Genomic DNA, 137,937 nt, shown 5'->3' with positions numbered 1-137,937 from the left:
TGCCTAAGACATCATTAGGAGAATGGAAAAACTCATTTGACATATCACCACTGAAAGTCGGGACTGAGGGGAAGGTGCTGCCTTTACATTCTCAAAGAATTGAAATTCCTTAGTAAATCATTTACATATATAATTCATTTTAGAAAGATTGCCATCCAAGGTGGCAGATTTTTTTCTAAGTTTGGGGTTTTAAAGAAGCAAGGTTACTCTATCTAGAAAATTAATTTATGAGTTACCAACATTTTTTTCGCATAAAGTATTAATATACTTCTTATTTCACCCCTTGTCTTAGAAAATAAAATACAGGGAAATTACTGGACTCTGGGATGGATATTGTCATAAATGAAATAAATTCCTTAATTAGAAGACATCTTATCTCTTTAAGTATGAAGAAAGTACCACTTTTATTCATTCACCTGTGATTAGTGCCTTGAAACAGCAGTTTTCCACATGGTGACCTCATTGATAAAATGCACTCATGCATCTTACAAATTTGAGCCATTGAATCTCTCTCACCTGGAGGACCTGTCCCCATATGTCATGAGAAAGAGGAAGCAGAACTGTTAAAAAATTACATAACAATAAATGGATACCCATTCTCCTTTTGTATGAGTTCCTTTGCTTTGAGTAAAGAGATTTTATCATCTTAAGAGGTCCAGTCACCACCACCAATACCAAAGTAAAAATAGACAAATTCCCATAATGTTAGCATACTAGTTACAAGTCTGAGCCTCTGTTTTAATGGTCATTTGGTAAAACTTTCATCTTGGCTTTGTAAGACTTTTTCTATAGTTTGTATTTTATCTTTGGTATTTGAGAATTTGGGATTAAAGACAATCTTTCATTATATTGAACCTTTCAAATTAAGCAATTGATGTCATCTCTTTTGTGACTTTAGGAACAAAGCGTAATGACTTTTAAAGAAATGAATATACAAAATAAAATTGTAGTCATTGCCGATGTTCTGCTTTAGATTTTATGTAAGTGCAGAGGCTTCCTGGGATGTGTGTTAGTTCTTCACCGTGAAGAAAGAATGGTGAGAAAGGACGATGGAGTGAGCTGGGCAAAAAGTAGAAATTGTGACAAATGAACACAGAACAGTTTTTTCAGATTAATCTCTGACTTGCTGGTCAAGAGATTGAACTTGAGAAGGGCTGTAATAAATCAGGCACTGTTCACAGTTACTGATTATGGAGAGCAAGCCCCTGAAGTAAATCAGCTCTCCAGGATGTAGGCTGGTTTTGAATCCAGAGATGCACCTGTGGACCTCAGAGACCCAGGAGGATGTGTGTGGGGTATGCTTGACTGTATGGCAAGGGAAACTAAAAGAGTAATAAAGAAAACATGATTTTAAAATGTTTTCTCCTTGAACAGCACTTTGTGATTTTTGTTTATCTCAAGATCTTAATTCTCATGCCAGCTGTGGAGTATGTTTTGCTGCTTTATAAGAGGCAAGTGACTAACCCAAGATCAACTGGAACAGCCACTCAGACGCAGGTTTTCTGACATCAATTCCAGTGTCCTTTCCCTGATGGGCTTGACTGGAAGGGTGAGGTTAATGCACCATGACCAGGCCATCTCCCATAGGAATGTACTTTCAACCCAAGAATTGGGAAAAAGCCTTTCTTTGGATGAATTGTTATGTTTCCTTTTGATAGACAATATGAATTTTGCATTTCTATTATTATTATAATTATTTTGGCTGCTGAAAAGCTCAGAGCCCAATTTCTGGCCTAGTCTTCAATTTTGGAGATTGCATGAGGCCTTCTGATCATGTCTTTCCATTCTATCTATATTATTCCTCACCTTTTTTATTCACACTTTCGTATTTTAAGGTGGCATGCATATGCCTCTTCAAATTATTTGTGGAACAAGGTAGGATATAAATATATCAACAACAACAAAAAGCAAATTTGTGGCATTTGACAGCTTTAGGTTTCTGGAGGCAGAGCCATCGTTCTTTTTTTTTTTTTTTTTTTTTGGCGGTACGTGGGCCTCTTACTGTTGTGGCCTCTCCCGTTGCGGAGCACAGGCTCCGGACGCACAGGCTCAGCGACCACGGCTCACAGGCCCAGCCGCTCTGCGGCATGTGGGATCTTCCTGGACCAGGGCATGAACCCGTGTCCCCTGCATCAGCAGGCGGACTCTCAACCACTGCGCCACCAGGGAAGCCCTCTTTTTTTTTTTTTTTGATTAATTTATTTTTGGCTGCATTGGGTCTTCGTTGCTGTGCACAGGCTTTCTCTAGTTGTGGCGAGCGGGGGCTACTCTTTGTTGCGATGCGCAGGCTTCTCATTGTGGTGGCTTCTCTTGTTGTGGAGCACGGGTTCTAGAGTGCGGGCTCAGTAGTTGTGGCACATGGGCTCAGTAGTTGTGGCTCACAGGCTCTAGAGCACAGGCCCAGTAGTTGTGGCACACAGGCTTAGTTGCTCCGTGGCATGTGGGATCTTCCTGGACCAGGGCTTGAACCCGTGTCCCCTGCATTGGCAGGCGGATTCTTAACCACTGCGCCACCAGGGAAGCCCCAGCGCCATCATTCTGAGTCCTGGAAAACAACATCTACCCCATCTATTGAACTTGGATGAATATCCAGCTATATTCAGCTATGTTGCAAAGCACTGGAGCATCAGTTCCTGGCAAAAGTTTCATTATAACAACTGCTTTTTATTGAGTGCTGTATAAACTGCTGGGGGTGCCTAGAGATGGGCTCATGTTCCTTGGGTTCAGACAGGAAGCATCGTTCCCTTCAATACTGAGAAAATTCCTGCTGGGAAGAGGTGTAAGTCTGGCCTTTCCAAATAACCACCTTACGTGGGGAAGGAACACCCAGAGTTGTTTCATCTGTGGATTTCCATGCCCTTCCATCTTCTGCTCCCAGTTCCTGCCTGCACCCGTGAAAACGCCCAGCTCGGAGCGCCATGCTCTTACGATTTTTTCTTTCCTCTTCCTCCTCTCAGTTCTGAAGAGCAGGACCCCAGACTTCATAATCTCACTAGCCCATGACATACAGTCTTGAAACTCAAGGCAAACATGGCCATTCCTCCCTAAAAACCCAGTCTCACCATGTGAATATAGCAACGATGTAATTAAATATGTGAAACAATATAACATTTCACTGTGAAGTATTGAATAGTTTGACAGAATTTTTAACACACTGGAACTTAACGCCTCCAGCTGAATTTGGATGTGTTCATTCTGTCATTTTTTTAAAACAATCCAATCACCAAGTCCCATCTAGGCAGTTATAGAGGTGGTCTTTGGTATATTGTCACCATCATTAACTATGCCAATGGAAATTATCAATGAATGAACATGGATTGGGGCTAAGCTCTTTGCTGAGGTTGCCAAACCTTCAGAACCCTGACTGCAGAGTTCATGGTTGAACGCATCTTCCTGATACAAAGGACTCAGCTAAAGCTGCACCCTGACCATATAGTTACTCATTAGTTATGCATATAATTAAACAATAGCCCATTTGTATCATCAATCTACAAATCTGCAAAGCTGAGGGCCAAGGAGTGAAGGAAGTGTCATTGTGATGCAGTTATAGGTAGAATTTGCTATCTCTTTTCCAATTTAAAAATCCTGTGCTAAAATGGGCAGTTTAAAAAATGATAAACTTGTTGGGTGCTTCTGAATCTCTTTCCTTGCTCTTGAATTGTTGCATTTAGATCTTAACTCTTTACTTTTCCTTCTTAGTCCTAGACATCTTAGAGATTCTACTGATATAGAATATATCAGTATTCTTCGGATATATTTGATGTGAAGAATAGGGGAAATAGTAGTTGTGTACCTTTATTTAGCTCAGATGCCCTCAGTGTGGTGGCAGCTGTGACCCATTTCTGAATGTAGTGTTTTCCTTGTTTCTAATGACAATCTTTCCAGGGCATGAAGAAGATTAAAATTGAAATCCCCATGGGTTATTAACGAAAAGACTTTAATTTAGAAATTCTCAAAACTGCCTGTCTCCTTCATTTATAAGTCAAAATGGTAGTTAACTTTTCAGAAGTGAGTAGCATCTGCTGTGTTTCCATATATTGGGAGAGAGTCAGCCTAGCCTAAGTGGGAGATTTCTTCTGGTTCTGGGTCAGTGGTTTCCAAAGGGTGGCCCCAGACCAGCAGAATCAGTACAACCTGGAGCCTGTTGCAAATGCAGATGCTCACGTTTTACCCAAAAACTACTGAATGAGGAACTTTGAGAGTGAGGCCCAGTAATCGCCAGATCACAGGTGATTCTGATGCCACTGAAGTTTGAGACCACTGCTCTGAGTCTAGAGTGAGAACAAGTGCTTGTAATCGAATCCTGCTATGAGAGCAGTGAACTCACTTTCCCTTCTTGTACTGGAGTATGTCCAGGTTTGGCCAATGCAAAGTAGTAGTAGTTAATGAATGGAACATAAAGGATTACTTTTCTTTTAAAGTGGTTTGTGGTTTTGGGGGGGCACAACTCCTTGGCCTAAGTTAATGGTGTCAGTAATCACTTAACTGTTTACAGTTAGACAATGATGTCAACAAATTGACTGGTTAGTAGCCAGTATTCTGGAGAGATGCCTAAATGTGGGCACATCCCACAGCTAATTCCCCGAGCATGACCAAGGGCACATCAGCAATAAAGAACAAAATCTTTTTTTTTTTTAATTGAAGTATGGTTGCTGTACAATATTTTGTAAGTTACAGGTGTACTATATAGTGGTTCGCAATTTTTAGAGGTTATACTCCATTTATAGTCATTATAAAATATTGGCTATATTCCCTGTGTTGTACAATATATCCTTATTTTATTTGTAGCTTATTTTATATATAATAGTTTGTGCCTCCTAATCCCCTACCCCTATATTGCCCCTCCCCACTCCCCTCTCTCCACTGGTGACCACTAGTTTGTTCTTTATATCTGTGAGTCTGCTTCTTTTTTGTTATATTCACTACTTTGTTGTATTTTTTAGATTCCACATATAAGTGATACCATACAGTATTTGTCTTTCTCTGTCCGACTTATTTCACTTAGCATAATGCCCTCCACGTCCATCCATGTTGCTGCAAATGGCAACATTTCATTTTTTTTTATGACTGAGTAGTATTCTATTGTGTGTATCTATCTTATCTATCTATCTATCTATATCTCACATCTTTTTTTATCCATTCATGTGTTCTGTTGATGGACACTTAGGTTGCTTCCATACCTTGGCTACTGTAAATAATGCTGCTACAACACTGGGGTGCATGTATCTTTTCGAAATAGTGTTTTTGTTTTTTTTCAGAAGTGGAATTGCTGAGTCATATCATAGTTCTAGTCTTAGGTTTTTGAGAAACCGCCATACTGTTTTCCACAGTAGTTGCACCAATTTACATTCCCACTAACAGTGTGTGAGGGTTCTCTTTTCTCCACCTCCTCACCAACACGTGTTATTTCTGTTCTTTTTGATGATAGCCATTCTGACAGGTGACAAACAACCAGATCTTGTCGGGCAAATTACTTCTTTCTTTTTTAAAAAAAATATTTATTTATTTATTTGGTTACGTCAGGTCTTAGTTGTGGCTTGCCAGCTCCTTAGTTGCGGCACATGGCCTCCTTAGTTGCAGCTTGCCAGCTCCTTAGTTATGGCATGCGAACTCTTAGTTGCAGCACGTATGTGGGGTCTAGTTCCCAGACCAGGGATTGAACCCAGGCCCCCAGCATTGGGAACGCAGAGTCTCAACCACTGTGCCACCAGGGAAGTCCCTCTTTTTTTTAAGTTTAATAATATATTTTTTTCTTGCAAATTATTTATTTATTTATTTATTTATGGCTGTGTTCGGTCTTCGTTGATGCGCACAGGCTTTCTCTAGTTGCGGCGAGCAGGGGCTACTCTTCGTTGCTGAATGCAGGCTTCTCATCGCGGTGGCTTCTCCTGTTGCGGAGCGTGGGCTCTAGGCGCGTGGGCTTCAGTAGTTGTGGCACACGAGCTCAGTAGTTGTGGCTCACGGGCTCCAGAGTGCAGGCTCAGTAGTTGTGGCGCACAGACTTAGTTGCTCTGCAGCACGTGGGATCTTCCTGGACCAGGGCTCGAACCCATGTCCTTTGCATTGGCTGGCGGATTCTTAACTGCTCTGCCACCAGGGAAGTCCCACAAATTATTTCTTGAACTGCAGTAAACTCGATACTGCAGATAGAAGTAGTTTAGCTCTTGAATCAACCAATCTCTGTCCTTTCTATATTTTTCTGACACAGTCTCCCTGGCTCTCGCTTTAAACATATGTCCATGCTGGCATTTTACGGTGGTTCCTATAACATTATGACGAGAACTTTGCATCAAAAAGATAAGTGCTGGCGTCAGCTACTTAACAGATCTTCCTGGGCCTTCACTTTAGGAAGAGTCAGAAGAGTGTTTATACCCAGCCTGACCAGAAAAGAGTCTTTCCCCCTTCATGAGCTTTCTTTTATTAGTGAGATGGGCAATTGCCAAGGAAAAGGTTGGCTCCAGGATATTCAGCCCCTGCCCACCTGCCCTTGGTCTCTCCCTGTGCTGGGGGCACAGCTGCCACCACCTGGCCCCAATGGCAGCCTCTTCATGTGGGAATTGCTGTTCTTTCTCAGGAAATGTCACCTTTCCTCTTAATTTCCCTATTGTCACTAAGAGACCAGGGACCTCAAATCAAATCAATTTGAAAAAGGTAGCAATTAGCATGCATCAAATAAGACCAAGGAGTAATTACTCCCTGCATGAACGGGTTAAAAAACAGTCACACTGGTCACATATTTATGTCCTGCCATTTGTCAGGGACTTTAAAGCCTCTACTAATGTTACTTTAAAAATGTCTAAATGGAGATACTATTCCCAGCCTACCCCGAACTTGAGCCTGTAGCTGAGAAAAGATCTCCCCAGTCTCCCAGAACAAGCAGACAGTTATTAATGGAGATGCTCTCCCAGCTCATGTACGTACTAGCATCTGTTAAAATTGCATTTGTACAGGGTTGCGTGAATGATTGATATAAGAACATACCACTTTGGCTAAACACAGCTCTTACGATTTCATGATGCTGTTTCCCAGAGTTCTAGGTTATAACAACCTGACCTTGAAAGTTACAAGTGAAAGCAATCTGCTCTCATCCTGAGCTGAATGTACAGAAGAGGTTTTCCATTGGAACAATCTTCCATTTAAAGAGGGTGGGGTCTCTGACAGTGAAGGGGGTCAGACTCTCTGGCTGGGACTCCTTCGGGGCCTCCTGAGGCAGCTGTAGCCTGGAAAAGTGTGGCTTTTCAGAGACAGGGTGTTATACTCAGAGAAATTTTCTCTCCTAATCTGGGGTTCATAGCTTTACTGCCTGGGTAGGGCAACTGCAGAAAAGCAGACACTGACCGTCCTGCTTGTGAGTCTCCCCAAAGGGCATTCTTAATGCTCTTGAACTTCCATTCATTGGTCTTGAACTTACAGACACTTGAACTTACATTCAAATATAAACCAGCAGCTCAAAGTATCAGAGCTGGGTGAAGCCTCAGCTGTTGCTGAATCCACATCTTTCCTGCCTTTATTTTTTCCGGTCCCGTCTCTGCATCCCTGTTTACTCCATAGTCTGTTTTACTCTGTTTTTGTGTTAGGGAATCTTACTAGGACTTCTAGACAAATTGAACATTGTTGTAGAGTGAGGTGTCCCTTGGCTTAACAACTTTCTTTCTCCTCTGTCTACCTTCTTAGAAGAATAATTTGGAGAGTGAGGGAGCAGAGAAGGTTTCTAGGGTTTTGTTGTATTATTAGAATAGAATCATTATTTTGTAACCTTCTTGCTCCTAACGACAGGCATCCTCCCCTGTGGATAAAGAGGTTGCTGTGTCTGTGGGATTTGGTAAAAGGAAGGGCCCGCTAGGGGGCGCTGAGAGCCTCAGAATAGTTCACCTCTGTGCAAAGAGAAGGCGGGCTGCCGGCCCTGGTGCTGGGAGGCTTCTAACTCCAGAGGCTCTGGAACTGTTCTGGGAAGGCCTTCATCTGTCTATTAATGGATTTGACAGAGAAGAGGGCTGCCAGCTTCCAGGTGGGAGGGTGTGGAGGGGGGTCAGGGAGAAGGGAAGGGAGGAGGGGTGGGAAGGATGCTTTTTGTAGGACTGGGGAGTTCCAGAGACATTGGGATATGGTGTTTTTGTGGACCATATGGTGTGGCGGGGGAACAGGGAAAGAACCAGCTTTGGGCTGAATTAGGGGACCAGGATGTTCCAGGTACAGGAGGTCTCAGACATCCTGGGGGCCTGGCTGCCTGGGTCTCCCCAGGGTCCTTCCAAGCTCCTGTGTCAACCTGCAACCTCCATCATTTTTCTGTTGCTTAGAGTCACAACCTGCCTTGCTCACGTCCTCCTTCTGGAAAATAACAATGACCCGTTTTGACTTCCGTACCTGCCCAACGGAGGTGAAGATGGAGAAGGTCACTCTTTTTATAACTTCCAGCCCTTGAGAATCACACGTAGTTATGATGGACAGTTTTGAGCCACAAGATGAAGAAAAAAGAAGGAAATTTTTTCTATTTGAAAATGTTTGAGACTCATAATAATTGCTCTTACTCTGTGGTAGGAACAGTTGTTAGCATTTAAGAAGGATAATGCCATTTAATCCTCGCAGCAACCAGATGAAGGAGTATTACAGTCATTCCTATTTACAAAGGTAAAGTGACTCACTCAGAGTCACACTACCAGCAGGCAGTGGAGCCAAAATTATGACCCCAGACAGTCTGACTTTGGAGCCTACCCTTAAGTAACTTATTGAAAATCAAAGTCAGTTCAGTGATGGAACTGGAATTTGAATTTAGAACCTTCATCTTCAAATCCTCTTGTACTGTATCCATCACCATTCCTCAAATGTTTTGGCTTCAGAACCCCTTTACACTCTAATTACTGAAGATTTTAAAGAGTAATTGTTTCTGTAGGTTATATTAATCACCATTTACTGTACTAGAAATTACAACAGAAATTCAATTATTTATTGGTTCATTAAAAAATAACAGTAATAAACCCATTCATGTGTATAAATAACACATTTTTACCAAAAATAACTAGTTTCCAAAGTAATTTAAAAATTAGAAATAATTTTAAATAATAATAAAAAATTTGTAACTATGTGAGGTGATGGATGTTAACTAAACTTATTGTGGTGAGCATTTTGATATATATAGATATCTCAGGTCATTATGTTGTACACCTAAAACTAATATAAAGTTCCATGCCAGTTATATTTATATTAAAAAAATCGTGAGAAGAAAATTTCAATATTCTACTCAATGTAAACGTAATATTATTTGATATAGAAAACTTAATACAGAAAAGCACAGAGAAAAGAAAAAACCAAAAATCCCTTGAAATCCCACCACCTAAAAGAGAACCACTCTGAATATTTTTTGTATGTTGTTCTAGCCTCCTGGAAAGACTATGAATTCCAGACATTGTGTCTTCCGGACACTAAAAATAGTAAACTTAAATCACAACAGTTAAAGAATTTATACAAAATCAGAGTAGGATATCTCAAGGCTGAGCTAAGACCTAGAGGGGAAAGTGAGTGACTTTTGACCTCATATTTCTGTATATACAGGTTGGAATCATAGCCCCACCATTGACTATCCAAGTGACCCTGGAATTGGGCAGGTTACCTAAATTTCCAGCCTCAGGTTTCATTTCTACAGGGGAGATAATAATAGTACCTTCAAAGAATTATAGTGATGATTAAATGAGGAATGTATACAAATGCCTAGAATAGTATCTGGAATGTAAGTATTCAAAATGTTAGTATTATCACCATGTTAAATGATTCCTGGCACCCTATATATTCCCTATTAAATCATATGCTCATTTTGGCTTTAATATTTGTTGTATGTTGGTATGTTTAATCTTAAATAATAAGGCAATTCTGGAGACAGAGATAATACGCATCCTGGTATAATATGTAATTCCAGAAGATCATGATGTCTATTCTAAGTATTATCATTTGCAGTTTTCTTTCCATACCAGAGTCTCTGATAAAGACATAGATGTTGTGGATCCCCAGGTTAGGCAGAAAAAGATCTGTGTTTCTCCTGTAAGTAATCTGTTATATAGAGGTGAGGTTAGAATACATGATCTCTGTGTGAGGAAGGGGTGGGTACTTATTACTCCATGTCCATTAAACGGACAAGTTAATGGTGCACAGTCTAGCTTTACGAGCAGCCTCCTTCACAGTCTGGAGGCTGGAAATCCTCTAAGGGTGGGCAACAAGAGGCAGAGGCCAGGAGGACACCACTGTGGAGAAGCAGTCTTCTCTTTGTAATGGACGATGCTGGGGGAGTGGACCACTTTTCATAAACAATTGTACGCCTTGACAGGCTGGTGAAGATTCCCACTTGTAACCTGCCAGCAAGATGAGGAAAAAGCAAAAATGTTTCCCAAGGATAAATTAACCTACCTAGTAGGTCAAGTAACCATGTATTTTTGGCACCAGTGTACAGATGAATGTAATGGATCTAATAATTTTGAAAGAATTCCCAAATTATATTCCATTGTTAGCAAGCCAGTTTCTCCCCCTTACTGCACCGTGGTGGAGTCTATCATTGCCCCCAGAACTTTTCTCCTCTCTCTGTTCACTCCTTTTGCCCTGTGGCTTTGCAGTTTCTCCCACCAAAGGGGCAGAGTGTATTTCCCAAACCTATGACCTTGTGTTTAGCCACATGACTTGCCTTGGGCAAAAGAATAAGGTGCAAGTAAAAGGGTGCAAGTTCTGTACCTAGGTCTTAAGAAGACTTGGGTGTTTTCACTTGCTCTCTTGTGATTCGACCATTTCCATGAGAACATGGCTCAGGCAGGCCCTCTGGTCTGAGAAGGAGAGTGAGAGACACATAGATCAGCCAACATCCAGCATGCCCACAAACATGTGAGCTAAATAAATGCTCACAAGTTAGATGCCCCTAAGATACACGGTTGTTTGTTACGTAGCAATAGCTAACTGATACACTCACCCATCATGAGGCTGGAGTAAGGAAGCAGGCAGGTATGATAGTAAGAGAAAAGCCTGTTCCCTCCATTGGTTAAATGTGGGGAGTCAGGGAAGTAAGATGGGGAGGTCAATGTCAAGCTTCTTATTTTCTCCTTGTTCTTGAGTATCAGGGTTTGGAAAGGCAAGGAACATCCTGTGGGTTTTGGAAAACCTGAGAACATCAGGACTCAGTGGCCAATTTTCCTGGGTATAGCATGAGGGAGTCTGTCATACAGGACACCAGGGAGCCATCATCCAGCTTTGGCAGAGGGAGGTGTCTGGGCCAGTGGCCATGGCACGTGGTGCTCCTGGCTCTCCCAGTCTTCGTAAGTGTTTGACAGGAATCTGGAACTTAACTGCATGCCCCAGCAAGGGGCTGAAGAGGTCAGTGGGCTGATGGAAGACAGGTTAGAACAGAGAAACCAGAGAACATGTGGAATTTGTGACCAGAGTCAAATAGCTGGGACCGTGGTGCTAGTATTCCCTCCCTCCTTAAAATAAAGCTAGATGCCAGCAGCTCCCCCTCCCCCGGTGGTCCCCTCAGAGGGCCCAGTGGCTCTGCAGACCTGTGACCACTCAGATGCCATCTTGGGGAGAAATGGGGTGGGAGGCAATGCAGGGGAGAAATTTGCCACCTTGAGCCTGAAAGATTCCAAAAGATGATCCTAAAGATGCTGGATCACCCTCAAAGGAATATCAAACCACAGTGGCAAAGCTTAAGTTTTCTCCTTGCTACTCTGGGTATTGTGGAGAGTGCTCTTAAGAACTTTAAGTCAGGGAATTCCCTGTCATCCAGTGGTTAGGGTCCGTGCTTTCACTGCTGAGGGCTCAAGTTCGATCCCTGGTCGGGGAACTGAGATTCCACAAGGCGTGAGGGCGGCCAAAAAAAAAAAAAAAAGTTTAAGCCATACGTCAACTATATTTCAGTTTAAAAACGAAAAGAAAAAAAAAAAGTTTAAACCAATTCCTGAGCGTAGTTTATTCTTCCTTAGAACTCCCTTCTTTGTAATACTGTTTTCTCCAAATGGTAACACATGGAGGGTTTTAGTTTGCAAAGCAAGCCTAAAATGCCATAACCCATCCAAGACTTCAGCATGCAAACATTTGCTCACCGCTACCAGTTAAAACGTCTTCCTTCAGCTGTTGGCTGTCAGCAACTCTTTGCAGGCTGGTTTAAGTTGGACAGGACCGATTGTAATGGAGGGCTGAGTGGTATCACCCATATGCTGTGTAACCAAAATTGCATTTTCACGGCAGAGAGAACAGGAAAGGGATTCCAAGTGGATTTCGAATCAGTTCCTGATTCTCAAGCCAATGTCCTATATCCAGTTTCCCCTCCCTCGTTTTACATTTCAACAAAAGGCAGCAGCGCCTTATGATCCCAGAGTTTATTTGGCCAGTGTCATCTGAGAATGCGGCCGGGTGATTTGTGGTGGGAGAGATGTGTTAACTGGGCCCAAAGTGCTATCCAATATCCCAGACGTAAACCGCTTCCTGCGGGGTTGAAAAAGGGGCTGAGGCTTTTGGAAAGTTTACCTTTCATTTTCTGAGGCTTTCCAATTTCTTGGTCGCAGCTGGATGAGCTCTCAGGGCAGAGGAGATAGCCTGGGAAAGAAAAGGGGTGGCCAGTCCAGCTGGGGGCAGTGGGAGTGGGAGCCTTCCCGGGATAGTGTGCTCCTGCCTGGCTCCCAGCTCTGGGGTAGGTCACGGGGCCCAGGTCTCAGCCCAAGACGGGGGAGGAATTCCTGGGCTGATTGGATTCTCTAGGAAGAGCCTTGCACAACAAAAGGACCTTTCAGCTCCTATATATTTTATCTCCCCAGCCAAGCACCCTTTCACGAGTATTTATTAAGGACGCCCTTGTGTGGCAGACACCAAGCCACACAAGACACTCAGGAGCTGTTTGCATTATTTCCTTGGAATTTGTTTTCCAGGCAAAACCAGACGTTGGAGACAAGAGCAGTGATCCCTGCTTCCTTCCCCAGTGCTTCTTGACTTATGATCAGCTCTTGTTCGAAAATGCTTAGTTTGGGGTTTACGTGTGATGGACAGAGTTCTTGGGACTTGCTCCAAATCAAGTTGAGAGGGGAAGGACTTTGTGAGAAATGCAGCTTCTGCTTTGGAGGCTCCCCCTGGGCAGCTGGGAAGGTGCTCTCATTGGCAGGCAGGACTCTCCCCGACTGGGAGGGGTGGGGCTGCAAGGGATTCTCCGGAGGCAGCACTGGGTGAATTGCAGGGAGGAGGTCCTGCACTGCCATTGCGCGCCTGCAGATTTTTCTCCCTGAACTGCAGCCTCCCCATCTGTTCTAGCCTCTAATTACAAGCGCAAGGAATAGCTAATTTGCAGTGGCATCATAAAAAGGGGAAATATAAGTGATTTAAGAGCTGCTGTATGCTATGTTGTTCATGTTTTACACACTCCAGGCAGAGAGAAATTGTGCTCTCCCTGGCTTAAGAGAGTTCCCTCACACCAGCCAGTTTCTGATTTGGCTGGACTGTGGGAGAATTTCTATGAAGGTACCAAGGAAGAGGAGCTGGGCCCCAGGACACGCCCCATGATATTCTGCTCAGTAGAGGAGGCCAGCCACTGTGGTTACTGCTCAAGGCCAATCGTCTGCCATGATTTCCGGATTATTTGAACTCCTTGGGGAAATATATTATGTAGACATAGTGCCGTGAGTCTAACTAGGATCACTAAATTATTTTCTTTCAACTGTGCCAGTGATGAAATAAGGAGGGTTTCTCATAAATCATCTTAGTAAGGAGATGTAGAAAGTTACGTGCGCACACAAAGCCGTAGATTCGATCCCCTTTTCTTTCCTCGTCTTCCCCCTACCCCTCGTCCTCCTCTATCTTCTGTCTCTAGCACTAGAAGACCTTGGAAATCACCTGGAGTGGTATCCACATGGGAGAAAGGAAAGAACAAATGGTTTGGAGTCAAGGGCTGTTGTGCTCCTGGCACCCAGTGGTTATGGAAAACAGGGCGGGCGACAAACTCGCTGAGCCCCGCTTCTCTTAGGTGTGGATGGGGATGAGCAGCATCTGCCCTGCCCCCCAGGTCTCTGTAAGCATCCCGTGAATCCCAAGGTGACAGGGCTTGGTAAACCAGAAAGCACTTGCAGGCGCGTGTGCCAGCCCTTTGATCACATCGGTGAGGCAGTCAGTCCCCTGCAGTGCTCAGACGAGAGCCTCACTCTTGCACTTGGTCCCAGGTCTCACCACCTCACTCAGGATGTAGTAGACACCCTCACGGCACCCAGAATGGTGCTGACTCCTGGGGGAGGGGGCTTCGTGTGTAGGGGAACAGGCTCTGGTGGAGGCCACCAAAAAGAAGACGCTGTTTATGATTACAGCGTTACTGAGACCTGTATTCAAAATCAACATTGCCAGGAACTTATTAAAAACTTAGGGCAAATCACTTTGCTTCCCTGGTCCTCAGTTATTCTCTGCTGTCAAATGAGAAGTTTGAACAAGGTGGTCTCTAGGAATTCTTCAAACTTTAAAACTCTATTGTTATAATCTTATTGAACTTAATTAGGGCAACAGTCTTTGATTTAGTAACTGTAGATCTGAAACACACATTTGCTCTGGGACCCTTTGATTACTCTAAGCATATTATGGATGTCATTTCCATCTTTAATGGTGGTTTATGTGCAATGAGGAAGATAATACGTAAAAATTCTTTCTGAAAAAGTAAAAACACTGAAATATCAATGGATAATTCATAAAGATGTGCTCTAAGAGTATTTGGGAGGTGCTAGGAAAAAATTATTTTGACAGCTGTTAAAGGGGTAAGGAAGACTTTATTCAGGACTATTGCAATAGAGGAGAAAGATTGGGCCTAACTCCCAATACAGTAAAGACTGCTGGGGAGTTACAGTTACGTAGCAGATTGAGTGGGTCAATGGATCACTTGAGAGAACATGAATCAAGGGTGGGGGGTTTTTGCTAAACTTACTTAGGACTTTTGCTACAACTAGACTAGGCTCAAGTTTGGACAAGGAAAGAATCTTTGTCAGTGGGAAGAAATAATCTAATTTCTAGGACAGCATTATCTTTTTTTAGGTGAATTTTTCATATAATTATCGAATAATAAGTTCTCCATAGTTGTTTTACAAATAAATTAAATGATGGAGGAGGGGACGAGGGTTTAGTGGAAGGATAGGTTCCTCTTTGGTTAATGAGACACAATCCTCAGATCACCAGTTTGATGAGCACTCATATTTGCAGGTGGCTTGGAATCTTGGATTACATGACTTGGGGTGAAACTACATCTGAATCAACCCCCTAGACCAGTCCAAACCCTACACTTCTATGAAAAGTAGCTGCCATTACATAATGTTTACTATGTAAAGACAACTGCCAGAATATTTATTGTTTTGCTCACGATTCCACCGTTTTGTAGGGGAAAAAAGTTTGAATAACCCTGTGAAATGTTGACTGGTGTTCAGAAAGTGCTAAGTGAACATCACAGTGTAGACACATATCACACTGTCTACACTGCATGCTTCTAAACCCTGCTCTCTTCATCACTGCTCCATCCCCGTGTATACTTAGGATCCTTGGTTTGGGGAGTTCAGTGATAACTGCCTATGAAACAGTTCAAAAAGGGGAACATGTTTTCTTGGACTTTAATCCACTCTTTTATTTTATTTTATTATTATTATTATTTTTTGTGGTACACGGGCCTCTCACTATTGTGGCCTCTCCCATTGCGGAGCATAGGCTCCGGACGCGCAGGCTCAGCGGCCATGACTCACGGGCCCAACTGCTCTGCGGCATGTGGGATCCTCCCAGACCGGGGCACGAACCTGCGTCCCCTGCACCGGCAGGCGGACTCTCAACCACTGCATCATCAGGGAAGCCCCACTACTTTAATTCAAGATTTGAAAATGCAGACAATTTCGTGAGAAAGATTTTGAGCTTAGGGGTCAGTAAAGCAGATATCTGTTATTTCCTGTGCCCTCCATCCAGGCCTCTGGCTCCAGGGGCTTGGGTCGGGCTGGTTTGGGATTCAGTAAGGATGAGAAGGCAGGCACACTGGCTCTGCCTTCCAGGAATTTCTGTTTAATATGGGAACACTGCTCTGAGAGGCACCGAATCATGGGGCTCACAAGTGGGTGAAAGAGCATTTAGAACAGAAGAAAGGTTGGCACAAATGGAAAGAAGTCAGAACACAAATCACCAATGGTCAAAGTCTAAGAAACATTATGAAAAATGTCCATTTCCCTTCGGCATTCTCAGGGTTGCAAAGCCTTCTGGAAGCAAAACAGAAAAATGGCAGAACAAAAGAAACAGCATCTTTCTGAAAAGGAAAAAATGTTGCCCAACACCTGCAAATATAGAGGATGAAGAAAAGAAGACCAGAGAGCCTTTTACTTCTTATTTATATGTGTGAGTAAAAGTAGGTCTCCCACCTTTTCCTTGTTTTCCTCGAAAGAAGGCAGTTTCCAAATTGTATTCACAGATTGACTTTGCTGCAGAGATGAGCTTCATTTTATTCCATCGAAAAATAATTCTTTTCAGTTATAACCCTATTTGAAAACAACGTATTTTTAGCCATTGAACAGAGCTTTTGGAGCCGTGATCAAGTGGTTCTGTGGAGCGGTCTGCCAGTTTTGACAATTGTATTTTCTTGTATTCGGGCTCAGAGTGAAAGGGCCTCCTTAAGCTGTAAATGATGGGAGAAAAATAAGCTGATTGCTCTGATCCACAATCAGAGTAACTCCAAGAGAGGGTTCTCTCCTTAATGTGGACATGATTAATTCAGCTAATGTGGATTTTTTAAATGGCTAAAAATAAACTGTGTCCCAGTTGCTTCCACCTAAACCATCCTCGGTTCCTGTTCCTCTCCGTGGACGTGGATGGTAAAGTGGGGACTTCTAGAATTCTGACCTAGCATTTCTATAACACCTCAGTGAATTGGAGGAGCTTTTTGGATAATTAGCATGCAAATGTGCATTTCCATGCAGGATTGGAGACAAGCTCTCACTCTCCTACTGAGGGACTGATTTTGTTAGAGGGCCCGAGAAGGTGTGTTTTTCATTAAGACATGCGTGACTATCAACGCAAGGGGTAAATTCCATCTCGGCTGTAATTGGGAGGGAACCTTATGAGAAATGAGCTCTTGCCCCACAGCAAGTCAAAATATCTGTGCTCTGTATTGGTCTAACATAGACTGGCTGGAAGATGTGGGCTTCTCAAGGAATGTTCATCTGGGGCAATTCCTGCTTTTCATGTGTTTAAAATATTGTTGTAAAGGAATTTTAAAAAACCTTCAGTGATTATCTGCAAAATAACTGTACTAGGGGACTTTATTAAATCATACAATCTTACTTCATTTATTATTTCTAAATATGGTTCCCATGGGAGCGAGGGAATCAGGCCTTTGTTCTGTCTTCTTTTTGTACCTGGAAGGAGGTTCACTGGAGACAGGTCTGTCTAGGTTTTCTCTGGCAACATTCTCTTCTGTAAACAGTTCTGCTTGGAGCTTCTAAAATGTATATCTTTAAGACCAGATTTCCAAGCTGTTTGGTTTTTGTTTGTGGGAAGATATATTTCCTGTCGGGGGGATATTCTGTGGCTGGGATGACACATCCTGTCGTACCTGAATAAGACTGGATAGGGAGGATTTAGCCTCTTAGGCATCAAGGTAGAAGCTAGAAGCTTCTGGGCCCTCTTTTAGCAAGAAAGTGGCTGCCTGAAATTGAGCTCCCTGCCTTTGGAGCAAGGGAAAGCTGCATTGGCTCCAGGTCGGGGGAGAGGCTTTGTCCTTGAGTGGGTATCCTTGGCGGAGATGGGGGGGAAGAGGATGAAAATGTACCACTTCTTAGCATCCAGGATGACAGGTACATCATTTTTTAAAAAGCCTATAAGGGGACAACCTGCTAAGAGTGATTAGTTACCTCTGGTTGTGGGACTGTGGCTGACAGTTGCTTCTTTATATATTTGTCCACATTTTAAAAGTTCTCTACAATGAGAAGGTATTACTCTCAGAATCCTAAAACAGTAATTATTTTGAAAGCTCCCCATCCTGGAGGAGGTCAGGAGGTATGATGGAGCTGGTAATTGCAGGAAGGCACCAAGGCAGGAGTGCAGCCCTGTTTGGGCTGGACCCTGCCCTTGACTCCCCACACACTGACACTGCAGCATCCAGGGATGGGGCTGTCTGCTCCCCACCAAGCAAATCTCCCATCCTCTGCAAGGTGGTCAGAAGGCCACCTCTGCTCCCCAGCCTCACCTCACAGGGCTGCGGGGCCCTCCTTTTCTGAGAGCTGCCCTTGACTGGGGTACCAGCTTCTAGCACATTGATTTATAGAGCTATTTGGTGTCAGGTAATTGCCCATCAATATCCTATTTATCACCCAGCTTGTCACCGGTTGTGGCTACTATTCCACAAAGCCAAGGCCTTTGAGAAGGGGCCAGTGACTCAAAGCACAGGAAGAGGACTTAGGAAATGTAACACTTTCAAGTTCTTTTCTCCCCACTTTGCTTCTTCCTGCTCAGCGCTCCCTTGAACAGGGGGAGGGACAGCGGCTGCATCCAGGGCAGGGAGCTGCAGATCCTAGCGGGACTTCTGGATGCTACACTGCCGGCTGCTGGGAGGATCTCTCTTGTCCCCGCCCTGCTCCCCAGTATCCTTCCTAAATAAGTGTGTTCTGTGTTGGGGGAGTAGGAACAAAATCTGCATAGACTGGAAAGAAAGCTATCAAAGCACAAATACTCTGGTTGATTAAAAAAAATGCTTTCTTCTTTGCAATAGTTTCCATACTGTCTAGAATGAGCGCATATCACTTAAAAAATTTATTTATTGATTTTTGGCTGTGTTGGGTCTTCCTTGCTGCGCGCAGGCTTTCTCTAGTTGCGGTGAGCAGGGTCTACTCTTCGTTGCGGTGTGCGGGCTTCTCATTGTGGTGGCTTCTCTTGTTGTAGAGCATGGGCTCTAGGTGAGTGGGCTTCAGTAGTTGTGGCGCGCAGGCTCAGTAGTTGTGGCTAGTCGGCTCTAGGGTGCAGGCTCAGTGGTTGTGGTACACGGGCTTAGTTGCCCCGTGGCATGTGGGATCTTCCTGGACCAGGCCTCAAACCCATGTCCCCTGCATTGACAGGCAGATTCTTAACCACTGTGCCACCAGGGAAGCCCCGAGCGCATATCTCTTAAAAACAAAATGATACATTTTGTATGTATTCACCGATACTTGAAATTCCACAATTAAAGAGAATCATTCATTTAGCTTCAAGTTTTTTATGCTTTTAAAATGCAGATTCTCTAGAAGACGTCTTTTACAGCCTGGCTGAGGAGTTCATTCTTCTAGAAAGAAGGCTTTGGAATTGATCAGCAAGCTCTGTTGAGGGGTGAGGGGTGGGGGGCTAGGAGAAAAGAGTGGAAGGAAACCAGCTTTGCCCACCACAGGGTTTGCCAGGGGTGCACCTGGGAATCTTAAGTACAAATGTGAGGACGCGCCCCCTTTTGCAGGGCTGAATTCCTGGGAAGCCCGGCTGTTGTCTGGAGCCCTAGAGATCAGGAAACACTGGACTTTCTGGCCAACCCCCCTTGCCCTCGAGCTTCAAGGGTTCTGTCAAGGTTCTCACCTTTTCCTGTCCTTACTCTGCAGGGGGGGGAAAAAGGAAGCCAGAGTCTCCAGGTGTTTGACAACAGAGAGTCCCAGCTCCTGACCCTGATTAAAAGTGATTTTTCTTTTAAGAAAAAAGACACCTTTTGTCATACTCTTGAGGCTGTCAGAAACCATCTGAGCAGGTTTTGCTAGTCTCATTTTTAGATGCAAAAGCAAGAGGGCATACCTGTCCTCACCCCAGCTCACCCTTACAAGCCTCCTTGAGGAGAGGAAGGAGGATTTCCGGTTGGTCTGGGAGGTGGTTTGATGGACTGTTCTCGTTATATCCAGGGCAGCCCTCACTGAATGAAAGGAGGCTGTGAATTGTTTCTATCCACACATTCCCCTTTATGTTGTTTATGTCTGAAAATCTGGGTCCCAGGGCATGGCACAAATGAGCTGAGGAGGGTTAACGTTTATCAGGTGCTTCCTCTGTGCCAGGCACTCTTTTAACTGCTTTACGTTTATTCATCCATTTAATTCTCTCTGCAACCCAGTGAGAAGGGAGCCATTGTCATTGCCATTTTCCAGGCAAAGAAACTGGGGCCAGGAAGTCACTTGCCTGAGGCCACTCAGTCAGTGGGTAGCAGGGCCAGGATACAAACCTGGGTGTTCACTGATGGCCTTCAGTTATGACCACGACATACAATGTCTCCCACCATGGTGTCTGCAGGTGGTCATTTCAAATTTTGCTTACATCTGTGTGTAGAAGTCTTAAAAAATAATTATAATGGAACACCTTTCCAGGCATTATGCTAATTATAATGTGCTAACAATTTACATCTGTAATTAGGAGACTGGGGAGTGAGGGATTCTGTTGCTTGAGAAGGTAAGGTACAAATATGACTCCCTGTGGAAACTATATTCCCAAATTGCAAGAATAAAAATAGCATACCAATGAATACTGGTGCCCAATGGAAGCCCGTCATCTAAATATTTTCAATGTCTAATGATTTTAGTGATTAAATATCCCAGTGGCATGAATCTATAAAGACAAGAAAGTGGGCAAACCCACTTAAGTCAGCCCAATTCAGCGCAAGGGAGGAAAAAGTGTTTTTCACTACCTTCCTAGGTTTTCTGGCTGGGACCCTATATTGGACTGATAAAATTCAGATTAACAAAGGAAAGACATACACATTTATTTATTTACTTATTTATTTTGTTTTTTATTTATTTATTTTTTTTGTGTTTCTTGGAATACTTTATTCTGACACCTCCAGTTACTGTGACAACTATGTAAATCTTAATTGATAATTACATTGAAATACTTGCTAATATTTTAATTCTAATACAATGAAATTATATTTTAGTACAAAAATAAGTATGGACAAATTTTTAAAATTTAAAACAAAAGCAGACTACTGATGCAGAATTGAGTGGAGATGGCAAAACTAATACTATGATCAGAATAGAAAAGAAGAGACTGGAAGAAAAATATTTTAAACTTTACTGTGAATGACAATTGCAATTTACCACAGAATAAAACAGAGAAGATTTCTGTTTTGTTAAAAAAAAAACACAAACATTAGAGACATTTATAGCAAATATGATGAATTTGATAAGAAGTTCCTTCTCAACAGTCAAAAAATAATCGACTAGGAGATTGGTTCCAGATGGCAGAGTAGAAGGACGTGCTCTCACTCCGTCTTGTGACAGCACTGGAATCACAACTAACTGCTGAACAATCATCAAAAGAAAGACACTGGAACACACCGAAAAAGCTTCCCCACATCCAAAGACAAAGGAGAAGCCACAATGAGATGGTAGGAGGGGTGCAATCACAATAAAATCAAATACCATAACTGCTGGGTGGGTGACTCACAAACTGGAGAACACTTATACCACAGAAGTCCACCCACTGGAGTGAAGGTTCTGAGCCCCACATCAGGCTTCCCAACCTGGGGGTCCAGCAACAGGAGGAGAAATTCCTAGAGAATCAGACTTTGAAGTCTAGCAGGATTTGATTGCAGGACTTCGACAGGACCGGGGGAAACAGAGACTCCACTCTTGGAGGGCACACACAAAGTAGTGTGCGTATTGGTACCCAGGGGAAGGAGCAGTGACCCATAGGAGACTGAACCAGACCTACCTGCTAGTGTTGGAGGGTCTCCTGCAGAGGTGGGGGGTGGCTGTGTCTCACCATGACACAGGCAGCAGAAGTTCTGCGAAGTACTCCTTGGCGTGAGTCTTCCCAGAGTCCATCATTAGCCCCACCAAAGAGCATGGGTAGGCTCCAGTGTTGGGTCACCTCAGGCCAAACAACCAACAGGGAGGGAACCCAGCCCCACCCATCAGCAGACAAGCAGATTAAAGTTTTACTGAGCTCTGCCCACCAGAGCAACAACCAGCTTTACCCATCACCAGTCCCTCCCATCAGGAAACTTGGACAAGCCTCTTAGATAGCCTCATCCACCAGAAGGCAGACAGCAGAAGCAAGAACTACAATCCTGCAGACTGTGGAACAAAAAACCACATTCACAGAAATATAGACAAGATGAAAAGGCAGAGGGCTATGTACCAGAAAAAGGAACAAGATAAAACCCCAGAAAAACAACTAAATGAAGTGGAGATAGGCAGCCTTCCAGAAAAAGAATTCAGAATAATGATAGTGAAGATGATCCAGGACCTCGGAAAAAGAATGGAGGCAAAGATCGAGAAGATGCAAGAAATGTTTAACAAAGACCTAGAAGAATTAAAGGACAAACAAACAGAGATGAACAATACAATAACTGAAATGAAAACTACACTAGAAGGAATCAGTAGCAGAATAACTGAGGCAGAAGAATGGATAAGTGACCCGGAAGACAGAATGGTGGAATTCACTGCTATGGAACAGAATAAAGAAAAAAGAATGAAAATAAATGAAGACAGCCTAAGAGACCTCTGGGACAACATTAAACACAACAACATTCACATTATAGGGGCCTCAGAAGGAGAAGAGAGACAGAAAGGAGCTGAGAAAATACTTGAAGAGATTATAGTCAAAAACTTCCCTAACATGGGAGAGGAAATAGCCACCCAAGTCCAGGAAGTGCAGAGAGTCCCATACAGGATGAAGCCAAGGAGAAACATGCTAAGACACATAGTAATCAAAATGGCAAAAATTAAAGACAAAGAAAAATTATTGAAAGCAGCAAGGGAAAAACGACAAATAACATACAAGGGAATTCCCATAGGGTAACAGCTGATTTCTCAGCAGAACCTCTACAAGCCAGAAGGGAGTGGCATGGTATATTTAAAGTGATGAAAGGGAAGAACCTACAACCAAGATTACTCTACCTGTCAAGGATCTCATTCAGATTGGACGGAGAAATCAAAAGCTTTACAGACAAGCAAAAGCTAAGAGAATTCAGCACCACCAAACCAGCTCTACAACAATGCTAAAGGAACTACTCTAAGTGGTAAACACAAGAGAAGAAAAAGACCTACAAAAGCAAACCCATAACAATTAAGAAAATGGTCATAGGAACATACATATCTATAATTACCTTAAACGTGAATGGATTGAATGCGCCAACCAAAAGACACAGGCTTGCTGAATGGATACACAAACAAGACCCGTATATATGCTGTCTACAAGAGACCCACTTCAGACCTAGGGACACATACAGACTGAAAGTGAGGGAATGGAAAAAGATATTCCATGCAAAGGGAAATCAAAAGAAAGCTGGAGTAGCAATACTCATATCAGATAAAATAGACTTGAAAATAAAGAATGTTACAAGAGACAAGGAAGGACTACATAATGATCAAGGGATCAACCTAAGAAGAAGATATAACAATTATAAATATATATGCACCCAGCATAGGAGCACATAAGGCAACAGCTAACAGCTACAAAAGAGGAAATTGACAGTAACACAGTAATAGTGGGGGACTTTAACACCTCACACCAATGGACAGATCATCCAAATAATAAGAAAAGAGAAGCTTTAAATGACACAATAGTCCAGGTAGATTTAATTGGTATTTATAGGACATTCAATCCCAAAACAGCAGATTACACTTTCTTCTCAAGTGCGCATGGAACATTCTCCAGGATAGATCGCATTTTGGGTCACAAATCAAGCCTCAGTAAATTTAAGAAAATTGAAATCATATCAAGCATCTTTTCTGACCACAGTGCTATGAGATTAGAAATCAGTTACAGGGAAAATAACGTAAAAAACACAAACACATGGAGGCTAAACAATACGTTACTATATAACTAAGAGATCACTGAAGAAATCAAAGAGGAAATCAAAAAATACCTAGAGACAAATGACAATGAAAACACGATGATCCAAAACCTATGGGATGCAGCAAAAGCAGTTCTAAGAGGGAAGTTTATAGCTATACAAGGCTACCTCGAGAAACAAGAAAAATCTCAAATAAACAATCTAACCTTACACCTAAAGGAACTTGAGAAGGAAGAACAAACAAAACCCAAAGTTAGTCGAAGGAAAGAAATCATAAATATCAGAGCAGAAATAAATAAAATAGAAACAAAGAAAACAATAGCAAAGATCAATAAAACTAAAAGCTGGTTCTTTGAGAAGGTAAATGAAATTGATAAACCATTAGCTAGACTCATCAAGAAAATGAAGGAGAGGACTCAAATCAATAAAATTAGAAAAGAAAAAGGAGAAGTTACAACAGACACCACAGATATACAAAGCATCCTAAGAGACTACTACAAGCAACTGTATTCCAATAAAATGGACAACCTGGAAGAAATGGACAAATTCTTAGAAGGGTATAACCTTCCATACTGAACCAGGAAGAAATAGAAAATATGAACAGACCAATCACAAATAATGAAACTGAAACTGTGATTAAAAATCTTCCAACAAACAAAAGTCCAGGACCAGATGGCTTCACAGGTGAATTCTATCAAACGTTTAGAGAAGAGCTACACCCATCTGTCTCAAACTCTTCCAAAAAATTGCAGAAGGAACAGTCCCAAACTCATTCTATGAGGCCACCATCACCCTGATACCAAAACCAGACAAAGATACTACAAAAAAAGAAAATTACACACCAATTTCACTGATGAATATAGATGCAAAAATCCTCAACTAAATCTAGCAAACGGAATCCAACAACACATTAAAAACATCGTGCACCATGATCAAGTGGGATTTATCCCAGGGATGCAAGGATTTTTCAATATATGGAAATTAATCAATGTGATACACCATATTGACAAATTGAAGAATAAAAACCATATGATGATGTCAATAGATGCAGAAAAAGCTTTTGACAAAATTCAACACCCATTTATGATAAAAACTCTCCAGAAATTGGGCATAGGGGGAACCTACCTCAACATGATAAAGGCCATATATGACAAACCCACAGAAAACATCATTCTCAGTGGTGAAAACTGAAAGCATTTCCTCTAAGATCAGGAGCAAGACAAGGATATAAACTCTCACCACTGTTATTCAACACAGTTTTGGAAATCCTAGCCATGGCAATCAGAGAAGAAAAAGAAATAAAAGGAACCCAAATCGGAAAAGAAGCAGTAAAACTGTCACTGTTTGCAGATGACATGATACTATACATAGAGAATCCTAAAAATGCCACCAGAAAACTACTAAAGCTAATCAATGAATTTGGTAAAGTTGCAGGATACAAAATTAATGCACAGAAATCTCTTGCATTCCTATACACTAATGATGAAAAATCTGAAAGCGAAATTAAGGAAACACTCCCATTTACCATTGCAACAAAAAGAATAAAATACCTAGGAATAAACCTACCTAGGGAGACAAAAGACCTGTATGCAGAAGACCATAAGACACTGATGAAAGAAGTTAAAGATGATACCAACAGATGGAGAGATATACCATGTTCTTGGATTGGAAGGATCAATATTGTGAAAATGACTCTACTACCCAAAGCAATCTACAGATTCAATGCAATACCTATGAAATTACCAATGGCATTTTTTACAGAACTAGAACAAATAATCTTAAAATTTGTATGGAGACACAAAAGACTCCGAATAGCGAAAGTGGTCTTAAGGGAAAAAAACGGAGCTGGAGGAATCAGACTCCCTGACTTCAGACTATACTACAAAGCTACAATAATCAAGACAATATGGTACTGGCAGAAAAACAGAAACATAGATCAGTGGAACAGGATAGAAAGCCCAGAGGTAAACCCACGCCCCTATGGTCGACTAATCTATGGCAAACCCACGCACCCATGGTCGACTAATCTATGATGAAGGAGGCAAAGATATACAATGGAGAAAAGACAGTCTCTTCAATAAGTGGTGCTGGGAAAACTGGACAGCTACATATAAAAGAATGAAATTAGAACACTCCCTAACACCATACACAAAAATAAATTCAAAAAGGATTAGAGACCTAAATGTAAGACTGGACGTTATAAAACTCTTAGAGGAAAACATAGGCAGAACACTCTTTGACATAAATCACAGCAGGATCTTTTTGATCCACCTCCTAGAGTAATGGAAATAAAAACAAACAAACAAAAAGGGACCTAATGAAACTTAAAAGCTTTTGCACAGCAAAGGAAACTACAAACAAGACGAAAAGACAACCCTCAGAATGGGAGAAAATATTTGCAATTGAATCAACGGACAAAGGATTAATCTCCAAAATATATAAACAGCTCATGCAGCTCAATATTAAAAAAACAACCCAATCCAAAAATGGGCAGAAGACCTAAATAGACATTTTTCCAAAGAAGACATACAGATGGCCAAGAAGCACATGAAAAGCTGCTCAACATTATTAGAGAAATTATTATTAGAGAAATGCAAATCAAAACTACAATGAGGTATCACCTCACACCAATTAGAATGGGCATCATCAGAAAGTCTACAAACAACAAATGCTGGAGAGGTTATGGAGAAAAGTGAACCGTCTTGCACTGTTGGTGGGAATGTAAATTGATACAGCCACTATGGAGAACAGTATGGAGGTTCCTTAAAAAACTAAAAATAGAATTACCATATGACCCAGCAATCCCACTACTGGGCATATACCCAGAGAAAACCATAATTCAAGAAGACACATGCACCCCAATGTTCATTGCAGCACTATTTACAGTAGCCAGAACATGGAAGCAACCTAAATGCCCATCGACAGACGAATGGATAAAGAAGAAGTGGCACATACATGCAATGGAATATTACTCAGCCATAAAGAGGAATGAAACTGGGTCATTTGTAGAGACGTGGATGGATCTAGAGACTGTCATACAGAGTGAAGTAAGTCAGAAAGCAAAAAACAAATATTGTATATTAACGCATGTATGTGGAACCTAGAAAAATGGTACAGATGAACCAGTTTTCAGGGCAGAAATAGAGACGCAGATGTAGAGAACAAACGTATGGACACCAAGGGGACAAAGTGGTGGGGAAGGTGGTGGTGTGATGAATTGGGAGATTGGGATTGACGTATATACACTAGTATGTATAAAATGGATAACTAATAAGAACCTGCTGTATAAAAATATAAATAAAATAAAATTCAAAAATTCAAAAAAATAATCGACTAAATAAGTCACCTGATATTGGAATTAAACATTGATCAATAACAATTTTAAAGATTTTTAACAGAATCTGAGCTTGTAATTTTGGCCAGCTATGAAATGACTTAGATTCTTACACACACATATACAGGACCATTTTTTAATAGATAATAAAATGAATTATTATTTTACTTATGAATGTTTTAAAGAAACGTATGAGGAAACTACTGTAAGTGATATTTTACCAAAAGTGGGAGATTTTCAATTAAGCCAGCAAACAATCGTCCATAGTCTACAAGACCTTTCTAACAACATGAAAGAGCAGTTAATACAATATTGAAAAATTGTAAGGAATTTTTTTCAGCTTTTAACGCCTTGGGAAATCTAAGAGACACTCCCCAATTAATATTTGGGTTCCTGTTTTCTCAAATGTGAGATAAATGTTGTCAACCCCTGGCCTAAAGTATGGAACTTGTGGCATAGTTAGTTTTTAATCTTTCCTACATGTTTATTTAATATAAGATTTACATGACACAGGAGACTTTGTAAGGAAATGAATATCCCACCAAGGCCTGTAAAACCTGAGGGTCTTTATACTAGGTTTGATGAAGAGTGGAAAGTTGTGGGAAAAAACGTGATGGGGCAAAAGGATATGTGTTAATTGTAGTAAATTGAGGAAAAGTTAGCAAGGCCTGTTTGTTCAGATGCCCCTCAGAGCCCCTTGGTCTTCGGAGATAAGGACGTTCCTTTCCTCCTGGTATAAGGAGGTTGCCTCTCACATGGGGGTCTCTCAACCCGGTTCAGGGAGACCTGCCTGCACCTGCCGTTTCTCAAATTCCTTCAGCAAAAAATATTCAGTTTTCCAAGTTGCCATATTTTGGAGTAGTGTGTTCTCAGCCCTGCCATCAGCAAACAATGAAGGTGAAATAAGAAAACTTTGTAAAGCTGAAGGCATTCGCAACCAAGACGTTCAATACAACATGGGTCTCAAATTTCCTAGACAGTTTATTTCATGTATTTTTTAATTGGCTTTTTATAGACATGAACACACATTAAAACAAAAGTTTGGTTCCAATTTTTTTTTCTTTAATTTTGAAGAACAGTTATTTGCAAATCTCTGCTTGGATTAAGGTCTTAATAACCACACTTAACCATGAATGTGAAAATGTGAGCTGAAGGAACACTTTGGAGTACTCACCAAAGATTGACTCTGACCTTCTCTGTGGAAGTTTCTGGTTCATAGTTGAACTCTGTGTGCTTTTGCATCCTTCCTACACGGTGTCTTTGACAATGATGCCAACTGTACATGAAAAATGATAATAGGACATGTCCTTGGAGGAGCCACTTTTCAAGACCTCTGACTCCAAGGGCTCTGAAGTTCAGCCAGTGGCAGGCTGAAGCGAGATTTGGCTTCTCTCCTGGAGTGACTTACATTAAGGCTCTGGACTAGGTTCCCAGACAGACGCCATCCCCCTGCCCAGCCCAGGCCTTCGGGACTGTGCCAGTAACTCAATGGTGAGCCTGAAACTAAGCCTAAAAGGAAGCAGATGGTCTGTATTAAGAGATTTTCCATGACCTTCCTCATTTCATTTCCTTTCTGTGGGATTTCATATTTGTGAGCATATCCTCTGAATGTGACGGTGTAGCAGTGTTAGACTCAGCAATCCTGAGTCTCAGGGCACTCATTTTATGAAGAACATGCATCAGAAGGGAGCATTTGAGTTATCCTGTAAATGTTTTTAACTCACCAATAACGTTTATGCAACAATCATGGATCCTGGGCATGGAGATGGTTTTCCTGTTGTGAAATTTTGTGCCATTCCTTAAAGTAATAATATTATTACTTCTGAGTGGGGGACTAAAGTCCATTTCTAGCAATTCTTATCTTCCTTTTTATTTATTTTTTTTATTCTCCTATTAGCTAGGGAAAATAAAAACTGCACAAGGAAAATCTCCCCATCTCATGCAGCAGTTCATTTTTTCCCTTTCATCCTAATTCTCAAAGAAGTAAATAATTGCATAAAAAGGATACAAGCCAAGCTTTCTATTCTGTGAGTCTAAGGGACCAGCATATTTATCTTTCTTTCTGTTTTATCTTTCTTTCTGTCTGTACCTCTTTGATTTGTATTAATAAAAAGATATTAAAAATTTTTTTCTAGAAAGCCAAATAAATGAAATCACACAGCTAGACAATTCTGTATGCAGGATAATGACTATCAATGATTTGGCAGATACATGACTTGATAATAGAGATACAAATACATTCATCTGTGTTTTCAAAGTTTTTCTAAAAGTAAATACCATGGCAAGAAAAGAAAGGCACTAACTCAGACTTTTCAAAGAAAGGAACCTATAAATAAACTAATTGGGCTATCACTTGATTTGTATGTCAGATATGTAAGTACTGAGAGAACAATGTTTGTTTCAGCTGTTCTCATCAGTATGATTAATGACTACTTTAAAGTGCTTGATTCCATTTGTGTGCCAGCTGTTCTTGTGTAAAACAAACTGGGACTTTTCTCAAGATAATCAGAGTGGGACTGTCTGCAGGGTTTGAGAGCTGATACCTGCGAGTTAGAAAAGGAAATGGATGGCTCTTAGCTGATCCTGATGAGATCAGACCCAGACTCCTGTGACTGAAATATATTCCTAAACAGATGCTTGTTACTGGGGGCTTGTAAATCAAGGGCCTGCCCCACGTTCAGGTTCTGCTTGGTGGAAAGGTCTGAGCCAATCGGGAGCCTTATTGCGTGGTTAGCAAGTTAAAAAGAACCTAAGTAGTCTTAACCATATGAACTGATAGTACCTTCAAAGGTAAATATACAAGATGAGTCTTTCAAAATCACAGACAAGCTGGATCAAGCAGCAATAAGAAATCATCAAACCATGGAAGTAATACTATGTCCTTTCCCAATGAAGCGACCACACACAGGTCACATCCTGGGTGTAGGCAAGGTGTTGGTGATGGGGGCATGACTTCACAATTAGAAAATTGTGTATGCAGGATCATGATTTAGCAGATAAATGACTTGATAGTACAGATATAAATGGATTCATCTGGGTTTTTCAAAGTTCTTCTCAAAGTAAAGACTATGGAATCAAAAGAAAAGAGAAGCAAAATGGGGAATGATTTCAACTATGAGCTTCAAAGACATTGAGCATTTCTGTGTTTTCACTTCCCATAGAGCAAGTTCAAAAGTAGCTGTGCCATCATTGTACCCTCTACACTGAAAGGCAAAAGGAAGTCAGAGATGGGAATGATTTTCTTTACCATACAACTACTTTCAAAAGGATCCACATGAAAATGAGAATCCCATTGTAGTCTTTAAGGTCAGTTCATTTATGGCACAAAGACAGTCAACAAATATTGTTCAGGCTTTCCCTGTGCTGGTCACTCTGCCGGTAAGGTGGATGCCAGACCTGAAATAGCTTTCCGTCTCACTGGGAGAGATCAGAGCATAATTGCCAACAGTTGTCAGATGCTTACTATTTTAGCACTGTACTGAGCGTGTACAACCACTATCTTATTTGTTCCTCAGAGCAGCCTTATGAGGTCATTATTATAGCTAAATGCCCATTTTAGAGACAAGGACACCAAGCTGTTTGCTCAACATCTCACTGTTAAGAATAGCAGAAGCAGGATTCTCACACCCAAGTCTCTCTGACCCCAAGGACCATGCATGGTCTGCACTACTACATGGTGTCCATGTTCATGAGGAAAGGGGCAGTGCCAGGCAGTAAGCACGTGGGAAAATGTTGAGATGAGTGTCCAAGGCAGTGTCATGGAAGGTCACCAGAAGAGCAAAACGCATACTGAGGAAGCTCAGGGAAGGTGAGGCTTAACCTGAATTTGGATTTGAACTTGTAGACCAAATATTAGTAGGATGATATTGAGGATAACTACCATACTTTATCACTAAAGCTCCTTTGGTGCTGCCAGAGAACGAAAATTGGTCTCATGAATCACTGAGTTGATCTACTGTCACCTTTCTTATATAATTATAATTAATTATATATATATATTTTTAACATTTTATAAATTTTGTATCAAAATATATCAATCATCTCTATTTAGATGAGAAATTCCATAAAGCCTCATATACTGTAAGAATTGATGAAGCTATTGGGAGATAATTCTCCATGGATCTCCCTCTTTTCTGCATGTTTTATAAACAAAGGCTTCCTGACTGCCCTTTGCTCTAGACTATCTCTTCAAGGATGTTAGTGAACAGCCCAGGAAGATATAGTGAAAAGGGCAGATGCTTCCTGCCTGTGTATTGTAAAAGCTAGGTTCTCTGAGCTCAGTGTTCCTCTCCTGGAGCACAACCCACCATGCTTGCAGGCATCCATCTGGGTCTGTCCACATTGCCCCCATGAGACTTGGGAGCAAGGGGACCTGACACAATATGCTGTCTCATGCTGCTTGCTGTGCAGTGAGGAGTAAAGTCCTTTGTCTCTGACCCAGGTATCTTGTGTCTTATGCCAGCAACCATGAAACAGTGGCAGTTAGCTTGCAACTGGGGTGAAATCTCAGACCCTTCACGCTTCAGAAGATAGGAAAATTTTCTTTTTTAGAGAGGTCAAATTTGTCCTCATCCTTACTGAAAAATAATGCATCTCCTTTGGCATCCATTGGATTAATATCAAGTAGATTGATCTTAGAACCCAGAGAAACCAAGGAAGACAGAATGCTCTTGGTGAGAGTCTCCCTTCGACGCTTAGTCAGGGTGCCCAGGGACTAGGCTCAGCACAGCCTCTCCATGGCCATACCCTCAGAGTGATCCTCATCTAAAACAAGGATTGGCAAACTGGCCCGTGAGCCAAATCTGGCCCACACCTGTTTTATTAAAGTTTATTGTCTAGCAGCGTCTACTGCTGCTTCTGTGCTGCAATAGCGGAGTTGAGTGGTCACAGTAGAGACTGTATGGCTTGCAAAGCCTAAACTATTTACTATCTGACTCTATTTTTAGAGTATTTAAAAAAAATTTTTTATTTATTTATTTATCTATTTATTTGGCTGCGCCAGGTCTTAGTTGCGGCATGTGGGCTCTCAGTTGTGGCATGCAGGATCTAGTTCCCTGACCAGGGATCGAACCCGGGCCCCTTGCATTAGGAGCGTGGAGTCTGGCCCACCAAGGAAGCCCCTACTATCTGACTCTTTAAGGAAAATATTTGCTAACCTCTGATCTAAAAGAAGAGACAGATACTTGAAGAATAAAGCATTCCCTCAAAACATGCTAGAGGCCAAGGTATGAACAGAACATTATCTGAGAAAAGAAAAGAAAGCTATAAACACACACATGTACTCACATATAGGCATGTACAACCCCGCCCCTCCATGTACACCGGCACCTGTCATTTACATGCATGGTCTTACTTCATCCTTGCAGCACCTTTATTAGGCATGTAGATTAGGAGCATCACCTCTACAGAAAAACTAGGTTTAAATTTAAAGATTTGCCAATTACTAGCTGAGTGACTTTGGGGTAAGTTACTTAACTTCTCTGTGCCTCACTTGCTAAACATGGGTAATATCACCTATACATCATAGGGTTACTGGAAGGATTAAACGAAGGTGTAGAATATAGCCTCTGACACATAGTAAACAACATGTAACTATTTGTTATCATTTATCTCCATTTTCCAGGTGAGTAAATTGAGGGACAGAGAGGTTGAGTAATTTTCTCAAAATCACATAAGTAGAAAAAGGTAGATGCAGAACTTAATCTCAGCTCTGACTCACAAATCTGGGCTTTTTGCCACTATCATTGTATTGCTTGTCAATAATAAAGGCTTATTAAATTTATAAGGAAAATCACCATAATAAAATTTCTTTACCTTTTCCAACAATGCTTCCTATTTTTCAAATTGTGATTTGTGGCTTATTGGCATATCCTACAGGTCTTTTGTACTGTGTGAGTTCCACAAGGGTCTTACTTGAATTCACTATATTAATATATTCATGCCTGACACTCGATAGTTGTCCTTTGAAGTCAAGTCTACTTTTATTATTAAAATAATGATGTTTCTGGCTTTAAAAGCATATGCCTAGGCAAAGGTTTTGCTAGTGATCTATATAATAATAAGGTAATTTAAAATTAAGAATAGTACTTTTAAATACTAAACTCTAGATAAGTGATTTGATACTATTGTATTGCTCTAAAAATATACCCAAACTGGTGATCTGTTCTATATATTTTTCATATTGTCAGTTTATCTTACCCTTATTTTTCAACTGAGCTAAAAAACAAACAAACAAAAACAAAAAAACAAAACACCAGTAATTGGTTTATAGCCTTTCTGGGAATGGTTCTAAGGGAAAATGTACTGTCTCCTGAAACCCCCTATCTCTTATCTCCAGATTATTGCCTTTGGTGGAGGGATAGTATGGGGAAATCTTGCTGAGAAATGTGACTATTTAAAGAACTTCATGTCAATAAAAAGGAAAAGTCAATATCCATTTGATTTGACATAGTATTTTGAGCTTCTATTTTCCATGACTGACAATGCTGATTCTTTGAGAAGGAAATAATACATGTGCAATCTGATGTGTACTTGCTAAAAGTGGAGGGCAATTATTACCTAGAACCTAAGCGAGAGAGGCACTATACAAAAAATCATCTCTAAGATGAAAAAAAAAAAGTCTCTTTGGTCTGCACCAGACTAAAAAATGTGGTGTCTACCTGAACAACATCTTAGTGGCTCTGCATGGAACTTTTCCCTCATTCCATTTTGGTGTTTTGGCCATTGGCCTGTGAAAACTATTTCCAGAACTTGCCAGGAGGTTGTTTCTCAAAGATGTTATTTTCTGTATTGCATTTGTCGTCTGTATGAAGCTCCCAAAGAAGAATTCCCCTGGTCTTTGTTCCTCTTGGGAAGCCGTTTTGTGCTTTTATCTAGTGGACCCTATTACCAATCATGTAACTGATAGCATTCCCCTCTGCACTGGCTGCTAGAAAGTTTTGAGTCAAATTTTCACTTACCTCTAACAAATACGCAGGATTTTCATGGACTGCGTTTTGAATTCTAAGCTTGTTCCTGGCCTTGTCAAACTTTCTTTCCTACACTTATGCCTGTTTTTCATTTATTTTTATCTTTTACATCTTATATATCTTTTTAATCCACTTTGAATGCTTTCTGGATCGAGAGAGACTTGGAAATGCTTAGACGGATATGTATCCTATAATCTGTGCTCTCTTCATGAAACTGGGTGATAAATATAATTACCACACCATTTGATGTAAGGAACTTTATATTGAAATAATTACACATTCTTTGAAATTACACATTGGTTCATACAGAATAATCTTCACCTTAATTTCTAAAATCAAACTCACTTTTGAAAACCTTCTAGCAAAATGATTAGATGGGTCAACTTTAGACTTAAAGCCTGGCTGAGAAAATGTATGCTTCATGAGATTCATTTCCTCTTGCCATTTGAAATGGGTGCTTGCTCCCCATTTTGTGCTCAATACTGAAAACACAATTCCTCAGCAAAGATTTACTTTATACTCAGATTTCAGAATTTTCCAGAAAAGAACTTTTAAGTCACGTAAATTTGAAGTCACATTTTTGTGACCCAGCATTCAAATGTGCAAAGAGCAAATCAGAATTGTTTTTAAATGAAGGTATGTTTCCAAGTCAATATAGACAAGTGCAGTGTATGGAAATAGTTTTTAGAAATATTTTTAGTTCAGTGAAGTATACTAAACAGTGTTCTTAATGATAAATTTGGGAAAATATGAACAAAAAATTTTAGAAAGGAATTTGTGATACTAAAATAGATCTACAAATATTCAAAATATCAATAATCTTACTTTATGGGAGTGAGACAAGGCGACTGAAGACACAACAAACCATGGACTTGATTTAACCAAGTCTTCCTGGAGCATCCGGAACATGAAGAATGACAGTCGTAGGGCACTGTGCTGGGAACAGTAGCTGGGTGCTTTTACACATGATTCCCAAAGGGCAGAGATGCTCCTTAGGAAACAGCGGGGTGGATTAATTTCGAGAATAATAAGCTTTACACAAGTGTAATCTGATCTCATCAGACTGAATGCTTGCCAAAAGCCTGAACTCAGAAGCACGACCAAGTCCAATCCTAGTGACCTCGTTTCTACACAAGGAGAGCATTTCTAATATTTTTATTTAAAGAAATACTGATAAAATCTACCAGTGAACTTCATAGAAAGGGTATATAATGGATTTCTTGTTTCAACACCTTTTGTGTTCATTTGGAAGTTTAGAGAAATCTGTAAAGATCTGCCTCTCGGCTTCTTAACTTTATCAGTGCCCCTGGATGGAACATGAGGTCAACTATGTAAGTTTCCGGGGGAGGGAGAGCCCCAATCACCCCCTTTCGGGATTCATTCATCAGCTTGACTTCATTCCAGGCTCTGCCATACTCCCCGCGAACCAGAGAGCAGCCGATGCCAATTCTGTCAGCCAGAGCCTGTGGGGAGAAAACGCGAGATCAACCAGGAGGGAGGAGGGGGAGGGGCGGAGAAAAAGCCTTGGTTGAAAGACCCACCTTGGTCGAAGGTGAAATATACACTCTTGCAGAACAACAACAACAAAGTGCTCAGAAAGGAGGCTGGAAAAAAGGTGGAGTGTTGTGATAGGAGTTGGTAAAATGTGATAAGTTCTCCTGTTGCTCAAGATTCTGTGGACTCAAAATCTCTGTGTAGGTCCTGCTGGGAAGGGACATTTTTCAGGCAGTTGCGCTGCATTGTATCAGCACAAGATTGATAACGTAATTGGAGAAAAGCTGTTCCACAGGCTTTCAGCTCTAGTGCATCTATCAATCTTTCCATGCTCCTGGGCTGCTCCTTGGGTGTGATATGCAGTGGGATTGAATGGCAGGACTGGAATGGCAGGGACCTGTTTCTAGCCCATTTGTTCTGTGTGGTGTAGACAGGTGTTTTGGAGCCGGGGGGGCAGAACTGTGAGCGGTTGGTCCTTCTTGGGCTGCCTGATGCCCTGTCCTCAGGGGTTGCGTATGTTCCTCGGAAGCTGTCTCTTCAATTTGTCCTGATTTTAAAAGCACTTTTTAAATAATCTGGAAACTTCCTAGCCACATCATAGTGGATAAGAGAGCTGGCTTGTGGGATCTCAGTTCCCTGACCAGGGATTGAACCCAGGGCTCCAGCAGTGAGCACGCCAAGTCCTAACCACTGGACTACCAGGGAGTTCCCAGAGTCTGAGTTCTTAACCTCAGCTGAGTTGAATCTGGAAGTATCTATTTTCTTTGTGAAGTGGGAAACAAGGTCATCTGCATATAGGAAGAGGTGAAGATGAAAAGGCTTAGGAAAGAAGGCAGATGTGGGGCACAGCTTCTGAGGAAAACAGGAAAAGCCTGTGGCCAGGAGCTGGAAAAGATGGCCAGGCAGCACGTACATCCACCACCTTGGATCCTGAATTGGCTGTGGCACATCCCACTGTCGCGTTCTGCAGCCCAAGTGTCATTGTGGGAAGGGCAGGCAGTCGGATTGGTCCAGTGTGGGCAGGCAAGGCGGAGGGGCAGAAGGATTGGGTCACGAAGACGAAGGAAATCAGTGAGCAGGTTACACGGTCTGTGGACGATTTATCTAGGCTTCCATGGAGGAAAGGAGCCGGAAGAAAACGGGGAGATGAAGAGTATATGTAGGGGGAGTGAACGCTTTTGGGAGGCATAGAAGGATAACACGTTTTACCAGTGAGTGTTGGTGTTCAGGATTCAGTGGTAGGCAAGACCTGGGTGATAACTGCATGACTCAGGTGAGGTGTGAGGGTAATGAATTCAGTCTGCTGTAACGTTATGAACTGAAATGTTTCCCCTTGAGATTCCTGTTTTCTTTCTGAAGGTGGGTCCCTTAAGAGGCAGTCATAAGGGTGAAGCCCCCACGATGGGAATTGTGCCCTTATAAGAGGAGGAAGGGCCCTCCCCCCACTCTGAAATATAAGGATACGGTACGAAAGCGGCAACTGCCGACCAAGAAGTGGGCTCTCACCAGACACTGAATCTCCTGACACCTTGATCTTGGACTTCTCAGCCTCCAGAACAGTGAGAAATAACTGTTTATTGTTTAAGCCACCCCATCTGTGGTACTTGGTTATAGTGGCCTGAGAAGACTAATGCAGTTCCTACAAGACACACAAGGGCAGCTAGCTGCAGGGTAAACAGACAGACAGACCTGGAATCAGGAGCGGCTTGTGGGAGAGAGGAAATGATCTAGAAACCTGAGACATGTAAGTTGTATTTAAGGTGATGTAGGAGGATGACCTCACCAAACGAAGTATGTAAAGGGAGAAAAGAGAAGAGCCTGGGACAGAACCTTGAGTTCTGGGTCAGGACCCCAACATTTAAGACAAGGGTGGAGGAAAAGAGGTCTCCAAAGGAGACTGAGATGAAATGGCAAGAGAGGACAGAAGTTACTGAAGAAAGTGGTGTTAAAGAGAAGGATCAGTGACAAATTCTTTGATGTATCAAGCAAGACAGAAAACAGATCACTGTGATCCTTCTTGGGAGGGAACAAGGGCCAGACTGCAGGGAGTTGAGGATGAAACTGAGGTCAAGGAGTGACTAGGAGTTGAAATGACTCAGAATTTTGGCCGGGAATGAGAATTATCTTCAGATAGAAGCAGTATGGTAGGTTTTGGCTCAGATAGGCATGGGTTCAAATTCCAGCTGTATCTCTGGTTGTCCTTGGGTAAATTCCTTCTCTAAGTATCAATTTTCTTATCTTTAAAACAAAGGTAGTAATTTCAACGTTTGGCATATCTGAGACTCTTCACAATTATATTTATTAAGTGCCTGGCACATAAGTTCAAAATGATGATGGTCATGGTGATAGGCGCTTATAGGAGTAGTTGTAGATATAATGAGAAAAGATTTATGTTTTCTCTTTAAATGTTTTGGACTTAAGTTTAGATTTTAAAGGTAAAACAGCTAGTAGAGAGAAAGAGATTTAAGATGGGAGAGAGGAATTGATAGAGCAAGAAATCCAAGGAAATAGGAAAGACTGGCATTTGGATTATAAACAGAATTGGCTTGGAACTGGAGGTAAGATGCAATGAGGTTTATAGGTATTCAGGAGAGGGTAGGACGTTTATACATTTAAGTCTACGGCTCTGAAACAATTTTCTCAGCTCCTATTATACTCCAGACACTGGACACAATGGAGGAAAAAAGAAGATCACCCCCTCCCTTAAACCTAATCCTGCCCCAGTGTCCACATCTCTGTGAATGATGCCATCATTTCCAGTTACCCTGCCCAAATCCTGGAAATCATTTTCTTCTTCTCATGCAGTCTCTCACACCACCGCTAGGCAGTCAACAGCTCCTTTCAGTTTTATCTCCTACATCTCCTGCCAAACTCACCTCTCGTTCACAGCCTCCACCATGGCTTTAGTATCAGGCACCTGTACTTCTTGCTCCAGTGACCTTCCAGTTGGTCTTCCCATCTCCAGTCTTTCCCCCGTTCTAGTTCATTCCACATTCTGTTGCCTGAGTGGTCTTTCAAAATCACGTTCCCCTTAACTTTCAGTGGTTACTCACAGATTTTAAGGTCAAGTACAAACTCACATGGTGCTTTACTGTCTGGTGCTTTAGCCTTATCCAACCCCTCCCCGCTTTTCTGGATCCAGGCCAACTACTCTACATCCCTCAAATGGACCACTGACTCTCATACATGTTATTTTAAATAAAATATTTGTATTGTTTAGAACACCCTTGTCTTCCTTCTTTACCTGCTGAAATCCTATGTAGCCTCTAATTCTGAGGCCACATATCACTTCCTCCCTTGAAACTTTCCCTGACGTCACCTGAGAACCCGCAAGTCTGGCTTAGGTCCCCCTTGAATGCAGTGACTGTCACTTTATTTATTTATTTATTTATTAAAAATTATTTATTATTTTTGGCTGCCTTGGGTCTTCATAGTGGTGCGTGGGCTTCTCACTGCGGTGGCTTCTCTTGTTGCTGAGCAGGGGCTCTGGGTGCGTGGGCTTCAGTAGCTGTGGTGCGTGGGCTTCAATAGTTGTGGCACTTGGGCTCAGTAGTTGTGGTTCGTGGGCTCTAGAGCGCAGGCTCGGTAGTTGTGGCACACAGGCTTAGTTGCTCTGGGGCATGTGGGATCTTCCCGGACCAGGGCTCGAACTCATGTCCCCTGCAGATTCTTAACCACTACACCACCAGGGAAGTCCCGAGACTGTCACTTTAGTATCTGTATATTCCCAGACCTTGGAAGAGGCCCTGGCCTAGAGTAGGTGTATGATAAATGTTGAATGAATATGTTTCCAATAGTCTGGTGAATATACGTGTGTGTATGTATATATACACATACATATACATGCCAAATATAAGTACATCTCAATGATAGGATTAATATCATCCAGTTAATTGTTAGCAACTGGCTTACTCCACAATGATACAGACAAAACATTTTTACCTAGTGGGAAATGAGCAAAACATCTTAAATACCTTGAAAAGCAAAGCTCGATGATAGAAGATTCCTTTTTTGATCAGTCCAATTGGTACAACATTGGATTTAAGTTGAAACTTTAGTTCACTTATATGAAGTTCCCAGCTGAAATCATGTAGTTTTTCTTTTGGAATTTTACCACCCATTTTTTCTGCCACGTACCTGTGTCAATTACAGTGAGATTTAATCAGTCAAGTTTAATATCTCACTTTGGATGCTTTGAGTATAAATATCTGTGTAATTATACTTGTAAAAGATACTTCCCATCTGATTTTTGTTTGCTTTACTTTAAAAAATGTATTTACTATAAGTTAACATTATGCTTACTATATTTAAACTATCTTACATAAACTGAAATTCTAACATTTCATTCAGCAGGAAGAAGGAAATGAATGCTAATTTTCCCAATATGTATAGCAAGATACAAATCAATATCACACTACATTTGTATCAACACAGTTTTTAAATGTTATCTTAATCTTGGAAAGTATTTTCAAATGTTTGAATCTGAAATCCAAGGCATTGTCTTGACATGTGGTTCTTCTTTTAAGGAATTTAAACTCAGAGACAAAGACAAACATATAGGACCATTGTGAACCCTGAGGTTCACAAATCTTCTCAAGTTTTATCATCCTTTTCTTTTAAATTTTATCATTTTTTTTTAATTTAGAGAAAGACATGGCATTTATGTAACACTGAGGTGTTAGAGGAGACAAGAAGAGGCAAAAAGGGAAAAATTACTAACAGTTAGGCGAGGAGGTGAGGTGCAGGGGTGTACTTTGCCTGTGAGTTTCTCCTAAGATTAGGCTCTCACTGAAGATGTCAGTAAGCACACCTGCAAAAATCCTCTGTCAGCTGAGGCTGCTACATCATGGACTAAAGGCAGGATTGCCCATTGTAAAGAAAGAATTTCCTCTTGCTGTACATGGAACCAAGTGAAGAAGAACAATGGTGAAAACCAAGAGAAAGGATTAGGCAGAAAACTGACCCTCAGTGCCAGCCAGATGTCCTGTAACAGCCTCTAGGAGCCAAAGGCATGGGGACACAACTCTGTATTGCTCTCTTGGTGTGGGTTCAGGTTAAGAAAACAATTATTTGGGAATGATGAAAACTTTCTGATAGGAACAGAGCATGAGGAAATTTGACAAGTGTTGAAATGAGCTAAGTCAGAGTTCTGCTTGAGTCATCATTTCTCAAGGACACCAAGGAAAACTTCGGTAGCCAAAAACGCTTTCTTCCAGAGTCGCCTGACAAGAAGTCAGTGATCTGGCGGCTGTGTTTCTTGCAGTTGTCACATCCAGGTTTGGTGCCTGCAATTCACTTCTATTTGGAGAAGGTACAAGCTCCCACGGAGATTGCAGCTGTTGCACAAGCCAGGAGCTCACGACTGGCTGGTGTCAGTCATGAAGGCAAGCCTCCATTTCTAGAGGTTTCCTGTCAGTCATAAAGTCAGGTTCTCAGCCTTCTCTTAGAGGAATCAGATTAAATGCTCTCGTTTAGGAGGCGACCTCACTTAGCTTATACAGCATGCCGAACCATCTCTTAGAATACCCACAATCCCACTTTGGAGCAACATGAAACACAAAATATCAGACATATAGCATAAAAATAAGGGATGGCTATTTGTATTAGAAAACAACTTGTGAGTTTACAAATAATTCAAAATAGGATTCCTTCATTCACAACTTCTTTAGGATCACCCTGAAAGATGCTTTTCCTGGTTTAGCTGGAGAAAATGACCTAGGCATTTTTCTTTAAGTAATTTCCAGCTCCTAGCTCTGATTTTTGGCAGAAATATGATCTAAAATAGAAATGGAGGATTTATATCCAATTCATTGTGTTTCTGCTTCAGAGTCAGAGGCAGGGTGCTATACAAGTTTGGTTTTATTATGGTGTAGTTGTTTGAAAATTGGCTAAAAAGTGCAAATCAGTAACATCAAAAACATTTTTCAGAAATTGAAAATGTGTATGTATATATAGACACTTACTTTGCAAGAACCTCAACCTGTTCCTTTATACTGGTGATGGGAAGTATGGACACTTACTTTGCAAGAACCTCAACCTGTTCCTTTATACTGGTGATGGGAAGTATGGATCTGGTCACTTCATACACATAAACACAGAAGTCAGGATCAGAGGGTGGGAGCCATTCTTTATCAGGACTTCCTTCTCCAGTCAGTTTTGGTGCTACTGCAACCTCTTCCTCCTCCTTCACTTTTTCCTCTTCTTTTTTTACTCTGCCTTTCCTTAGAGAGTAAACAATAGCAATGAATATCACAGAGTGAATAAGCACTAACTGTGCTCTGAGTTGATCTGAAGAGCATTGCAGAAATATAGTAGTTTATATATACCTCAACAACAATACCATACAGAGTTTTCAAATTTTCCACGACAAAGATAGAGCTTTATAGTCTCTATATTTTGCCGGAGAAATTATTTTTCAAGAGATTACTACACGACTGATATATATTATGAAAATCATTGCTTTTCTGTACCATTGCTTATCAAGATATTTGGTACATTGTAGGTATGTAATAAATATTTATGGAATTGGGAAAAAATAGGTTCCCTCCTCAGAGAGTCTATGCCAGTCTTATATCATCTCTTGCTTCAGTTGAGACCTTCTGCAAGAAGAATTTGGATCCCACTTTTAAGAACAATTATCCAAAACATGGAAAAAGACAAAAACAAAATAAGGATGGTATGGAATTTTCATGTCATGCAGGGGCAAAGATTCATGCAAAGTTTATCTAGGGAAACGTATTTAGTTCTGTACTTAGGGAAAATAGAATGTACTTAGTAAACAGTAAAGATACTGTTTAATTAAAAGATACTCTTAATGAAAAGTTCCAGACTTAGAGAAGTTACTAGTTAACATATAGATTTTTGTTTAGTAGAGATGCAAATTATTTCTCTTCAATGGAAAAGATACTCCCAAAGGTTAAAATCTTTTTCTAACATTCCTTAATTAAATTGGATAGAAATGCATATATTCTCAAATGATCTTTGAACCAGTATTAATATCTTACTAATTCTCTCATGAGTGGAACAAAACAATGACAGGGGTTCTCATTCCAGGTAACAGGGAGTAAGCACACTTCACCCTGTGTCTCCTACTGAATACAGTCATAAAACCTGGACAGGGTGCATGCAATAGCTATTTGAAAACTCTGAAAAATAATTCACAGCAGGAAGATCAGAGAAGACTGACATTTGAATGACTACGGAACTGACGGTGAGCTTATATTTTAATTTTCCTCCACTATTCTCCAAGCTGAACTAAACATAGTCCCAAGTCTGGAAGTGGGCATCAGCACAGAGAGAGCCCAAGGAGAAGCCCGATTGAGAAGCAGGAAAGAGAGACAGTGGAGGAAAACCCTTTTTTTGATTTTTTTTTCTTATTTTTATCCATTATCTTGTACCCCATCTTCTAAGGAAGCTTGTGACGGTGGTGGCAGCGGTGACATTAAGGTCCCTAAGAGTCTAAAACTGCCTTATACTTGCTCAGTCCTCCTGCTGTTTGGCTGTGGACATGGATGCAGTCATGGCAAGAGCGTAGCAGCGCAGGGTAAATAAAGGGTTTTTTGGCTTGAGGACCAAAAGGGAAGCTCCAAGGAACCAAAAAAGACAAGGGAGATCATGGAGAGGGAGGAGCTCAGGAAAGCAACCCTATAAAATTGTTTATATATTCCTAGGCTTACTTCCAAGCTGTGTGTGCATAGTTCTGATCCTAAACGGCACATACGTAGATTTTGAAGATGGAACTATGGTATAAACTACCGCCCAAGTCCCATACTGGACACTATTTGGTACACGTGCAGGGCTGATCCAAATAGCACCACAAAGCCTTTGAAAATGGGACTAATGGTGGAATGACAACCCACAAAACACTGGTTGAAATTTGAAGACTGAAAGCATCTGGGCCAATTGATTGCTAAAACACACACACAAAAGAAACATTCTTCTTAGCATAAGTGTAAGACCCATAAATAAGAACTGAAGGACTCATAACATAATATCACAATCTATATAATTACTCAACATATGAAGAACCAGGAAAATCTCACCTCGTATGGGAAAAGACAATCAAAACACATCAGTGCTGAGATGACTCAGCTGTAAACTGTTCCAACAAGTAGGTCAAACACTCTTGAAATGACCAGGGAGTTAGAAAGTCTTAGAAAGAAATAGAAGATAAAAAAATAGAATTTGCAGCTGAAAAATACAATAACCAAAACTTAAAAAACACAATTCCCTGAATAGGTTTAATAGCAGAATGGAGATAACAGAAGAAACAGTCTATGAACTTGAAGATAAATCAATAAAAATGATCCAATCTGGACAACAAAAGATTGAAAAAGCAACTGACAGAGTCTCAGGGACTTGTGGTGCAATAAATAAGAGCTAATATTGGTGTCATCGTAGACTCAGAAGAAGAGGAGAAAGAATGAAGCACAGAAAAAAAAATTGAATAAATTAAGGCTGAAATGGTTTCCTCAATTTGGTTAAAGACATAAATCTACATAGTCTAGAATTTCAGGGACTTCCCTGGTGGCACAGTGGTTAAGAATCTGCCTGCAGGTTCGTTTCCCGGCCCATGCACCAAAAAAAATAAAAAGAATCTGCCTGCTAATGCAGGGGACACAGATTCGAGCCCTGGTCTGGGAAGATCCCACATGCCGCGGAGCAACTAAGCCCATACACCACAACTACTGAGCCTGTGCTCTAGAGCCCTGAGCCACAACTACTGAGCCCGTGTGCCACAACTACTGAAGCCTGCATGCCTAGAGCCCATGCTCCGCAACAACAGAAGCCACCGCAAGGAGAAGCCCACGCACTGCAACGAAGACTAGCCCCCGCTCACTGCAACTAGAGAAAGCCAACGTGCAGCAATGAAGACCCAACACAGCCAAAAATAAATAAATAAATAAATATTTATTTAAAAAAAGAAAAAGAATTTCAGTGAATGTCAATAAGGTACACCCAAAGAAATCCACTCCAGACACGTTGAAATCAAATTATTGAAAACTAAAGACAAAGCAGATGACGTGATTGCCTATGTAGAAAATCCCAAAGAATCTACTGAAAAAACTCCCAGAACTAAGAATTGAGTTCATCAAGATCTGAAGATATAAGAACAACATACAAAATCAATTATGTTTCTATATAGTTACAATGAACAGGTGGAAACCAAAATTAAAAACCAAAAAAAAATTTGGAGCACTTACAATTATGCCAAGAAAATTAAATCCTTAGGTATAAACTTCTAAAAAACATGTGTAGGATTTGTGTGCTGAATATTAAAAAGTGCTGTCAAAAGCAATCAAAGAAGGCGTAAATACATGATGAGACATCCTGTGTCCATAGATTTAAAGATGCAACATATTAAAGATGTAATTCTCCCCAAATGATCTCTAGGTTTAATGTAATTCCTATCAAAATCCAAGCAAAGTTTTTTTGTAGAATAGAATATCTTATTCTAAGATTTATATGGAAAGGCACAGGTGCTAGAATAGCTAAATCAAACTTGACAAAGAAGGATAAAGTGGGAAGAATCACTTTGCTTGATATCAGATCTTACTGTGTAGCTACAGTAATCCAGATGGAATGATACTGGTGGAGGGACAGACACACAGATTAATGTAACAGAAGACCCAGACCCACACAAATATGCTCAATTATTTTTAACAAAGGTGCAAAAGCAATTCAATGGGAGAAGTATAGACTTTTCAACAAATGGTGCTGAGCAGTTAGACATGAATGATCCTTGTGGTGATAGAACTATTGATTATCTTAACATGAACCTACCCATGTGAGAAAATTGTATAGAAGTTAATATACACACAGACACACACACGTAGGAGTAAAACTGGGGGAACCTGAATAAAACCATTGGATTGTATTCGTCATTATCCTGGTTGTGATATTGTACTATAGTTTTGAAAATGTTATCATTGGGGGAAACTGGGTTAGGGGTATATGGGCTCACTCTATGTTATTTCTTACAATAGCATGTGAATTTACAATTATATCATAATATTTTCAATTAAAAAATCCATTGACCATGCTTCTGTCATCTATTATTGGACTCTATTCTGTTCATTCATGTCCCGGTCTATCCCTTCATCAATACCAAACTATTTTGGTTACTGTAGCTTTACAGTAAGTCATAAAATCAGGTAGAACGATTCAATTTTATTCTTTTTCAAAATGATTTTCACTATTATAATTTATTTACCTTTCCATAAAAGTTTTAAAATTAGCATATCTCTGTCTACCAAAAATGCTGCTGGAATTTTGATAGAATTGTATCAAATCTAGATCGACTCAGGGAAAACTGACATTTTCACTATGTTGAGTTTTCCAACATGTGAACATGGTATATCCCTTCACATATTTAGTGATTCTTTGATTTCCTTTGTGTTTTACAGTTCTCAGTATATAAGTTCTATACATGTTTTGTTTCATTTTCTCTTTCACTTTAATTTCATATTTCATTTTTCAGCCCTATTAAAATGGTATTAAAAGTTTTTGGTTTTCAATTTTTCATAGCTGGTATATAAAAATATAATTGATTTTTCTGTGTTGAACTTATATCCTGACATGTTGCTAAACTCACCTATTAGTTCTAAGAGTTTTGTTTGTTTTTAAGTGGATTCCTTAAGGATTTTCTGTTTAGACAATCATGTTGTCTGCAAATAGGAACAGTTTTTCTCTCCTCACTTGTCTTGTTCATGATCTTTGCAGGAAAGCATCCAGTCTTTCACCATTAAGTATGGTAATTTTTGTGGATGCCTTTTATCAGGCTGAGGAAGTTCCCTTATATTCTTCCTATTTTGCTGACAGTTTTAGTTTTTATCATGAATAGATGTTGAATTTTGTCAACTGATTTTCTGCATCAATTAATATGATTATGTGCTTTTTCTTCTTTATACTGTTAATATGGATTACATTGATTGATTTTCAAATATTGAACCAGCCTTGCATTCCTGGGATAAACTCTGAGATGAATTATTTATTCTCTTTATATATTGCTTTGATGTGCTAATATTTCAGAAAGGTTTTTTTTCATCTATGTTCATGATGGATTTTTTTTTTTCATGATGGATTTTGAGCTGTAATTTTCTTATAATGTCCTTTTCTGGTATTGACATTAGGATAATGCTGGTATCATAACATGAGTTGGGAAACATTCTCTTTTCTATTTTCTTGAAAAGATTGTTTAGAGTTGGTGTTAATTCTAGAAATATTTGGCAGAATTCACTAATGAAATCATCTGGGTCAGGAGATTTCTCTCTTGGAAGGGTTTTATGAAATCAACTTCTTTAATAGTTAAATGATGATTTTGGCATCTGTTCCATCTTTGGTGAGTTTTGATAGTTTGCAGTTTTTGATGAATTGGTCCATTTCATTTAAGGTGCTGAATTAAAGTTCTCATCGTACTGTTGACACAGTTATTGACATTTTTAAAGAACCAGCTTTTGATTTCATTGACTTTCTCTGCTGTTTTTCTGTTTTAAATTTCATTGATTTCTGTTTTTATTATTTTCTTCCTTCTAATTTTATTAAGTTTATTTTTCTAGATTCTTGAGGTTAGATTATTGATTTATGACCTCTCTATCTAATACATTTTAGTAAAATAAATCTCCCTCTCAGCATTGCTTTGGCTGCATCCCACAAATTTTGAGAGTTGTATTTTCATTTTCATTCAGTTATTTGTATATTTTAAGTCCTTTGAGGCTTCCTTTTGTCCCAGAGATTATTTAGAAGTGTATTATTCAATTTCCATATGCTTAAAGATTTTCTTCTTGTCTTTCTGTCATTAATTTCTAGTTTGATTCTATTATGGTCAGAGAATATAATCTGTATGATTTCAATTATTTTAAATTTGCTGAGCCTTGTTTTATGACCCAGGGTATTGTAAATGTTCCAAGTGCAGCTGAAAAAATGTGTATTCTGTTGCTGGTGATGGAATGTTCCATAATATGTCAATTAAATCCTATTTATTTCTGGTGTTGTTCAACTTGTTTATATCCTTGCTGATTTTAGGTCAAGTAGTTCTATCAGTTGCTCAGAGGGGCATGTCGAAGTCCCCAGCTATAATTTTGGATTTTTCTATTTCTCCTTTCTGCTCTATCAGTTTTTGCCTCATGTATGTTGAGGCTCTGTTGTTTGGTGCATATACATTGGATCATTATATCTTCTTCATGGATTGATTCATTTTATCATATGTAATGTCCCTCTTTCTCTCTAGAATTTTTCTTTGCTCTGAAGTCTGCCTTAATACATATTTAAAAAACCATTCCTGTTTTTTAAAAAATTAATGTTTACATGGTATCTTCTTCCATCCTTTCATTTTCAACCCACCTATATCGATACATTTGAGTTTCTTTAAACAGCATATAGTTGAATCATAACTTTTTAATCCACTCTGCCAATCTCTGCCTTTTGATTGGCTCTTTTCCTTTGTTTTTCTTTTCTTGCCTTCCTGTGGGTTACTTGAACATTTTTATTTATCCATCTTGATTTATTTACATTGCTTTTGAGTGTAGTTCTTTGTATTGGTTTGTAGTGGTTACTGTAGGTATTATACATATATTGGTTATCACAGTCTGCTGGTATCCATGTTTTACCACTTTGAGGGAAATATGGAAACCTCACACCCATGGAGGTCTCTTTACTGTCTCCAGTTTTAAATACCATCGTCTTGAGTATCAGATGTTTTTATAATTTTTGTTTCAATCATCAAATATGATGTATAAAGCTCATGAGGAAATAGTCTATTGTATATACCCATATTTCAGCTCTTCCTTCTTTCTTCCTGATCCTTCCAGATTCTTTCATTATTTTCTTTTCGTTGGAAGAACTTCCTTTAGCTAGCCAGTCTGTAAGGGTAGGCCAGCTAGCAGTAAATTGTTTTCCCCCATCTGGGAATGTCTTTATTTCTCCCTCTTTATTGCTGAAGGATAGATTCATCAGATAGAGAACACATGGTTGATTCTTTTAGCACTTGAAAAATGGTGTGCCATTTCCTTCTGGTCTGAGAGAAATCTACTATCATTCAAATTGGTGTTTCCCTATAGGTAATTCGAATTTACACCTTTATGAAGTCTGGATCCCATGACTCAGGTGGGCTTTCTTGGGTGGAGCAATCTCTGCTATGCTAGCAGAGACAGAGGGAGGACTAGGAAGCCTGTGTGTGACTTCTTTCAGCCTTTTCTTATGTGTATCTTTTGCCTGCTGATCTTGCATTGTATCTTTTGCTATAATAAATCTTAGCTGCGATTATATATTTGAAAGCCCCAAAATGGGACTAGGCTGGTGTAGGCAGGTAAATCTCCTAAATTATGTATTTACAAGTATGGAGCATTCTGTTCCACTAGCAGTAAATTAGGGGTGGGAATTATCTTTAAGTATTATTTGAAGCATGGTGTGGGAGGAGGATCAACTGAAGTCCATTTGAGTTTTCCCTTTAATTTAGAGAAAAAAATACAAAAATAATCCAATCAGCTGCTATTGGAGAATCACACAAAACTCTATAATCATAACAAATACTAAAAAAAAAAAGTTTTATATTTTCTAATCCAATATTCTATTTACTATAGCCGAGGAAAGAGTCTAATCATGCATTAAATGCACTAACGATATATTGTGATAAAATCTCCAAGCAAAAATAACTACTTTCCAACTATATCATCTTAACCCTTTTCCTTTTTTGTAAGATAAATAAACTGAACACCTTACAGTGCATAGTCAGATGTTAGTAAATTAGGAACTAATCCTGGGAAGGTCAATTAGAATGGCAAGAAAGCATAAATAGGTTTACCTGTTTTCTAAAATTACAGGGTAGCTTTGTAAGATTGGAGATCTCGACCCTGTGATTACTCAGAGCCACCTATGAAACAAAGCAGGTGTAGTTCTCCCTGAGCATGCTGCCTGAGGTGAGAAGAATCATTTGGTGTGAGAAGATGACGTCCAGTACCCTGGGCTAAGCGCATCAGAGGGAAACTGACTGAGTGATTAAAAAGAGATAATTTATGGGAACCCCTGAATTGTAATTTCCTGCTGCTATAAATAGAAGTATTTCACTTGGACTTCTTTCCCATGAAGGCTGCCAAGTGGTGTAAATAAGGGCTTCAGTACTTAAATGAATTTCATTTCTAGATAAACATGGAAACAAGAGCTTGGAAATTACAAAATTAACTCCTGTAAAATTAATCTCCAGAAAGAACATCAATTTATGATTAAAGATATAACAAATTCTAGCTTTCTTGCAGAAACTTTAGCAAAACTACCTCAGAGAACAGAGATTTACTGTGAGAACCCAAAACAATAAGGATATTTTCTATGTTCACAGGTGGATGAGTAGGTAGATAGGCAAGTAGAGAGAGATAATCGGCTCAAAATTGTGTATTGACATTATCAAAGTTTAACCACTTGCTCCTTCTTGATCCCATCAACTATTTTTTTAAGTAAATTTATTTATTTATTTATGGCTGCATTGGTTGGTTGTTGCTGTGCATGGGCTTTCTCTAGTTGTGGTGAGTGGGGGCTACTCTTCCTTGCAGTGCGCGGGCTTCTCATTGTGGTGGCTTCTCTTTGTTGTGGAGCGTGGGCTCTAGGCCCGTGGGCTTCAGTAGTTGTGGCTCACAGGCTCTGGAGCGCAGGCTCAGTAGTTGTGGCGCATGGGCTTAGTTGCTTCACGGCATGTGGGATCTTCCCGGACCAGGGCTCAAACCCATGTCCCCTGCATTGGCAGGCAGATTCTTAACCACTGCACCACCAGGGAAGTGCCAACTATTTGAATGTATCAATTATAGGGCAGAGCTGGTGGGAGAGATGTAAGTCATGAATCCGGCCCACTTGTGGTTTCAATTTAGGTGAGAAGATTTTGGTATGTGAAAAATAATCACAATACCATGTAGCATTCAATAAATTCCACAAGGAATAAAAATTAGAAACTCAAGCAGTTCAACACTGAACAAAATCTATTCCAGTTAGGTGTCCTGTTCTACCCAATCTATTCCAAAAGGATGAGAAGGGAGTATTGTACAAAGTGGAGATATGATTTATTCTGGTCTTAGGAAGGTACATCGTGTGTGTGTGTGTGTGTGTGTGTGTGTGTGTGTGTGTGTGTGTGTGAGATGTGTGATGTGTGTGTGTGTAGTTTATTTTGTTTGTTCCACTAGGATGTAAGTTCTATTAGGGCAGAGGTATTTGTTCAGTGCTATACTTCTAATACTAGAATAATTCCTGGCATCTAAGTGCTCAGTAAATATTTGTTGAATGAATGAATAAATTCAAGAAAAGAAGGTCAGAAGGTATTTAAATGTTACCAAGAGACAATATGTGTTTTTGGAAGACTTTTGAAGTCAAGATTTAAGGGAAGGGAAAAAAAAAAAAGGTAAGGTATGGGTAAAAAGAGGGTTTGAGAGAAATTCTTTTATTTTTTAAATTTTAGTTAAATTTTTAAATTGAGGTATAATTAACATGTAACATTATATTGGTTTCAGGTGTACAACACAATGATTCAATATTTCTATACATTGTGAAAGGACTGCCAGAGTAAGTCTAGTTACCATCCATCACCATACAAAGTGAACTTTTAGGATTCACTCTCTTGACAACATTTAAATATGCTCTATATTATTGACTGTAGTCACCATGCTGTACATTACATTCCCATGACTTTATTTTATAACTGGAAGTTTGACCTCTTGACCCCCTTCACCCATTTCGCCCACTCAACCCCCCTTCCCTCTGGCAACCACCATTCTATTCTCTTTATCTATGATTTTGTTTTGTTTGTTCATTTGTTTTGTTTTTTAGATTCCACATATAAGTGAAATTGTACAATATTTGTCTTTCTCTGTCTGATACTTTGCTTAGCATAATTCCTTCAAGGTCCATCCATGTTGTCTCAGATGGCAAGATTTCATTCTTTTTTATGGCTGGTGGTATTCTATCGTATACATATACCACTTCTTCTTTGTCCAGTCATCCATTGATGGACACTTAGGTTGTTTCCATATCTTGGCTGTGTTAAATAATGCTGCAATGAATGTGGGGGTGTAGAAAATTTTCAAATTAGTGCTTTCATTTTCATCAGATAAATACCCAGAGGGGGAATTGCTGGATCATTTTAAGTTTTAATGTTTTGAGGAACCTCCATACTGTTTTCCATAAAGCCTGCACCAATTTACATTCCCATCGACAGTGCACGAGGGTTCTCTTTTCTCCACATGCTGGCCGAAACTTGCTATCTCTTGTCTTCCTGATAGCCAATCTACCAGGTGTGAGGTGATATCTCATTGTGGTATTGATTTGCATTTCCCTGATGATTAGTGATGTTGAGCATCTTCTTTTGTGCCTGTTAGCCATCTGCATGTCTTTTTTTGAAAAAATGTCTATTCAGATCCTCTGCCCTTTAAAAATCAGATTGCTTTGTGCTACTGAGTTTTATGAATTCTTATATTTTGGATATTAACCTTTTATTGGATATATGATTTGCAAATATTTTCTCGCATTCAGTAGGTTGTCTTTTCATTTTGTTGGTGGTTTCCTTTGCTGTGCAGAAGCTTTTTAGTTTGATGTAGTCCCAGTTATTTATTTTTTGCTTTTGTTGTCTTTGCTTTTGGAGTCAGATCCAAAAATCGATTGCCAAGACTGAAGTAAACAGCTTATCATCTAAGTTTTCTTCTAGGAGTTTTATGGCTTCAGGTCTCACATTTTGAGTTAATTTTTGTTTATGGTATAAGATAGTGGTCTACTTTCATTCTTATGCATGTGGCTGTCCAGTTTTCTGAGGAAAATCATTTTAAAAACAAAAATGTTTTAGGAAGTCATTGTGATGGGATCAAGATGACCTAAGTAGCAGAAATGTTGAAGTATATGTTGTAAAGATCTAAAAGTCTCCAAAGATGAACAGACTGGAAGGATATGTATTTCATATCCTCCTATTTGGGGACAGAAAAACACACTTTTAAGTGTGTGTAATAAACTCATGTGCAATCAACTTAAATATTTATGAAAACTAGTCTCAATAAAAAATATGGTATAGATAGAACTTGTAATTCCTTTCACAAATGGGTATAGTAAGTGTTTATTGTAAGGAGAATGGTCTTTACAAGGAAAAGCTTTAGAGAGCATTACACATGTTGGTTTCTGTGAAGCCTAGGGAAGTATCAAGAAGGTGTCTGGATAAGCAAAATATAAATTAATCACCTCTCCTTTGAGTGCTATGCCATAAAAGAAAGTGCAATTAAAACCTTCGAAAACAGAAATAAGATGGTGGCTGGTCACCTAATGAGAGCCTGTTGCTCAATGATTTTAATTTACATGGTATATGGTAATAATATTCATCAGGAAAAAGAAGTCCGCACTTTCACTTTCCTTGTCTGGTACCTCACACACATTGACTGACTTGTCTCCCATCTCTCCTCTCCCTTTCAGAAATTCAGCTGCTTTGTGGTTCTAGATGTCTCATTATTCTTTGTCAGTATTGCTCAGTATCTTTTTGGTCAACATTAAACATTCTCCATGACATTTTCAGATGAGTAGAGTTAAAATATTTTACTCTATGTCCAGGGGTCTTTAACAGTCACAAGACAAGAAAGGTTGACCAAAAGATAAACAACAGGACAACGAGATTATGACCAATCTATCCCCCAGTGGACCAAGGGCTGAGAAGGGGAAAGAGCCTGGACACACTGATCACTTAAATAAGCCAGGTGGATTCTTCCCCCGGAAGCTGAGGAGTTCAGGAGACCACAGGGAGACACCTGCCTCGGAGCCAGCCTTGTCCTGTCAAGCATGTGAAGATAAGATGGTCTCCCCCACAAATACACACAAGAGACGCAGATTGTACTTGATTATTGTTGGGCTTTAGAACTGAAAGACTGCCTTGGAATTGGGCCCAGATTTGGTCCCATGGCAAGTCAAAGTCACATATAAGCTACAGTTATGGGTGAGGTGGCAACCAAAAGAAAGTCAAGGAAGGTAACAAAGCAATTGTAAACAGACACTGTGCAGGTGGAGAGAGAAAAAGAGAGAGGGAGAGAGACAAGCAGACTAACGGTTTATCTACTTTACTCCCAGCTCCTGTCGTGCGCTGGATTCTGGGGATTCTTCTGCATCCCTGCAAGGCTGGAGTGGGTTTGGGCTCCCTGCAACTGTTTCATGCAATAGTACTAACATTTGTTGAATGTTTACTCTGGGCCAGGCCCTGCTCTAAGCCCTTTTCATTCATTAACTTATTTAATCTTCTCAAGACACTGTGAGGAACAGACTACAGGTTTTTTTTTTTTTGCGGTACGCGGGCCTCTCACTGTTGCGGCCTCTCCTGTTGTGGAGCACAGGCTCCGGACGCGCAGGCTCAGCGGCCATGGCTTACGGGCCCAGCCGCTCCGCGGCACATGGGATCTTCCCGGACCGGGGCACGAACCCGTGTTCCCTACATCGGCAGGCAGACTCTCAACCACTGCGCCACCAGGGAAGCCCCAAACTACAGTTTTGTTTTGTTTTGCATTTTACTGATAAGTGAACTCAGCCAAAGAGAAGGTAACCTATTTGCTCAAGAGACACAGTTTATAAGTGTGGATCTTGTTGAAAATAACCTTTTCCTGCAAAAAGTTGAGATTTCTGTTCTCTTGAATAAACACAAATGCCTTATGTATGCCAGCCAAGCGCCGTGCTAAGTGCTGGCGATGAAAAGAGAAATTATTCGAGTCCGAGCATGTTCTTGTCCTCAAGGCACTCTCAGTCCAGGGGAGGAGGAACAAGAGAAGCCAAGTGAGGAGGGGAAGGGAAGGGAAGAGGTGAGGAGGGGCAGGAGGGCAGAGAGGATGAGGGATGATCAGAAGCAGAGATCAGAACAGTGAGCAAGAGACTGACAGGAGAAACTAAAGTCAGAAATAGAACATACACAGCTCCGGGGTCTGCGGAGGAGGGCAGACCACTCCTTAGGGGACCTTAGGAGACAGTCTCTGTTTAGAAGGTAGATGCTCAATTATATACGTGTGTGCCAAATAGCCTCCAGCACCCCAGTGTTTTTCAAGGGCTTAAGTCAACAATAATTGACAGGTCATGGAGCGGGGCAGGAGGTCTGAGTGGTTTTTTGAAGAATCCAGGAAAGCGCTGACAAGAGAAAGAATATGTTTAAAAATATGTAAACATGTAGACAGTGTTTTAAAATATGCCAGGCCTAGAAAGCGTGGAACCACATTATAATGGTTCCAGCCAAATTCAGAATGTGGTCCTGTTTCCCTTTCCTCTTCTCATTGCTTCCTGAAGGGTCAGGGGTTTCCATGGGCAAGACGGGGAGGGGACGTGGAAGCAAGAGGCAGGGACGAGGGAGGCTTACGGTGCAGCCAGTGCTGCTCATGAGCTGCCGAGGCAGCCACGGGGTGGGGGTGGGGGGCAGAAAAGTTCATTTTAAGTTGATTCCTACACATGGTTGGACTTTTAAAGGGCTGACTGGAGACTGCTGTTTCCGTTGTCTCTGCATTAAAGTGACTGTAGGACTTTACAGTGAGCAAAGTACCCTGAGTTCTCACCCAGAGGCAGGAGAAGAAATTCCCTCTGGGTAAGTTTTAAAGAGACAACAAGAGACACAAATAAAAGTAATTTTAATTATACTTCATGAGTCCTGTTTAGTGCTACATCTGATTCCATAAGAAGAGCTTCCTAGTTAAAAGCCACCCCTCCCTTTCACCAACTCTGTGGGTAATTAAAACTTGACAGGATTACAGTTAGGAGAAGAATACAGTAAGGAGGTTTCTACCTGGATCCTTTTTCTTTAGTGGCGCTTTTGCTAAGAGCAGTATTGCGTCCCGAAGTAGGTTCTGATTTCTCTTCGGTGGGAGATCCAAATCCAGCACTAAAATGATAACTCTTTTCTCTTGTCATTTGAAAAACACCACAACCAATTTCAATCATACAGAAAATAGCAATGCACTACATTTTCAAGGCATTTTATATTTATAAGGCATTTTCACTTCTATTATATGTTTTGATCCCAGTCACCGAGAAGAAGCAGGGCACCAGGCATTATTCCATCTACAAATAAGGACACTAAGCCTGATCATGGACACTGAGTCAGGGGCTCAAGAGCTCACTCTGGGTTCACAGAAGACAGAATGTCAAACCAGGTTTCCTGGCTTTCATCCTGAAATTGTGTGACTGTGAGAAGACTAAAATTTAAGTTGCCAAAACCTAAAATCTGAATTTCTTTTTTACTCTCAAATTAAGGGAGAGAATTATTTGAGTGTAGACAAAACATCATTTTCTTACTTGGTCTTTTCTTTACTTGCTCTTCTTAAAGAAGATGAAGAAGAAATACTTCGTCCATAACCAACGTCTGATGACTTATCTTCCATAGATGGAGTTGGAGAACTAAAATTTTACATATTTGAAATTATGTACAAATTAAAATAATTTGTCAATATTGACCTTGTCCTACTTTTAACAGTGACACATTATTTTAAAAGCAAAAAGGAGAGTTTAAAATAAGATAAAATGAATATTATAAACCTTTTCATGAGCTAGAACTAGAAATAGTTTTATAAAATGTGTCACATAAAATGTATTATATAGATATATAGGAATACAAGACCATTTTAATGGCTGTTGAAGCTTTCATTTTTAGCTCTACTATTTTCTCCTTATTTTATTAAAAATATTGGGCAGCAGTGGTATTCCTGGATTTAGTTCTGGAGATTTGTAAACATAATTCATCTTGGTTTGCTGCTATCTGTTTATACTTCCTTCAGTTACTTCATGTTGCCAGAAGGGTAAGAAGCCCTGATTGCAGAAATACCCATGGAATTGACTGGTAACATGGAGTCAAAGGAAAAACCACAGTGGTGACTATTCTGTGTTCTTTACTATGTCAGGCTATGAGTTTATGGACCAGTGTTTACTTTCATGGTGCTGCTAGATACAGGAAGTAAGAAAAGATACCATACTAGGAACCTTTATGTATTCACATGATGATGGACAAACAAAAAAAATTATTTGCTTCCCTTCATTCCTCCTCCCCGCAAAGACTCACGCATCACATTTACTGTTAACTAAGAGTATAGCACGTCGGTCACTTGGTTCTTGTAAGCAGAGATCCTTCAAAGGCAAAAGTTTGGTGCCAGGATTTATCTGTAGATAATTTAAGAATTGAAAAGTAATATCTGCATGCATTATATATTTTTTTAATGAATACTGATAGAATAGGTTCTTAACTGTTTGAGGTATCTAATTTCACACACACGCACATACACTTAAAAATAGGAAACTGAAGCTTGTGGATATCTTTGGGCAAGATACACCCTCCAATTCCCCCTCCCCCCCCCCCAGTCTCTGTAACTTGATACTCAACTGTTTCATACCATAATTATCAGCTTGGCCCTGGAAGTATTTGAGTTTGAAAATCTATCCATATACATAAGGAAGAGCTTATCATCTGTAAGAGTAACTAATTACTAAACAGATCACTAAAAATGTTGTGAGGATAACTAACAACAAGCTAGACAAAGCCCTATACTAGCAATTTTGTCAGCCTGGTGAAGAGGGTTAGACCAGATCACCCTGTGAGCTCTTTTTCCAATCAAGTAATAGATCCTTCTCTCATCCAAGATACTTTTCATGGTTCTTTTAAAGTAAGACAGAGCGTGTCATTCTTTTGCCCAGAACCCTGACGTGTTTTCCCACTTCATTCAGAGTAAAGGCCCGAATCCTTCCAGTGGTCTACAAGACTTCCATGAGCTGCTTGCTCTTACCTGCTCTGATTTGGTCTGTTATTCCACCCCTAGTTGACTCAGTTCTAGCTACACCGACTTTGCTGTTCCTTGAGTGTGCCAACCACTCACGGTTTCTGCACTAGCTGTTTCCTCCATCTAGAAAGCTCCTTCCCCACTATCCCCAAGGCTAAGAAGTCCTTCACCTCCTTCAAATTTTTTGCTCAGATATTACCCTTTTAGTGGGGCTACCTGACCACATCAACTCCAGTGTCCTAAGCCCCTTTATCCTCCTCCCCACCCACTGCAGCGCTTATCATTTCTATCACGTGATAGAATGTATTGGTGAGATTTATTGTTTATTGTCTGTTTCCTCTCACTGGTACCATGGGAGTAGAGATCTTTGTCTTTTTTCTTCACTGACACATTTAAAGCCTGAAATATTAGAAACTTAATATTTAGAGTAAATCAGCGAGTTCTCCTTCATAAGGACATTGTCTCATTACTTTTTTTTTTTTTAAAAAACTCATGAACAAATATATTTTGTCACAGTTTTATCTGTTCCATGGCAACAGATAAGTGCTCTGGTAAGTGCTCTTTGGTGGTTTTTCTGCTCTTTTCCTCATTTTTTCTTAAAGCATCTTTATGCTAATAATGTGGCACCTGTTCTTTTAAAATTACTCATCATTGAATGACAGCAGTAATTTCTCGGTGGTTTGTGTGTATCTGTTATGGAGGGTATGGTGGTGGCAGTGGCTGGCAGAAGCAGAAGGAAGAGAAAAAGTTTTAGGCTAGCAGATTTGGTTATTCAACATGTCTCTAATTCTGTTACCACGATACAGTGTTTCCTGCAAATACAGCTTAGCTGTGATTCTTTTATGGCCCTGTCTCCTCTGCTTCTTTGAACCAAATTTGTCCAAGCGGGTTTCTGCTACCAGCCCTGCTCACCCCGGTTCCTGAGGTCCTGCCCACCCACCCCCTTGCAAACCAAGCATATAGCTTTTGTATGTCTGAGTTCTCCATCCCCTCGGGAAGCATAGACTTTTGATGGTGCTTTCTGAGATCTGCTACCACTCTTGTCCCTCTCTGTGCTTTTTTCCCCCTTTTCATTCTTCCTCCTGTGTAACTTCTGCCTGATCCCAGGGACTTTTAAATATTTTTGAAGTCTGCAGATCATACCAATTTCCTACTTCTGCCTAAAATGGGATTTGTAGGTTTTTAAAAAATTTCCCTATTCTCCTTATTGCTTTTGGTTTCCAGAAGTAGAACATGCTGACTTAGACAGTAATGTCAAAAAGCCCTCAAGACTCTAACGTTTAGCTTCCCATTTCTCTTAACATTAACATGGAATTACACTGTATTGTTTTAAAATCATAATCACAAACGCAGCTAAGTAAAATAATATTCTTCTACATTACATTTTAAAATTCAGTATTACAATTTGGTTAATTTCAATTAGATTATAATTAATAGAATAAAAACTTATACTTCTATTATTGACATTATCATTATCATTAACACTGAGCCCTAGAAGTAATATAAAAGCCGATTGCTTTATATCTCCTCTGAAACTTGAGACTAGCAGCAGCAAACTAATTTAAGTTCAGGTCATCAGATTCTAGTTAAAACTGTACACAAATGCAAAATCTTATAGCCAGACAAAGTTTAAGGATGAAGTTCTGATTCCCAAGTTTCTGCCTATAAAAATATAAATTATGTTAGGCGGTTATAAAATTGCAACGTAATGGCATCACGATGCAAGAAGAACTGATCACACATACTAAAATACAAATTAGTGCTGCCACTTACCCGACCATAATCATAGACTCCATCAGTAATTATGTTACTTGATGACAAATAGCCAGTCTGGCTGTATTTCAGAGACAGGTGGTGGTTGAGCAATTTGTTATGAGCTGCCTCACTGAATTTATTTTTTCGACTTACTGATAGATTAATTTCTTCAAGGATATCTAAAGCCCTGTCAATAAAAGCAAAAAAGACATTATTTGCCTTATATAAGCAATCCAACAGTAAGTTCCCATTCATACACCTCACTAAGATCCTGAATGAAGGATTGAGATGGAAAGGTTAAAACCATTCCACCCTTTTAGGTAAACTAATCCTGCCAGAATTATGAAGACAAATCAGCCCTTTTTGAGAACATACATGCCATGTGGAAACTCATAATCAAACAGTTGAAAGGGACACTTTAGGAAGAAAAGTTCTTCATTCAAAGCAAAATTAGTATCGGACTCCAATTTTTTCAGCTAACCAGGTGACATATACGAAGAACAAAAATGGCTCAAACAGGGTAAATCTGTGGAACCTTGAAACCCTCTTGGCTGAGTTGCTAAAGGCAGCTGACTCACAGGCTGTTGGTAAGGGAACCGACGTGGTGAGGTTGGTTAAAGGCGTCATTGTGGTGGAGCGGTTTGTGGGGGAGAAAACAAAGGTGGCACTCATGGCTTGCCCGTTTTAATTTAGCCTTGAAAGCTGAGCGACAAATAAGATTGTGTTTAGCAAAGCAGAGGAAGGTGAAAGAAGCGTTTATCAGAATGAAAAAGTGGAAAAGGAAACATTGAAGATGATTTTGTGGAGGTGGCGGGGGAGATCTCTCCCGCTTCTGCAGGCGGTCCCTTCAGAGGGACTGTGACCTGCAGAGCTTCTGAACGCCCTGCGGCCTGAGAGTGGGCGTGGAGACTCTGCTCGACCTTCCTCGGGCCTGAAGACTGTGTGTCCTTCATCTGAGCCAGACCCTCCAGACCGCTCCACTCACCCAAGCCTGCACAACTCAGCGGCCGTGGGCTCATCACTGGCACAGACCATTATGGCCCAGCTGGCGTGCCGTCGTACCTCGTCGTTCTTGGAATGCAGGAGCTCTACCAGTGGCTCCAGCCCACCTGAATTTCTCAACTAGAAATGGAAGCCAAAATTTTACACATTAAGAGCACAGAACTTAAACATTCATGCTTTAAAAAAAAATCCAATTTTTTGATTGTTGAAAGGGTTTTGACTATGTAAAAACATTTTAGGGGAAAGAATCAATTGCAAAAACCTTACAGACAGGAGCGCGGTGTTCTGTTCAAAGTTAAGAAGAGGCTGCAGTAAGTTACTGAGGGAGGTCATTGTGAGTTTACATGGGGTGGGTGCAGGGCAAAGAGCCTGTCCTCTTCCCTCTACAAGCGGGATGTCCCATGTTCATTCACTCTGCTGCTTACCACTGCGTGTCCATCTGGCCTGTGGGGGACAGAATCACGGGCCCCTAGAGATGCCCTTGTCCCTGGGAGGGATTTGGTAGATGTGGTTAAGGATCTGGGGATGGGGAGATGGTCCTGGATTATCAGGTTGGCCCAACTTAATTACAGGGGTCCTTACAAGAGGGAGATAAGAGTGTGAGAAGCAGAGAAAGGAGACTTGTAGAAACAGAGATTGCAGTAATCTGCTTTGAAGACAGAGGAAGGGGCCACAGCCAAGGAATGCAGGTGGACGGTAAAAGCCCGGAAACAGATTTCCCCCTCAAGTCTCCAGAAGGATCACAGCTCTGTTGATATCCTGACTTTAACCCGTAAGACCCATTTTCAGACTTCTGACCTCCCAAACCATGAGATAATAGATTTTTATTGCTTTAAGCCACTAAGTTGTGGTTATTTGTTTCAACAGCAATAGGAAACGGACACAGTCTCCAAAGCTAGGCAGGAGTAACCAATGCAGGCTAGTGCCACCTGTGTCACTGGACAGTGCCATGACGTCAGCAGTGTGGACGAAGCAATGCTGAAGCAGTTCACCAGAAGGAGATCCATTTTGTTATCACTCATATTGCTTCAAGGAGTGAAAAAGAGAAGAAAAAGAACAAGAAGAGAATTGGGGAGAACTACATTAATTACACTCTTAAAAGAAGTCACACATGTATAAAATTGTTCCAATCAGGGAAAAAAAAAAGAAGATTCAACAGAGCTCTTGTCTCACTGTTTGAAATGTAATACAGTATTATCTGAGCCCGGAGGACTAAAAAGAATATTCTACAGGTCTCTCTGTGTAGTATCTGAAGACAGGAGCCCTTGTGAGATACGATCCACTTCCAATCATGTTCTTCTCAAACACAGGGACTCTAACAGGGATTACACATTAGCACACGTAACCTGGGCAAGCTTTGAAAAGTTTACTTGAAGCATCTGATGCTTAGCAAGCCAAATTTCTGAACATCTTTATATCTGAGTATAAGATAGCAACCTGACTCCACGTGTTCTTTCGGCAAATATCTAATTCATTTATTAATTTCACCACTCATTCCTTCATTCATGTATTCACTCATTCATTCAACAACTGTTTATTAAGCATATACTGTGTGCCAGGTATAGATCAATGACATGGATGCAGGGAAGGAAAACCTCAGTTCCCTTCCCTAAAGCCTCAGGGAGCTTATGGTCTTTCATACAAAAACTAGTGCAAAACAGAGTTCAAGGGAAGCATGCATAGGGGGTGGTGTGAGCACAGAGCAGGACGTTGGAGTCCACGTTTGAAGACTAAAGAAAGCCGTCATGGAGGACAGGATGGCTGAGCTGAGTGTTGAAGGAGAAACAGGCACTTATCAGGTGAACAAAGGTGAGACTAGCTTTCCAAGCAGAGAAATCAAGGAGGTGTAAATAAGAGAATTTTAGAATTCAAATCGTATGGTATTTCTGGAGTGTAGAGTTACACCTGGGAAGCGAGTTCAGGCTTAGGCAGGTAGGGGTGGATCATTGCGAGCCCTTGCATAGCACACTAAGCAGCTTAGCTGTTCCCATGGGGCAGTGGCACACCCCTGGGGACTTGCAATGATGTGATGAGGGTCATAAATTTGAAAGATCAGTCTGGAGGCAGTTTGGGGAATAGGAGGTGGCAGGGGTAGGGAGGGCCGTAGAGTCAGTTGCAATATTCCAGGAAACGGATGGACTGCTCAGTGAGCCGCATGGAGGAATGACCAACTAACACAGTGTTGTTTATCACTGTGTTGCCGCTGCCTACTGCAGCGCCTGGCACATGGTAGCTGGTAAAAAAAATATTTGGTGAGTATCTTACTACCTTAATGGATGAATACAAATGAACTGAGTCAACGGGAACAAAGAAGGGGATAGAAAAAATATCTAAGAGACAGAAGAGATCTGTTAGTTGTCTGAGCAGACAGCACAGTGTGAGGACGGGGGCTCTGGACTCAGAAAGGTGTGTTCGCAGTCCCTGATTTCCCGACCCATCAACTCTGCTTTCAGCACATTATTTCTTTAAGCCTCATTTTCCTCCTCTATAAAATAGGGATTGCAAATGTACCTATTTCTTTTCTTTTTGTAAAATTGAAGTATAGTTGGTTTACATGCTACATAGATTACATATAGTTGGTTTATTATATTAGTTTCAGGTGTACAACATAGTGATTCAGTATTTTTATAGATTATACTCCCTTTAAAGTTATTACAAAACAATGGCTATATTTCCCTGTGCTGTGCAGTATGTCCTTGTTGCTTGTTTGTTTTATGCCTAGTAGTTTATACCTCTTACTCCCCTGCCCCTGTCTTGCCCCTCCCTTCTTCCCTCTCCCTAGTAACCACTGGTTTGTTCTCTATATCTGTGAGTCTGTTTGCTTTGTTATATTCATTCGTTTGTTTTATTTTTAAAATTCCACATGTAAATGATAACAGAGTATTCGTCTTTCTGTGTCTGACTTATTTCACTAAGCATAATAACCTCTAGGTTCAACCACATTGTTGCAAATGGCAGAATTTCATTCTGTTTCTGGCTGAGTAATATTCCATTGTGTATAAACACCACATCTTCTTTATCCATTCATCCATCAATGGGCATTTAGGTTGCTTCCATGTCTTGGCTGTTGTGACTAATGCTGCTATGTACATTGAGATGCATGTATCTTTTCAAAGTAGTGACAAACATACCTATTTCAAGTGAGGCTTAAATGCATGTTAAGTGCTTAGCACACTGGCTGTGCATAATAAGTGCTCCATATTGTTATTTTTACTGGGGCGAGAGGAACAGAGTCCTAGGCTGTTTGAATGAGTGCCACACGACATGCAAACAGGAAAAAAGCAAGAGAAAAAGGTACGTTTGTAGGTTTATATCAAGTCTTTATGAAATGGGCCAAACGTACTTTTATGTGATGGACTTGTAAAAACTACAATTCCATGTTTTAAATTTTTGAAATACAAGAGAAACGGAAGAGTGTGAGTAACCCATATTTATAATTTCAAGCATCATAGTAAAAGGCACACCTGAGTGTCCCCCACTCAGCTTAAGAAATGGTGCATTTCAATGACCTTGAACCCCCGTGTGCTCCTCTTCAAACACATCCATCCCCTTGATCCCCCAAGAGGCAACCAATTTCTTAAATTTGGGGTCAGTAATTCTCTCACTTTTCTTTATAGTTTTATATGTATGTGCTAAACAACATATTGCTTTGCTTTGCGTATTTTTGAACATTATATAAATAGAATTCACACATCTGTTTTCTTCTGAACTTGACTTTGCTCAGCATTATGCTGGTTGAGATTCTTCTCTGTTGATGTCTGTAGCTACAGTTCATCCATTTTCACTGATGCAAGATTCTGTTTTATGAATATACCACAAATTTATGTATCCATTCTCTTAACAACCGGACAGTTGGTTTGTTTCCAGCTGTTGAGATGTTATAAACAATGCTTCCTGGTGCACAGAGACAAGAGAGTGTCTTAGGTATATACCTAGTTTTATACCTAGAATTGTCACATTATAGGGTACGCTCACCTTCTTTGCTGGGTGATGCTAATTTGTTTTCCAATGTGTTGCACCAGTTTTGAGGGACTTAAATGATGGGTAGGTTCAAATACTTGAAAATGTTTCAAACTACTGCACCAGTAGGTACGGACCAGAAGAAAGAGAAAAGGAAAGTGATGCAAATGCTCACCTCTGTCCGGGCCTCGACATCACACGCAGTTGCAGCAACGGTGAGAGCGGCTTTGCTCTGCACGACAGTGTTGGCAGAGTGCAGCGGGCTGAGCAGGGCGTGCATGACGTCATGGCTCTGGATGCTGAGACGCAGAGACTCCTGCATGGCCATGTTCGTCAGCACCGTGGCGGCGTTGGCTATGGCTCCATCTCGTTTGCTGGACAGGGCGTTGATTAATGCATCGATACCATCACCTTCGGCAGCAGCGCTGGGTCAGTGAAGGAGAAATGAATGCCGTTCACCCCTGTTCAGTAAATGATGTTTGGAGCATACAACTAAGCTTATAAAACAAACGAGTGCCTAAAGACAATTTCAGAAAGAAATTAATTTATCTGGGCGATGAACCCGGAATTGAGGCTCTGGCGATTTAAATGGAGTCTGGGGGGTTATGAATGAATATAAATAATCCTTTTCCTATGTCTGCAGCTTTGGGTTATAGGAAAATGCATGACTGCTTCTTAGAAACCCTACTACAGCTATTTATCTTTTAACTCAGTGATACTTACAAGACCAGGAAATTCTATTCAAAGAAAGTCTATTAAAATATTCCTAACCAGTAAGAAAACAAAGGTTTAAATGGGAGGAATGAGTGAACATGGGAATTAAAAATTTTTCAGCTCATCTTCCCTCTTTTTAAGTGAGGCTGTTAACTGTAGGCAGACGTTAACACGTTTGAAGGCAGCAAATCATTTTGGGGGTGGATGTTGCTTTTACAAATTAAATATCAAGATAAAAGTCATGATATTGACAAGAATAATTTTAGTAATGTAGGCATATTCAGTTGTTAAATTTCCTATTTCTAGTATAAAAACGTCTTCCCACAATTAGAAATCCTAAACCTCCTTTTAAAAACACTGTACTTTCTATAGTCCTTGCTTTGTAATCACTCAAAAAGCTCATAAAATATTAAAAATTTTAAAAAAAGATCATTTTAAAGAGTGGAAGTTGATTTAATTATGTTCTTTAATGTTTGGAATTGCTTCAAATAAGAGATGTTTCAAGCAGTAAGATATATAGAGCATCCTGGTTTTAAAGGAAAACCCCAAATTATGTTAAAAATCCATCTAAATCATCAAGACAATAAAAATACACAACCTCAATAAGGAGACTGCTAGCTTTAGGTGAAAGGAAGCTGTGAATCAGGCACAAACCAGCTCTGAAGGAGACTGAACAGCAGCCACTGGGCAGGAACGGAATGACTAGAGGCAACATCTCTGGAGAACGAAGGGCTCCTTGGTGTTGACCTTGAACGCACCTTCTACCCCCGGTTTATATAAATCCATCCAGAAAACACACCCTACTGATTGATACCAAGTTAAAGTCAGCACTCAGTTCCGTGTTTCCCCTCCTGCAGTTCCTGGTGTCTGTTTAACCCTCTGTGGCATCTCCTAGTCTTTCTCTGGGATGGTGTCCCTTAAAACTAAAATTTGGTTAGATGACATATGACCAAAATTTGGGAGGAAGCCCAAGAAAAATATTGAGAGGAAGGAAGGCCCTGCATCTCACTATGGCAGCCTGAGGAACAGCATTTAATTTCCTTTCCTAGAGGATAAAATAAACACTCTTAAGATAATCTCACATTTACGTCTCTCTCCTATTATTAACTGACACGGTGGTCATTTGATTTTATGAATAAGGGAAAATTTGAAGGCTTTAATATATTAGTTCACCAGGAACTTCTCATACTCAACACTGAATTAAAAAAAAATGCCAGGAAGAATTTTTAATTATGCATATATTCTAATTAATTAACATAAGCTTAAACCTTCTCAAAAAAAAATGTTTCCTTTGAATTATTTTTCATGCACTTGATGCAATCAGTTCCTTAAATCAAATACTCTATGTTTTTTTAATCATTATAAACACACCTTGGCTAAAATGCACGATTCCTTTGTCACTTAGTGGTTTTTATCTTTGACAATGTTCATTTTTTAACACATCTTGGAGAGTAAAGAGAAAGCACACAATGGAGGTATTTCAACGGCATCCATGATAGAAGCCAGAAATGCTTTAGGTAAATGCATACTAGTAAATTCTGAAAGGCTTTATCTTTTGTGTGTATCAGGGAGTTTAGGGAAAATTTAAGTAAGTATGCAGGATCATACTCCATAGTTTTAGTTTCTCTAGTTTATGTAAAAATGAACAAACAAACCTGGGTCATGGAGACACAGGGATTTTCATCGAGTGTGTCTCTGCTCTCAGCCTTTCTGCTTGGATTTTGCTTCTCCCTTTCTCCTGTACGAAGGCATGTCTGGCCCTGGTTCATTTATACTCTACCTTCTGCTTTTTCTTTGCTTTTTATGGAGGCAGTAAAGGGAAGTACATAAAAACCTAGCTGTTTAAAAAAACCAAAGATTCTAGTACACAGTGGAATATAGCTTTTACTAAATTGAACATAACTGCCAGCACCGAAAGACAAATCATACAGGCACAGCTGGGAGAGCAACGTATATTGTATGTGCATATCTGCCCATAATTTGCTACATGCAGCTCTAAGTGCAAAAAGCATAATTGAGATTAACTTATGATATGAAAAATCAAGCTATTAGTCTTACTTAAAAAAAAAACTAATTTCAGTCATAGAAATAGGGTGCAGAATTTGTACTTTTTTTAAAAAAAAAGAATTGCATTAATTTTGTGCTTTCAAACCCAAGACATTCTGTCTTATTTTTCCCCAAGTCTAACATATACACAAGCTGAAGCCTATCCTATTTTTTTTTCCCTATCCTATTTTTAAGACACATTTTAGTCTCCTAGATGGTAGAGCATTATCCAAATGAATAGGAGGACAGAAGTCAAACTGCTTTGTTACAAAATCCAGAATTACAGGGCCATATATCATCACAGCAATCTGAAACTATTTTCTGATATTTACTATCATTAGTCTGCATCCGGCTGGAGTTTAATCAATTAGGAGTTTAATCAATTAAGAGTTTAAAATGTAAATTGAAACAGAAATTAACCAAACTACAAACCAAATATGGGAATGTATAAAAACATCTGTTTATGTCATTTGACATATGTAAATAGAAGTGAAGTTCGAATGTCATGTGTATCCAATCTGTTACCAAGTCCTGACTATTTCTCTCTTCCATATTTCTCAGAACGCTTCCTTTTCTCCATCTCCATCTCTCCCACTGAATCCAATTCAACATCCTGTATCTTGTGGATTGATATAAGTACTCTCCTAACAGGTTTCCCCTCATCCCCTCCAATCCTTTCTCCATCTTACAGCTTAAGTGATTTCTTAAAAATAATTTTATTTCTCCCCTACTTAAAACTTCCACGGTTTGCCATTGTTCAGGATAAAGCCCCAAATTTCTCATGTGGCCTCTGAGGCCAAGCATGAGCTGACCCCACCTCCCTCGCCAGCCCTTGCACCCCGCCACCTCTTCCTGTTGTCGTGTCCTAGGCCTTTCTGGCAACCTGCCATACGCCAGGCTCCGTCTCACCTCGGCGTGTGCCCACACTCTGGTCTCACTCCCAGCCGTCCCTTCCCCCGGATAATTCCCATTCATCTTGCCAAGTTTGGCACAAATGTCTCTTCCTCAAGGAAGCATTTCTTGACCCCCAAAACTAGGTTAGGTCTCTTTTTCACGTGTCCTCAGAGCATTCGTTTGCTAAACGTATACATTTCCTTTTGTTTTAAAAAATGAGGTTTGGGCACAAGTGTTCACAGTCAGAGAAGAGTCACAATCTCGAAATATTATTTTACGGCGCCTGTTACGGAAAGGAATTCAGCACATAGTTTTTCATATTAAGTCCCCAAGCCCCACAGTTACAGCATGGGCACTAAGAGCACTAAGGAAAAGCTCAATTGCACAAATAGCGACTATTATGCTTCCCGGAAAGTACAGTGCTATTTTATGTCTGTGTGCCTTTGCACTCGTGCTCCCTTTGCCCCCAGATCCCTCCCGAACCTCTGCCTGAGGACCCCTCAAGGCCAGCTCACTCACCGCTTCCTGGGTGAGGTTACCCACGTCCATCACTGCCCCTCCTTATTAATCATCCCCTCCTCTGCCATGTCTACGCCTGGTGCCTACTTCTTAGTCAGCATGTGAGTCTTTTTATATCCCCAGTGCCGAGAAGATCGATATATTTTAATTGACTTGAATCAACTCAAGGGGAGTGATGAAAACCTCTGCTGGCGTCCAGAAGCGGAGAGGGAAAAGTACTTAGCTCAGTGTGAAGTTTGCAAGAAGGGGTGGGATCCAACAATATGGGGATCTCCGCTTGTATCACTTATAGCTGTTCTTAAAAGCAGTTTATTTCCTCCTCACGCCTAGGCTTCTCGGATTATATAGTGAAGTCATTTTCTTTTTAACTATTTTATTTATTTATTTATTTGGCTGCATTGGGTCTTCATTGCTGTGCGCGGGATTTCTCTAGTTGCAGCGAACAGGGGTTACTCTTCATTGCGGTGCGTGGGTTTCTCATTGTGGTGGCTTCTCTTGTTGCGGAGCACGGACTCTAGGTGCGCGGGCTTCAGTAGTTGTGGTGCACGGGCTCAGTTGCTCCGTGGCATGTGGGATCTTCCCAGACCAGGGCTGGAACCCGTGTCTCCTGCATTGGCAGGCAGATTCTTAACCACTGCACCACCAAGGAAGTCCCCCCATGAAGTCATTTTTATATGAAGTTTAATAGATGAAATCTTGCACTTTAGACAATGTTTTTGGGATCCGTCCCTCTCATGTATCAAGGGATGTGGATATTCTTTCTCTGCAAACACAGTTTGTTTGGGTTGTGTCATCAGAGGACACGATTTGGTACCTCTCAGATTTTGATCCTTGCTGCTGTTTGGAGACTCACATTTAACTCATCTGCAAAGGCTGGTTACATGAATCAAGGGTGACCTTGGGCCGCATAGAAAATCTGTTTAACAGAGCCCATATACACGGGGATATGTGGAACCCGCTGGAACAGATGGTAATATTGGCAATCAGAACCTTGTTTGTTAACAGTGATTACAACCATTCCCACCAGCACGGCTTTTCATATGTCTCCGTGAGGTTTGTCACACCAAGGAAGACATATTGGTGGCAGACACGCTGCAAGTGGTGAAGAGAGGTGCATATGCAGCAGTGACTCAGTGTTGGCGAGTTTAATTGCAGGCTCCCGGCGAGTCTATACAGGTGCGAGGGGGGTGGGGTGCTGGCCGTTATGATAAGCAGATCTCCTGGTTATCACAGCCGGATCTGGAATGCTGTGAACAGGATTCCTGACTCTCATCCCAGCCAGTTTTCCAAAGGTAATGACCCGAGAAGTCGAGGGTGTTAAATTGATCAGTTTCTGAGTCCCAAAGAACCATCACCCCGTAGCAGCCCCACAGTTGAAGAAGACTAATATATGTGCCCCCCAACTCTGGCTGAACCCCAGGATTGACAAAAGTATCCAAGAGTATTGTCTCCTTTGAAAAAAGTATTATTTAAAGATGCTTATCCATAGTAAGGGAGAGAATCACAATTAGCTGCAGGCAAAAAGCTTAAAATGAAGAGTGTAAAGTAACACTATTATTAAAGTGAAACCCAGACATAGAAACAGATGTGGGAAGTTTTGCATCCTATAGCAAAATAAGAAAAAAATGCAAAAAAAATATTTAAAAGTATGTGAAACCAAATTGTTTCCATCATATCGATGTGTCCTAGCAGGTATGATTTGGGAACTTCCAGAACATGCTTTTATGCTACAGTTGCTGTGACATCATGATTTTTCAAGAGAAAACTGCTAATTGCAAAGAGATGAGCACACGCCAACCCAGCACCTCCACAGAGAGCATGCGGGCTTTTGTTACCAATTACGAGGCAGTCAGTCAAGGTGCAGGGAAATCAAATGTAATTTTCTTACAAGTGACGTGGACTCCTTACTGACCTATCTGTTCAGTCACGATACTTCACTTCCATACATGCCACCTTCTGTTTCAAAACGCTGGAATGCCTGCCAATAATTAACTAGCTGCCATCAGGAAAGAACAACTGTCGTCATTTTACATGGCTGACTTGTCTCCTGATAAAATAGGAATAATGGTCAAGGTGTTAGAACATTCATAATAAATGGCTTCTGCAGTTACCAAATGTTTCTGTTTAGCCTGGAAAGCAGTCTATTTACATAACTGGATATGACAAGGGCCACAATCCCAAAGTAATTAGAGATATCACGTTGTTGATTTTCTTAACTAAAAAAAATAAGGACGCTGAAATCTCTAGTGTGATGGCACATAAACCCCCCTGGCCCTTGCCAGGACTACCCTCATCTCATCAGCTCTAATGTCAGAGAGACAGTCATTGACGAGCTGTGTCATTCCTGTGACCTCTTTCACAACGCTGGTGTCATGCCTGCCCCTCTCTATGACTTTGTGCTGTTTTATTTCATCTATACTGTTATCACTTCTGAAATTACCTTAAAATTACTCGTGTGTTGTCTGTCTCCCTGTCCAAACTGTAGACTTCATGAAAGCAGTTTCATGGAACCATTGTCATGATCCCTACAGCCTAGAGCAGTACCTGGCACATAAAGAACACCCAAGTAACTGTGAAATAGTTACAAAAGAAACCAAAATTCACAGATAATAACTTCCTTAGCCTCTGGGATAAAATTACAAAAGTGGTAAAGAGTGACCCCATCTAGTTCCTAGTGAAAGGTATGTTCCAGGCTCCCTGTGATCCTGGGTCAAGGGTAATCGCTTAGACACACAAAATATAATAGATAATCCAGATTCACTTTTTTTAGAGTTAAGAAAGATAATATTTAGTGAGAGTAAGACTTGCTCAAGAAGCAAGTCAGTCAACAGACACAGAATTAAAACCATGATGATCTGACTATCTTTTTTTACAATTATCAGTCTCTTAAGCTTTAAAAAGTACTGTATTTTCTAGGAAAAAAAAAGAACCAGAATCTATTTGGTTCACTTCATCATTCCTCAGGGAATGAGAAATAAGGGAGACCATTTTGATGTATAGCATAGTGGGAAATTCTTACTAACCATTGGATACATTTTTTCCTCTTTCACATTCTCTTATAAAGAGAATATAAGGAAGAGGAGGAAGAGAAGGGAAAACAGGGAAAGGAACCTGGAAGAAAGGAGGAAGGAGGAAGGAAGGAAAGGAGGGGATTGAAATTCAATTCTCCAAAGGTGCCTGCAGTCTGGAAGAATCCAAAAAGACCAGGAAGGCAAAGGGAAACATTTGGTTGGAAGATTTGGAGAAGCTCAAAGTCGCAGAGATAGTGAGCAAGAGGCAGAGAGAGAGAAAAGTCACGAGCTCCCTCTGGATGTACATAGCTGACTGCCTCGGTGTGAAGTGTCCATCCCACCCCTGTGAACTTGAGCAAAGACGGTGCCTATATTTCCTCATCTGCAGAATGGATGTGATGATAATATTCCCTACCTCACAGGACTGCTTCAAGGATTTAGTGATACATTCCGTTTGGAGTACTTAGCCCAACGCCTGGCCACACAGGCCAGGTATCATCACCATCCTCATCACCTTCACCATCACTATCAACATCATCATCACCATCATCCACGCATACTCAGTGAGCCACAGGGGCAGAGATTTTCCTATATCCTGTCTCCATTTCTTGGATCATGGGAAAATAGGATCCTATATCCAAATTTGCATGTGTGTATGAAATTTTCATTTTTAGACAACTTTTCAGCTAGACGGTCAAATCTCCAACTCCTGCAGGGCTAGAGCAGAAGCAGTTTCCTCAAGCATTCCACCCAAGTCTCTTTGTTTAGGCAACAAATGAGTAATAAAGGCCATTTTCAGAGGGAAGAAAAATCAAGGAAAAGGATTAATATTGAAAAGTCAAAGACGAGTAAAAATGGAATTTATGTAGGTTTTAAGCACTGCTTCAAATTTTAAGAGAAAAATCACACAATATAAAGGTATCCAAACTGTTTGATAATTTCCTCTTAAAATCAGTAACAGTGGAAATTAAACCTGAAGGATGTAGCAGCAAATTTAAAATAAGTTTATGCAAATGTTAGTCTCTGCTCTCTAGGTAATAAAAGCAGCATAGGTAAGTTTCTAAATGAACATTTCATGGGATTCACCTAGCCTCACAAAACTTGTAGCCGACAAAATTCATACTGTTTGTGAAGGTCGACTAGGCATCAACTGACACAAAATGGGGGTATGGAATCAACTTGTTTTTATTGCAAAATCCAGCTTTTCATTCTATATATTCCTTCAAATCAGAGGCATCTATCAACACACAGCAGAGAAGGAATCTAGGCACTTAAAGGGGGTAGAAATGGAAAGTATCCACTCAGTAAACCTGGATGGAAATAAGGCAAGAATAATACTTAAATTGACCACGAAGATGCTTCCCATCTATTTTATCTATTAACTCAGAAGGCTTTTAAAATAATGAAGAACACTTTAAATAAAGTTCTTTGAGGTATCATACTGAATACAAAAGTTTGAAACATCCTTACTACAAAACTGAACTTTCTAAAAGGAAACTAACTCAAGTTTTCTTGCAGGATTCTCATATTGTGAGCATTCTAATTCAAAGGAGGTAACATCTGACAACAAAGTGATATGTCAGAATTTTAAAACAAAATAATCTTTTCTGTTATATAAAGTCAAGAGCAAAAATTCAACTCTAGAGTAAGTACCTAACAACAAGATTAATTTATGTCGGTTAAGTGTATTATATTTATCCTATATGGTTATATAGCACAGCCGATATTCAGTCATCAGGACAATTAATGTGTCAAAATATTCTGAAATGACTTCACCTTAAAAAGAGACGAAGACAAGCATCTATTAACACACAGTTAGCAGTAGAATACTATCTCTTTAAAAGCACCACAATGGAATGCTTTCCAGATCACAATCTTTCAGTAATGTTTTAAAATATTATTTTAGACACATTGAAGAGTATTTCAAATTAAATTAGTATGCCTTTTCACTAAAATACAGAACAAACCTTCTATTACCTTTTTTGCCCCTCCCCCAACTTCTTCCTAAACTGCCACTAGGGGTCAGTATGAAGACACAGTTCCTCCACTGTTAGAAGGAATATGGAACTCTGAAAACATTTTCCCTGTGAAAAACCCTAACAAAGACAATAACCGCAGAACTTTAGCATTATCAAGTCCAACCCATACACCACGTCTGTAACATGAGTTTTCATTTTTCCCGAGACTGCATTTTAATGTTGTAAATCACAGTGGATTATTTCTATGGTCAATGTTTCTTTGATAAAAATAAAGTACTGTGAGCGACAAGATCACTTATTCTAAGTGAATCTGTGCATATTGGCCAAGAAGTATGATCTAGAACGGATGTTAAAGTTTATTCTCAAATGGTGATGGTACACATCTCTAGCCATCTCTAGAGATGTATCCCATCTCTTCCTGTAGAGGAATGGAGATGCGGAAGTGAATCTTGTGATGTTTTGCCAGCTTTGAGAGGTGGTTTTTTCCCTCCTTCAAAATGACCATCATCATTCACTGCACTACAGCCTCAAGTACACAGGAAAGTATAGGCAATTTTAAGGAACAGCACTAGTCTACACTTAAGTCTACAGAATAAAAGGAATTAAAATATTTGTAAAAATAAATATACATGTATACTAACTTCCACTAACTCTATTTAATGGGGTGGGAATTTAAAAAAGCTTTGAAAGGTGCTTTGTATGCACACTAGAGAGATTTAACATTCCAAGAAGTCACTCAAGGTCAGGCCCTTCCCTAACAATACTGAATGGATAGGGAGTTGGGTCACTGTGAATAAATGAAGTGCTGTCTTTTCTTGAAGTTCTGTATGTGGAATATCTTTCAAAATTTTTCTCTACACATTACATGGCTTTCTTAGGCATAGTACCCCATGAATAATTCTACTAGGTATTAAAATTATTCAGTAAATGCTTTATTTCTATGTTAGTGAAGAGAAATATTAATACTGATAATACAAAATGACACGTCATCCATGTAGAATGAGGACGCTGAAAAGTTCCCAAAGCACTCAGAATGCACATCCATATAATTTAGGGGCATTCTGTCTCTTTCTGGAGTCCCCTTGGGGCATAATCCTTACTCATCTCCCTCATTTCCTTTATTGTGGTCCTGACTGTAGGTTACATGATGGCAGGATGGTCCCCAGGGAAGAGTTCTTTGTCTCTGGTATTGTGGAAGCAAGCGGTGGCCCAGCACTCAATCAAAAAAAATTTTTTTTAAGTAACCACTATATGTGCTGCCATTTAAAACTTCCTTGAGTCACTGCTGTTGTGGGAAGTCAAGAAGGGGTATTAAAAACAAAAAGTAAGGGCTTCCCTGGTGGCGTAGTGGTTGGGAGTCCGCCTGCCGATGCAGGGGACACGGGTTCGTGCCCCGGTCCGGGAGGATCCCACATGCCGCGGAGCAGCTGGGCCTGTGAGCCATGGCCGCTGAGCCTGCGCGTCCAGAGCCTGTGCTCTGCAGCGGGAGAGGCCGCAATAGTGAGAGGCCCGAGTACCGCAAAAAAAAAAAAAAAAAAAAAAAGTAAAAAAATAAGAAAGAGGAGATAACAAGGTCTCTCAGATTTAAGGAAATCGCCCAGTTCTTTATGGAGAGAACATGAAGTAAGTATGAAGAATCAGAGTTAGTTAGTATGATCCATGTGTAGACAACAGAGACCTGATTACTTTCTATATCAAAATCACAGTTTTGACTTACTTCTCTATAGGTATTAAAATAATTGTATTGTAAATAATTATTTATTGAATGAAAGATTTAAAAAATTTTATATAGTGCTTTACAATTTCCCAAAGTTTCACACATGTGACTTCATATAAACCCATGATAACCCTTTTTTCTCCACCCCTATATTGCCCACGCTCACAAGTGGTAACCACTAGTTTGTTCTTTTTATCTGTGAGTCTGCTTTTTTTTTCTTAATATTTTTTGTATTTTTAAAATATTTTTAATTTTATTTATTTTTTTATACAGCAGGTTCTTATTAGTCATCAATTTTATACACATCAGTGGATACATGTCAATCCCAGTCGCCCAGTTCAGCACACCACCATCCCCACCCCCCTGCGGCTTTCCCCCCTTGGTGTCCATACGTTTGTTCTCTACATCTGTGTCTCACCTTCTGCCCTGCAAACCGATTCATCTGTACCATTTTTCTAGGTTCCACATACGTGCGTTAATATACGATATTTGTTTTTCTCTTTCTGATTTACTTCCCTCTGTATGACAGTCTCTAGATTCATCCACGTCTCAATGAATGACTCAATTTCGTTCCTTTTTATGGCTAATATTCCATTGTATATATGTACCACATCTTCTTTATCCATTTGTCTGTCGATGGGCATTGAGGTTGCTTCCATGACCTGGCTATTGTAAATAGTGCTGCAATGAACATTGGGGTGCATGTGTCTTTCTGAATTATGGTTTTCTCTGGGTATATGACCAGTAGTGGGATTGCTGGATCATATGGTAATTCTGTTTTTAGTTTTTTAAGGAACCTCTATACTGTTCTCCATAGTGGCTGTATCAATTTACATTCCCACCAACAGTGCAAGAGGGTTCCCTTTTCTCCATACCCTCTCCAGCATTTGTTGTTTGTAGATTTTCTGATGATGCCCATTTTAACTGGTGTGAGGTGATACCTCATTGTAGTTTTGATTTGCATTCCTCTAATAATTAGTGATGTGAGCAGCTTTTCATGTGCCTCTTGGCCATCTGTATGTCTTCTTTGGAGAAATGTCTATTTAGGTCTTCTGCCCATTTTTGGATTGGGTTGTTTGTTTCTTTAATATTGAGCTGCATGAGCTGTTTATATATTTTTGAGATTAATCCTTTCTCCATTGATTCGTTTGCAAATATTTTCTCCCATTCTGAGGGTTTTCTTTTCGTCTTGTTTATGGTTTCCTTTGCTGTGCAAAAGCTTTGAAGTTTCTTTAGGTCCCATTTGTTTATTTTTGTTTTTATTTCCATTACTCTAGGAGGTTTATCAAAAAAGATCTTGCTGTGATTTATGTCAAAGGGTGTTCTTGCTATGTTTTCCTCTAAGAGTTTTATAGTATCCAGTCTTACATTTAGGTCTCGAATCCATTTTGAGTTTATTTTTGTATATGGTGTTAGGGAGTGTTCTAATTTCATTCTTTTACATGTAGCTGTCCAGTTTTGCCAGCACCACATATTGAAGAGACTGTCTTTTCTCCATTGTATATCCTTGCCTCCTTTGTCATAGATTAGTTGACCATAGGTGCGTGGGTTTATCTCTGGGCTTTCTATCTTGTTTCATTGATCTATGTTTCTGTTTTTATGCCAGTACCATATTGTCTTGATTACTGTAGCTTTGTAGTATAGTTTGAAGTCAGGGAGTCTGATTCCTCCGGCTCTGTTTTTTTCCCTCAAGACTGCTTTTGCTATTCAGGGTCTTTTTTGTCTCCATAAAATTTTAAGATTATTTGTTCTAGTTCCGTAAAAAATGCCATTAGTAATGTGATAGGGATTGCGTTGAATCTGTAGATTGCTTTGGGTAGTATAGTCATTTTCACAATGTTGATTCTTCCAATCCAAGAACATGGTATATCTCTCCATCTGTTGGTATCATCTTTAACTTCTTTCATCAGTGTCTTATGGTCTTCTGCATACAGGTCTTTTGTCTCCTTAGGTAGGTTTATTCCTAGGTATTTTATTCTTTTTGTTGCAATGGTAAATGGGAGTGTTTCCTTAATTTCGCTTTCAGATTTTTCATCATTAGTATATAGAAATGCAAGAGATTTCTGTGCATTAATTTCATATCCTGCAACTTTACCAAGTTCATTGATTAGCTCTAGTAGTTTTCTGGTGGCATTTTTAGGATTCTCTATGTATAGTATCATGTCATCTGCAAACACTGACAGTTTTACTTCTTCTTTTCCAATTTGTATTCCTTTTATTTCTTTTTCTTCTCCGATTGCCATGGCTAGGACTTCCAAAACTATGTTGAATAATAGTGGTGAGAGTGGACATCCTTGTCTTGTTCCTGATCGTAGAGGAAATGCTTTCATTTATTCACTATTGAGAATAATGTTTGAGGTGGATTTGTCATATATGGCCTTTATCATGTTGAGGTAGGTTCCCCCATGCCCACTTTCTGGAGAGTTTTTATCATAAATGGGTGTTGAATTTTGTCAAAAGCTTTTTCTGCATTTATTGACATGATCATATGGCTTTTATTCTTCAGTTTGTTAATATGGTGTATCACATTGATTGATTTGCGTAAATTGAAGAATCCTTGCATCCCTGGGATAAATCCCACTTGATCATGGTGTATGATCCTTTTAATGTGTCGTTGGATTCTGTTTGCTAGTATTTTGTTGAGGATTTTTGCATCTATATTCATCAGTGATATTTGTCTGTAATTTTCTTTTTTTGTTGTATCTTTGTCTGGTTTTGGTATCAGGGTGATGGTGGCCTCATAGAATGAGTTTGGGAGTGTTCCTTCCTCTGCAAGTTTTTCGAAGACTTTGAGAAGGATGGGTGTTCATTCTTCTTTAAAAGTTTGATAGAATTCACCTGTGAAACCATCTGGTCCTGGACTTTTGTTTGTTGGAAGATATTTTCTTTTTTTTTCCTTTTTTTTTTTTTTTTTTGCGGTATGCGGGCCTCTCACTGTTGTGGCCTCTCCCGTTGCAGAGCACAGGCTCTGGACACGCAGGCTCAGCAGCCATGGCTCACGGGCCCCCAGCCGCTCCAGAGCATGTGGGATCTTCCTGGACCGGGGCACGAACCAGTGTCCCCTGCATCGGCAGGCGGACTCTCAACCACTGCGCCACCAGGGAAGCCCTGTTGGAAGATTTTTAATCACAGTTTCAATTTCATTACTTGTGATTGGTCTGTTCATATTTTCTATTTCTTCCTGGTTCAGTCTTGGAAGGTTATACCTTTCTAAGCATTTGTCCATTTCTTCCAGGTTGTCCATTTTATTGGAATACAGTTGCTTGTAGTAGTCTCTTAGGATGCTTTGTATTTCTGCGGTGTCTGTTGTAACTTCTCCTTTTTCTTTTCTAATTTTATTGATTTAAGTCCTCTCCCTCTTTTTCTTGATGAGTCTGGCTAATGGTTTATCAATTTTATTTATCTTCTCAAAGAACCAGCTTTTAGTTTTATTGACCTTTGTTACTGTTTTCTTTGTTTCTATTTCATTTATTTCTGCTCTGATCTTTATGATTCCTTTCCTTCTGCTAACTTTGGGTTTTGTTTGTTCTTCTTTCTCTAGGTCCTTCAGGTGTAAGGTTAGATTGTTTATTTGAGATTTTTCTTGTTTCTTGAGGTAGCCTTGTATAGCTATAAACTTCCCTCTTAGAACTGCTTTTGCTGCATCCCATAGGTTTTGGATCGTTGTGTTTTCATTGTCATTTGTCTCTAGGTATTTTTTGATTTCCTCTTTGATTTCTTCAGTGATCTCTTGGTTATTTAGTAACGTATTGTTTAGCCTCCATGTGTTTGTGTTTTTTATGTTTTTTTCCCTGTAATTCATTTCTAATCTCATAGTGTTGTGGTCAGAAAAGATGCTTGATATGATTTCAATTTTCTTAAATTTACTGAGGCTTGATTTGTGACCCAAGATGTGATCTATCCTGGAGAATGTTCTGTGCACACTTGAGAAGAAAGTGTAATCTGCTGTTTTTGGATGGAATGTCCTATAAATATCAATTAAATCTATCTGGTCTATTGTGTCATTTAAAGCTTCTGTTTCCTTATTTTTTTCATTTTGGATGATCTGTCTGTTGGTGTAAGTGAGGTGTTGAAGTCTCCCACTATTATTGTGTTACTGTTGATTTCCTCTTTTATAGCTGTTAGCAGTTGCCTTATGTATTGAGGTGCTCCTATGTTGGGTGCATATATATTTATAATTGCTGTATCTTCTTCTTGGATTGATCCCTTAATCATTATGTAGTGTCCTTCCTTGTCTCTTGTAACATTCTTTATTTTCAAGTCTATTTTATCTGATATGAGTATTGCTACTCCAGCTTTCTTTTGATTTCCCTTTGCATGGAATATCTTTTTCCATCCTCTCACTTTCAGTCTGTGTGTGTCTCTAGGTCTGAAGTGGGTCTCTTGTAGACAGCATATATATGGGACTTGTTTTTGTATCCATTCAGCAAGCCTGTGTCTTTTGGTTGGAGTATTTAATCCATTCACGTTTAAGGTAATTATCGATATGTATGTTCCTATGACCATATTCTTAATCGTTTTGGGTTTGTTTTTGTAGGTCCTTTTCTTCTCTTGTGTTTCCCACTTAGAGAAGTTCCTTTAGCATTTGTTGTAGAGCTGGTTTGGTGGAGCTGAATTCTCTTAGCTTTTGCTTGTCTGTAAAGGTTTTGATTTCTCCATGGAATCTGAATGAGATTGTTGAAGGTAGAGTAATCTTGGTTGTAGGTTCTTCCCGTTCATCACTTTAAGTATATCATGCCACTCCCTTCTGGCTTGTAGAGTTTCTGCTGAGAAATCAGCTGTTAACCTGATGGGAGTTCCCTTGTATGTTATTTGTCATTTTTCTCTTGCTGCTTTCAATAATTTTTCTGTCTTTAATTTTTGCCAATTTGTTTACTATGTGTCTTGGTGTGTTTCTCCTTGGGTTTATCCTGTATGGGACTTGCTGCACTTCCTGGACTTGGGTGGCTGTTTCCTTTCCCATGTTAGGGAAATTTTTGACTGTAATCTCTTCAAATATTTTCTTAGGTCCTTTCTCTCGCTCTTCTCCTTCTGGGACCCCTACAATGCGAATGTTGTTGCATTTAATGTCGTCCCAGAGGTCTCTTAGGCTGTATTCATTTCTTTTCATTCTTTTCTCTTTATTCTGTTCCACAGCAGTGAATTCCACCATTCTGTCTTCCAGGTCACTTATCAGTTCTTCTGCCTCAGTTATTCTGCTATTGATTCCTTCTAGTGTAGTTTTCATTTCAGTTATTATATTGTTCATCTCTGTTCGTTTGTCCTTTAATTCTTCTAGGTCTTTGTTAAACATTTCTTGCATCTTCTCGATCTTTGCCTCCATTCTTTTTCCGAGGTCCTGGATCATCTTCACTATCATTATTCTGAATTCTTTTTCTGGAAGGTTGCCTATCTCCACTTCATTTAGTTGTTTTTCTGGGGTTTTATCTTTTTCCTTCATCTGGTACACAGCTCTGTGCCTTTTCATCTTGTCTATCTTTCTGTGAATGTGGTTTTTGTTCCACAGGCTGCAGGATTGTAGTTCTTCGTGCTTCTGCTGTCTGCCTTCTGGTGGATGAGGCTACCTAAGAGGCTTGTGTAAGTTTCCTGATGGGAGGGACTGGTGGTGGGTGACTGTTGCTCTGGTGGGAAGAGCTCAGTAAAACTATAATCCGCTTGTCTCCTGATGGGTGGGGCTGGGTTCCCTCCCTGTTGGTTGTTTGGCCTGAGGCGACCCAACACTGGAGCCTACGTGGACACTTTGGTGGGGCTAATGACAGACTCTGGGAGGGCTCAGGGCAAGGAGTACTTACCAGAACTTCTGCTGCCAGTGTCCTTGTCTCCACAGTGAGCCACAGGCACCCCCTGCCTCTGCAGGAGTCCCTCCAACACTAGCAGGTAGGTCTGGTTCAGTCTCCTTTGGGGTCACTGCTCCTTCCCCTGGGTCCCGATACACATACTACTTTGTGTGTGCCCTCCAACAGTGGAGTCTCTGTTTTCCCAGGTCCTGTCGAAGTCCTGCAGTCAAATCCTACTAGGCTTCAAACTCTGATTCTCTAGTAATTCTCTTCCCGTTGCTGGACCCCCAGGTTGGGAAGCCTGATGTGGGGCTCAGAACCTTCACTCCAGTGGGTGGACTTCTGTGGTATAAGTGTTCTCCAGTTTGTGAGTTAACCATCCAGCAATTATGGGAGTTGATTTTACTGTGATTGTGCCCCTCCTACCATCTCATTGTGGCTTCTCCTTTGTCTTTGGATGTGGGGTATCTTTTGTGGTGAGTTCCAGTGTCTTCCTGTTGATGATTGTCCAGCAGCTAGTTGTGATTCTGGTGTTCTCACAAGAGGGGGTGAGAGCATGTCCTTCTACTCCGCCATCTTGGTTCCTCCCTCAATCTGCTTAACTCTGCTTCTTTTCTGTTTTATTCACTACCCTGTTGTATTTTTTAGATTCCACATATAAGTGATATCATACAGTATTTGTCTTTCTCTCTCTGACTTATTTCACTTAGCATAATGCCCTCCAAGTCCATCCATGTTGCTGCAAATGGCAAAATTTCATTCTTTTTTATGGCTGAGTAGTATTCCATTATATATATATATATATATATATATATATATATATATATATATACCACTTCTTTTTTTCTTTATTAATTTTTATTGGTGTATAGTTGCTTTACAATGTTGTGTTAGTTTCTGCTGTTCAGCAAAGTGAATCAGTTATACATATACATGTATCCACTCTTTTTTGGATTTCCTTCCCATTTAGGTCACCACAAAGCATTGAGTAGAGTTCTCTGTGCTATACAGTAGGTTCTCATTAGTTATCTATTTTATATATAGTAGTGTATACATATCAATTGTAGTTATTACTTTTTATAATTTAATTTTATTCACTGTGTTTTATTTCTTAAAATAATTGTATGTTTTGAAAAATACCTAGTCAACAATTGTATTATTTTCTAATCTTTTCATTGTTTACCAATAGCCAACATTTAGTTAGTGTTCACATTGGGAAATGAAAAGCATTGAACTCTTTTCATTCTTGGAATAACTTAAAAACTCTAATTCTGATCAGATCCAACAGATGGCAGTGATGTTATAAATTAATAGTGTAAAATATTCTTATAATATGTAGACTCTGCCCCTCAGAAAATGTGAACCAAGAATAAATTCTCTCAGTACTTGCATAAATAATATAAAACTTTGATATGACTACTTGGATTAAAGAGTACAAAGTAAATATAACATGAAATTTAGCTGAAATAGTACTTCTTTCAAAAGCTAACAACTTTCTCCTTTCCAAAAAGTATTATAAATTGAGAATTGTCAGAAAGATTAATAGTGAACCAAAAAAGATAATGGTGTCCAAATTAACTAAGTGGATTACATTTTTATTTAAAATTCATTATTGCTTCTTGGTTTCCTTTTTTATCTCTTTCTATGGGGGTTGTTTTAACCTCACTTTTTACTTATTCACTTAAAAATGATATTACTTGTTTTCCCCCTGTCACTTTAAATAAGTGAATCTGGCTATTCTTGTCCTCTTTTCCTATACCCTCAAATAGTTATTTTTATTCTTATTCATTGCCTTTTGTCCACTTTGAGTGACCTTTTTCTGCAGATAATAAAGAATGAAAAGTATGGCTAGAAGACTCTTAGAGCTAAGTAGCTCTCCACTTTTTGATCCAAATTATGTGAAAACAAACAAACACCACAATACAGATGATCACTTTCTGTTTCAAGTTATGGGCATTGTCAGATAGACCTTCTGTTTTTCACTGTCCTTTTCCTTTTGGTTGTATTTCCCCCCGAAAGCCTGCTATGGGATGGGCACAATTCTAGATGCTTGGTGTGTGTCAGTGAATTAAACAGACAAAGGTGTTGGGTGCTGGTCAGAGAACATAATGAGTGAGCTGTATGGTATGTAAGAAAATGATAAGAGTTATGAGAAAAGGGCAGTAGGAAAGGAGGATGGAGTATGTGTGTGGGTGGTACAGTTGTAACCACTGTGGTCACCACATTTGGGCAGACCTGAGGGGGTGAGGGACTGAGCGGTGGGCATCCTGGAGTAGAAGAACATTCCACGCAGAGAGGATGGTCATACAAAAGGCCTAAAGCAAAACACTTCTGGGAGGTGACTGTACTCTCAGAATATATCTATTTTATGCTTCATCATTTTACTCTCTGACATTGGCTTGTTTGTAAGTAAAGGGATTTGTGTTTGTTAAATTATTTTTTTAACTACAATTTCACTTATCCATAACTCAATAGCTGGAGACTTCACATATCCAGAACACACATGAGAACTATCAGAAAAAAAAGAAAGGAAGAAAGAAATGGCCTGTGAAGACCAAAACACCCCTTAGAGCAGTGGCCTCAGGTCCTCCCTTACTGCTTTTATGTAAACTTTGATAAAGCTTGGTTACCTGGTATCCAAGCTTTTCACTGACTGAAAGGAAGGGATCTGAAGAGAACCTCGGCAGGGTTGTGCCTGCCAATCAAATCTACAGACAGCAGTGAATATTAACACTGCCAGCCTGCCAGTAGGAGTCAATAAAATGCACCAACCCCAAAGGCACCCCACCTAGAGGCTATACTCAGAGAGGAGGCAAGCACCCACCTTCCCTAAGGGGCCCTGACGACACCACTGTGGAGCGTACGAGAGCCACTGACTCAAAATGATAACCATACCCCACCCCCCCAAAGTTTTGATTCAAACTCATTACAAATTTTTAAAAGCTTTTTTGATTATAGACGTAAATTTTCAAGTGTCTAGAAGACTTTATCTAGGAAGCCTCATTCACAGAAAATAACAATTAGGCAAGATCTTTTGGTACCAATTAAAGAGATACTTATAATTCAAGTTGAAAATCTTCCACCAAGGGGTATGGATGACCTGGTTATTTATTTATCATTGCTACCAAATTTCTCATCATTCTCCTATTTTATTACATTTGGGTGTATTTTCTCTTGCAAGAGCACAAATCTGAATCCAGGTATTTTAGATTGTAAATTATTTTATGTATATTATAAAATTCTGTTTTTAGATTATAAAAATACTTTGACTTAAAAAAGCATTTGCCAGTTTTGCAAAGAGAGTCACAGCAAAGTATGTTCCTCTTTCCTCTGGTTGATTATTTACTTTACTTCAGAAAATTCTGATTTACCCACAACTTTCTAAGCAAAACTCAGTTACATAAAGGAAATTATACCAGCATTATATGTTGTCATAACATGCCAGTTACTACTCAGTTCATGAAATGAGTCTCCAGCTCCAGAAGGTACCCTGAGTGTAAGAATTAGAAATCCATTTTAGGCACTTGAGATAGAAGTATAGGGGAAGGGGTTACATTTTAACAAACAAAATTAGAATTCTCAGGGCTTAACTGCATTAAAAAAAAAAAAAAAAAAAAAGGCTAGCAATTATCAGGTATCCAAACAGCTACCAAATGCACCTGGAAGACAATAGCTCTGGGTTTTTGCCTTCTTCTCTTACTACTTAGGTGTGGTGGAAAAGCAACTTTCTAACTATTTCTAACCCTCAGCTCCAGCCCCCCAGCAGCAGAGGCAGGGACTCAGCCTTGCTCCTATAGCTAGCACTTTGCTAGGAAAGCTGATGAAATGGACTGCTTCTAAAAATCGATGCTGGAAACACTCACCAATGCCGAGTTTAAGGTAATCTTTTAAAAATGATCTGAGTAGGAAACATTTTTTTTACTACAAATAACCAGTCATCTTTGTTGTCTGTTCTGCTGTGGTTGGCTTCAGTAAGTACCACCCTAGAAGGATCGACAGTGGGGCTTGTTTGTGTTCATTCCTTTTGATTGACTATAAAATCTTTTTCAACCCCATTTTTCAGCATTTGGCACAAACAGGTCAAATCTGACTCCATTTCCTCCTCAAAACCATTAATTTTCAGTATCTTTTAGCTCAAAAAAGTCCAAAGTAAAAGCTATACAGACCTCAAAAAAAATCCATAAAACACTTTTATTCATGTCCCATTTCCCTCACCAAACGTAAGTTGGAAAAAAGAAATCACAATGTATGGTACATAATAGGTTAAAGAAATAACAGCAATTAAAATTTATAAAAAATTAAATTACAAAAATAAGGTTGATTGTCATAGAGGAAAAGTCAGGCAACATTTAGCCCTAATTGGCCTCCCTGTGTTGACAAAATGGAACTATACTGGCAGAAGACAAAAATCTCATAAATAGGTAATTGAGAGAGAAGATCTGAAGGCAGCTTCTTTTAGAACTACTTGCCATCCTAATTTTCTATGATTTTATATAAAACGACGTAAGCCAGGCAAACTCACATCAAATCAAGAGGGCTGTGTACACTGGAGACCTTTTAGTGTGTGTTAGGTAATATATAAATCTAAAGGCACTGGAGATAGAAGTGTTTTGTGTCATAAGATTTTTGCACTGGCATGACTACACTGTAAAAATCACTGAATATGTTGTTTTCAAATTGCTACTTACTATGACCCAATATTCTAGAAATGTGTGTGCTTTCATACAGATGATGATGGCCCTGAATTTAGGAAATTATCATGTCAAAGATTGTAGCTATTAAAGGAACGTAATTTTGTTTTGATGCTTATGCATTTCAGCTACGTTTTTATTGGACATTGTTAGATTTTTAGTCATTCCATTAAGGTCTTATAAAATATTTGTGTGGGAGTATGGAAAAAGAAAGAAAGGGTAAGAGACAGATGAACTATATGATGGGGATGGAGGAGGATTTATTTCAAGTAAGAAATGGGTAATTTTAGGCACAATGCCACAAAACAATAATAAATGAGTGTTAAAAACTAACATACTGAGATGGTTAATTTTATGTGTCACCTTGACTGGGCTAAGGGATGCCCAGTCAATAATGGTGAAACATTATTTACGAGTGTGTCTGTGAGGGTGTTTCTGGAAGAGGTCAGCATTTGAATCCGCAGACTGAGTAAAGATCCCTCTTATCAACGTGGGTGGGCATCATCCAATCCACTGAGGAACTGTACAGAACAGAGGAGGAAGGGCAAATTTGCTCTCTGCTTGAGACGGGACAGCCATCTTCTTTCCTTGGACATCAGTGCCCCTGGTTCTCACCAGGGACTGTAAAGGGACTGACCTTTACAACCTTGTTCTCCACGTCACAGACAGCAGATCGTGGGACTTCTCAGCCTTCATAAGCTCATGAGCCAATCCCTATAATAAATCTCATATATATATATCTCCTATTGGTTGTGTTTCTCTAGAGAACCCTGACTAATACTCATACCATATTTAGGGAAGGTAAATAAAATTTTTTTTACTCTTCTTTATTTATTTAGATATACTTTTTATTGAGGTTACATTGGCCTGTAACATTATGTAAGTTCATATGTACATTATATTTCTACTTCTGTATACACTATGGTGTGCTCACCACCAAAAATTTAGTTTCCATCCGTTACCATACAGTTGATCCCCTTTACCCATTTCCCACTCCCACGCCCCACCACCCCGCCCCTTCCCCTCTGGTAATCACTACTCTGTTCTTTGTATCGATACATTTGTTTTTGTTTGATTGGGCTTGTTCATTTATTTTGTTGGTTTGTTTTTTATATTCCACATAAGAGTGAAATCATAGAATATTTGTCTTTCTCCATCTGACTTACTTCACTCAGTATATCTTCAGGGCCCATCCATGTTATCGCAAATGGCAATAATCATTTTATTTATGAAAGTTGCCTTCTAAAAATTCTTACTGTTTTATAAGGCAACTGTATCTTCTGTAGAGGAAATAGTAAGGCTTTGGGGTCTAACAGATCTGGCTTTAATTTCTAGCTCATCTAGTTGAATGAATATATGTACCCAGGAAAATTAGGGAAACTTGCAGAGCTTCAGTTTCCTCATTAGTAGATGGAGTATCTAGACAATTAAAATTTTAAATGAATATAAATTACATTTCACAGTGTTTGGAATACGGAGGACATTCCTTTTCAACCCTTCTCCATAAGTATATACCCATATATGTTGTTTTCAATGGACTTTTAAAATGTTTCTCGATTTATCTAATGTTTATGTCCTTTTAAAATTGGTTCTTTAAAATTTTTTTCTTGATTTACCAATATTTGTAGACTGTCTTTAATATTTCCAACATTAGCCAGTTTTCTCTGTTCTGGAACCTTCTACAAGATTTAGCCTGTTACCTGCATCAAATGGCCTGCACATTTTCCCAGCAAGCCCAGAAACCCTCAAGATTTTGTAATGTCTTTGGAAAACAGGCTTATCTGCTGACTCTTATTTTCATAAGGGTTCCTGAGGAATAAATAACTCAACATAGAAGCATCTGAAAGAATATGTAAACTGCCTTGAAAGCCAGGAGATTACGATGAGCACATCTTGGACTGTTAAATATCCCATAAACAAGTCCCTGTTGAATGAGTCTTTTTGTACTTACTTTGCATTAGCGGGATTACAAGTGGTCAGATTCGCCAGGGCAAGGGCCGAAGCTTCCCTTACCTCTTCATTGTCACTTTTTAGTAACTGAATTAACTGTGGGATCCCTACAGAAAAAGAAAGGTAAAATGTGACTTTACAGACATCGATGTGAACTAGAATATGGCAACCTAAAAATGTTCAAAGTGGCCTTTTCCAGTTTGCTTACCCTGATTATTGAAAAATTCTTTGCTGCCCGAATTCTCACACATTGCCGAAATAGCTTGGGAAGCGGCAATTTTAGTTCCATCGTTTTCAGAACCCAAAAGGGTTACAAGGCATTTTTCAACTTCTTGTTCGTGAAAAAGTTTTCTATTTTCAGCTTTCATAAACCAAAAGGGAGAAAAAAAATCAGAATTTTGCTGCAAAAACTGTGCAAGTGTAAAGACTTCCGCATCCAAAATATGATAGGAATTCAAACTATTTGTTAGCTTTAGTCACAGTCTAAAATATATACCTATTTATCCTTTAGAACACAGTGATTATGCAAAATGAATTATGGGCATTGCATTTTTTTCATTTTCCCTCATATGATATCAGTACTATGGCAGAGAAAATTCTGTAATAAGAAAGAGGCAAGCTTCAGACTTAGCAAGAACTTATTTAACATCAGTCATATGCCTGTCATGGTGCTGTGTTCACATGCGCTGTCTTCTCACTGAATACAAAAACCTGTTTATTTTAAATACAAAGCCCTATATTTGAAGAATGCCTAAGACGCACAAACTTGTGAGCTGGATGCTCAAGAGCAGAGCAGAGAGGAGGAGAAAGTCAAAATGAGTAATAAAGTATTGATATGATCCCAAGTCTTAAGGAATTTATGATCATCTTTTTTTTTTTTTTTTTTTTTTTTTTTTGCGGTACGCGGGCCTCTCACTGCTGTGGCCTCTCCCGTTGCGGAGCACAGGCTCCGGACAAGCAGGCTCAGCGGCCATGGCTCACGGGCCCAGCCGCTCCGCCGCATGTGGGATCTTCCCGGACCGGGGCACGAACCCGTGTCCCCTGCATCGGCAGGCGGACTCTCAACCACTGTGCCACCAGGGAAGCCCTATGATCATCTTTTATCTTGTTACAATACATGCTGACATAGCAAAAACTATAATAATTACTTAATTGCTAAGTTGCCATAAACATAAAATAACATAAACATAGCACAGTTCCATTTGAAAACAAAGTTATGACTCTAAGTACATACCATGATATTAACCCCACTATAAAACACTAAATTAAAACTAAAACCAAAGTATTTTTAATGTTCTTTTTGTTCCCGATGTTCCTCTATTTAGTTTGATTTTTTAATAAATGACAATCTCATCACTATACAAAAGCAAATACTGCATTGAATTAAATTAGAACATTAAACAATTTTTGTTTTGTGTTCTACAGTTAATTCTAAATAAATTACTACTTATTAAAAGCATGTACTAGAAAAAATATATATTAAACCGAGCTCAGTTTTAATGCTATAACAGAACCAGAGACAAGTTGGAAAAGAAACAGCTTACAAATAATTCCTTGCTAATTTATTTACAGTTCCTAAGAAAATTTTGTCATAGGTTTGGTTCTCATTAATTAACCTTTATAAAGTCAATGTAAATGATTAAAATGGAAGAATGTGTGATATGTGCTCTTAGGATGTTGATATACAAGAGAAGAATATTTTGTTAGAATAAAGATCTCTGCAAAAAATGCTGATACTACCTTAGATTACATCAACATGTGGAAATAATTCACTACTTGTACATATTTTAATTAACTTTTTTCCCAGAGATATCTTCAGAAATTATAGCAACTAGGTTTCCACTTTTATTGATTTTTGTCTTCTTTCAACAATGATTTTTAAAAATTACCTTTTTCACAGAAGCGGTATCATGGTCAGATGTCACCACCTTTGCAAATACTGTTTTGGCCTTTGTTCCTCTGATACACAGATGTATGCCGGAGCAATCTGGCCATCACTGGCACAAGCTAAGTCACTAACACTTCTGTTCATTCGTCTTAAAGCAATCATGAACCATGTCCTATAATCCTATCATTTAATCCCTGCTCCTTTCATTTAAAACTGGAATTCAGTCAGGCCATAACTGTTTCATTAACAAGCTGCGATTAATACTTAAATCTCAAGTATATGGTCCCTAAAATGTTTTAAAATATATGTAGTCCTTATTAGTTTTCCCTGAATAAACAAGATCTCGATCTCAAACTTTTCCAAAATCTCTGACTTAAAATCCTCAGATTTATAATTAAGACTTCCAAGATGGGCTTCCCTGGTGGCGCAGTGGTTGAGAGTGCGCCTGCCGGTGCAGGGGACACGGGTTCATGCCCCGGTCTGGGAAGATCCCACATGCCGCGGAGCTGCTGGGCCCGTGAGCCATGGCCGCTGAGCCTGCGCGTCCGGAGCCTGTGCTCCGCAACGGGAGAGGCCACAACAGTGAGAGGCCCGCGTACCGCAAAAAAAAAAAAAAAAAAAAAAAAAAAAGACTTCCGAGATGATGCTCAATCAACTTCACTAAACAGAACACTCTGAGTGGATTCTATCAAGAAAATCGACCAAAGGAATTAATTTGAAAAGACTAACTTTGGAGTATGTGATGGTTACAATAAACAGTGTATACACAATTATTGGAACAATTTTTAAAAACTAATTTAAATACTGTGGGCAATTAGTTTCTCAACCCTGCTGGGAGTGTTCTCAAAATCCAGCTGTGTTCACCAGACCTCAAAAGTGCTGACTGCAGCGTAGCTATAATGGATTTAAAAGATGAATTAACATATTAACCAAGTACCTTCATTGAATTGCTACACTGAGAAGTATTTACGTGTTAATTACACAGAAAGTAAAGATGGCAAGGTAATTATGCTACTAATAGAATAATGTCCTTTAAAAATAACATTTGTTCAGTATCACTAAATTTAAAAGCATGAGGTTTTGTATCTGAAAATAAATCTGTATGTAATGATGCTTTTCTTTACCCATTCTCAGAAGTTGCTAGTGGGCCACCTGTGCTCCTGCTGAGATGTTAATGCAGTTCATAAACCTCATGGCAAAATGGTAGTTAACACCTTCCTCCTCCTGGTGCCAGGTCAAAGGCATACTAATTTAGGGGTGCATATTAAAACTTTACTCAGCAAACAAAACTTAAAGAGTGTATATTATGTAGTTTTGTTTCAACTGTGTTTTTGACATGCAATGACAATGCTAACCCTAACCCTAGCCTACAAAAAACTTTATGATGATGGAAAGTAAAAAGAGAATGTTGTAAATGAATATGGAACAGTATAAGGAGCAACATTTGTAAAAACCTACTTATGAATGGAGTTAAGAAAATATAAACTGGACTACATCAAAGTTTAAAATGTCTGTGCATCAAAAGACACAATCAATAGAGTTAAAAAGGCAACCCACAGAATGGGAGAAAATATTTGCAAGTCATATATCGGATAAAGAGTTAATATCTAGAAAATATAAAAACTCCTACAATTCAATAACAAAAAAATTTTAAACCCAGTTTAAAAATGGGCAAACGATTTGAATAGGCATTTCTCCAAAGAAGATTTTTTAAATGGCCATTTAGCACATGAAAAAGATGCTCAACATCACTAACCATGAAGGAAATGCAAATCAAAACACAAAGAGATACCACTTCACACCCATTAGGATGGCTACTATTAAAAAAAAGAAAAAAAGACAGAATATACCAAGTGTTGGCAAGAATGTGGAGAAATTGGAACCCTTGTGCCCTGTTGATGGGAATGTAAAATGGTGTAGCTGCTATGGAAAACAGTATGGCAGTTCCTCAAATTAGTAAACGTAGAATTACCGTATGATTCAGCAATTCCAATTCTGGATATATACCCTAAAGAATTGGAAGCGGGGGCTCAAAGAGATATTTGTACATCTATGTTCATAGCAGCATTATTCACTGTACCCAAAAGGTGGAAGCAATCCAGGTGTCTATTAGCAGATGAAAGGATCAACAAATGTGATATAATCATACAATGACATATTTTTCAGAGTTGAAAAGGAAGGACATCCTGACACATGCTACAACATGAATGAACCTTGCGGACATTATGCTGAGTGAAATAAGCCAATCACAAAAGGGCAAATATTGTATGATTCCACTTATATAAGTACTTGTAGTCAAACACACAGAGACAGAAAGAATGGTTTCCAAGGACTGCAGGGAGGGAGAAGGGGGGAGTTATTTATTCATGGGTACAGAAGGTTAGGCTTGTGAGATGAAGAGGCCTGTAGCTGGATGGTGGTGATGGTAGCACAACATGAATGTATTTAATACCACTGAACTGTACGCTTAGAAATGGTGAAGTCGGTGAATTTTATACTATGTGTATTTTACAATTTTTCAAAAAAGAACAGACCTCATCTCCTTTCCTTCAATCAAAACCTGCCCTTCTTCTTGAGTTCCCCATTTCTGTGAGTGGCACCATTCTACGTCCAGCTGTCCAAGCCAGAAGGCCTTGTCCTTGGCATTACCTTCTTCTTCCCCCGACCCACAGAGTCATTCAACAAACCCATATGGACCCTCAAGCACCGTGCTGCTGGGTCTCCTTGCAGACGCCTCTGAGTCCATCACGACCACCTCGGCTCTGCTTCAGGACCCCCCTCCTCTCACCTCGATCACTGCAGCAGTCCCCTTCCCGGTCTTCCTGCATCTGGTCCTGTGCATGTCTAATCTCTTCTCCACTTTGCAGCAAGAGTGCTCTTTCTCTAAAAAGTGAAAATCTGTAGGGTTCCCTCCCCTCTCTAAGTCACTTGAGGGGTGCTTTGTTGCCATGAAAATAAAGTCCAAAGCCCTTAAACTTGGCTCGTGATGCCCGTTAGCATGTGGCGCCTCATTACTTCTCCATCCTGGACTCTCAGTTTTCTGCTGCACTCTATTCACTGGCCATTCTGAAAACTTTCAGCTCTGGAACTCACCACGCTCTGTCCCTCTCTGGCCACTACACACTGTCCCTTCTCCTCAGAGCACTGCTGAGCCCCCCCGACCCACCAGGACCTTCTTTGCCCAGCCAGTTTCCCTCATCTCCTCTAGGTCTGAGCCTGTAAATCACCTGTTCCAGGAAGGCTTGTCTGACCCGAGTCTGCGTTAGGTGGACCCTCCTGGGGGATCCTGTTCCCCCATCATCAGGCACGTTTAACACGGCATCGCGACTGCCTGCTTACTTGCCTGCCCTGGGTTTGTTGATACAAACTGGGGGCTTAATAAACATTAATAAATGAATTCATAAACAGTCCAGATAGTCTGTAGCTCACTCACAGACACATCCCTAGGTCACTGCAGTGCCAATAGCGTAATTAGTAGTAGAACTAGAGTGCAAGAGCTCTCCATCCCGTGCTCTTTTCACTACTGTATCGAGTGATGGGTAATAAACTCACGAAACTTGTATCACAAGAGGGGCCGAAACCCAAAGAGAAGTTGAGATACGTAAAAATTTTAGGTTTGACATTGCTCATGTCTTTCCATTGCCCTCTCATCTGGTCTCAAATAACTAAGAAGGCCTGGGATAGATGGAGAACAGAACTGACCAGGTAATGACAACACCTAAGTTCCTTTTGGGAGAATTCTGAATTAAGCAATTTTGTCAAAATTAATTTTACAGGCTGTCTTTAGATTTGGCCTGTATGATGTAACTCACGAGGCCCCTCTCTATTGACTTAGTACTGGGAGGTGAAATTTGGCATACTGCATTAAAACTTCGAAGAAATCCAGTATGGGTTGAAAAGGAAATGTTTCCCATAATATAGACATATATACAGATGTGAGTATATATGTTTAGAATATAAATCACTTAAACTAGTCAAAGCTGTCATCATTTATAAGAGGGGTGATGTGGAAGGGGGAAAATAAAATCACATCTTTTATTAAATAAAATACTCCAAATATACATAAATTGAAATTATAATTTTATCTTCAGTGCTCACGATGTAATTAATCTCCCATATTTCACAGATTTACGTCAACATAGCTTGCCAGTGAAATGAAAATTGTATTTTCTGTATAGTATGAGCATATTATTTTTCACAGCTATATAACATGGAACAGCTAGACCCCAGCTGCAACTCGAAATTACTGTATAGATATCATTCCAAATGTGGATTTATTGAAATGATGTTTTCGGGATTACAGAGAGTGCATACATTCTGTAAAATTTCAAAATCAGGAGAAATAAAAGCTTAAAACTTAATTTAGGAATGAACTGTTTAAAAATAGGTTATAATTAAATCATATTGAGTTTATTAAATCCTGGACAAAGCAATCTCTACTTTTACTTACTAGCATTGAGATGAATTTTGATCTTGAATAGTAAGTATAGCACTATCCTCAAATGACCATCTAAAAGCAGACAAATGCTGTAGCATTTGTTAGTACTAATTGAAATCAAGACTACAGGAGGAAATAGGTATGCTTAGTTTATACAAAATGAGACATACGATCATAAGCGGCTTTAGTAATTGCTCTTGCTGCATTCTTTTGAATATCAGGAATTGTAGAGTTTTCTGCAAATGATAGGAGCTTCTTAAGACCCCCTGTCTGCTGAATCATCACCATGGTATCCATATCTTCAAGGCAATTGGCCAACACGGAAAGCGCTTCTATATGAAGGTCACTCAATTCCTAATAATAAAAGCAAACACAACTTCAGAAAATTGTAATAAAAGCAATCCACACTTTCCAAATTTTATTACAAGAGGGACTCAGATCAGTCAGAACATAATGTAATTAATTTTGTTGTGACAGAGGCCCAAGGAAACAGTTCTGTTTATTAATGTGACATCTCTCTCCCTGACCATTAGTCCCATCTCTTCTCATTTCCCCTATTCCAAAATGTTTTACAGATAAAAAATAGTTGCTGGAAACTTCCAGTAATGGTATCCAAGTGATGTTGCTCAAACAGACTTCCACCGACAAGTTTAAAATCTAAAGAAAATATTTTTTGAAAAAGCAGACAGAAGCTGAAAGAAAGTATATTCCTTAAAATCTCCAATTGGTAGAGGGAGGTATTGTGAGTGTGTGGCTTTCTTGCCTGAGGAATCTCCAGAATCCCCATAGCAGTGGAAAACTGAAGTCTTTTCTGAACAGTTAGAAATTTAAGGTAGAAATCACAGTAAAGATGCTCCACTGCCATGGTATTCTACACAGCAGTGGTTCTGATCAAGAAACTCACTTCACAGCAAAAGAAATGCAGCAGTGGGCAGATGGTCACAGAAATCACTGGCCTTCCCATGTTCCCTACCATCCTGAAGCAGCTGGCTTGATAGAATGGCCTATGCAAGACACAGTGCCAGCGCTAGCTAAGTGGCAATAACTTGCAGGGCTATATGTTCTCTGGAACAGCATCCTATATGTTGCTGTTACTCCCAGGAACCAAGGAATGGATATGGGAGTGGCACCACTCACTATTACCCATGGCAATTCAGTAGCAAAAATTTTGTTTCCTGTACCTGTAACCTTATGCTCTGCTGATCTAGAAATCTTAGATCCAAAGGGAGGGATACTTCCACCAGGAGACACAACAATGAGTCCACAGAACTAAAAGCTAAGACTGCCACCTGGCCTCTTTGGGAGCCTCATGGTTCTGAATCAACAGGCAAAGAAGAGAGTTACTGTGCTGATTGGGGTGATTGAGCCCACCTATCCAAGGGAAATTGGACTGCTACTCCACAACAGAGGTGAGGAAGACTATGCCTGGAATACAGGGGGTCCCTTATGGCATTTCTTAGTAATACCATACCCTGTGATTAAGGTTGATGGAGAACTATAATGACCCAATCTGGGTATGACTACTAATGGTCCAGGCTCTTCAGGAATGAAGGTTTGGGTCACCACATCAAGTAAAGAATCAAGATGGGGCTTCCCTGGTGGCGCAGTGGTTGAGAGTCCGCCTGCCAATGCAGGGGACACGGGTTCGTGCCCCGGTCTGGGAAGATCCCACATGCCGGGCTCCTGCGCGTCTGGAGCCTGTGCTCCGCAACGGGAGAGGCCACAACAGTGAGAGGCCCGCGTACCGCAAAAAAAAAAAAAAAGAATCAAGATGAGCTGAGGTGCTTGCTGAGGGCAAGCGGAATATGGAATGGGTATCGGAAGAAGGTAGTTGTAAATACCAACTACAACCATGTGATCAGTTACAGAAAAGAGGACTATAATTGTCATGAGTATTGCTTCCTTATTTTGTTATGAATGTGCGTGTGTGTGTATGAAATATCCTTTTCTCTCTCTTATCCCCTCAGGCAACATGAGTACTGCCTTTACAATATGGTATTTAAGTACGGTTAATTTTATATCTTATTATGGGATGTCAAGGAGAAGAGGAAACATCATCCAAGGACTTTGCATCCTCCTATGGGGAAGGGGACAGTGTGTGTTTTGTTGTACACAGGACAGCTGGGCCATGTTAAGTGGAAGTATGATCTTGTTTTTGTCTTTATTTGGAGATTAATGATTTAGGAGCTGTGTATGGATGCCAGATTGACTAGCGATGGTTAATATTTATGTTTTAACTTGCCTAGCCCACAGTATCCAGATATTTAAACATTATTCTAGATGTTTCTGTGAAGGCATTTTTTAGGTGAAATTAATATTTAAATCAGTAGACTGAGTAAAGCAGGTTACCCTCCATCATGTGTGGTAAATGACTCTTCTTGCATTACCCTAAAGAAAACTGGGGCAGACAAAGGTTAAAAGACTAATTCCAGGTGTTTCAAGAAAACATAAGATCACAAACAAAAATTTAAAAATCTTAAATCAGAAGATTTTAAAAAATTAAATTATTCTAGAATGCCCTCTACCAATTTTCTGATTTAATTGTGCTGGTAAACTATGTAGCAATAAGCAAATTAGTCCATTCTACTTAGCATCATGCTTAAATATAATAAAATTTCATTTAAAAAATATTCTATAATTTGTATTTTATAACAACACTTAGGAGAGATACATCTCCTCATAGAGAGTTGAATGAATGTTACAGGTACCTTAGTTTCTAGGATCTTAATAAGATGGTCCACTCCTTGACTGTCTCTTAGGATTGCCCGGCACTCCTTATCATTTGTAATAACATCTAAGGTTTTGAGAGCCAACAACTGAATAATTGGATATTCTGACTTCAAGAGATCTAATATAGGAGGGATTGCATTTAGTTCTTGAAGTGTCGCTCGGCACTGAAAATCCTGCCAGGAAATATAAATGTTCAAATAAGTGGTTTTTAAAGCAAAATACAGTCTTAAGAATGGAGAGATTCTATTTTCTAACAAAGAACATTATAAGTTATAATGTTCCCATCTTTTATTCTGGATTTGCTTCCAAAATAACTCACAAACAAATATAAGCAAACCCTGGATTGACAACACCAAAATATTCATTTTAACTATACAGACCTTGTCAATAATAGGAAATAGGCATGATCTATGACTTCTCAGCAGCTACTGTTTTTTTATTATACAGAAAATTCCTCTTACTACAAACAGCATCACAATAAAATCTATGCATAATGAAATTCTTTTCACACGCTATACCCTGTTTCAAATAGTAGTCGATAAAATGAAATGACGGTATCAATTCCTTATTATTGTCATTCAGATGGATGGTTTATAAAATGCTAATCTGCATGCAGTGCTGTTGGCAGGACCTGTGCATGCAAATTTACATCAGGTTTAGTTCTGACACATAACCTTAATTTAAGACATTTACAAGAGCAAGGGGTCATTAGAGTCCAGACAAGTCACTCTGCATGGTGTGCCTGTAATCCTGGGTGAGTGGTGGAGGGAGGGTCGTTGGGGTGAGCGACAGAGAAAACAAAGCAAAAAAGTCATGAAAAGCCCCCAAACTCTGACTACTAAATCATGACATTTTAAATCAAAACAGGGTAAACTTAAAATAGAATTAAAGACAGAAAAGACCCCACTTCCAGCTTATCTTCCCTCTATCCTTCAACTGGCCTCTCATAGTCAGCTTCCTTCAGACATAAAAACTGTAGGTTGCTGCTTGCTATGGGTTGAATTGTACCCCCCCCAAATATCTTGAAGTCCTACTCCTCAGTACCTCAAAATGTGACCTTATCTGGAAATGGGATCGTTGCAGATGTAATTAGTTAAGCTAAGGTCATGGGGGAGTAGGGTGGGTAATTATTGGTGTCCGTATAAAATTGGTGTCTTTATAACAGGAGGCGAGAGAGCTGACAGAGGGAGAGATTGCAGTGATGAGGCTGCAAACCAGGATTCACCAAGGATTCACAGCCACCACCAGAAGCTGGGAAGAGGTAAGGGAGGATTCTACCCAGAGTCCCAGACGGAGCATGGCCCTGATGACACCTTGATGTCAGAAGTCCAGCCTCCAGAACCGTGAGGGAATAGGTTCCTGTTGTTTTAGCCAGTTTGTTGTACTTTGTTACAGCAGCCTTAGGAAATGAATACACTGTTATTAGCTAGTCCTTCTGTTATGAAGAATAGTGGAGGTAAGTCTTTTCATTTCCACTTGATAAAAAATATAGAGAAATAGATTTAATGAGGAGTCTTGGCATGAAACACACAGACACGTTTGCAGGATTATTTAGGCCTATAGGATGAAGTAAAGTCACCAGAGAAGGGGTGTGGCTGCACTTGCTCTTCAGGAAGAGGAAAGGTAACACCAGTGGGTGCCCAGCTACGTGGCAAGGACATGCCAGGGCCAGGGTTGCATGCTGTGGGTGCCTTTTGGCATGAGTGCCTTTGTCCTCTTTTTCTATATATTTTGTCTAGATACTTTGCTTCTCAATGAAACCTCCTTCACCTTTGCTTCCATATCTCTTCTTTCACATTCTCTTGACGGCTATTTAAAATGGTGTCTTGTACTTGCAGGTGATCTAAAGCTTATCAAACGTGTGTGGGAATTGTTCAGGAACCTGAACAGGAAAAGAAGCAGAGAAGGCTGTCCAAAGTGGCAGCAAGCTGACCTGCTGGGGGTGTGAGGGTGTGTGTGCTGGGTTGGGGATTGGAGGGGAGGGGCCAGAGGACAGGACAGGTTGTGGGCGGAGGGTGGGTAGGGTGTTTCTTCCATTATGAAGGAAAGCATCACAGTGAGGTAGCATCTTGCAACTGTGAATGATGAGTTCTGTTCAGCAAAACTCAACTTTTCACCAACAAATAAGCTGAATCCAAAATCTTGGTACATTGCGTAAGGCAGATGATACCAACCAATTGGATCACCAAGATTAGATCAACAGTTAACTGCCTAGGTCAAAACTAGTTCAACACTAATATTAGATTTCCTGTTTTGGAAGAAATAGTACTTACCTAGTATAATCCTGCCTTAATTTGCAAGCCCATTCTATTCTTTTAAAATGCCCTTTTATGGGGGACAATTACTTACAAAACGTGAAAACTGAAAGGTATTGACTCTAAACTTCCATTATTTTTCCTCTGAATGATAACTACTAAATAGTACTGAGAAGGAGTGATTTTAATTAAAACTGGACCTTTTTTTAAAGCTTTGTCCTTTTTTTAATGGGAAAATAAATTCTATAACCAGCTTTTGTCAAAACTCATTGTTAGAAATTAATCTCACCTGGACCAAGTTGTAAATGCACTCGATAGAATTCTTCTTCACGTCCGGGTCTGGGCTGCTTAGCAGTCTGATGAGAGGCTCTAATCCACCTTGTTCAAATATTTGCACTTTGCTGGTATACTCTGCAGACATGTTTGCTAGGCAAAGACTAGCAAACTCATGGATAACTACTTCCTCTGTGTATCAAAAACAAATAACACAAGTATGTAAAGGCTTATTCAACCATTATGTTAAACCACGCTGTGAAAACCAAAGCTCCACAGATCTTACCTTGGTTGGAGCCCATCTTAGTTTGAGAGAGTTTAATGACAATACAGAATTGGTGTTTCATGAACTATTTTCAATCGGTACTTTAATCAGATGCGAAAAATAAATCATTCCCCATTTTTGAAATATTGATAGATGGAGGATGCAGAGTTACCTTCTGCGGCCAGCTGAGCAATCACAGAATTCATGACATCTAACTCCCTTAACAATTTTTTGACATCATCTACAAAAGAAGAAACAGAATATTAATGTTTATTAATTATACTAATAATGGCAATGTCTGTGGAATAGTTCCTTATGAGATAGGTTCTATTATTACCTAATTTTACAGATAAGGAAATTGAGGTTCACAATCACACAGCAAGTAAGAGGTGGGGACGGGTTTCACACCCAGGTCTGTCTGACCCCAGACAGACTATAGCCCATGTTGCTTGATTGCTCAGCTGTACGACCTTCCAAAACACTAGAAAACATAACCATAAATGCATGAAAGTGCCTAGAACACCATCAGTAAAGTTGAGTTACTGTGCCCTACACTTGCTTATGATATAACAGTAATTCTTTTTGTTTTGTTGGGAGGATATTTTTAAATTTAGATTTTAATAAAACTAGTATAAAATGCAAATAAGAATTATCCTCAGCCTTTTCCCATAAATACATCTTGTATATGTTCCATTTGCTTATCAGAAATGCCAAAGATGCTTAAAGATAAGTATATTAATTTTTTTAAAGTTCACTTTTGTATTATTTACAGGAGCCTAATTAAAGCTAGACAATTATGCCCCTGCTTCTTTCTTGCCATCCTTAACCCCCTTTTTCTGAGAAATAAGGCATAGCTGCTACTTCAGTTTTGCAATTTCTCTTCTTGGTCGATTATCTCTTCTGTAAGCCAAAATTAGTGTTACCAGAAGTTTGGAAAAATTCACTTTGCAGCAGCTGAAGCAGATGGTCTCGGGAATTAACCGCTGGATACGTTTGCCTTTTCTTCGACACCTTTTCCTGTGTGATTCAGGGATGTGGCTGTTCCTCAACCTGTCAAAACTTCTTTCTCTCTGTTCTGTTCAAAATGGCTCAAAGAGGGCTAGCGAACTTACAGCTAGCTATATATGCACATGGATAGGCTTTCAGCACAAAAGAATAATTGAGTTTTGGGGAAGTGTAGGACTTCATATTTTACAGTCGAAACCCCTCTGAAAAACGCATTACCTCCACAGGTCTAGAAATAATAGCCATGGCAAAATAGTCAGATCCTTCCAAGTGTCCTGGTAAACTAGGCAGAGGTGCCCCCTCTGGAAAAGCATGCTGTCATTCTCTTCTCACTCTTATGAGTCCAGTCTGTGTTGTTTGCAATGATTTTTTGGAAGGTTGTACCAAAGTACCCTATTTTTACATGCTAGAAGAAAAGCATTTCTGGGCTTTTAGATCTCCAAGTACATTCTCCACTTAGTATACAAGATAATCTTCCATCTACCTCAAAGTTTCTGCTACAACGCTGACCATGAGGTCAGGAAGATTCCGGCCCTGTGTACTCTCTGCTCCTTGTGTTTCCCTGCAGGAAGCATCTGCTCCCACAGGGAGAGGGCCCCTTGCTGCATCTGTATGTGCCACCACCCCCTTGCTGTGCCCAAACAAGTTAAAAGTTTTCGTGAGAGGATTCTCTGGGCCACAAAATTCCTTTCTACATATGAATTTAGCCCAGGTCTGTTCAACAACAGATCTAGGAGGTTTATCCACTACACCACTTTCTTAAGGCTCAATGGATCATTCAGATTCAGTGGCAGCTCTTGTAAATTGGTGGCATAGCTGATTAACTTGTTATTCAACTTTCTGACACCAGATTGTTCAAATAGTCCTTCTGTTCTTGAGGTTAAATCAGCAGAAATAATGGGTAAGCTGCTACTTCTGTCACTTTAAATATAATATTGATCCCTGTCCCCTTCTTTCTCAGCAGAGAACACTCTCAGATATGGCAACTTGGACTTGTGGTTGGGCCACATGAACACGTTCTAGGCAAGCAGTGGGACACCTACAATTCTAGCTTGGTTCAGAACTGCCAGCACCTTCCTTCCCGGAGTACCTTCATGCCATCTGGGTTTTTTTTTTTTTTTTTTCAAGTCATCAATTTTATACACATTAGTGTATACATGTCAATCCAAATCGCCCAATTCATCACACCACCATCCCCACCAACCCGCCGCTTTCCCCCCTTGGTGACCATACGTTTGTTCTCTACATCTGTGTCTCAGCTTCTGCCCTGCAAACCGGTTCATCTGTACCATTTTTCTAGGTTCCACATATATGCAATTAATATATGATAATTGTTTTTCTCTTTCTGACTTAACTTCAATCTGTATGACAGTATCTAGATCCATCCACGTCTCAACAAATGACCCAATTTCATTCCTTTTTATGGCTGAGTAATATTCCATTGTATATATGTACCACATCTTCTTTATCCATTAATCTGTCGATGGGCATTTAGGTTGCTTCCATGACCTGGCTACTGTAAATAGTGCTGCAATGAACATTGGGGTGCATGTGTCTTTTTGGATTATGGTTTTCTCTGGGTATATGACCAGTAGTGGGATTGCTGGATCATATGGTAATTCAATTTTTAGTTTTTTAAGGAACCTCCATACTGTTCTCCATAGTGGCTGTATCAATTCACATTCCCACCAACAGTGCAAGAGGGTTCCCTTTTCTCCACACCCTCTCCAGCATTTGTTGTTTGTAGATTTTCTGATAATTCCCATTCTAACTGGTGTGAGTTGATAACTCATTGTAGTTTTGATTTGCATTTCTCTAATAATTAGTGATGTTGAGCAGCTTTTCATGTGCTTCTTGGCCATCTGTAGGTCTTCTTTGGAGAAATGTCTATTTAGGTCTTCTGCCCATTTTTGGATTGGGTTGTTTGTTTTTTTAATATTGAGCTGCATGAGCTGTTAATATATTTTTGAGATTAATCCTTTGTCCGTTGATTTCTTTGCAAATATTTTCTCCCATTCTGAGGGTTTTCTTTTCGTCTTGTTTATGGTTCCCTTTGCTGTGCAAAAGCTTTGAAGTTTCATTAGGTCCCATTTGTTTATTTTTGTTTTTATTTCCATGATTCTAGGAGGTGGATCAAAAAAGATATTGCTGGGCTTCCCTGGTGGCACAGTGGTTGAGAGTCCACCTGCCGATGCAGGGGAAACGGGTTCGTGCCCCGGTCCGGGAAGATCCCACATGCCGCAGAGCAGCTGGGCCCGTGAGCCATGGCCGCTGAGCCTGTGCGTCCAGAGGCTGTGCTCTGCAATGGGAGAGGCCACAACAGTGAGAGGCCCGCCTACCACACACACAAAAAAAAGATCTTGCTGTGATTTATGTCAAAGAGTGTTCTTCCTATGTTTTCCTCTAAGAATTTTATAGTGTCTGGTCTTACATTTAGGTCTCCAATCCATTTTGAGTTTATTTTTGTGTATGATGTTAGGCAGTGTTTTAATTTCATTCTTTTACATGTAGCTGTCCAGTTTTGCCAGCGCCACTTATTGAAGAGACTGTCTTTTCTCCATTGTATATCCTTGCCTCCTTTGTCATAGATTAGTTGACCATGGGTGCGTGGGTTTATCTCTGGGCTTTCTATCTTGTTCCATTGATCTATATTTCTGTTTTTGTGCCAGTACCATATTGACTTGATCACTGTAGCTTTGTAGTATAGTCTGAAGTCAGGGAGTCTGGTTCCTCCAGCTCCGTTCTTTTGCCTCAAGACTTGTTTGGCTCTTTGGGGTCTTTGGTGTCCCATACAAATTTTAAGATTTTTTTGTCTGTAATTTTTTTTTTTTTTGGTAGTATCTTTGTCTGGTTTTGGTATCAGGGTGATGGTGGCCTCATAGAATGAGTTTGGGAGTGTTCCTTCCTCTGCAATTTTTTGGAAGAGTTTGAGAAGGGTGGGTGCTAGCTCTTCTCTAAATGTTTGATAGAATTCACCTGTGAAGCCAGCTGGTCCTGGACTTTTGTTTGTTGGAAGATTTTTGATCACAGTTTCAATTTTATTACTTGTGATTGGTCTGTTCATATTTTCTATTTCTTCCTGGTTCAGTCTTGGAAGGTTATACATTTTAAGAATTTGTCCATTTCTTCCAGGTTGTCCATTTTATTGGCATAGAGTTGCCTGTAGTAGTCTCTTAGGATGCTTTGTATTTCTGCAGTGTCTGTTGTAACTTCTCGTTTTTCATTTCTAATTTTATTGATTTGAGTCCTCTCCCTCTTTTTCTTGATGAGTCTGGCTAATGGTTTATCAATTTTATTTATCTTCTCAAAGAACCAGCTTTTAGTTTTGTTGATCTTTGCTACTGTTTTCTTTGTTTCTATTTTATTTATTTCTGCTCTGATCTTTATGATTCCTTTCTTTCTGCTAACATTGGGTTTTGTTTGTTCTTCTTTCTCTAGTTCCTTTAGGTGTAAGTTTAGATTGTTTATTTGAGATTTTTCTTGTTTCTTGAGGTTGGCTTGTATTGCTATAAACTTCCCTCTTAGAACTGCTTTTGCTGCATCCCATAGGTTTTGGATCATTGTGTTTTCATTGTCATTTGTCTCTAGGTATTTTTTGATTTCCTCTTTGATTTCTTCAGTGATCTCTTGGTTATTTAGTAACGTATTGTTTAGCCTCCATGTGTTTGTGTTTTTTATGTTTTTTTCCCTGTAATTCATTTTCATAGTGTTGTGGTCTGAAAAGATGCTTGATATGATTTCAATTTTCTTAAATTAACTGAGGCTTGATATGTGACCCAAGATGTGATCTATCCTGGAGAATGTTCTGTGCACACTTGAGAAGAAAGTGTAATCTGCTGTTTTTGGATTGAATGTGCTATAAATAACAATTAAATCTATCTGGTCTATTGTGTCATTTAAGGGTTCTGTTTCCTTATTAATTTTCTGTCTGGATGACCTGTCCATTGGTGTGAGTTGTTAAAGTCCCCCACTATTACTGTGTTACTGTCGATTTCCTCTTTTATAGCTGTTAGCAGTTGCCTTATGTATTGAGGTGCTCCTATGTTGGGTGCATATATATTTATAATTGCTATATCTTCTTCTTGGATTGATCCCTTAATCATTATGTAGTGTCCTTCCTTGTCTCTTGTAACATCCTTTATTTTAGAGTCTATTTTATCTGATATGAGTATTGCTACTCCAGCTTCTTTTGATTTCCATTTGCATGGAATATCTTTTTCCTTCCCGTCACTTTCAGTCTGTGTGTGTCTCTAGGTCTTAAGTGGGTCTCTTGTAGACAGCGTATATATGGGTCTTGTTTTTGTATCCTCAGCAAGCCTGTGTCTTTTGGTTGGAGCATTTAATCCATTCACGTTTAAGGTAATTATAGATATGTATGTTCCTATGACCATATTCTTAATCGTTTTGGGTTTGTTTTTGTAGGTCCTTTTCTTCTCTTGTGTTTCCCACTTAGAGAAGTTCCTTTAGCATTTGTTGTAGAGATGGTTTGGTGGTGCTGAATTCTCTTAGCTTTTGCTTGTGTGTAAAGGTTTTGATTTCTCCATGGAATCTGAATGAGATTGTTGAAGGTAGAGTAATCTTGGTTGTAGGTTCTTCCCTTTCATCACTTTAAGTATATCATGCCACTCCCTTCTGGCTTGTAGAGTTTCTGCTGAGAAGTCAGCTGTTAACCTGATGGGAGTTCCCTTGTATGTTATTTGTCATTTTTCTCTTGCTGCTTTCAATAATTTTTCTTTGTCTTTAATTTTTGCCAATTTGATTCATGTCTCGGCATGTTTCTCCTTGGGTTCATCCTGTATGGGACTTGCTGAGCTTCCTGGACTTGGGTGGCTATTTCCCTTCCCCTGTTAGGGAAGTTTTCGGCTATAATCTCTTCCAATATTTTCTCGGGTCCTTTCTCTCTCTCTTCTCCTTCTGGGACCCCTACAATGCAAATGTTGTTGCATTTAATGTTGTCCCAGAGGTCTTTTAGGCTGTCTTCATCTCTTTTCATTCTTTTTTCTTTATTGTGTTCCACATCAGTGAATTCCACCATTCTGTCTTCCGGGTCACTTATCTGTTCTTCTGCCTCAGTTATTCTGCTATTGATTCCTTCTAGTGTAGTTTTCATTTCAGTTATTGTATTGTTCATCTCTGTTTGTTTGTTCTTTAATTCCTCTAGGTCTGTGTTAAACATTTCTTGCATCTTCTCGATCTTTGCCTCCATTCTTTTTCTGAGGTCCTAGATCATGTTCACTATCATTATTCTGAATTCTTTTTCTGGAAGGTTGCCTATCTCCACTTCATTTAGTTGTTTTTCTGGGGTTTTATCTTGGTCCTTCATCTGGTACATAGCCCTCTGCCTTTTCATCTTGTCTATCTTTCTGTGAATGTGGTTTTTGTTCCACAGCTTCAGGATTGTAGTTCCCATTCCATCTGTTTTCAGTGCATTCCTTTTTTAAAAAAGTTATTTTATTGAAGTATAGTTGACTTACAATGTTATGTTCGTTTCTGCTGCACAGCAAAGTGATTCAGTTACACAAATATATACGTATTTTTTTCCATTATGGTTTATTACAAGATATTGAATACAGTTCCCTGTGCTATACAGTTGGACCTTGTTGTTTAGCCATTCTATACATAATAGTCTGCATCTGCTAATCCCAAACTCTCAATCCATCCCTCTCCCACCCCCATCCCCCTTGGCAACCACAAGACTGTTCTCTATGTCTGGGAGTGTGTTTCTGTTTCATAGATAAGTTCATTTGTGTCATATTTTAGATTCCTCATGTAAGTGGAGTCATATGATATTTGTCTTTCTCTTTCTGAATTACTTCCCTTAGTATGATAATCTCTAAGACTCCACACAAAAAACTACTAGAATTAAGCGATAAGTGAATTCAGCAAGGTAGCAGGATACAAGATTAACATACAGTAATTGTTGCATTTCTTTACACGAACAATGAAATATTAGAAAGGGAATGTAAAAAAAAATCCATTTTAAAATTGCATCCAAAAAATAAAGTACTTAGGAATAAACTTGACCAAGGAGGTGAAAGACTTATATGCTGAGAACTATAAAACACTAATAAAAGAAACTGAAGATGATTCAACGAAATGGAGAGACTTCCCTGGTCGCTCAGTGGTTAAGAATCCTCCTGCCAATGCAGGGGACACAGGTTCGATCCCTGCTCCGGGAAGATCCCACATGCCGTGGAGCAACTAAGCCCGTGTGCCACAACTATTGAGCCTGCATGCCACAACTACTGATGCCCATGCTCCTAGAGCCCATGCTTCACAACAAGAGAAGCCACTGCAACGAGAAAAGCCTGCGCACAACGAAGAGTAGCCCCTGCTTGCCGCAACTAGAGAGAAAGCCTGCGTGCAGCAAGGATGACCCCCCAAAATAAATAAATAAATTTTAAAAAAAGAAATGGGGCTTCCCTGGTGGCGCAGTGGTTGAGGGTCCGCCTGCCGATGCAGGGGACGCGGGTTCGTGTCCTGGTCCAGGAAGATCCCACATGCTGCGGAGTGGCAGGGCCCGTGAGCCATGGCTGCTGGGCCTGCACGTCCGGAGCCTGTGCTCCGCAATGGGAGAGGCCACAACAGTGAGAGGCCCGTGTACCGCAAAAAAAAAAAAAAAAAAAAGGAAAGATATCCCATGCTCTTGGATTAATTCTTATTTAAAATTTTTTTGTTGCATAATATTGACCACCTAATTTACTCTTGATCTTGTATACTCTTTTACATCAACCTTTTCCTAAGATGGCAAGCTCTTCAGCTTGCCTTAATCAGGCGTTTAAGCCACAGAACGGTACTGATCCGTGGCCTGTTAGGAACTGGGCTGCATAGCAGGAGGTGAGAGGAGGGTGAGCGAAGCTTCATCTGTATTTACAGCTGCTCCCCATCGTTCACATTACCGCCTGAGCTCTGCCTCCTGACAGCATTATGGTGAGTTGTATAATTATTTCATTATATATTACAATGTAATAATAATAGAAATAAAGTACACAATAAATGTAATGCACTTGAATCATCCCAAAACCATCCCCTGACCTCCCCGCCAGCCCCCCAACCTGGTCTGTGGAAAAACTGTCTTCCACGAAACCGGTCCCTGGGGCCAAAAAGGCTGGGGACTGCTGCCTTAAGTAATGTAATGTCTGGGCTTCCAAGGCTACTTCTCCTCACGAGGATCCTAATGAACTCTCTCTTTAGCTGAACCCTCTTCATTAAATGAGTCTCTGTTGTATGGCCTCATTGAACTAAATACAAACTGGAAGGTGAAAGAAGATAGCAGCTTCTGTTTTTGTTTTTTTTTTTTTGCGGTACACGGGCCTCTCACTGTTGAGAGGGCCCAGCCGCTCCGCGGCATGTGGGATCCTCCCGGACCAGGACACGAACCCGTGTCCCCTGCATCGGCAGGCGGACTCTCAACCACTGCGCCACCAGGGAAGCCCCAGCAGCTCCTGTTTGATAAAAAGGTTTAACAAAGTAATTTAAATTCCTATCTTGAATGACCCAGCATGGCACAAACACATAGCTCAATCACTCTAGAAAAAAAAAATTTATTTGCAACTGCAAAAGGGAAAAGATGGTTCTCATAGCAATCCTTTAGCACCTGGAATGTTGGAACATTCTGTTGGTTCATCCACTATGAGCATAGTGGTGGAAAACCGTATGAAAATACAAATTTCTGAAGAAGCATCAGTTATTTTAAGACTGTCCAAAGATGATGATTTAACCATGCAGGTTCAGAGGTGCATTTATTTACATACTAGTCTGGAAACATGACTTTGCATTTAGGTCAAAAGACTTGTTGCTTATTTTTTATTCCAAGTTTCCTTGGACATGTATGAAAAGTGAAGCACTAGCTATTGTATTGGCTCTCTTACCAAAAAAGGAGCTCTGCAAGCAGTTGAGGATGCCATGTGTTTTATCCATGTCATCAGATAGTTCAAATAGAAAATCAGATAAGTTAATCCCAATAATGGTTTGATTTTTTTCACCCACTTCACAGAATCAAAAGAAGGTCCTTATAAGTTCATGCAGTATACTTGAGACCCAGGCACTCAGTGGAGACCTTGAAGACAGCAAAGCTCTTTCCATGGTTAAGCTTTGCAGTTGCAGACTGCACTGGTTCTAGAGCTGGTTACAGCCCAGCCAGCCAGCTTACAGACTGTGGTTTGACAGGTCTAAGGGAGCCATCTCATTTAGCACCCAAATGTAACAGTATTCTTTACATTTGGGGGCCACAGACTCCTTTAGAAACTCATGAAATTCAACTTAAAAACCTACTTAGAAAAATTTGCAAACAAATTGTAGGGTTTCACAGATGATAAACTCATATATATTAGAAGATGAAAATACAAAATAAAATGAATAACAGAAATTAACATAAAAAGGGAAAAAATCACAGAGACCTAGATATTAAATTGAAAATACAAATGTAAACAGGAAATTATAACTCTCCTTTCTAAATCATTTAGAAGGAGAATCTGACTTAGCATGGACACTAATGTTAAGGATCGTAAAAGATTTTAGTGAACAGAAGGTCTACTGAACTATGAGTCAGAGAGTAAAGTTGTAATTTAGCTCTCATCTCAGTTCTGCTACTAGCCACCTGCATGACTTTGGGCAAGGAACCCAATCCTTCGAGGGATCTTTCTTATGTTTAAGGAGTTGGGGCTTCCCTGGTGGCGCAGTGGTTGAGAGTCCGCCTGCCGATGCAGGGGACACGGGTTCGTGCCCCGGTCTGGGAAGATCCCACATGCCGCGGAGCGGCTGGGCCCGTGAGCCATGGCCGCCGAGCCTGCGCGTCCGGAGCCTGTGCTCCGCAATGGGAGAGGCCACAACAGTGAGAGGCCCGCGTACCGCAAAAAAAAATAAATAAATAAAATAAATAAATAAAAAGGAGTTTGACTTCCCTGGTGATGCAGTAGTTAAGAATCCACCTGCCCATGCTGGGGACACGGGTTCGAGCCCTGGTCTGGGAAGATCCCACATGCCGCAGAGCAACCAAGCCCGTATGCCACCACTACTGAGCCTACGCTCCAGAGCCTGCGAGCCACAACTACTGAGCCCACATGCCACAACTACTGAAGCCCGTGCGCCTAGAGCCCGTGCTCTGCAACAAGAGAAGCCACCGCAATGAGAAGCACGCGCACCGCAACAAAGAATAGCCCACGCTCGCCACAACTAGAGAAAGCCTGCGTGCAGCAACGAAGACCCAACACAGCCAAAAATAAATTAATTAATTAAAATAAATAAAATAAAATAAGGAGTTGCACATGGGGTGTTACAAAGCACCTTTGGTTTTCAAACTGTGTGGTATGCATGCAGAATAAAACGGAACAAATTTAAATATTTTCCCTGTTTTGGTTATAAATAATTCTATATGGCACATTCAATATGGCAGAATTAGTCTACAGACAACCCGAGACAGATTTATGAAGGCCCCACAATACGAATGATTAGTACTTTATTTCAACTTCTCTGTGCCTCAGTCACCTCATATGTAAAGGAAATAATAGCACCAACCTCATTAAGCGATTTAATATATAAATACTATGTACGACAGTGCCTGGCACATTGTAAGTACTTTGTAAGTGTTGACTAATGTTATTGTAATCTACATTGGTGGAATATCCACTGCCCACTGACTGTCCTCATCCTGCCGTCCTTCCCGGAAATACTCCCAGAGCCCCCGCCTTGTAGCACAGCCACTGCTAGGGCCCCTGGAGTTTCCACCAGAAACCCTTCCACTAACTGCAAAGTGCCCCCGCCAACCCCGTAACACTGCAGGTACTGTTCACGTGGTCTCCGCAGCTGAGGCTGTGATGCCACAGATGCCAGAGAAGGCTCTCCTTCCCCTCCCTTCCCCCTTCCTCCACTCATAACTGTCTCTGAAGACACCAAGGCCACAGTCCCTGCTGGACACCATGGAATGAGGGGCCCCCATTGCATCACAGAGGGTCCAGGGTATGTGAGCTGGGACAGTGCAGGAAGCTGAAGGAGGAATCTGTGCTTGTGTGTTTGCTGAGACCATGGTAAAAAGGAGAAGGTAGGATGATTTTAGCCACGTGCAATGATAGAGACATGTTTATTCCTATGAGCCCAAGTTTCATGACAGAATTCAGTCTCCACCAAGAAAGTCATTTTTTATTATAAATAACAAGGCTTTTGTTGTCCAACTCAAAAATCTACCACCGTAACATGAAAATGACTTACAAACGGAAAACACGTCCTGTTCACTAGTCAGGGACTGCCTGTATTGCATGGTTTTAGTCAAACTGATATTCTAATAGAAGTGACAGCATATTTTAAGTAATACTGTTATTCCACCATATTAAATATGTGAAAATAGTAAAGCAAGTAATAGGTCTGATTTAAGGAGTAAATACATATCTAAATTTATGTTTGGCAAAATATAGCTTGCAGCTTCAAAAAATAAGTGTATCAAAACTTCTTACTCTGGGCTTGTTACAATGAAATACACATGAAGTGTAACTTACACAGGCAGACATTCAAATTACATTATCCTAACTCAAGAAAAAAACTATTTTAATTTTAAGAGACAATGATTGTTCTAACTTGTAAGACTGGAATATACTACATCACCAACTCTGAGAGTTTTTCCATGGATATATGTGCACATATTTTTATATTTAAAAATATCACTTAAAATATGAAATCATACATTTGTTGCACATTACACTTATTTAACTTTCTTGTTGACATTAAAGTCAGCTTAAATAAAATTAAAACGAGTCCCTTAAGGTTAAATTTAAAAGTATAATGCATCATGTGAGATTATTTGATTAGTTTTAAAAGCAGATACTTACTATTAGAAGCCAGAATTCCAAATATCATAGTAGCGTTTCTTCTCACAATTTTGTCTTCGTGGTTGAGCAGCTTAGTTAACGGTTCCACAGCTCCAAGTTCAAGGAGGGTTGCTTTATTTTCTTCACCTAACATCACAGGTAAAATAAAATCAGACATGGATAGCAATCTCATCAAAGTTCTTCTTTGTCATTCCAATATCTTATTTGTCTTTCACATTCCTCTGCTTCCACACGTATTTCTCTCAGAATAAACCTTAGAGCTCAGGTATCCTGGACTTGCTACTCTCCCTTCCCTGGATGTTTACAAAGCTGACTTCCTCATTTGGTTCTTAGCTCACACTGAACCTCCTGAGGGGTCTCTTCTGATCACCCTACCTAATGTCATCACTACATCCCAGTCTTTCTGATATCTCTTTATGCTGCTTTATTTCCTTCATACCACTCAACGATCTCCATGCATTGTTCGCTTACACCCCTGTTACTTAACTTTCCATGAAGACAGATACCCTTTCTGTTCTATTCTCTTATAACGTCGTGCCTCACACAGTGCCAGGCATGTAATGGAAACTCAATAATACTTACTTGCATAATTAATTATAAAAATTAACACACAGAGTCCCCTCTTCAAATTCAAGTGTGGTCGAGTTTAGGGTGCTCATTTTTCACCCAGTGGGTTTGCCTGCAGCCAGCATGGAGGCACACACACAAAGCAGAGCCACCGGGGTTACTGGGATTCCTTAGCTGTGGCAAGAAGCCCCAGAACCAGAAGGTCAGTGAAGGCCAGCATCTGGCCTAACTGTAAAAGCAGTTTATCCCTACCCCAATAAGTGGGATATCATTCTGCAAAGTCTGGAATAATATTTAGGTCCTGATTAACTTCAGCTTTTCAATTTCACCAGCTATGAAAATGCAAATTTCATTTTCAAAATTAATTTGAGTAAAATAAAGTCTTTTAAACATTTTTGCCTCAGTTTTCTTTTAAAATTAAAATATTTTATACTTGAAGTTATAGGTTCATTCTGATAACTCAGTTCTCTGAACACAGACTTGTACCTTCCTATAGCCTGTGGAACTGCCCTGTATCTAAATGATTAAATCTGTCACTTGATAAGAATATGCTGAAATATGCATTATTGACTATTACAAACGTCCTTCTCAAACCTTCCATAATGTTTGCATTTTATTGGGGTTCTAAAAGTGAATTTCTTAGATGAAAATATTTTGTCAAATAAATTTTTTTTTTTTTTTTTTTGCTGCGCCACGCAGCAATCTTAGTTCCCTGATCAGGGATGGAACCCTCGCCCCCTACATTGGAAGAACGGAGTCTTAACCACTGGACCGCCAGGGAAGTCCCAAATTTTAATTTAAGGATAAATTTTAGGATACTTAAATAAATGGTGGCTTCATAGAATCAATAGAGAAATATTCCATCTTTTTCAATTTTCTAAAAGAGTTTGTGTACAGTTGGTATTATTTCTTCCGTAAGTGTATGGCAGAGTTCAGCAGTGAAAACATCTGGACCTAAAGTATTCTTTGTGAGATTTTTAAATTACAAATTTCCATTTTTGTAATAGATAAGGGGCTATTCAGGCTATCTATTTTTCTTTAATGAGCTTTGAGAGTTTGTGTCTTAAAATGAATTTGCCCAATTCATCTAAGTTGTAGAATTTATTGGCATTAAATTGTTCATAACATTTAGATTATCCTTTTAATATCTATAGGAGCTATAGTGATGTTCTTATTCCTCATATCAATAATTTGTCTTCTCTCTTTTTACTTATCAATCTGGCTAGACATTTTCATTTCACTGCTTTTGTCCACTGTTTTTCTGTTTCATTGATTTTTGCTCAGGTGTATATTATATCCATATTACTGATGCCTGGGTTTAATTAGCTCTTGTTTTTCTATTTTCTTAAAGTGGAAGCTCAGGTCTTTGACTTGAGAGATGTTCTTATTTTCTAACAGGCACTTGGTGCAATAAATTTCTCTCTAAATACTCTTTTAGTAGCATCCTACAAGTTTTTATATGCTGTGTTTTCATTTTTAATTTGGATTTTCCTTCTGATTTCTACTTTCACTCACAGGTTATTTATTAATTATTATTTTTTTAAAAATTTATTTATTTTTGGCTGTGTTGGGTCTTCGTTGCTGCACGCGGGCTTTCTCTAGTTGCAGTGAGTGGGGTTTACCCTTCATTGCAGTGCATGGGCTTCTCATTGCGGTGGCTTCTCTCGTTGTGGAGCACGGGCTCTAGGCGTGCGGGCTTTAGTAGTTGTGGCATGCAGGCTCAGTAGTTGTGGCTCATGGGCTCTAGAGCACAGGCTCAGTAGTTGTGGCGCACAGGCTTAGTTGCTCCACAGCATGTGGGATCTTCCCGGACCAGGGATCGAACTCATGTGCCCTGCATTGGCAGGCGGATTCTCAACCACTGCGCCACCACGGAAGCCCCTACTCGCAGGTTATTTAGAAGTGTGTTATTTGCTTTCCGACTATTTAGTGATTGTCCAGAGTACTTTGTGTTACTGATTTTTAATTTAATTCTAATGTGGAATAGCATATATTTTGTATGACTGGAATTCTTTTAAATTTATTAAAGCTTGTTTTATGGCCCAGAATATAATCCATTTTGATAAATGTCCTGTATGCACTTGAAAAGTGCTGCTGTTCTTGGAGTGTTCTATAAATATAAATTAGATTAAATTAATTTATATTGCTGTTCAAATCTTCTATATCCTTACAGATTTACTGTCTACTGGTTCTTTCATTTATTGAGAGAAGAGTATCAAAATCCTCAGCTATAATTGTAGATGTCTATTTCTCCTTGCATTTCTAGCTTCATGTAATCTGAAAGTCTGATATTAAGTACATTAATTGTTTAGGATTCTTCATAGCATCTTGATTAATTGATCCCTTTATTATTATTATAAGATGGCCATGTTTATCTCTGGTACCACTCCTTTTTTTGTCTATTTTTGTGATATTAATATGGCTATTTCAGCTTTCTTTTGATTAGTGCTAGCATAGGATATCCTTTTTCATCCTTTTACTTTCAAGTTACTTGTGTCATTATATTCTAAGTGCATTTCTTGAAGGCATCATGCAGTTTGGTCTTGCTTTTTTCCTAATAAAACACTCTCTCCCTGTTAATTGATGTATCCAGACCATTTACATTTAATTTGATTATTAATGTGGTTAGGTTTAAATATACCATCTTGTTACTTATTTCTTATGTGTTTCATTGTTGTTTTTCTTTTCTTCATTTCTGCCTTCTTTGTATGAATTGAATTTTTTATGATTCCATTTTGTTCCTTTGTTGGCTTATTTGATATCATTGCTTTGTTATTTTTGTGGTTGCATTAGGGTCTGTAGTGTATGTCTTAGCACAGTCTTCTTTCAAGTGGTAGTATACTACTTCACATATAGTACACTTACAATAGTATACTTCCATTTTTCACCTTTCTACCTTGGTTCTGTTGTCATATATCTTACTTTTACATGTTTCAGACTACACAATATATGATTATTAGTTTTGTTTAAAATAACCAATTTGCTTTTTAAGTGATTTAAATAATAAGCAAAAAGCCCCCTTATATGTTACCATTTATAGTGTTCTATATTTATTCTTTTGTGTAGATCCATATTTCCATCTGGTGCCATTTTCTTTCTGCCTGAAGGACCTACTTAATATAATTAGTAGTGTGGGTCTGCTTGCAATGAACTATTTCAGTTTTTGAATGTTTGAAAAAGACTTTATTTCACTTATGTTTTTGAAAGATATTTTTGAAGGGTGTAGAAATCTAGGTTGAAAGTTTTGGGGTTTTTTCCGGTACTTTTTTTTTTTTAACTTTTACTGTAATATAGTTGATTTACAATGTTGTGTTAGTTTCAGGTGCACAGAAAAGTGATTCAGTTTAAAGATATTGCTCCACTGACTTCTTGCTTGCATCATTTGTGATAATAAATCTGTTGTCATCCTTATTTTTGTCACCCTGAATGTAACATTTTTTTCCTCTGGATGCTTTTAAGATTTTCTCTATCAGTCTTTTCAAGAAATTTGATTATAATAATGTGCCTTGTAGTTCTCTTCATATTCATTGTGCTTCAGTTTCGTTAAGCTTCTTGGATCTGGGGGCTTCGAGTTTTCATCAAATTGGGGGAAATTTTAACCATTATTTTCTGAAATACTTATTCTGTTCCTCACTCCTTTATTCAGAGACTCAAGTTACACATACATTGGGTCAGTTTTGATTTACAAATTGAATTATATCCTCATTATGCATTGTATTTTCCTGCTTTTTGTCACACCTGGTAATTTTTTACTGGGTGCCAGACATAGTGAATTTTACCTAGTTGGGCAATGGATATTGTTGTTACCTTGAAGTTTGTTCTGGGATACAGTTATCTGGAGAAAGTTTGATCCTTTCAGGTTTGCTTTTAAAATATTTATTTGATAGTACTAGAACAGGGCTCAATCTAGGCCTAATTGTTTCTAACTATTGAGGCAAGACCCTTCTGTGTACTTGCACAATTCTCCATGAATCTTGAGGTTTTGCAGTCTGGCTGATGCGAACAGGCACTACTTCTGACCCTGTGTGAGCACTAGGCACTGTTACCTCTGATCCTGTTGGGTGCTTTGTCTGACTTCACGTAGTCCCCACACATACACATGTGGATCAAGCTGAACACTTGAGTGGGAGCCTTTACAGACCTCCTGAGTTCTCTCTCTGTGCAACTCTTTCCTCTCTGTTACTCTGTCCTGAAAACTTGCTGCCTTCATCTTCCTGGATTTTCAGGTCTATTGTCTCAACTCAGAGAGTCCACCAGGCTCTGCACAGGTTACGCCTTCCTGAGCTGTGGCCTGGAAACTCTCTGAAATCAATAGGCTGGGGCAATCAGAGGGCTAATTTCCTTTGTTTCCTGTTTCTCAATGGCCTGATATTCAGTGTGTTGCCAACTCTTATTTCATATATTTTTCTGTTTTCTTACTTGTTCTGGTAAGGAGGTTAAATCTGGCCCCTTACTTCATCTTGGCAAGAAGGCAAAGTCCCATCATTTAACTTAAGAAAATATTTCAGAAAATACTGCTAGTACTGAACATCAGACTTACAATATAAAAAGAGATGACATGTGATGACTCTGTGCTATAGATGCATGATCCAATATCTCCCTGAAATTTGACCCAGTATTCTACACAATCTACTCATGAACCATACCTTCCAGAACCACTCTGGTTTTTATCAGAATTCCCAACGATGACTAGAGTGAGGTGATGGTGATGACTAGCCAGGTGAGTATTTTACCATTTGCTAATTGAATGATTTGTTGTTCTCTCATTGTTCTCTCATGTAAGTCCCCCACACAATGTTTTTTTTTTTAACATCTTTATTGGGGTATAATTGCTTTACAATGGTGTGTTAGTTTCTGCTTTATAACAAAGTGAATCAGTCATACATATACATATGTTCCCATATCTCTTTCCTCTTGCGTCTCCCTCCCTCCCACCCTCCCTATCCCACCTCTCCAGGCGGTCCAAACAATGTTTTAAAGTACCATTTCTTTAAAATCAAATTGCTCCCATTTTAGTTTAAAAAGGTTTTGTTAAAAATACCAAGCTACACTAAAGTCTTCAAATATTTCCAATTTCAATGTTACACAGTATAATAAAAGTCTGATTTTATCACCACTTGGAATGAACTAAAATGTAACTATCTCTTATGTTTGTAAATCCTCTATGAACAAGTCTTTCAACAGAATCTAATTTGTAACATTTACAACATTTTAGTAAACTTTATATTTTACAACAGTTTTAGTTTTACAGAAAAATTTCAAAGATAATACAGATACTTTCCACGTGTCCCACACCCAGTTTCCCGTTATTTTACATTTTACATTAGTAGGGACATTTGATGCAGTTAATGAACCAATAATGATATGTTATTACTAATGAAATTCTACAGTTATTCAGATTTCCTTACTGTTAGTTTTTCTTTTTCTGTTCCAGCATCCTATCCAGGATCCCCCATGACATTTAGTCACTGTGTGTCCTTAGCTCCTGTTGGCTGTGAGAGTTTCTCAGACTTTCCTTGTTTTTGATAGCTATGACAGTTTTGAGAGTACTGGTTAGGTAATTGGAGGATGTCCCTGAATTGGAATTTGTTTTTTTTTTTTAAAAAACTCATATTTAGACTGGGGCTATAGGTTTTGGGGAAAATAACATAGAAATGCCATTTGCATTATGTCATGTCAAGGGCATTTATTATCAAATGACTTATCTCTGTTAATGTTGATTTCGATCACCTGGCAGAGGAAGTGTTTGTCAGGTTTCTCTGCTACAAACTTACTCTTTTCCCCCGGTGTCCATCTTGCACTCTTTGGAAAAATGTCACTATGCACAGCCCCTAAAGAATAGAAGTTGCATCCCACCTCCTCAAGGGCAGAGTATCTGCATAAATTGGGATCCTTCTGCATTGGAGATTTGTCTTTTCTCTCCCATTTATTTACTTATTCAATCATTTATTTGTCTGTATAGACTTACAGATATTTATTTTCTTCTTTAATATAAATTATAGGGCTATAAATTCAATACTTTGTTTATTTTGTTGCTCAAATTATTCCAGCCTTGATCCTTAGGAGCTCTTTCAGCTCCTGTGACATTTACAGTTTTTTAAACTGCAATAAAGCCTTCAAAATGACTCTTCTACCCATTGACTAAATTGCTCCTTAAGACTGGGTTAGGCACATAGGGAGATATATTACTTTCAGGTGATGCATTAAATGATATACTGATTGTCTGAAAGAATTCATCAGACAGGAAGTAAGTTAAAGACTGGGGAGAAAAGTGCCCATTATGTAGCAAGTATTTTTAAGAAACTAATGAAATAGAAAGATAAACTGAAAAAAATCCAAACCTTTTAAAGCAAATCTATAAATGGCTTCACATGCTTTAGCCAAAATTTCTTCTTCTGGAGAATTAAGCATTAACACCACGGTTGCTGCTTTTTTGCTTTCAATTGTTAAGGGATCAAACTAGAATTCAAAGAGAAAAATATCAGAGCCACATACAAGCTTTAAAAGCACATAAAACATGAGTGGTGTGTTGAAACTTAAAGAGAGCATAGTCTTACAAAAAGGATGTGGTCACTGCCCACAAAGTGCACTGTAAAATTTTTATTTAAAAACTATCACAGTTGTCAACATTGGCGGCTTTGGAATTCCTGGAGTATGGAGGGAAGAGCAAAGTATTTTGGAATCCGGCAGGTGTAGTCTCTCATTTTAGCCATGGGGAACCAAACTAGTTACTTAAGCTGTTAGAATTTCAGTTTCCTTCTCTGAATAACGGGTATAATAATACCTATTGCAAAGGATTAAGGAGCGGATTAGAGATCATGTATGTAAATCACTTAGCACATTGTCCGGCACATAATAGATGCTCATTAAATAACATATATTAGTATAGTTCTTAGCCAATACACAAGAATCCTTGAGAACCTGTATGTATTAGATGCCCTGACAGTCTCAGTGATCAGTACTTGCTTTCTAACCACTACACCCTCTCTTGAAAAGCAGGAATTACATATGTGAAATAACTAAAAAGCAAAAGATAACAGCATATCACAAAATGTAAAACTGGATAAAATCTGGAACAGGGGAAAAGGTAATATAGTATAAAGAAAAAGTATAGGACTCTAAGAAGTCCTGTATCTTGCTGTGAGATCTTGAGAATTCATGTGGAGCTGAAATGAACAATAACAAATGCATGACCCCCGTGGGTTTTGTTTGGTCAAGGAGAAAACAAATTATTACACTATTTTTCTTCCATTTCCAGAGACCATGGAGGAGGAGGTTCTGCTTATGTTAAAGGAAAAAAAATTTGAATTTCAAAGCTTTACCTGGTTCTTTGTGTTGGCCCTTTCTAAATGGACATCTTAATGTGTTTTGAGACATAGCAAAAATTGATGTTCAGTTTTGGGTAGAGGATGGAGAGATAGATTATTCTGAATAAGGAGATATAACTGTGTGAGGTTAAAAGAGTAAAGATAGAGAAGATGGCAGTAAGCAATGACCCGAAAGGACGTGGCTGGGATAAAAATACCTCTTGGAGGGAAAATGGCTGTTGGATTTTAGGACAGCATTATCTAACATCCAAATTGAAGCTGTTGTTTGTGCATGTCTAGCTCTGTACTAGAAGCTGAAAGAGTTATCAAAGTCTCAAGCCTCTTAGACTCTTTGGGAGACAATTCATCAGTAAAAGTCTGCCATATGCACCAGGCTTGCTGCACTTACGGGTTCCAGTGACATGAACCAGTGAGAAAAAATGGCCTCTAGAAGAGCCTAGAGCAATGGCTAGGATGCTGTCTGCAACGCTGACCAGGAGAGCATAAGGGCCTGGAAATCCAGAGAAATTTTAAGGAAGAACTATTAAAAGTACCCGGTGATTGAGGCTTGAGAAACATCTTAGATAGGCATTAAAGGGTAGCCCCAGAATGCCAGAGCACTTGGAGTCATCACTAGCTCACTAACCGCATCTTTTTTAATCTGAAAAATTAGGGAGTTGGATTATATCTCTCAGATCTCTTCTAGATGTAAAATTCTAGGATACTATGAAGTACAAAAACATATGGCAGAGACAATAAATGTTGTGATGCGGAAGGGGGAATGAATTTGAACTGGGATAAATGGAGAAAGGTCCGCGGTGGTGGTAGAATTTTAGATGTGATTTGAAGAATGGATACAATGGGGTAGGCTGAGATAAGGAGGAAGGATATTCAAATGGGAAAAATGACACCAGGAAGGTTTAAAATGGGAATGAATGCTGCATTTATGGTGGATAAAATAGGAGTTTGACTGAATAGAAAATATGTAATACGAAGCAGAATATTACTGAAAAATAAGGAAAAATGAGGCCTCAGCAAGTGACCTAGACCTTCCCTTCACCAGCCCTCTATTGAGGATAATCAACAGAGTTCAGAGGAAAGGATTGTGACTCTAGAAATTTATACCTTGCTAAGTTATCATTCATACGTGAAAAAGACATGTTCAGGCATTCACAAACTCAAGTATATCAACTGTACACGTAAACAAATTACTTGGCAAATACTTAAGCCAAGATTGGGGAGGACAAAATATAAACACAATAGTGGTGGATCAATAAATTGATAAATTGATATTTAAACTGGATGATAATGATGGTCTGAATCACAGTGTAATTCTTAAGAAGGGATTTCTGAAGTAATGACGACATAATAAGGAAAAAAAGTTAATAATGATTTGGAATTAAAATTCTAGATTTTTTCAACAAAACTCAGGTAAAATTTCATTGATCTTATCATTACCTGAATTACATTATTTGTTAATTGACTGTTTCCGCCACTAGAATGTAAGTTGCCTTGAGGCCTGATCTATATGCCCAGGATGTAAAGGAATACTTGGCATATGGTATGTACTCAATATTTGTCCAGTAAATGAATGACTTTCTTCAGACAAAAGATTGTTATTTCTCTATCTCCACTACCTAGAACAATACCCAATATATGGAAATCCTCAATAAATGTCTATAAAGAAATATATTAAAGTGCCTCTGGAAACTTCTTTTTTTATATTTGTGGACTTGAAGTGCCTTAACTGTTGTACTGTCTGTTGATGCCAGAAAAGAAGATTCCAAATCTGAGGTTCACGGAGCCATCAGTGGGCTCCAGGGACAGCTTGTCTCTCTGAAATTATGTGCAGAACTTTTGGTGTGCATTCTACAGGGAGAGAGTCCACAGTCACCATCCTACCCTTGTAAGGCCCCCAACCCACCACCAAACCCTTGAGAATCAAAGCCTTAGATCACCTTTTCCACTTAACTCAGTTTCCCTAGCATCCTGGCTGGTTACCTTTCCTTCCATTTTAGAACTTCCACTTCAGAGACGTCTGATATTTCAGGGTTTTTTTTGTTTTTTTTTTTTGCGGTATGCGGGCCTCTCACTGCTGTGGCCTCTCCCGCTGCAGAGCACAGGCTCCGGGCACGCAGGCCCAGCGGCCATGGCTCACGGGCGCAGCCGCCTCACGGCATGTGGGATCCTCCCGGACCGGGGCACAAACCCGAGTCCCCTGCACCGGCAGGCGGACTCCCAACCACTGCGCCACCAGGGAAGCCCCATATTTCAGTATTTTTAAAGCTGATTTTACTAGCACGTGAATGAAAAAACTATGTTGAAGCATAGATTTCTCGTGATCTCCACAGAATGGCTACAATTCTCAAAGGAGCAGGGTAGGTGGAAATACATTTAAATATCTTTTAATGCTCCTTCAGTGGTTCAGAAAACGCTTCAGTATTTTGCCATATTTTCTGGTCATCCTTAAGAAAAAGGTGATGGGGGTACAAGAAGCTTAAGAGGAACTTTGAGACCGTGAGAGTTACCACTGTAAGGGCTGTCAAAGGAGGAGAAATACCAGTGTTTGGCAGACAGTGGAGAAACTTGGCATGACATGTGTTTCTCCTACAGAGCCTGCAGCATTATAGTAATTTTTTATTAAAAAGGGCGCCGAGAATAAAATGATAGCTATAACAGAATGCCACATGACTAAATATATAATCCTGTGCTGTAATTACAGATTCCATCTGCTTTCCCATGAAGAACTCATAGTCAGTCACCAACAAGCTGGTTGTGAAATTATAATTTCGTGCTCTGTACTGAATAAACGATGAACTAAAATTATTTACAAAGAGAATGAAAGAAAGGGGAAGCGTTTTGGCTAAGCTTTGAGTTTTAAACCCAGTCAATTAGAGAAGCCATAGACTTGTAGAGATGCTTTTCTACCTCTGTTAAGGAAATAAGACTATTAGGATAAGGCTGCCCAACAGAACTGCGATGAAATGTTCCGACCCTGCATTGTCCAGTGCGGCAGGCACAGGCCCCATGTGGCTCCTGAGCACTCGAAGTGTAACTGATGAGACTGAGGAACGGAATTTTTCCTTTTATTTTTTATTGTTTTAATTAATACAATTTTAGTTATTTTAAATGTAAATAACCACATGTGGCCAGTGGCTACTGTATATATAGACAGCACGAGTCTAAAGGAACATACAATTATAAAGCTGAACTCAGTGAAAAGAGATGAATCATGAGTTGAGTGATTTTTATGCTGCCGGTAAGTGCAAATAAAAGGCTTTTTTGATTTCTGTTGGAATGTGTTTACCAAGTCAGTGGTCTCTGATCACGAGAAGCCAATTGCACAGGAAAAGGGAGACAGATAAACAGAAGGAAGTAGACTGCACCACTCGAGCATGGACTTTTAGTACAGACTCTCTAGACAGCACTTAAAATCTGCAAAAGGGTAAAGGTTAAAATGAAAACCGCTAAAATGGCCTTTCATTTGCTTTACAACCTGAATCAAAATAGCAAATCTTTAGAGCAAGGTGAGCAAGCCGATATTTATTCATACAGTTTTGTATATGTACGTTATTTATACATACATCTGTGATGAGGGAGAAAGATAGGAAAATAAAGTCCCTAAGAGGCTTCATTCCTAGAAAAAAAGTCTATGGCAGTTTTGGCAGTCTATGACAGAGTTAAAGGTTGAGTTCTGAGGCTGATGAAAAGGGTCCAGAAAAACAAGACCCTGGGGCCATCCCACTCTTCCAGGGAACTGGGTTTGGTTGCCCAGGTGAGGGAGCAGTTTCCACTATTGCTCGTTCCTCTGATTCAACACCCACCATGCTGGTTCCCTGTATGCACCTAGCAGGAAGGCGTTGACCCATTAACATAAATGTTCAGTTGACTTGATACTTAACCACTAAGATTCCAAGGCCAAATCATAGTCTCTTGTGAGTTTAAATACTGTGGATTTACCCACTAAAGTTCAACTGCCTCTGAAACATAAGAGAACAAAATTTCCGTGCTCTTAAACTCGAAGACCTGACCATGAATTGTGATGGCTGTGCTCTAGGCCTCTGGGAACTTCAGTGGCCGGATGGGCTTCCACAGCCGATACCCCTGCCTCCTTGGACAGTTCACGCAAACTTCAACAGTTTTGTACAATGATGGACAGCACCCTCAACTACATCATTAATAATTACATTTACTAAGTTCTTACCTAATGCCTGGCACTGTTCTAAGCATCTTTTACTTCTCTAACCTTGCCCCACTGCTGTGAGTGGGTATGCAGTGGACATGATTACATCCTCATTGGGGAATACCAAGGTTAGGAGATTTGCCCCAGATCACAGATGGTGGATGATGAGGTGAGGATTCAGACTCTGACAGTATAACCCTGGAGCCCATACTCAGTTACCAAATATCATGCCTTATACCAAACATTGCCTACTAACGTGGTTTCTGTTAATAATTCTTTCGTGCAATCATCCACAGAAAAAGTCTGCCTTTTGTTAAAGCATCACAAACAGCCTTTCAGCCAGACTTGGAATTGATTTGGGAAAGCGCAATATAGTTGTGTTGGTTATTCAAGCCATAGCTTCCCCCCATTTAGGCATCTTCTTAGCTAGTGTTCTCCTTTATGAGAAGAAACGGAGAATAATAAACCATAAATGCACACATCAGTGTATGCTTTGACAATGAGAATACTAACAAAAGCAAAGGGAGTATTTTGTTTTAAACTTATCACCAAACACTCTTTTTTTCTGTCCCCATTACCCATTTTAACCAGTAGATGAAAGACTAATAAAAATAAAAATCTTTGGAAACAATGTTTTAGGAGATATATAAGAAGCAAATTGCCATGACTTGACACAGAAAAGTTTATTTTCTCAAGCACTTATATATCCCTCTTTTAAATCTGGTTTTTATTTCTAATTTGTACAACAAACCTTTCACAGACTTTGAAGAGGTATACCTCGGAACAAATTCCAAGTTCAGATAGTTTAAACTGTGCTATAGTGTTTTGAAGTATTAGAATTTATAAGACAGAACAGCAGTTAGATACTTTAATACTACTCTATCAGCTTTATTAACATAAAATCAGAGTAGGGGAAGGATGGAAGGATCCTCGGGATTGTCAGAGGGCAATGGTCACTGTTACACATGCCTTTGGCTGCCCTCAAGACTGCTGTGACCTAAGGAAGCAAAAGCTAGATTTTTGTTAACTTGAGGATTGGAATTGTTTCTCAGTCCTTGATTGTGCTCCTCGAGGACTGGAGTACAGAGGACAACACCAGCAAGGCATTATAAAATTATGGAGAGTGTATTAGACAAATATATCTATTGTTTAATAGTTCCTTAATTCTAATTTTAATCAGAAAGTGTTTGTTGTCAAGTACTGTGTTCATGACTCCACTTTCTGGTAGTAATAGGATGTCAATAATGCTATTTTGCAGCAAAAAGAAGGGTAATGCAAATAAGATGCAGTGAAAACTTAAGAGAATTTAGAACATTTTAGGGGTATGTCCAAAGGAGAGCAGCCAGACTGATGATCTATATCAGGAGACCACAGTGACCTTCTCTGCAAAGCTTTCCTAGACCTGGGCAGACAGGTCTTCTGTAGCCTCTGTTTCCAGCTGCACTGAAGGATCATACAGAAGTTATATAGGGGTGTGTGTGTGTGTGTGTGTGTGTGTGTGTGTGTAGCAGAATCTAAAGAATTCAAAAGGCAACAGATCTTATTTATTGAGTGTTTTCTATGCGCCAGGCACTGTGAACTTCATATACTCTCATTGTAATCGATAGAACAACCAAAATGACTTGGACATGACAATTCTCGTTTAAGAGATTAAAAAAAAAAGCTGAAATAACTTGGCCAAATTTGGCAACTTCACCAAAATAACAGTTTATGAGAGGCAGAGCTGGGACAGAGGTCACATTTGTAACCACAATGTTCCAGTGTTGTTAGGAAAATTCCTGCACTAACTTCAGATTCTTTCAAACAGTAAAATCCTGCAAGTCTTTTGACTATACACAATTTTTTCCCATTCACATTTTATTTGAAGACAACCACACCAAATGTCTGTTTCAAAATAAGTTTTTAAGTTGAAAATTGAGGACATTTTCTATTTTTAACATAATCAGTAGTTCATAAACTTTAAAGAGAGACAATAAGACCCTGCTTTAATTTTTTATCATAGCTTTTTTTTTTGTAATTAGAATAGGTTCTGTATCTCCACTTTCTGTAGAACAACTACAGTTCAAGAATAGTAGTTTTTTATAAACTGATTAACTCAGTATCCCAGTGAGCATAGCAGAAACCAAAAATTGGTGAGTTTCCATTTTTTTCGGATGGGTTCTTTTTCTTTTTCTACATCTTTATTGGAGTATAATTGCTTTACAATGTTGTGTTAGTTTCTGCTGTACAAAAAGGTGAATCAGCATATGTATACATATATCCCCATATCCCCTCCCTCTTGCATCACCCTCCCATCCTCCCTATCCCACCCCTCTAGGTGGTCACAAAGCACTGAGCTGATCTCCCTGTGCTATGCGGCTGCTTCCCACTAGCTATCTGTTTTACACCTGGTAGTGTATATATGTCAGCGCTACTCTCTCACTTCATCCCAGCTTCCCCTTACCCCGCCCCGTGTCCTCAAGTCCATTCTCTACGTCTGCGTCTTTATTCCTGCCCTGCCCCCAGGTTCATCAGTGCCATTTTTTTAGATTCCATATATATGCATTAGCATACGGTATTTGTTATTCTCTTTCTGACTTACCTCACTCTGTATGACAGACTCTAGGTCCATCTGCCTCACTACAAATAACTCAATTTCTTTCCTCTTTATATCATAGCTTTTTAATTCAAATATTGTGATCATATTCCCATGCTATCAAATATTCAGTGACATCATTTTATCAAAATGGAATAATTTATTTAACTAAGTTTTTATTATAAAACATTTTTGTTACTTCTATAATCACTACCGCTATGGAAATATTTTTTTGTATGATCCATGCTTATTTATCATGATCACTTTAAATTATTTTACAACTTCTAAGATCACCTTGTCCCAAATGACCAACCTATTGGACATTGTTGAACCCTGCTTTTAAAAGGGAGAGACAAGGTTTTGTGTTGTGGGGAATGCATTATTCAAGCACTGGAAAGAGAAAAAGGTGATGAACACAGATTTTTCTCTCCATAGAATTGGAAAATACAGGACTTCTAATGTCCAAATAGTCATCTTAAGACAACCTCACATACATACCTAATAGCTATAGCATAACTTCCAGTCATTTTTTAAAATTCATTTGGATAATTAATGAGAGACTGGCAAATGTAAATTTAAAGTATTTGAAAGAACAAACCAAAACTATTTGTTCATTAACTAGGCTTATAAACATGCCATCCACATACTGGAAAAGCTAATAATTACTCTCTAATTGTGCTAATCAAGTAATGACAATGTTGTAAATGTTTGTTTACATAATGTTAGATTTCTCTGACTAATCTTATCATTAGTCAGACTTTGGACTTCTGCCACCGTGCACTCATGTATATACTGGTACATGCCAAACTGTTTCAACAGTTTATTTTTAAAACTGGTTGTTAACATGCTGCTAGTATTCAAATCAGAAACTTACCACATCCTTGGGAGGGGGCTCTGATTCCTTCTTTATCTTTTTACCCATTCTGGAAAAAGATGCCACAAATGGTTAAAATGTCATTTGTACATTGTATATGTACAAATCTCTCACTTACCTGCACTCCTAGGAGGAGATGTAGTTCGTCCTCTAAATTTTACCTAAAAAGAAACTAGGCAATACATGTAGAAATTATTGCACATATACAAATATGTGCAATACATATACAAATATGTTACCTACATCCCAGACTTCACAATTTTAAAGGAACTTATTGATAAGATTGTTGGGCATTTGTCCTGGCTTCCAGTTTGGAAAGAAGGAGAATACATTAATGACATAAATGACATAAATTTTACTTACATAACAGGTAATGGTTTACCATGCTTATAGCTCACTTGTGTAGGGCTTGGGAGACTAAATCTAAATTACTTTTGAGATCTGCAGGAATGTTCTGCCACAAAAGGAGGGATTTCTGTCTGCTTTCTTGCACTGATCTATCCCAAGCACCTAGAACAGGGTCTGGTACATACTGGGCATTTGACATTTATAAAAATCATTAACTCTGTTGTTCCTGGGGGTAATTATTTTCTGAATGATATCCAAGATCTACCAAGACCAAGTGAACATTTGTGTCATTTTCCCATATAAAAAAATGTTTTCTCTAATGTATTCCATATAAAAAATGTTTTCTCTAATGCATTCCATAGCTCAATAAAAAAGTAATTGAGAATCTCAAAAGATGTATTCTAGGGAAACTGGGGTTACTAACTCCACCTGGGTACAGAGAACTTTCCAAGATGGTGACTGTTAAAATAACCCTAGGGCTGTCCTGGTGGCGCAGTGGTTGAGAGTCCGCCTGCCGATGCAGGGGACATGGGTTCGTGCCCTGGTCCGGGAAGATCCCACATGCCGCGGAGCGGCTAGGCCCGTGAGCCATGGCCGCTGAGCCTGCGCATCCGGAGCCTGTGCTCCGCAAAGGGAGAGGCCACAACAGTGAGAGGCCCGCGTACCGCAAAAAATAAATAAATAACCCTAGAAATCTTTCATGTTTTCTCCAGTTCTCTCTCGTTTGTGGGGTTATGTTTGGTATTAGGGCAATCTCAGATGGTATATTCTAGTCTCAAGGTAATTACAATAGTCTCAAGAAAATTTTGGGAAGTAGGAAATCTTTGGAGAGAATCTACAATGTCAGGGTTAGTTCAGATGGCTTGCCAAGGGACAACAGCAACTCCAAGAATTGATCATATAAGTTAAAAAGCCACATGTTCATAGAAACTCATAGTGACTTCTGAAAGACATCTATTCCAGGTCCCTAACTTGAAGTCACATAAATTTCAAGATCCTTGAGGGCCTGGGCAAGCTTATGCTGTGCACTACCTCATGCTATACCTAATATGTTAAAACATTAAAATACACCCACATCCCCTGTTAAATATAATTTTCATCATAAAAAAGATTTGAAATTTTGCATTTGAAATGACTCATCAGTTTGTACACCTGGAAATTCTTGCAAAATAAGAAAATTGTTTTCAAATGTAATTTTAATATTAATAAAACACTTAATATTTTTGAATTTTCTTTTCATATTTTAGACCAAATGCTTTTTTTCAGACCCCAAATATCTTTCTTTCACAGATACTTGAAAAGCACACAGATCCCAGACTTTGTGCCTATAATGTTTCAGGCAGACACACAGACTATTCTGGACAGATGAAAATCTGACCTGTGATTTCTCTAGGAAAAAGAGATTTCACAGCTCTTTATAACCAATTCCAAGATATATCAGCCTTTGCTTTACAAAAGAATTCCTTATGAATAACATTCAAGAAGCAAGTAAATTACACTCATAGAAAGTTACTTGAAGTCATCTGATTTTCACTCAGGAACTTATTTTTCCCATTTCAGGATAGTGGTTTTGAGTAATTGCACACTGAAAAATACAGAGGCTGGAATAGCCTAAACATACAGGATTACAGAGAACTGGCCCTTGGCAATATGGTGAAGTAGGAAGCATTTCGGGTTTTTTTGGGTTTTTTGCCATACGCGGGCCTCTCACTATTGTGGCCTCTCCTGTTGTGGAGCACAGGCTCCGGACGCGCAGGCTCAGCAGCCATGGCTCACGGGCCCAGCCGCTCCGTGGCATGCGGGATCTTCCCGGACCGGTGCACGAACCCATGTCCTTTGCATCGGCAGGCGGACTTTCAACCACTGCGCCACCAGGGAAGCCCCTGTTTTGTTTTTGTTTTTGTTTTTACCATATTGGATATAACAGTTAACAGGGGAGAAAATACACAGCTGACATAGTCCAGGGGCAGTGTACCCCAGAGATGACCCTAAGGGTTTTTTTTAATTTGTAATCAACGTGATACAACTAAATTACCTTATTTTATTCTTTAAAGACTCATTTCCCTTTAAAGCTACAGAGACGTCAAACTAAGAAAATAAATCTCTGACTTTTTGAAGCAAACTAAACCTGTTTTCCTTGACTATTTTACCACCTGCCCATTGATGTTTTTGTTGTGCTAAAATATACATCACATAAAATTTACCATTTTAACTATTTTTAAGTGTATAATTCTGTGTCTACTGTTCACTTATAAAGGTAGAACATTTCATTACAGAGAATTTGGAAAACAAGGAAGGGAATATGGAATTTTAAAAAAATCACTCAGAAATAAGTTCAGGGAGGTCAGCACTATTTGGATATAGCTCATTTTTTGTGTATTTTCTATAGTGATTTTACCATCTTACCTGGATTTCTATCTGCTATTCTCAACTTCCCTTCCTGGGACCATTTTCTTACTAAATTCTTAAACTAATGGACAAGTTCATGAAACCTCATTCTCCATTTATTGCTTCAATCATCATTAGTGGATCAGCATGTCATTTAAAATAATATTTTAAAATCCACCATCTAGCCAGTCCCCTGTTGTTGAGCATTTGTTTCCAATTTTCTGGAATTATGGACAAGGCTGCAAATGAACATCCTTAGACAATAAAATTTTCATCCACATCTGCAACTGTTTCTTTAGGAGAAATCCCTAGTAGTAAAATAACTACTAGGTGAAAAGGTATGAACTTCACGGCATTGGACATGAAAACAAATCTGCTTTGAATATGCATCTTCTTGGTTATTGGAAAGGAGTCACATTTTTTCACGAATTCATTGATCTTCTTTGTGAACTTTCAGCCTATGCGATCTTAAACATTTTCTAACGAGATTTATTTTGAGAAGGGCTAGAACAATTGGGGGCCCACTTTTTGAGTTGCTCAGAGTCAAGTAACGGAATCTTAGACCCTCAGATCCTCACTCTGGGCCTCAGTTTTGTCACCTCTTTGTTAAATAGGAGGCGGCCGGCACACTTATGAAATCCACGGGGACCACAGTCTCACACTGCGGGCGTAAGGCAGGGACCCAGAGGTCCTTACGAGGTGTTCCCTCAGTTGCCCCAGATGCCCCCCACACGCGGGGCACTGTCTCCTTCCCCAAAGGCTGCTGGGGCCTCTACCCTGGGTCTCTCTTCAAACCGCAGGGGTAGCGGTGCAGCCGCCCTCCCGCCTTTACCTGCAGGGAGATCCCGCCGGGCAGCGGCTTCTCAGACCTGGCCAACTGCACCGGCTGCAGCCAGCTCGCGTCTCTAGTCCACTGTTGTGCCTGGTTGCTAGGCGACAGCGTGCCGCGCCTGCGCAATCCGCGCCCGCGTGCGCCGCGTCAGTGGAAGCGCGCGCTCGGCTTCCCGAGGCGCTCCGTTCCCCTTCGCGAGTAGAGGTAGGTACCCGAGGAACCGTGTGCGACCGCTGTACCTAAGTCCCGGGCTTCGGGGCAGGATAAACACTGGGAATCCTCTCCTTCCAGTTGTTGAGGGCCAGCCCTAGAGACAAGTGTAAATCGGGAGGCAGGGCCGCCTCAGCAGCTGGCCAGAGGACTGGCTATGGATTCACATACTCTGAGGTGCGGATGCGTTCTCCCAGCGACAGGCCTCGGCCAGAGTCTCTGTGAGGTGACTTCCAAACCGCCACCTTCTGCCCGGACTCCGCCGAGCTGCCGACCAGCACTGCTAACTTTCCATGCACGAGGGTGTCCAGTCTGTCCCCACAGAACGTATCATGTCCCTTCAGAACCTCCTCCTCTTACACCTGTTTCCTCTTTCTGCCATTTCTCCCAATAGCCTAGAACTTCAGTTTCCCTTCCCCCTCCTACCCCAACTCCAATCAGCACTTAAAGCAATCCGCCCTCCACTTTGTCCCGTCTATTCCCTCTCTTAAATCTTCACTGTCACCCCAGTCTAGGTCATCATTTTTTGCCTTCTAAGTGATGGTTTCGGTTTCTCTTTCCAGTGCTTTCTTGGTACCACAGATCAACCTTCCGGAAATTATTGCCCTAGTCATGTCACTCCCCTACTCAGACTTGAGCGGCTTCCTAAAGTAAAGTCTAAGCTCGTTAGCCTGTTCTTCAAAGCCATCTGCCCCCCACCCAGTTCTATCTGTGCAGCCCGCCCCTGTCCCAAACACAAGCCCCAGCCAAACTTACTGTTCCCCCAAATTTTTCCATGCTTTTCTCCTTTAGATTTTTGCTCACTCTGTTCCTTCATCATTTCATCTATTCAACAAATATTTATTAAGTATCCACCATTTGGCAGGTCATGGGCAACTTGCACAACTTCTGGAATATTCTTTCATTTCTGCATAATGAAGCCCAGCTCCAATGCCATCTTCATAAAATACTCTTTGATTGATCTTAGCAAAAAAATCTCTCCCTCCCCTGAATTCCCCTCAGGCTTTTTGAACTCCATCTGCTACCTGTCTCCGTTGGCCTCCCAATCCTAAGAGTGTTAGATGCTTCTGACAATTGCTTCTTTCCTATCTCTTTATGTCCTCTTCTTACCTTTTCAGTTACCTGATAAACAGCTTTATACATATTTAACAGTTCTTTATATTAGATTTTGTATGGTCAAATAACATGTGATTTCCATCTCCTGATTGGACCTTGAATAATACACTCCTGTTATCTTCAGCCTCTCTCTCTCTTCCCTTCAGTATATGAATAGCGTGAAGTCTCTCATTTGCCTCATACAAAAAACAAAAAGCCTCCTTTGAACCTGTAGCTCCTTGTAGCTATCATTCTGTTTTTCTCTTTCTCTTCTTGACCATGAATTACCCCCAAAGTAGCTTGCATTTGATACTTCCACATTTTTAACCTACATTCACTCTTCAAGCCATAGTGATCTGGTTTGGTCCTACCACTAAAACTACCCAAATCCATTGTCTGTTACTTAGACTTCATCTTTTTTGACATCGCTGCTGCAAATAACACTCTTGATGATACCTTATACTTGAAACACCTTCCTGGGTTTCCTTGATCCTCCTAGTTTCATAAGCATTATTTAAGGTCCTTTCTGTACAGCCTGAAATGTTGATATTTCCCAAGGATCTGTCCCTGGTTCTCTTGTTATATTATAGCTTTTTCAGGGTGATCTTACTTATTTTTGTGACTTCAAATGCCATATATATAGCTCCCCACCAGACTCCAGTACTGTGCTATAGGCTCATATAGCCTTCTTTTTTTAAAATTGAAGTATAGTTGATTTACAATGTTGTGTTAGTTTCAGGTGTACAGCGAAGAGATTCCCATATATATATATGTGTGTGTATATATATATATATATATATATATATATACACATATATACATATATGTACATACGTATTGTTTTGCAGATTCTTTTCCCTTATAAGTTACTACAAAATATTGAGTATAATTCCCTGTGCTATACAGTAGGTTCTTGTTGGTTACCTATATTTTATATCATGTATCCTTCTTTTTATGGAAAGCTCCACCTGATGTCCACAGGTGTTTACCACCTAAACTCATTATTTTCCCAATATAAACATTTTTCTATTTATCAAGGGGTACCACCACCCACCTAGATACCCAAGCATGAAGTCTGACAGTCATTCTAGACTTATTCTCCCTCGTATGCAGTTATTTGGATTCCCTTAAAAGTCTCTTGAATTTATTCTCACTTTTCCATTCCTATAGCCTGAGTACAGAGTGTCACCATCCTTTGCTTGATTTCATCAAACAAGCCTTCTGACACGTCTCCCATCCTCTAACTTTCTCCTGGCTTCAGTCCATCTTCTCCAGGATGACCCAGGTAATCTTTGTAATTTGTCTGTCTCCTCGCTGGTCCCCAGTCACTCCACCACATACATGATGAGATGCAATAAGATTCCTAAATTTGCATTCAAGACCTTGTTCTGGCTGACTCCTCCCTACTGCAATAGCTTCTCTAATCACTCAAAAAAAAAAATAGCAAACTGCTCATAATTCTTCAAGGACGCCATGACATTTTATGCCCTTAACTCTCCTAATCAACCTGAAACCTATCTGTCTTTCAAAATTTATTTTAGTCATGATTTCCTCCAGAAAGTCTTAATTCTCCAAACATAATAAACATTTCTCATTTTGTACCTTACATCTGCTCTATTTCTGCTATTTTCACATGATATTGTAATTCGTTTGTTAATGTGTGTGTCTCCCCACCTTGGCTGTTTCTGAATATTCTTCAAATAACTTATTATGAGCCAGACAATTATGAAGTGGTTAAAATGCAGCATTAAACCCCCACCATAACCCTGTAAGGTACAAATGAAGTAACTGGCATAGGTCACTCTATCAATAAATGGCAGAGCCAGGAGTTGAGCTGAGGTCAGCTTGACTGTCAGTCATGTTCTGAACCAACATGTCATACCAGCCCACCCTGAAAATTCGGTGTTATAACAAATTGTAAAGGTTTTTCATGAAATAATTAAAACTGCTGTTTTGATTCTGTTTTTCCCCACAGACTTAGTCTTTACTGCACATGTCTGTTTTTTTTGAGGTCCTATTTATACAGTTGGATGAGTTTTGGCAAATGTTTACAGTTGTGTGACCACTACCACAATTAAGATATAGAACATTTCCATCATCTCAATTTCCTTCATGCCCGTTTGAAGTCAAATCTCTCTCTCCATCCCACTTCCATGGGAACAACTGATCCGTTTTCTCTCCCTTTAATTTTGCATGTTTATGAACATCTTATATATGGAACCACACAGTACACTACCTTTTTGGTCTAACTTCTTTAACTTCGCAAATACTTTTGAGATCTGTCCGTGGTGTTGCATGTATCAATAGTTTGTTTCTCTCTATTGCTGAGTAGTGTTGCACTCCATGATGTACAACATCCATTCACTGGTTGATGGACATTTGGGTTCTTTGCAGTTTTGGACTGTTATAAATAAATCTGCTCTAAACAGTTATACACAGGTTTTTGTGTGAACATATGTTTCTCCTTCTTTGGGAAAATACCCAAGAGTGTAATTTCTGGATCTTATGCCATGTGTGTGTTTGATGTTATGAGAACTTGCCAAACTGTTTTCCAAAGGAACTATACTATATTTGCATTCCCATCAGCAATGAGTCAGACATCCAGTTGCTTTATATGCCCTACAACACTTGATATTGTCAGGACTTTTAATTTTAGTCTTCCTATTGGGTATGTAGTGCTATCTCCTTCTGGTTTTAATTTGCATTTCCTTCATGACTAATCATGATGAGCTGATTCTCTGTACTTGTTAACCATTTCTGCATTTTCTTTTGTGAAGCATCTGTTCAAATATTTTTCCTACTTTTAATTGGGCTGTTTGTCTTATTACTGAGTTGCAAGAATTTGCTATACATTCTGGATCAGGTCATTTATCATATATATAATTTGGAAATATTTTTAGACCTGGTTCATTATAGTGGAAAATGAAATTTAGAGACCATAATCTAAACACTAGCGTTGCTCATTGCTACTAGGTTGGTCATTCCTTCTAGGCCTTCTCAGAAGCCTGGTGAAGCTCTGAATTCAGCACACATTATAAACCAGATATCTACAGGTCCAGACCATGATTATAACAGATAAGATATCATTGTGGGGCAGGCATAGGCACTCTCTGGTTCTCTAGCCACGGCTTCTACTGGGATCTTAAAGCTGTCATTTTCTGTCTCAGAACTACTAAATGTAATTAGAAGTAGTTCACCCTCCCCACATCCCTTGTAACCCTTCTGTCCACCACACTGTGCTATGGCAGTAGTCACTTATTCTGTCAGAACTCTTCAATAGGTACTTCTTTTTAGGAGACCACAAGTGACTCCCAATAAGCCATCCTCTCAAAGTAAGCAAATATTCAGTTTTCAAATTCAATCAGGTCAAATAGCCAGTCCCAGATTTACATCTTTGAACTTCTAAGATCAATAATCACTTCTAGTTTCAATTACTGTGTCATTTGAAGTCCCATTGCAGACAACAAAAGCTGTTCTAGTTAGCAGGGAATTAGAGATTTATAGCATTGTTGCAAAGGCTGGAGAAACAGGTTCTAGGCTGATATTTCAGAGATGACTTTCAAAACAATACTGCAGAGCATAATTCACAATAACTATGAAGTGAAAACAACTTGTGTCCACTGACAGATGAATGGATAAAGAAAATGTGTATCTATGTACAATGGAAGATTATTCAGCCATAAAAAGAAGGGACTCCTGCCATTTATGCCAACATGGATGGACTTTGAGGGCATTAAGCTCAGTGAAATAAGTCAGACAGAGAAAGACAAATGCAATATAATTTCACTTTATATGTGGAACCTAAAAGCATCGAACTCATAGAAACAGAATAGAATGATGTTGCCAGGGGCTGAGGGGTCTGGGAAAATGGGAAGATGTTGATCAAAAGGTATAAGCTTTCAATTATAAGATTAATAAATTCCAGGGATGTAAAGTATAGCCTGGTGATTATAGTTAACAATACTGTATTGTATACTTGAAAGTTGCTATAAGAATGGAGCTTTAATAGTCTCATCATAACAACAACAAAATGTTAACTATATGAGGTGAAGGATATATCAACTAACCTTATTGTGGTAATCATTTTATAATACCTACATGTATCAAATCATCATAGTGTACACTTTAAACTTATACAATGTCGTATGTCAATTATATCTCAATAAAGCTTGCGAAAAATACTGCAGAAGTGGCCAAACAAGAAAGCCAAGGAATCAGGAAGTTTAAGTCACTTTCATGCAGAATAAGGAGGATTTTCTCCAATTAGCATTTACCTTCTTCATTAATTCTTTTCTGCCTCAGCCAGTTTTTTGGTTGTTGCTGTCATGGAAAAGTTATCAAGTGAAGCAATAGTGCCTAACGAATCAGGCCAGCTCCACTCCACACAACTTAGACCTTGAAGAGAGAAAGATTTAAACTTCTTAAAGCATCTGCAAGCTCAAAATAAAAAATGAAATTCTTTTATGAAAATAGTTATACCTTTATGAAATTAAGCTCAATTTCATAGCTAAAGCCAAGTCACACACGCACAATTGCAGAATCGTTCAGTTTAACAGCCTCTGTGAAAATTGTCTGGGACCAGCAAGGCAAAGGCAACGAAAAGATGTGATTTTTGAAGAGCACCATAAGTAGATGCATTTATGGCATGTGAGGTGCCATAAAAATAGCACTAATCTAGAAGATAATTAAATCAAATGACTGATGAATCCACAGACATTATGAAGTGTGACGAGTTAATAGATCTAGTTACATAACCTGAAGAGTAATGCTTCAAAAAAGACATTATTTATTCTGCAAAGAGGCACCAAAACAAAGACCTTAAGGTAAAATATTTAAAGTGCTAATGAATATTTTGAAACAAATAAGATGTATTAGGAATACTGCTTAAATGTATGTATTGATGGTTTAATCGTAGGTTAAAGGGTTTACATCTATAGTTTGTTCCCAAAATCCTATCAGTGAAAGAACTCAATGTTTTGATTACAGAGAAATGTTGGTGTAAAGATTTTCCATGGATCCATATTCTACATTAAATGATAGTCTCAAAATGGTGAATCCAAGCCACTGCAGTCATAGCTGTTTACAGCTTTATGCAAAAATTAAGATTAAAAAAACACTCTGCCAGTTCATACCAAAGAGGATGACCAATGAAAAATTTTCTCAAGAGTTTCTGAGCTAAAAGAATTAAAATTTTGGCTGTAAGTGTGGGTATAGATAATTCTTACTTTGAAAATTGGAAGGTTGGTTTGTTGGCTTAAAAAATGTATGAACTGGGACTTCCCTGGTGGCGCAGTGGTTAAGAATCCGCCTGCCAATGCAGGGAACACGGGTTCGAGCCCTGGTCTGGGAAGATCCCACGTGCTGCGGAGCAACTAAGCCTTTGTGCCACAACTACTGAGCCTGCGCTCTAGAACCCGCAAGCCACAACTACTGAGCCCGAGTGCTACAACTACTGAGCCCGAGTGCCACAACTACTGAAGCTCACGCACTTAGAGCCCGTGCTCCGCAACAAGAGAAGCCCCCACTCACCGCAACTAGAGAAAGCCCGCGTGCAGCAGTGAAGACCCAACACAGCCAAAAATAAAATTAATTAATTAAAAAAAATGTATGAACTAATATTTTGAGTGTGTTAATGAACATGAGCCAACATTGGAAAGATCACAGGAAATATAATAATGTATACTGCCTTGAGAATTAGGACTTGGGCTTTGACTTCCAGGGTAGGTTTGATCCCTGGTCAGGGAACTAAGCTGCATGGCCAAAACAAAACAACAACAACAACAAAAATCAGTGTCTTTAGGTATTATCACTGTCATGCTCCACCCACAAGTACTGTGGTTTTGTAAACTAATTAAACCTCACAACACCATCAACTCTCCCATGTTAACGACTTGAGAGTCTTAGCATAACAAACTTCATTTGATTCAATAGATATGTTCCAGAAAATATGTTTTTGAAAAGAATTTTTGCAATCTAATTATACTTTAAGAACATTGAGGGTTCACTATTTAGAGAAATCTGAGGATGAATCATTTTATGTAAAAAAAGAAAAGAGCCCTTCAGTAAAAGAAAGCAATTATATATTATTTATCTACTTTATAAATCTAAATTCGCTTACAGTGGAGGGGGTACCTCTGTATAATATTAGGTAATTTATCATAATATGTTCCTTTTAATGTATCCTTTGAATTCATTTCCATTCAAATTGACTTAGTCAGGTGGTTGATTGTTGTAAATCAATTGAACTTGGTTAAAGATAAACAATAAAAATGTAAGACTTCTGTTTGTAACATTGAATTCAGTGTTAGCGGTGTAAGGAAACGCATAAACAGTATGGTAACCCTTCACCTTTTCTAGAGCTTAAACAGATAGTTTGCCAACATGTACTGTAAATAGTTGCTATTTTCCTCCACTGTAGACTGCCACAAGGCAGTTTCTTCCACCACATTGTGTTATTTAAAAGTTATCTGCTTTTTTGGCTGCTGTTCAAGGGAGTTCTTTGCCTGTAAATCCTCTTTATCTCATGCTAGGGTTGAAGTGAAATCTTGGCACAATTTCAGTGCATTTGTCTTGTTGTACCAGGG

At 39.5% G+C, this 137,937-nt stretch overlaps 1 protein-coding gene across 3 annotated transcripts; it reads right to left on the bottom strand.

Annotated features, from left to right (window-relative positions):
* Window positions 1-35,307: 35,307 nt before the first annotated feature.
* On the bottom strand, window positions 35,308-126,528 carry ARMC3 (armadillo repeat containing 3; the record flags this gene model as incomplete). Of its 3 annotated transcripts, none has more annotated exons than XM_082843576.1 (18): window positions 35,308-35,517; window positions 39,523-39,685; window positions 41,569-41,769; window positions 55,305-55,421; window positions 55,814-55,915; window positions 56,574-56,671; window positions 59,059-59,227; window positions 60,026-60,162; window positions 64,178-64,427; window positions 87,302-87,407; window positions 87,509-87,661; window positions 93,797-93,980; window positions 96,335-96,529; window positions 98,901-99,076; window positions 99,322-99,390; window positions 110,975-111,100; window positions 117,883-118,000; window positions 126,481-126,528. In XM_082843576.1, 18 exons carry the CDS (start codon window positions 126,526-126,528, stop codon window positions 35,308-35,310), a joined length of 2,622 nt encoding a protein of 873 aa, XP_082699702.1. The 3 variants fall into 3 exon arrangements, with proteins under 3 accessions (XP_082699702.1, XP_082699703.1, XP_082699704.1); XM_082843577.1 differs by having other exon boundaries at window positions 55,305-55,412; XM_082843578.1 differs by having other exon boundaries at window positions 55,305-55,400.
* Between the last annotated feature and the right edge of the window lie 11,409 nt (window positions 126,529-137,937).

Source organism: Leucopleurus acutus (genome assembly GCF_964270905.1).
Source record: "Leucopleurus acutus genome assembly, chromosome: 1".
In the NCBI taxonomy this organism is placed as follows: Eukaryota; Metazoa; Chordata; class Mammalia; order Artiodactyla; family Delphinidae; genus Leucopleurus; species Leucopleurus acutus.
This window is presented reverse-complemented; position numbering and strand designations above follow the sequence as displayed.